Source organism: Anguilla rostrata, chromosome 2 (genome assembly GCF_018555375.3).
Source record: "Anguilla rostrata isolate EN2019 chromosome 2, ASM1855537v3, whole genome shotgun sequence".
Classification (NCBI taxonomy): domain Eukaryota; kingdom Metazoa; phylum Chordata; class Actinopteri; order Anguilliformes; family Anguillidae; genus Anguilla; species Anguilla rostrata.
The window spans coordinates 57,680,440-57,787,997 of NC_057934.1; the positions used below are offsets into that span (position 1 = coordinate 57,680,440).

At 45.6% G+C, this 107,558-nt stretch overlaps 4 protein-coding genes across 6 annotated transcripts in view; 2 read left to right on the forward strand and 2 right to left on the reverse strand.

Annotated features, from left to right (window-relative positions):
- Positions 1 to 2,176, reverse strand: part of LOC135249265 (vasorin-like) — a 28,049-nt gene extending 25,873 nt beyond the window's left edge. Inside the window, exons 1-2 of one of the 2 annotated variants that reach the window (XM_064324732.1) lie at positions 1,841 to 2,176; positions 1,349 to 1,412 (exon numbers count right to left, since the gene is read on the reverse strand). The gene's annotated coding sequence lies outside the window, so the exon portion shown is untranslated. The remainder of the gene's footprint in view (positions 1 to 1,348; positions 1,413 to 1,840) is intronic. The other variant, XM_064324731.1, reaches the window with a different exon arrangement.
- A 25,716-nt stretch (positions 2,177 to 27,892) lies between these two features.
- LOC135249269 (zinc finger protein GLIS2-like) lies at positions 27,893 to 57,164 on the reverse strand. The gene is made up of 7 exons (XM_064324740.1): positions 55,928 to 57,164; positions 37,969 to 38,173; positions 37,201 to 37,340; positions 34,721 to 34,903; positions 33,764 to 33,897; positions 33,356 to 33,474; positions 27,893 to 32,716 (listed from the first exon to the last, which is right to left on the reverse strand). The coding sequence occupies exons 2-7, from the start codon at positions 38,141 to 38,143 to the stop codon at positions 32,025 to 32,027; spliced, it is 1,443 nt and encodes a 480-aa protein (XP_064180810.1). The 5' UTR covers positions 38,144 to 38,173; positions 55,928 to 57,164; the 3' UTR covers positions 27,893 to 32,024.
- Positions 57,165 to 60,238: 3,074 nt separating this feature from the next.
- On the forward strand, positions 60,239 to 74,491 carry LOC135249268 (transcription factor AP-4-like). Of its 2 annotated transcripts, XM_064324739.1 has the most exons (7): positions 60,245 to 61,192; positions 68,166 to 68,331; positions 69,149 to 69,247; positions 69,634 to 69,804; positions 71,080 to 71,235; positions 71,410 to 71,571; positions 71,795 to 74,491. In XM_064324739.1, exons 1-7 carry the CDS (start codon positions 60,993 to 60,995, stop codon positions 72,113 to 72,115), a joined length of 1,275 nt encoding a protein of 424 aa, XP_064180809.1. In that variant the 5' UTR covers positions 60,245 to 60,992; the 3' UTR covers positions 72,116 to 74,491. The 2 variants fall into 2 exon arrangements, with proteins under 2 accessions (XP_064180808.1, XP_064180809.1); XM_064324738.1 differs by having other exon boundaries at positions 60,239 to 61,192; positions 71,080 to 71,571.
- Positions 74,492 to 78,074: 3,583 nt separating this feature from the next.
- LOC135249263 (sarcalumenin-like) lies at positions 78,075 to 99,259 on the forward strand. The gene is made up of 7 exons (XM_064324719.1): positions 78,075 to 78,183; positions 92,259 to 93,242; positions 94,503 to 94,628; positions 95,113 to 95,208; positions 95,924 to 96,040; positions 96,959 to 97,192; positions 97,626 to 99,259. The coding sequence occupies exons 1-7, from the start codon at positions 78,123 to 78,125 to the stop codon at positions 98,432 to 98,434; spliced, it is 2,427 nt and encodes an 808-aa protein (XP_064180789.1). The 5' UTR covers positions 78,075 to 78,122; the 3' UTR covers positions 98,435 to 99,259.
- The last annotated feature ends 8,299 nt before the right edge of the window (positions 99,260 to 107,558 follow it).

Genomic DNA, 107,558 nt, shown 5'->3' on the forward strand with positions numbered 1-107,558 from the left:
TTACACAAATAGCCCATTGATAACACATCCCGTACTTTAGCAAGACAATATTTCGAAATTCAGCGACAGGCTGAAGTCCCGGAAGCTCCAAGGCAGTGGAGGTAAGACAGTCAAGCTCAGAAGAGGCGCAACAAGTTTACTGTGCCACAATCACAATCAATCGGTGTTCAATGGCGAAGTTATCTGAGGAAATAGTGCCGTGCAAGCCGCGGGCAAAAGAGCCTGGAGAATTTACCCACAGATTGTGATGCAATTAATGTTACTTAAAAAGAGGCACCGCACTCGGAAAAGTTCAGGGATCACTTCAAGCGCATTGTTTATTCGGTGAGCTAACCTGTTCTACCACGTTTCGTTTGATTTGTTTCTTCATATAGCCTAGATATTTTTGTTTAATACACGGGAAGCAGCACTGTCGTTTCTCCACTAGATTGTCCGCCTCAAAATCGTAAAATCAGGCTTCTAATCTCAAACATTACAAAATGAACTTCAGTAAAACTTCCTTCTATTAAACCGCAAAAACACTTTACTTAAAAATATTTAAAAAACCGTGTTGTCCGTGTATTTTTAGTCGCACTCACAAATCTTTAAAAAAGCAATAACATATTTTTAAAAATAAAAATAAACTTGAGCATGTTTAGCGTGATTAAACATTTTTGCCTCCCAACTTTACTCATTGATGCCCGAGCGCGCGATGAGACGCGTACCCTACCCAGTAAAATGTGTCAATGTCTTAATTCAACTCTTAACAGATAACATTTGGTCTCACATTCCAGAGCAGGACCAAATATTATCTGTTAAGAGTTGAATTAACAATAGACATTGTAATGTGCATTGAAGACGAAAATAAAAAGTAAAGAAAATTAATTTAATGGGTTGTCTATCCGTTGGGGCGTATCTTCCCGATTTGAACCTGCATGGCCTGCATCTAAAATGAATCAGTGGACACCTCTCTTAAATCGACGTTTGCCCCACCAGAGAAATTGTGATATTTTATCATTGACCACTTTATTGTCATTAATAAAATATCAAATCCTCACACCTGCGTTTTCGGTAGGTGCCACGTAAAAGAACCATGTTGTAAGAACCTCTTGAACGGAAAAGTGTCCCGTGTGTGCCGCAAAATGTGGTGTACATTTTCTTTAGAACAATAACATGTCATATGCGCAACAATACATAGGCTACTGGCGAAATGAGAATTTGATGGAGTTGATCGAGTTGCTGGGTCGTCAAAGCAAGGTAGGCGAAGTGTTGTGCTGGCAGTTCCGTCCAGTTCGACCAACGCTCGTACAGGGGGGAAGCCAGGCGGTCTAGCTGCAGAACATTACACACGCGCTCATGTCACACTCACGGTCTTTAGACACGTTCCACTGCAGGCGGGCGAAAACTCGGATGTATGCCTCAATAGACTACAGCTGAAAAAAGAAACGAACGCAATACAAAGCTTCAGCGAACAGTCCCTTAAAACGTTTTCCTGCGGTGGTAAAATGCGTGAATTGAATAACTACCGAGACCCTTTTTTATATGATCATAGGTTCTAATCACACGAGAGCAATAACTATTTATGCTGCACAATCTGACATGATGCGCAAAATGCAGCAACGATACAACTTGGTCCGGCACCGCTTCCTCTTAACTCGCTGTGGTTTTATGTTTGGTTCCAGCTGCTTCGATTTTGCACATACGTGCATCTCAGCATGTGTTTCGGATAGTTTCAACAACTAGGAACAGTTTAAATATGTGAAATCTGGGATACTCCCACAAGCAATGACAATGTTGTATAGACTGCATATTGTGCATAACATTAAGGGTAGCTTATTAAAATAGTATGTTTTAAACTCACCAGTTGGCGTAACGAAGAGATCGTAATTCTGTGTTACCACAAGTTAGCTCAATTTGATCTCCTATCCACGGGACAAGACCGATGGTCAGAAAGAACAAAACTGTTGAAAATCCTTCTTCAGTCTCAGCACTTCCAAAGCTCTCTGCATGTGTGGCTTCCCTTCACAACAGCGCTTGGTCTCTCGTAGTGGGGGGGGTTACAAGTCTTCATGTATGTGGAATGTGCTTGGTTCCGATGGCAAGCAAGCGCGTCCGGACTGGAGACAATAGCGCTTTATTGCAGTACGGGAGCCCGAGCACTTTTAGTCGAGAATAGGAGGGGCGAGCCTAGCAAAGGAGCGAACGAAAGCCTTCCATACGCCACCTTCCTGTCCGGTGATTGGTCAGAATTCACCTTGCCTTCCAAAATGAAGTCGGCGCACAGTGTCACAGGTTACAGGATTTTTTTTCCCTTTCCTAATTCAGCAATACTTTACTCTCTCTGGGTGTACAGAGTTACCCCACTAGCCCGCTTGTTTGGAATTTGCATGAGAAACTGTGATATCTGAACACAAATTGGACAGTTGACAGAACACAGGCAGGACGAGTATTCTGTTAGGGAAATAAACCTATGTAGGGAACCGTTCGCGTATTCTGCAATGCTGCTGCTTTACAGTTAAAAAAATATAATGTAAATTTTAACATCAGTGCATGCGAGTATTTTGCATTTTTGATATTCTAGCACACTGGCATAGACAGTCACCGGTTACAATGTTTTACATTTAAGTTTTTGTTGCTTAGCTGGCGTTGGTATCCTTGGTAATTTCCAGTGCCTTTTTCAAAATGATAAAGTTACGTGGCTGAATATTTCAATGAAGAAATTCAAAGGAAGTGCATTGTTGTAGGGGCTCAGCACAACGGCAGAATATTTATGTAAAGGTTACATTTCTGTCTCAAATGTGTAAAGTGCTATAATGTGTGTTCTTTCGATTTGTGTCAAAAAAAATTTTTGTGAACGTGAGCTTCTTTTCTGTTCAATTCAATTTTATTTCTATAGCGCTTTTTGTATGCTGTCACAAAGATGCCTTACAGAGTATCAGGCAAGAAACAGAGCAAAATGAACAAACAGAGCAAACACCAGGCCTGAAACCCCAAATAGCAAGCACATGAGGTAAAAATAAAAAATAAAATAAAAACTCCAAGTGGGGAGAAAACCCTCAAACGGTGGCACAAGTTCCTGAAAAAAATATTAAATATGAAATATGCTATTTAGTCTCTCATTGTCATCAGTGCGTCTTTGATACTTCGGAATGCTTCCAATAGCACAGATTGCCAGCTTTCCCTTCAACTTCTGTGTTAGATGCTTCTGCAAACATCTCGTGAGCGGCAGCGGGCGAGGCGAGGTCACGTGACACGTCGCGGTGCAGTCCGCCTCACCCCAGGAGCGTGCTTTAAAGACAGACCCAGGACTGGTTTTACAATGTGTCTGAAAACCTGACTCATCACACCGCACGAAAGCCGCTGCCAAACAGGTACTGTCACTAAACCAATGGATGCACAACAACATTGACGCAACTATGCACCAAGCAAAAACTGCCTGACCCATTTTTAAACTGCTTCAAAATGCTATTTCTTTATGTGTTTTATCTGAAGTGTAGCAGTGTTAAAAATGCTTAATAAATGACTAATAACAAACATAAAAATATAACATCAACTATGATAATAATAATAATTATAATAATAATGAAAGTAAAAGAATGATAAAAAAAAAAATATATATATATATATATATGCATTATCAAGGGTTAGTTAATATTAATGGAAGTTGGCAAGACAGAGCGGTAAAATTAAGAAACACTGCTCAGATGTGGTTAAATATATTGCAAAAACAGCACATATTGTGTACTTGATCCAACTTTCTCAGTGTAGAAACCTTGGTTCCTTTCAAAAAACGCATTGCATTACAATTACTTTACGATGTTGGGCTGACAATCAGCACTGATTTTTTTTTTTAAAGCAACAACACTGCAGTGTATACTATATTAACTGCTTTATTGAGTATTAATCATTGCGCTTAATAACAGTGCACTTATTCCAATGAAAATAGCAGACAGTCTCAATTCCCAAAACTCTCCCCCTCCTCCTAGACCATGGAAAAGTATTAAATTAATCATCGCAGAAAAATAGCTTTGCAATGACTTATGGGTAATCAGAGCCCCCAGAGTTGCTTGTTCCCTCCAGACAGGTCTGGGTAAATCCGGTTGTAATGTACTTCATCTGCTTCACCTCGCTTCCCTTCTTCTGTTGATGCTTCTGTTGCCTGCACTGTTAAGATCCAGGTCCCAGAAGTCACACCCCCAGGGTGAAATTTGCAAGAATGAACCGCAAAGTGGATTGAGACCGAGCATAATTCTGAGAAAACAATTGGCCTCAACTGCATTTGCTGTAAAAAAAAAAAAATTATAATAATAATAATAATTTTTGAATACTCAACATTTCAAGGCAACTTGCATGCTTCACTAAATGTTTTAGTTTTGAGCTTAACTGAGATTTTTAAATTTTGAGGTGAAGTTATGCCAACTAACATTCATTAGTTCTGAAAATGTTTCAATTTTATGTTTTTACATCAATTAAATGTAAGTTTTCTGAACAAAACAACAGTTGAATTTTTGTTGGCATAACAACTTAAAAATTTAAGTTAAGCTCAAAACTAGAACATTTAATGAAGCAAGTTGCCTTGAAATATTGAGTATTCTCAATGTTTTTTTTTATAGTTGGCTTTTTATAAAATCTTTGACTCTTCAGATTTTGACTGCTCTCCCAAAGATAGTCATCATTTATTACTTGTAGAACTGTTTGTCATTGCATAGGTATGTATAGATGTATATACTATATACACAGAAATATGCACATGCAAACACTACACACATGCACATATACATGCGCATCTTTGGACATACACACAGACACATATGCACACACTGGACACACATACACATGTATGCACATGCACACAAATACAGAAATATGCACATACGCATACATACACACACATATGCAAGCACACATACACACATGCACACACAGGGATGCACATACACACACACACATTTATGAACATGCACGCACACATACAAATGCACACACACACACTCACACGCAGACTTGAGAACATGTGTAAGATATTACTGAACACAGAGAGATCAGACAGATGATTACACGCATGATCTGCGGGGGACCAGATGCCCACAGCAGTGACCTGCAGGGAAGCTCATCTGTACACCCTCCTTAGCTGTGTGGAGTACAAAGACATCGGAGAAAATGAAATCAAACAAACTTTTTTCCTGTCTTGTAATGTGTAGGGGTTGATGGTTTTTGTGCCTTTTGTTTTTTTGTTGTAATGTTATAATAAAGGTGTGCTCAAACTCTCTCTCTCTCTCTCTCTCTCTCTCTCTCTGCCTCTTTCTCTCTCTTATTCCCTCCATTCATTCCTGGAGAGCTGAAACTATTTTTCCCTGTTTTATCACAGACAGGATGAAGCTGAGAACACACCCCCTCTAGAGAGAGTGAGACAGAGAGAGAGTAAGCGTGACGCTATCTCTGTGGTTGCGTTTTTATTAACAACCCTGAACTTTTCAACCCCCCCCCCACCCCATCGACTACATTAGCGCCACAGCTAGACTGAATCATGCACCCCCCCCCCCCCTTCCTTGTTACCTTACACTGCCCAAGGTGGAATGGGCTCTTTCCACATGTCTTTGCAGGGTTGTGTTTGGCCTCGGGCTCTAGGCCTGGGTTCGAAGCTCTGCGGGGGTAGTGTTCTGGTCGGATACCGCTCCCTCTGCACGTTAGCTAACTCAAGCTAATATCACCTTATATTAGCTGATGCTTGCTAAAATTTGCTAATGTTTGCTAGTGTTTGCTAACATTTGCTAATGCTTGCTGGTGTTTGCTGACATTCACTAATGCTTGCTGATGTTTGCTAATGTTAGCTAATGTTTGTTGATGTTTGCTAAGGTTCACGAACAAACACAAGCATTAGATTAGCCATGAACATTTGCAAAACCACTGTATGGCTCCCATTGTCATTGTTGCATCCCTCTTAATTAAATCACTATCTTTGGTAAACAAAATGAAACCTTCATTTTGAAATCTTTAACTTCGGGGGCAAAATGGCTTCCTTGCAAACACTCACCTTGTCGTGCACATTTCAGGATGATAATACATATGACCTCTGAACAATGAATCTTCAAATGTCACAGCCTTGTGTCTGATGTTTTCAATTTTCCATCAAAGCGTTGTTTGATACTTTCTTCAAAGAGAGGTCTGGGAAGTCCCTCCACCCCTAATGTGTGTTCACCGTCAGTAAGCAAATATTTGAAAGTGGCGAGAGGAATGGGTCGCAAGGTTGTCGTCCGATAATGACGAAAAGTATGATGTCATAGAAAGATTTCAACCTGGAACTGGCATTTTTGTTATCCATTAACTTTCTGGTGACCACATACCTCAGTCTGACCTAAATTAATGAAACGTTGTTGATAAAGTCTGCGACTAGTGTACTATAATTTGTGATGATAATTATGATTATGTGATATTGAATTAATGGTAGCAATGAACAGCTGCAGAAGGAACCCCGGTAGAATCCTTGTGAACCCCCCCTCCTCCGCCCATACCACCTTTGAACCTGCCCCCCGCCCCTTGGGCCCCGCTGATCTGAAATTTAGAGGAAGTTTAGAAGGTGGGATTTTTTACGCAAAAGACGGCCTCTCTGGAACAGGCAGCGGTACTGTATACACAAATGGGCGTGAGGAGAAGTTACACAGGCGTTAGTTTTTCTAGCTTTCTGGATCGACATGCAAATGTTACTTGGACAGCCGTGGGAGAGGGGGAGGGGGCCTGAAGTCTGTGATGTAAAAGTGCGAGCTCTCTCGGGCCGTCCGGCTGACTGATGAGACGCAGCCCTTCCCCTTAAGAGGGGGGCCGGCCCATCCCGCGGAGGGGAGCCGAAATTGAGGGGCGAGAGACTGACTAAATCCCGTGATTTCACGGCTCGTATTCCAAAGCGCCTCAGAGGTGGAGCACTGATCTCGGATCAGTTACACGTTTTTTGGCTCATAATCGATAAGGTTAGACTGGGATAATGACAGGGAGAAATCTGATCATAGATCAACAGACTGACTCTGAGACGCTTTATGACAGGGCTGGCCATCCCTGTTCCTGGAGATCCGCCATCCTGTGGCTTTTCACTTTAGACCTAACAAAGCACACCTCATTCAACAGTCAGGGAACTCCTTGAGCCGTAGAATCAGTGCCAAATTAAGAATGAAATGAAAACCTACAGGATAGCTGATCTATCCTGTAGATAGGACCACGGAACACGGTTGGGGAGTCGTGATTTATGACTACAGGCCCCAGACCCACAATGCAATGGGCCAAGTGAGTGCAAACACAGCCTCGCTCTCTGCACTTTCTCCCACAGAGCTGGATTTCTCTGGTTACGGTGGAAACGGCATTGGGGGGGGGGGGCAAAGCGTTTTACAGAATCCCACGGGCAAGCAGGGTTGGCTTGACCTTCCGGTGACCTCTCCTGTGCAGCAGGAACAACCTCTCTCTCTCTGCTCCTGGCCTGTATACTCCTCTCTCACATCACTCCAGTTCTCTCCCTCTGCAGGTCAGAGCCACGTAAACACTGCAGGAAACACCGGGGGCGAGGGGGGGGGGGGGGGGTTTCATTGGATGGCAGAGAGGGGGAGGTGGAGGGGGGGGGGGGGGGTGGGCAGATTGAAATGACTGTTCCTGTAAACTCCCTCTCTCTCTCTCTCTCTTTCTGTAACTGGGTGTGTGCATGTGCATGCATGAGTGTGTTCAGTTACTCTAAACTCTAAATATTTATTTATTTTCACAACCAAATGATAAGGGAGTTTACAGTTAGAATATTTATTTATTTATCCCCCTCTCTCTTTCTCTCTCCCTCCCCCTCCTCTTTCTCTCTCCCTCACTCTCCTCTCTCTCTCACTCCCTCCCCCTCCCCCCCACTCTCTCTGCTCTGCTGCAGGCTTGTTTATTTTAGGACATTCTTATCAGCCCCAGCGTAGGGGTGGCTGGCCCAGTGCAGCCCCAGCGTGAGGGCCTTGTGTTCCCCCAGCTCTCTGCCTCAGCTTCCCTCCTGGCTCCAAGCATGCTTCTCTCTGGTATTTGGTTCCTCTCCCCCCCTCCTTGTTCTCTCTATCTTTTCCTCCTTTCTCTCTCTCTCCCCCTCTCTCGCTGTCTCTCTCTTGTTCTTTTCCTTCTTTCCCTCTCTCCCTCTCTGCCTCCTCTCTCTCTCCCTTTCCCCCTCTCACTGTCTCTCTCTTGTTCTTTTTCCTTTTTCTCTCTCCCTCTCCCCACTCTCTCCTTCCTCTCTCTCTCCCTCTCCCCATCTCTCGCTCTCTCTGTCTCACTCTTTTCCTCTTTTCTCTCTTTTTGAAGCTGTGCTGGTGATGAGGTTACCTCCTGAGCTGAGCTGTGCTGCTTGTTTTACAGCCCCTTCAGTACAGCAACAACCAGAAACCAGAGATACAGAGAGCAACTTCACTCAAATTCAAATGAGCTTCATTGGCATGACGTTCATAGATACACACTGCCAAAGCATGAGTACAACAAACATAGAACAAACATTAACAGGATGCAAATTTGTGCATGTGTATGTGTGTGTGAGTGTGTGTATGTGTGCATGTGCGTGTGTTTGAGTGTGTGTGTGTGTGAGTGTGGTATATGTGTATGTTAGCTTGTGTAATTTCATGTCTTGTGTAAATTAGTTGAAACAGTGAATGTAACATTGAACAATACTTAAGAAAACACAAAGATACACAAAAAAGATTCTCAATCTCTCTCTCCCTCTCTTTCATAGTTCCTTTTCTTGCAAACATACCTGCCTTTGTCATGCCTTTGACTTAATTTTTGGGAAATTCTCAGGTCTAATCAGATCTTTTTGTGTGTGTGCAGTATGGGATATGTAGTCAGGGGTTGGGGCTGTAGTCAGGATAGTCATAAATGCAAAGGGACATGTCGTGACAGATTAGTGGGGGTGTTTGGATTGTCCCAAGGTTCCTTGACCCCACTGCAACCCCCCCCCCCCCCCCACTCCCCCAGTGGATAAGTTATATGGAGGGTGCTTATGGGGGGTTTGGAGAGAGGTTGCCAAGCAGTGGCAAGGGTGCAGGACAATGTCTGCGATTATTCTGGGATGTATTAAGGCGCGTCTTCTGCACAGCATCAGGAAGTGATGTCATCTTACAAAAAGTGACAGGGGGGCAAGGAGACAGAGCAGGAAGTCAATCCCCCTGGCTCTCGAGTCTCGGCTCGTGATGGGAGGAGGGGTGAGAGAGGAAGAGAGAAAGAGAAACTTTGGTGGGAAATTTATCATGTCCCACCCACCCCCAACCCCCAAAACCCTCTGTTCCCCTTCACCCCCCTGGGACAGTGTGGGAATTGAGCTGCCATGTGATTTTCAGGCATATTGAGGGGGTCGTTCATACACCCTCTGAACCAAATACCCCCTCTGCATTCTACATTATGTTCCTCAAAGCCTGACCATTAATTTGAATGAATCTAAGCTTTCTCCTGTTGGGGACCCTGGACTTCTAGCTTCCCCTTTACAAGTGCCCTTGGGTGACCAGCTCAGCAAGGAAAACCTCTGGATAAATTCAGTCCAAGTGGCTTCCATACCAAACCATGGCAACTGTCCTAGCGTGAGGGAGATTTGTAGTGTAGAGACTAATGATTTGAAATGAACTTCATTTTGTTTTGTTCTCCATTCTATTTTAAAATCTAGAAATTTTTGAAAACAGCAAGATTTCGTTTATCGTTAGTGTTATCACTCCCCTGTCTCACATGGATATTGTCTGAGCCACAACTTATTGCTCCACACTGTTAATGCAATCCCATCCATGCAAATACTGTAACACCATAAGGAGACATTCTCCATAAACATATTCATCAAAATTTGAAACACGTGTATTCAGTTAAATGTAGTTGACATGCTGTACAAGTAGTTCAATTTGTTAAATGTGTTGAAAGTGTTAAATGTTTTTCTATTTCCTCATTCAAATACATTTCCTTCAACAAAATGAAATGCATTGTTTACTGAAGTTTGTTAGGAGATGATACATAAATTCGATATCAGTATTCTCAGTAGTTCATCAATGTTTTTAAACTTAATACCTTGGGAACGTGATAGCAATTACAGCAGTAAACAGATTTATAGTGACGTAATAAAATAGCCAAACAATGCGTTTGCATAAATATATTGACAAAACATAAACTGTGGTGTCATGAAGATGATTACAATAGGAATCACAATGACAACAATGCCTTCACTCAGCACCTATAACAGACACACAGGAACAGCTGTGTTTATTTTCACAGCTGGGATGTGTGTGTGTGTGTGTGTGTGTGTGTGTGTATGTGTGTGTATGCGTGTGAGTGTTTGTGTGTCTGTCTGTGTGTGTGCTTGTGTTTATTTGTGTGTGTCTCAGAGAGATAGAGAGAAAGAGAATATATGTATGTGCATTTGTGTGTGTGTGTGTGTGTGTGTGTGTGTGTGTGTGTTATGTCTGCGTCTGGGTCAGTGTGAGCTGGTCAGATTGACCCAGCATGTGGCCTTCAAAAAGCCTGGGTCTAAATTAGTTCCCACAGCCCATTGTGGGTTAACACCAGTCAGGGTCTTGGGAACTAGGCTGGCAGATACAGCAGGAAGGTATGGGGCTGGCTGTGAAAAGACAGAGAGAAAGAGACCGTTTGGGGGGGGGGGGGGGGGGGGGGGTCAAGAGATATTTGATGGTATATGTGAAATGTATTGTCATTGACATGTAATAAATAACCACGGTTCTTGCCAGCTCTGTCCAGAAGTGTTAAAACAAGTTTTAGAGGGTAGAATCATAACTTACATACAATATATTGACTTTCTGAAATATATCCTATTGGTTATGTTGTTATTTTACAGTGTTCTTTTGGAGGGAAAAGAAAATGTGCTTTTCCCTCATATAGAATCTGCTGTCCTCTGCAGAGAGGAAACCTAATGAGGAAAACTTAAGGACTGTGATGGGAGCAGACTGTTCGGCTCAGGGTTCGACCGGCTGTGGTTCCTCCCTGGGGTCTCCAGTGCAAATGAGAAGGACCACACACACAGCAGCTGGTCTGGGCCCGCATTCATAAATCATCTCAGAGATCACCTACAGAGATCTGGACCGTATTCATGAAGCATCACAGAGATTATCTACAGAGATCTGCACTGTATTCATGAAGCATCACAGAGATTATCTACTGAGATCTGGCCCATATTCATAAATCTCAGAGATCACCTACAGAGATCTGGCCCATATTCATGAAGCATCTCAGAGATTACCTACAGAGATCTGGACCGTATTCATGAAGCATCTCAAAGATCATCTACTGAGATCTGGCCCATATTCATGAAGCATCTAAAAGATCACCTACAGAGATCTGGACCATATTCATGAAGCATCTCAAAGATCACCTACAGAGATCTGGACCATATTCATGAAGCATCTCAAAGATCACCTACAGAGATCTGGACTGTATTCATGAAGCATCTCAAAGATCACCTACAGAGATCTGGACCGTATTCATGAAGCATCTAAAAGATCACCTACAGAGATCTGGACTGTATTCATGAAGCATCTCAGAGATCACCTACAGAGATCTGGCCCATATTCATGAAGCATCTCAGAGATCATCTACAGAGATCTGGACTGTATTCATGAAGCATCTCAAAGATCACCTACAGAGATCTGCACCATATTCATGAAGCATCTCAAAGATCACCTACAGAGATCTGGACCATATTCATGAAGCATCTCAAAGATCACCTACAGAGATCTGGACCATATTCATGAAGCATCTCAAAGATCACCTACAGAGATCTGGACCGTATTCATGAAGCATCTCAAAGATCACCTACAGAGATCTGGACCATATTCATGAAGCATCTCAGAGATTACCTACAGAGATCTGGACCATATTCATAAAGCCTCTCAGAGATCATCTACAGAGATCTGGAATGTATTCATAAAGCATCTTAGAGATTAACTACAGAGATCTGGACTGTATTCATGATGCGTCTTAGAGTAGGAGTGCTGATCTAGGATCAGTTTACTATGTCCATATTCTAACCATATCCATACATTCATGCATCCATCCATTACCTAACCCATGTATTCCTGGTCAGGGTCATGAGAAAGTGGGGGGGGGGGGATGTGGGGAGGGCTGGGTCCCATCTCTGAATGCATTGAGCAAGAGGCAGGTTGCCAGTCCATCGCAGGGCATAACCTTTTCCATTATGAGCTAAAAGACAATTCTGATCCCAGGTCAGCACCCAGTGTCAGACACATTATAAATACAGGCCCTAGTCCTGTCCTGGTGTGTGCAGGTTTTTTCTTCCACTATTTACTAAATGAGCTAAATAGCTGTACACACCAACACTGGTTCACAAAATTCGGGACTAGACCACAATAAAACATTTCAAATGGGGACACGAGAACAGTCTTATGCTGTCATTAATGTACTTTAAAAAAAAATGTATCTTAAAATGTCAAATGGCATAATTGTTAGGTCTAATTAACAATTAAAGGCAGAGGTCATCATGAAAACCAACCAGAAACAGATTCAGCCCTCATTGCCCACCGCTGCCCTGGCCTCTCCATTCACTACGAACTCCTGCTTAAAAATTCCACGCTTCAGGAGGTCTTTCGGACGGACGACACTACGCTACGCTATTAGCTACGCTAATAAATTAAACGTAAACAGAGCGTATGGCAGCCCCACGCGGGCCACCGGGCGAGCTGAATGTGCGTCGTTGTGGAAGTTTGGCGGCGAGACGGGAGTTTTCCCTCGCGCGGCCGCAGCGAGGGGGACCTTCTGACCCCGGAAAAGAATCCGGCCTTTTTCTGCGCTGAACACAGCTGCTATGAATCCAGGCTCCGCCTCTGCTCCGCCTCCATCCCAATTGCCCTACGCTGGTTTACTTACCGTCACAGCTCTCCCTTCTGGTGCTTTAATGTGCCGCTTTGGTTTATTGTTTCTTTTTGTGCAGTTCTGATTTGAGTGGAGATAGAGGGTGGTTTACTCGTTTGTTTTTTTGTTGTTGTTGTTGTTGGGCCTGATTGTATGTTGATTGTATGCCTTCTGATTAAGTCTGCCGGAATTCATGATATTCATGAGTCCTGAGACCTCTGTGTAGGAAAGTCAAAGGACACGACCTCCGGAATGCGTTTCAGAGCGTTAATGAGAGCAGTGAATTTGTGTGTGTTTGCATGTGTGTGTGTGTGAGAGAGAGAGTGTGTCCTTGTGTACATCCATGTATTTTGTAGATGTATGTGTGTGTGTGTGTGTGTGTGTGAGAGAGAGAGAGAGAGAAAGAATGTGTCTTTGTGTGTATATCCATATATTTTGTAAATGCATGTGTTTGCATGTGTGTGTGTGTGTGTGTGTGTGTGTGTGTGTGAGTGTGTGATATCTGTGATTATTGTGTGCACATGCACGTGTGTTTCAGCCCTTTGGCAGTGTCACGCTGTTACAGAGAGTGTTTCTGAATGAGCTCGCCTGCAGCACTGCCACACACAGAGGACTGGTCCTCATAAACCTCCACAGTCTACACTCTGAAAAACCCATTCACTTTCCTCATAACGGGAATGAATTAGTCAGCTCTCATGCATTTACTCCAACAGCCAGTCTTGCAATAAGATGGCAATAAGCCATTATCAAGGGCTGCAAAATCAGAAACTTACTGCGTCTTGTCCTGATAAACAACATAGGTGTTGCTTACAAAGACTGCCGGTAAACTGTCAACTGTATGCAGCCATTTTCTTTCTGTCTTGAACCAGGCCAGTTTTTTAGTATGAAAGTGTACGTTTCATCCTTGTTGCACTCGTATAATCTGTTGGAGTTCAATTAACAATGAACATCTCACCGAGTGTAAAAATGCAAAAATGTGTTCTGCCAATCAGTGTCCTCATTCAATACCATTAGTTTCCTCACCCTGCGATAGATTGGCGACCTGTCCAGGGTATATTCCTGACCCTCACCCAATGCATGCTGGGATAGGCTCCAGCACCTCCCATGCCCCTATTTGATGGCACCTCCAATCTCTTATTTCTCTCTCACTCTCTGTCTCTCCCTCTCACTCTCACTCTCACTGCTGTGTGTGTGTGCATTCAGTATGTCAGTAATTGCTCTTGTTGCTTGTGGCTAGGAGCAGTAGCTGAAATATATTACATTACAGGCATTTAGCAGACGCTCTTATCCAGAGCGACTTACACAACTTTTTACATAGCACTTTAGAGTCCTTACCCGGGAATCGAACCTGCGACCTTTCAGTTACAAACGCAGTTCCTTACCCACTGTGCCACACTCCGTCCTACATAAATATAGAGTGGGACCCAATGTTATCTGTTAAGAGTTGAATTAACGCTGGACATTGCACTGTGTAGTGCACCAATAAACACACCTGCAGAGGTGAACCCACTGTCGTTAGGTAGGACTGGCCAGTGCCAACTTCATAATTCCATTTATGTATGGTTGGATTTATAATAATACTAACAATAATAATCATCATCATCATCATCATCATCATAATAATAATGTGCTGTATTTGTGTTTACTGTATGTCAATATGTTTATGTGTGTGTGTGGGGGCGGGGGGGGGGGGACCTTATGCTTTCAATTTTCAGAGGCACATGAAGAGGCGGCATGGATGGACAGTCATTCTATCTGCTGTTACGTCACTGTGGATGCGTGACCTGGTGCATGCCAACTTCCGCAACAAGCATACATCCAGCTCCTTACCCAATTCGGTGTTTCCCTCTGAGCTGATCTGGGGGCCTGTGTTTGTCATTAGCCGCGTTTCCACCGCAGGAACTATACCCCGGAACTAGGAACCTTTTGAGGAACTCAGTGCGTTTCCACCGCAGGAACTAGGGTCTAAATTTAGTTCTGGGGGCTTTGTTTTACCCCCCAAAACGTTCCTGCTCGGGGGGTAGTACTTTCCGAAAGTACAGGAACCTTTTGGGTGGAGCTTGCAGCGCTGAACATTTCTGATTGGTCGAGTACTCGTAGCATTTGTGTTGTATTTATTTTCCGCCATTACCCGCCATGTTTGAAAATATGCAGCGGCAAACCAATTTATTTTCATAATAACTTCAAATCAAACTTGTATGTTATGCGGCGCAGTAGCCTACTTTTGGTTATAGCCTATCAACGTCTTGGAATTATAACGTGTGCTCTTCTGTTCTTTTCTTGCATTAGTATTCGTTTTATAAAATGCTAAGCATTCGTGCTGGGACAGCATATTACGTAGGCTACCAAAACATTCAAACGGATTAATTCGGTTGCTGAATATTTTCTTCCGGATTTTCTTTGTTAGCCAGTTGTAATTGACTCGAAACGTTTGATACAGTTATGTGAAGTATGCGGTAGTTCTGCATAATTAACATTGGTGATACAATACAAGCAAACTGGAAATCACCTTCCGCACTTTTTATCCGGGTAAAATAACAGGTTAATTCTAGTAATCTTCCCTTTAGCTTTTTCAGACTGCCGTAATTTTACTGCCATTTTTCAATTCCACGAAAAGACCAGGAAGACTATGGACTCATTTATGGTGCATGGTTCGCATCTGGAGGGCACACTTCGCTGCTCGGCTAGCAGTAACTTCGAAGGAAAGCAAACGGTGGCTGTACCACTACTAATTTACATTTTCACGCAAGTCCGAGTTTTCGTTCTATTCTTGTCATTTTGCGATTAGCCTATATGGAATTGACGACGAGAAAGTAATAAAACAGCTAATTGTTTACAACGTGTGCATGTTTTCTGCTGTTAATAAATGTGTTTGAGACGATATATGAAAATCAATAAATACAAAAGTAACCATATATAGTCATTGTTGGTAACCCGTTGTATATAAGTGGAATAAACCCCTCCGGGCTGTCCCGGTTATTAGAAAATAATGTAGGCTACTTCGGTGGTAGTATGGGGTTACAGAAGAAATCATATGACAGATGGACCGACGACAACGTCAGTGGGCTAATTTGCCTAATCTTCGCGGTACTTTAGACCCCGGTGGAAACGCAGACAACCATTGGCTGAAGGAACCTTTTAGTTCCTGGTAAAGTAGTTCCTGGGACTGAAAGTTCCGGGTAATTTTGGTGGAAACGCGGCTTTTGTGAATCTGATATTCCTGTTGGAAGAATCTGCCAAACATGCTGTTCCTCTCATTATTGTCACATTGACAGAAGGCACTGGGACTCAGGAAAGGAAGTTCATCAGACAGATTTTACTTCTCTGTCACAGGAACTCAATCTCTTTTTTCTCTCCCTTCAACTTGACTGTGTTCAAAATTCTTTCTCCTCTCATCAGCTTGGAAGCAAGAGCAACCTGAAGCCGCATATACCGGCTAACTTGGTGATTATGAAGTTTTAGCCACGCTATATCCTCCAGAGGCCAAGCAAAAAAAGAACATATTTTAATTATCTTTCATTGTATTTGCACTGTCGTGGCATAGTAGTATGGCCCAGGAGATTCATTCAAAAACATATAGAAATTTCTTAATGGTCCCATTTGAGATAAATAAAGTTATATTTAATTGAACTAAATTGAATTAAATTGAATTGAATTGAATTGAATTGAATTGAATTGAATTGAATTGAATTGAATTGAATTTGACTCCCAGGAGAGGCGTTTGGAACTGACTCCTGGTTGTGAGTCGCCAATCCAAGCCACTAATCTGTGGAAACAAACGTAATCCCCGTGCTGATAGTGCGGCCCTGGGGTGAGTCCGAGATTAAAGAGGCGAGGCTCTTCTATCGGACAGCAAATACCACAGATAATCTCTTTAATGAGCCGGTATTTGGGATGGGGCACTCACCTGTGAAAAAGATGTAAAAGATGTTATAAATATTCTTGTTTTTTTGTTTGTTTTGTTTTGTTCTGGTGTTGCTGGACGCTGTGTTGTGACCCACTGTGATCCTCTGGGAGTGCTGTTTCTTTCTCTGTAAGATAGCAGGCGTTATGGTCGTGGCTGTAAAGCTAATTCGAGTTTAATTCAGTGCGAACTGCAAGGAAAGCAGAGGAAAGAAAGAAAGGCCAAAGAACACATCGGCTGAATTTTTGCTGTGATTTAGTGTTTTCAGGCATTTGCAGAGCATCTGAACACACACACACGCATGCACACACATGCACACATACAACACACACATGTGCATGCATGCACACACACATACACACACATGCACACACTTGCTACAAACACACACACACACGCAAACACACTCACATTCCCCTGGCCTAGAAACACACAAACACAGACAGACCCAGTTAGAAGTTGTTTTCTTTAATTCTTTAGGATGTGTTTCTTTCACAAAGGGACTCCCTGTGTGGACTCTCCCTCTGACCTCTCCCAAACTCCCCCACCCCCACCCTCATAACAAACTCACAGAGTGCAGGGTGATGAAACTGCAGAGGAGAGATGTTAAGCAGAACTGACGTTCTTATCTCTCTCTCCTTCCCTGGCTCTGATTGCCTGTCTCCTCCCTCTCTCTTCTCCCTCACCCTCTCTCTCTCTCTCTCTCTCGCTCTCTCGCTCTACCCCATAATTCATAAGGTCTGTCCATATGGTATTTATAAAGGGCTATGTGTAAATGTTTCGCGTTTGGAAGCCTGTTATTTGACGTAGTTTGAAAGAAAAAGATTTTCCCTTAAACAGGCCCCGCCTACTTCTCTTTCTGGCCCATTGGTGATCATTTACTCGTCCAGATAATTTATGAGTCGGCATAGGGCCCAGGACCTGAGACAGGGCTGATCACATTTCCATGGTTTTGGATGCTGGTTTTTGAGTCCTCACAGAGTGAGAAAAGCTATGAGATGCTTTCCATTAAAATGGAGGGGGGGGGGGGGCAGGGCAGACAGGATGGAAGAGGAGTGGTTATGGAGAGAGCAGAGAATAGAGAGTGAGAAAAAATTAAGCAGGAGAGGTGATTAGAGAAAGAGGGGGAGAGATAAGAGACAAAAGAGAGAGCAGGAAGAGGGAGAGGGGAGAGAAGGAGTGAGAAAAAGAGAGAGATAGAGAGAGGGAAAGGGACCCTGGAGTGAGAGGGAGAAAGATTGAGGAATAGAGGGACGGAGAGAAATACAGAAGAAAAAAAAAAGAGAGAGACTGAGGGTGGGAGAGAGGAAAAGGGAGGAAAGAGAGAAGAAGAGAGAGGGGGAGAGATGGAGGGAAGAGAGGGAGGGAGAGAGGGCAAACAGATTCCAGAGACTGAGCTGATATGTGGCGACGGTGTTGAAGACAGGCTGCTGCTCTGCACGTGCCAGCACTTCCGGGACATGAGGAGGAGGAGGAGGAGGGATGAAGATGAAGAAAAATGCACTGAGCTCTGACACTTGACTGCTTCCACCAGGAGCAGCTGAGTTAACACAGAAACAGTGAGTAAAAAATAAAAGCAGTTTCCCCTGATCGACTGGAGCAGTACTGTCACATCTGGGTCCCAGCGTTACACTGAAAACACAATGCTCCTTTTTTATTTTTTACATTATGTTACAACTACAAAACACAGGTCCGATAAGGTCGAATACTCATTATGTAACAGTTATTCTTAGCCATTAACATATTAAGTCCAGTTCACACAGTAAGCATAGGCTAGGTCAGAGAGTAATTTATTTATTTAATATATAATATTCCCATGTCAGTTTTGATAATTGATTGACTCTATCATTATCAAATCAGATTTGTCCATTAAGAATTGTATAAAAATGATATGACATTTATGCAAATGCTTTGCAACGCTTTCAGAACTGAAATCGGCCAATATCGACTTGACCAAGGTCAACTACATATGACTATATGAAGATATAGTTTTGTTCTAAATATTAAGTAGATTTCTTTTTAAATCATCAGTAATAATCTCCAGGGAGTTTCTAAAATGTTACATGTCTTAAAATAATGCTTAATGAATAAGAAAAAAAAAGAGAAACCATTTTGAAAATATCCACATCCCATCATCACAATTTTCACAGCCCGTACAACTACTGTTTCTGAACATCAAAGTGCAAAGGTAATGTAAAAGTCTAAACTCCTGCGCACACAGACTGGACGCACAATGAGTCCAAGAATTTTCCAGAACCATTGTCTAAAGCATAAAAATATGAAAAGAATGAGCATTATAAAGCACCACCACATCTGAAAATGATATTTGCCATAAACACATACAGTTTACATCCCTAATGCTGAAATAAGCCCAACAGATGTTATGTAATGTAATATAAATTTATTGTATTTGTGGCCCCTCATCTGCACCAGCAAAATGACTGGCGGTAACAGCCATTTTGTGTGCAAGCTTCCTGAGAACAACAGTAATAGAAGAGCGGGACACAGATGGAGCATGCTGAGCCTGAAAGCACTGCAGCGTGATGACACTCTCTCAAACATTTATGGCGGGTTCAATGTGGTGGCCTGTACAGGGCTAGGAGTGTGTGGCTCACTCTCTCGTTCAGATCAAGAACTGACAGCTGCGTATTTGTGTCGTCAGATTCAGCCCCGTACCGACACGTTCTTGCACGTTCAGTAATGCCCCGGCGTCGGTCTGCTAACAAAGCAAATGGCTTTTTCGTCAAAACAAAGGTTTTCGTCGCCTTTTGTGAGCACGTCGCTGATTGATCTATTTGTGTTGGACTCCCACCGCCTTCTGAAATCCGGCGAGACCCTCAGTCGTCAGCGACGGGGGAGGTCGGAGGGTCGGCGAATGAATAGCGCCGTCTTTACCGAAATGATTTGGGGGAAGTCTGTTGTTACAGTCGGGAGTACGTCGTACTGTCCCACAGTACAGTCATCGTTAGTTTGGCGGGAGAAGTATAGATGTCATCACTTCAGGCGGTCCCTGTGACAATGTGGAATGCGACTGCACAATGCCAGACGAGGAAGAAGATGATCTTTTCCGTAACTCCTTTTGGATCTATTTTGAAATCTGTTTTTCTCTGATCATGGCGTGTTTTCACCAGTTACTCAGCGTCCATCCTGTTGTGTTAAGCAACCATTCTCCAGCCTCTCGGAGAGCAAAAGCCGTAAAGCTCTTGAAATGTCTGGCGTGAGTTTTGTCGGAAACGGATCGTTTAAAAACTCTGTGTTTGTCCGTGTATTACCCAGAATCCTTTGCCCATGTTTTTGCTGCCTTCGATGCTGTGGGTGATTTCCTATGCAGTCTTCCAAAATGGCAATTACTGGAAATCAGTTCCTTGGAACAAGAGATATATTAATCATCATTATTCAATGAGAGAAATAGTCCCAAAGGGGTGGAGACGTGGAAACAATAGAAGATTGTTTTGTTGTTTTGTAACAAGGATAATATATGAGCATTGCATCCACAGTAAACTCACTTAAGACATGATTGGTTCAAATTGCCGAAGCCAGCACGTTTCTCCCTACAACGACTGTTAAATAATGAACCCAACCGGCTTGCAATGTCTGATCAGTCTGTCACTGATCTAGTCACTCATATCTATGTCCAGACTGCTCAGACTAATTTTTTGTCTGTCCTGGTAACCCTTGGTGACCGTGTGTGACTGGGTCTGGTCTCTGGCTGATGACCCGCTGACAGGCTGTTAAACACCTCTCTCCTGCGGCTCCTTGAAATTAGTTCTGGCCCGTATTTAAACAGGAAGATCTCCATTTCCAGTTTACAAGGGTCAGGACCTGGTCCCTAAACACACACACACATACACACACACACACACACTCACTCACGCTCGCAGGCACACACACACAAACACACACACACACACACAAACACATACTCACACACACGCATCACAATAAAAAATTAAACATTTATATACAGTAAACAAAAAACATTGTACGTTCTATGTATAACTATCCTGAACAATGTACTCAGTTGTGTTTCTGAATCCTCTCCTCCTAATCTTTAGGCCCTGTGGAGCAGATGGGGGTGGGGGGGGGGGTTAACACTGTGGTTTATGAGTTACTCTCAGTGCTTCAGACTTTACAAGCACCATATACAGTCCAGTCTGGCTTAGACCCAGGTGTCATTTATAGGTCTGTTCTCTGTGCTGCTGGGAAGGTGTTGTCTGGGGTTAATGTGGGAGGGGCACTGCCGGAGGGAATGAATGAGACCTGATTTTGGGTGTGGAGGGGAGTGGGTGGGTCATAAGGACAGAAAGGGTGGGGGGGCATGACAGGACCAAGATAGTTCTATAAAGCTGAGAGCAGGTGGGGGTGCATCTTGGGTTTGGATCCATCCGGAAATAGCAACTACCTCTCTGGAACCAAGTGGCAAACTAACAGGAAATTTGTTCTTGAATCTCCTTTATTCCATTATCTTTAACCCTTTAAGGTTAGATGTGCGAGATCACAAATATGTGATTAGAATGTTCTAAACTAAATATTCTAACACTGATGTAACCATCACTACTGGTAATTGAAAAGAACACTTTTCAAAAAAACCTACTCATCGAAGGGTTAATATTCTGAATGCCATCGACATGAATGGACACACAGCCAGAGTTCTGACTCTCGAGTTTATTCCTCAAAAGGAATAATGATTAGCATGAAATTGTGTTGTCATGTATCACATGTGCTCAGCTATTGCCTGTTTTTCTCTGTCTCTCATAATATACTTTACATGAAGATGTACTTGCAACCATACAGTTTACCTTCCTGTCCTTAGTTTTTAATAAATGCGCTTTGAAGAATGAATCAAAAGCGCAAAACCTAATATTAAACATCCTGGGTCTGTTCAGACACAAAAATTTCTGCCATTTCCTGTTTGGTAGAATCAAAATTTTCAGACAGAGAGACTATTTCAATGGCTCTGAAGCAAAGGGTGGAGGTGAAATATTGCAATGGTGCGTGTGCATGTATGTGTGTGTGTGCATGTAGGTGTGTGCCTGCGTGTGTGTGTGTGTGTGTGTGTGCCTGTGCATGCATGTGTGTGCCTGCGTGTGTGTGAGTGATACACTTTACACTATTTTAGTGAAGTTCTTTTTGCTCCCCCCTCTCTCTCTCTCTCTCTATCTATTAATTTCTCACAATCCAAGCAATAATGAAAGTATGAATAAAAATAAAAAGCAACATTTAAAAAAACAACAGTGCTGTTCCTCTCTCAGTCTCTCTCTCTGAATTCAAACAGCAATTTGATATCATTCAATCCATGCACAATAGCAGCAGGAAAAAAATCCTCAGTCCAGATAGGCAGAGCAGAGCAGAGTCTGCTGTAACAGACGCTGACCTTTCTGTCTGCGTCTGAGAGTCACGGTCAGGGCCCAGGTCTCTGAGGAGAGGGGGGGCAGGTACCTGATTATTTCAGAGCTTGCACTCACTTTATTAAGAGTCTGTCCCCATTTCTCCAAGTTGTGGGTGTGGCTGGGGGGCTGTGCTTGGGGCATCGGTCAGAGCTGGATAGACCAGGCACCAGCTGTGCTCCTTGGTAACAACCCTGTTATTCATCCCCCCCTACGGGGACTGCAGTGCATCATGGGTAATTCCTTTTAAATTAAACAGCTACCCACAGCATCATGGCCCAACCTGCGGAGCTGGACTGAGCTGTACAGGTCTATAAGCCCCGCCCTCTGGGTAAGTATGTCTGGGCCTGTCTAGGGTCTGTCCAAAACCTGACCCTGGTCTTCAGGGACTGGAAAAAGCCTATGAGCTTGCAGCCTTGTACTGAGGGCTCTGATGAGTTGCTAATGGCTTTGTTTTGTTTGGAAGGGGCAAGGAGTCCTTTTCCCCCGCTGAGAACGCCTGACCCCACCCCCAACTGCCTCGTCCAATCAGCATGGCGAGGGGAGATGGAACACAGACGGGAAATAACCGAGAAGAAAAGTTCTACAAAATTCCCAACAGCTTTTTTTCTTTGTGCATTATGTGCGTGTACATTTATGCAGCGGAATTCTGTGAACGTTCGTCTGGATCACTGTGATGTCATAATGGGTCATTGCCCATGTGACCACAGAACCCAATCAAAACTCCCCAAGGTTCCCTTCACTGCGTGCTTGAGGATATAGTAATAACAGCACTGCCAGTTGGCTTGTGCATGCTTCAGTCCTCATGGGAAACTATGAGTAATGAGTGTACAACAGAATTATACGAGTGGCCATTTATACCCCACATAAATTATCTAAATGCACACAATGACTGTTGTCCTTGTTCTTTCCCTACAATTCAAAGCCGTAATGAAAGTATGAATTAAAATCAATAAAAACAACATTTAAACAAGATGTGTTTGAAGCTTGTTGTTGGTACTATTTGTTCTCTCACTAAGGAGAACCAGGAGTTCTTTCTTAGTCACTGGATCTTGTGGGAAACACACCCCAACAACGATACTTCTCCCTGTCCAAACTTAACTGACTCAGCCATAATTACAGGCAACCCGGCCTGTCCAGTATTTTTATATGCAACACTGTGCATGCTGGGAAGTTATCTGAGTAGTTTCTGGACGAGACATGCCAGCGTGGTACTTTGGCTGTGCATATATTTGCTGTTTCTAAATTGCCCAGCTGGTTTATTTTTTGTTTTTTGTTTTCCCCGTTGTTCCTCTCATGTTTTATCGTGAAGCCACAGTGAAGAGTAAAAGGTCTGATGACTGAGGAAAGCCATGAGGAAAAAGCACTGTTTCATAAGCACCGATCCAGCGAGCGAGGGGTAATTATTAACCAGGTTGGACGCAGCAGTGACAGCAGAAGAACATGTGTAGCTTGCCAGTAAAGAGGAAGTTGTGGAGGTGGATGGAGGGGAGAGAGGGAGTGACGCGGTGTCCTGAGTCTAACACTCGCTTCCCCATATGTCCCCGCTTAGCAGCCTGCCGACAGGCTGGAGATAAACTGAGCTGTGTGTTTAACTGCATTTCCCAGCCCTCCGCAACCAGCTGATATCCTGCTGTATGTGTGTGTGTGTGTGTGTGTGTGTGTGTGTGCATGTGCGTGTGTGTGCATGTGTGTGTGTGTGCGTGTGCATGCATGAGTGTGAGTGTAAGTGTTTGTGTGTGTGTGTGTGTTTGTACGCATTTTAGTGTGTGTGAGTGAGTGTGTGTGTGTTTGTACACATTTGAGTGCGTGTGAGTGAGTGTGTGTGTGTGTTTGTACGCATTTGAGTGCGTGTGAGTGAGTGTGTGTGTTTGTACACATTTGAGTGTGTGCGTGATGTGTTCAGTCTATGCTTCTCAAGGCCAGAAAGCTGGATCTCAGTTGAAGGAGAGAGAGAGAGAGAGAGAGAGAGAGAGAGAGAGAGAGAGAGAGGAAACAATAAACACGGTTAAGAGAGATTGATAGAGAGACAAAGAAGGAGAAAGTAAGCACAGAGAAGGAGAATGAGAGAGAGAAGGAGTGTGGGAATTGAGGTGCGTCAGAGTTCCCTGGGTCTTTATATGGGAAAACACATCTCTCGCTAACGAAGCATGGCCACTTTGGGGAGGAGGGGGGGGGATCTGAATGAGCCCGTGCTGTTTGGGGGTTGGGGGGTGGGGTTAAACTGAGCCCCACTCGGCTGCAGGGTTCATGTCTCGCTGCACGCCGACCGGTGGGCCGCAGCGGGGGAGCGGGGGAGCAGGAGGAGGCGAGGCGTTCACGTCGTCCAGCAAAAACAACCGTTCTGTTTCAAACGCTGCAGTGAGACAGCGAGAGAGGGGGACCATGTTTTCCCTTCGCCAAAAAAAATGTAAAATGTGCGAGCGCATGAATGATGGAGAGGGCTGGAGTAGCCAAAATTGAGATTTACGCCCCGTAAAATAGACTCTCTCCCTGACGCACTTCTGAGGACTGGGGTAAAAGTGTTCCCATATTGTACTGTTTAGTCATTTGGCAAAGATGCGTTAGTAAATTCCTGTAACGGTCTGTGAAATTGGTAACTACACTGTTATACATGGCAGTATGTGTAACTAAGCGGTTATAACAGCCTGTGAGACATGTAGCGTAATTGCACTTCATTAACAGTCAGTGTGTAACTAAGCGGTTATAACAGTGTGTGAGATATGTGACTACACTCTGATAACATTCAGTGTGTGGTACAGCTATGCTGTGAAAAGTGTGTCACATGGACAATTAAACTGCGTGCAAATACATGGTAATAAGCACGTGCAATGTATAAAAATGTAGAACCGTCAGTGTGTGTTTTTTAAATCTTTTATTTAACCAGGGATGGTCTATTGAGAACGTGTTTCTCTTTTTCAAGAAATGCCAGAGAGAATAGTTTCAAGGGGTACAGGGGTAAAGCCTCTGGAACAGTGTTTGGGTTAAGGGCCTTGCTCAAGGGCCCAAAGGCAGAGTTTTTTCTTTTTGTGTCCAGTTGCCTGTCCAACATCCTATCACTAGGCAACCCTGCTGTCCAATTACAGATGTTTAGTTACGGTGTGCACACGTTATAAGTTATAAGTTATGGTTATAAGTGTGTGAAGAATGTTTTAAAAAGTCCTCAGGCAGTTTATCCAACTACATTGTTATAAATGTGTGAATATATAATGCAACTACTACTATGGTCTGTGATATGTGTAACTACATTATTATAAACATACGCAATGTGTGAATTAAAAAACTTTAACAGTCAGTGTGTGATATATAACTACTATTCTGTGTGTGTGACGTATGTAATTAAACTCCTATCACAGTCTGTGTAACTACATTGTATATTGTGTGAAAATGTAAAATCAAACTATTATTACGGTCTGTGACATGTATAACTATATTGTTATAAGCATATGAAATGTGTAATTAATCTGTAATTACAGTCTGTGTATCTACATGGTTATTAGGGCATCAGATGTGTGGCTACTCTAATAGCATGGTGTGAGATGAGTAGGCGTGGGAGCTCTGAGGGGAGTGTTTTAGGGTTAAAAAAAGGACTGATGCTGTGCAGCCCTGTCATGTGTTCCACAGACCACAGCACAAGGCTTTTTTTTTTTTTAATCTGAAATTATTTATTGAGTTGCGCTCATGTTCTGGAACATTCACACTCCCGATGAGCTCACAGACAGGCTCGCCCAGCGTGTTGCGCGTAAGTAACAGATTAACACCTAATCCATATTCCCAGCCGTGTGTGTAACTGAAGCAGCTTCAGGCTCATTAACCACTTTGCTGAGATTAACAGGCCTTCTCAAGGGCCATTTCCCCCAGACCCAAACTCATAACCAGCTGGCTTCAGTGCCTGTGACTCACTATTTTTTCACTGTCACCATTTCTTCAGTAGTTTCTGGCAGTTAGGCTGTATATAAATACAACTGCACAACAGACAGCATAGGTATATGTGGACACTGGGCAGTCATACAGGCATGTTACATTACATTTATTTAGCAGACGTTTTTATCCAAAGCGATGTACAAAAGTGCATATCATGATCATTGGACAACTACAAAATACAGGTTTAATAAGGTACAATACTGATGTGAACACATTCACAAGCACGTACTTACATCTCTCTGTCTATGTCTGCAGTGTTTTGGATCAGGGACAGGTCAGATGCAGTCACTGACACAGACCACTGATTTAACTGCTTATATCTTCCCATAAACCACCTCACCTCATCCTTCACACCACTGTTTGTGTGAACATGAAGCCTTCTCACCAGGGGTCATCAATATGTCCGTACACGGACAAACGTGTCCGTGGCAAGACTTGTCTATGCCCGTGGCAAAAAAAAAGAAAAAAAGAATTGATTCGGAAAAAATTTTTATTTTTTTCCCATGATAATATACATTGCAATCTGTTTGAGAACAGCGAGGAGTACCATGAAGTGAGCAGACTTGCAATACTCCTGCTCACATTAAGCCCAGACATTTATGATGATAGTATTTCTAACATTAAAAAAACAGTGCCCTACCTTGTTATGATTAAAACCCGGGAGACTGGAAAGTCAGCCGTTGTATATGGGCAGGTGACAATCCTAAAACAGGCATCAATGCGGCATTTCGTGTTTGAGATTGAATAGTGTTCATATGACTGAAACCGCGCTCACAGCTGCAGAGCCGCGCTCTCTCTTTCTCACAAACACGCACATACTCACAGATACACAGGCACACACAGAGACTGTAGATATACACACACACACATACACACACACATGTACATGCATGCACACATGCACATGCAGATGTGCACACACACAAGCACGCACAAAAGGAACAAGGAAACTGCAGAGGTATTTAGACCACAGCAGAACCACAAGATAAATAAATTTTGTTAACAACTGTCGCCATCTAGTGGACAATCTAGTAAAACAACTTAACTCTCAACATCACTAATAATTCCTCAAAGACAGCAGTAGCCAGCTGCTGTAGTTCATGTGATTTGAAACCAGTGAGGGCACTTGATAACTGTAAACACGCATTCACTTAATTTTAAACACATAATTTAAATTACAAGAAACTGGAGACTGTAATTGAGGAATCACTGGACTGCATAGCTTGGAGTCATTTCCCCGGTGAGAGACTGCTAATTAGAGCCAAGATGGAGGCACTGAAGAGAAAATTCCTCAGAACTGCTGAATAAAATGGTAGCTAGTAATTCACAATGGGCCAGGGCTAAGTCAAGGAGAATGCGATTTTGGTGGTTGTACTACCTTAGTCACACAATACTCAGACATGGTCGTATGGTATATTTTGATTTCACAGTATACAAACCACAATTTTGATTAATTAACAATAGTTTTTAAAAATTTGTATTCTTTCTCATTGTTGTCTGCTTTAACCTATGTTTGGCTGATCTTCCTTGGCAACCAGCAGGCTAAGAAATCGGCATGCTTTCACTTTAGCAAAGTTGCACTCTGAATTCTTCACACGTTTGTGTGTGTGTGTGCGTGTACGTGAGTGCGTGCATGTGTGTGGGTGTGTGCGTGCGAGTGCGTGTGCGCGTGTGTCTGCATGTGCGTGTGCGTGAGTGCGTGCGTGCGTGTGTGTAATTTAGTATATAACGGTGTTTATGGGCAGGCTTATGGGGAGGGGGATGAATGGAGTGCACTCTTCTGTACAGTCATCACCTCTGGCTGTCCCCTGCACTAAACAGGACACAGAAGACAAACACCCAGATGTATCAAATGCAACTTTTATTAAATTCTTAACTCTCCTTTCCAATAACATAATCGTCATCCTCGTCATAAACGTCCTTTAAAACAGGAGCACTCGTCTGCATTGTACCAATAAAGACATCTTTTACAACTAAAATTCTGCATGTTCAGTGTGAGAACATGGAGCAGGAAAATATACATACATTTATATATTTTCATATTCATATTTTATATAGCGTATCATCTACATTTACCCTATTATAAAAGGCACTTGGAACTGTTAAAAATGCTGACATTAAAACATCTCAATGTGCAAAGGAAATGTGAAAATAAATGAATACAGTCCTTTCAGATCCTTAGTCTAGCATTAACCCCTTATGTGTCACTGTTGCACAACGCTAACAGTATCGTTCTTTCTGAAGGACTCCAGAGGTCTAATTAACAATGGTCTCCTTCTCTACTGTTTCTGCTGTCTCGCTCCAAAAACATTCCTTCGTTCAAAATGAATTTATATTTGAACTCACAACATTTCAATTAAAATGTCTCTTTAAAACCATACACTCAGGGGGAGGGGAAATTGTACCGTTTTTTTTTTCTTCTTCATTTAGACATAGGAGCTGTGACAGGATACTTAGATTTTATGTTCACTACACAGTAAAACTGTCAGCAAGCAGCTCTGATCATGTACATTTCACTATAAGAGTACATTGGACTCCTCTGGGAATTAAAGTCAGCAGGTTATTGTGAGCACATGCCAGTTGAAAACGGAAAGTCGTTTCGAGTTTGGTCCTCCAAGACAGCGACATCTAACCTGTCAGGGATAAAGACTGTTAGCTTTTACCCACTGTACAGTAAGGAATTCATATCCTGTTATGACAGAGGTTAGCAGCACCTGTTTGGCTGAGAAAATAATTATGTTTTTTCACATACAGAATGCCAAAAAAAGTCAATGCTTCAAATGTTCAATTAAAATAATAAAATACAATATAAAATATATATTTTTTAAAAATGTTAAAGGTGTGGATTCTGTGAGAATCCATGTCATTGGTGGCTTTCTGCTCCAAAGGGGGGCGGCGGAATGGGGAATTCTGCAGGGGCAGAATGTTATCTGAAGACCCAGCGGTCTGGCGCCTGCTAGGAGGGCACACAGATATCTGTGCTGTTTATCTCAGTCTTGAACAGAACCACGCACTGGAACAGAGATATCTGTGCTGTTTAACAGTTTGGTACAGAACCACACACTGGAACAGAGATATCTGTGCTGTCTATCTCAGTCTGGTACAGAACCACACACTGGAACAGAGATATCTGTGCTGTTTATCTCAGTTTGGTACAGAACCACACACTGGAACAGAGATATCTGTGCTGTTTATCTCAGTTTGGTACAGAACCACACACTGGAACAGAGATATCTGTTCTGTTTATCTCAGTTTGGTACACAACCACACACTGTAACGGGCAGCACTGAGGAGGAGCAAAGCGGGACGCCAGGCCTCCTATTGGTCGAAAGAAGGCCGCAGGTCCCATCCCACGACCCCTCCTCTGGGAGAAAGCCAAACTCAGAGCAGCAACAGAGGACACATGGGGAAGGAGTCAACTTCAACATCACAAAATGTCTCGTCAAAAGAAAAAGAAAAGAAAAAACAGCAATAATCATAGTCATTTCTTTAAAAAAAAATAAAAAGACATGTATTAATGATAAGCAAAATGGTGATTATAGAAGTAAAGGCAGTGGAGAGAGAGTTGTTTTGTTTTTTTGTCTCTGTAGGGAATGTCCCTTGCGTGGGAAAAAAAACTCTCTCTCCAGTCCCACCTCCTCTTCCACCCTGTCTTCCTCTCCTCAAACTCCCACAGTGAGGCTCCGCCTTCCTGCCATGTCACCTTTCAGCATCAGTGTTCCATGACATCACGTCAGCGCCACAGGCAGGCACGGTTCCTTCCAGGGCCTAAAGAAGAAGGTGGCCATTGACCTGCCTGAGCTAAAGTGTAATACTGAAGGGAAGGTCCGTTGTCAAACGTTATCCAAGTCCAGCCAAACGGTAGTCTGTTGCTTCATCACTCATGGAGAAAGTGCATGTCAAAGCTGTTTTATTTTTGTTTTTATAAACTCCACACAACAACTGAAACATTAAATAAAATGTGCTGATGTTAACTGGCAAACGGGACTTCCTTTTTAGCGTAGCAGAGCTCAGCTGAGCATCGCTGAAAAGCCCAATGGTGGCATGGTTGAACGGTCCAGTCACTGTAACTCATTGTGCAAATGGTGGAGAGAGACCTTGGGAGGAACAGACCTGTGTGGGATAGCCTCGATATGCAGCTAGCACTGGAAACCCCAAAGAATGTACTCCAGTTACCTGTGGAGTGGTTTACTTTGTGTGTTGCTGAGGATTCCCATTGGAACTCCAAATGCAGTATCACTGGCGTTTGCTACGCATAGCATAGCACTGACCTTAAAATGAGCCGGAACTAAACAGCAACAGTGTTCTCACAACTGCCAGAAGAGTCAGGCAGCAGGTCTGTGATGTGAGGTATATTAAATAAGTTCTGTCCTCTAGAGTGCTTATTTTATACTTTAATTTTTGTTATTTTAAACTGACTTGTTTACTTGAGTTTGGCTCTAGTCAAAAAAGACTGTTTCAGAAGAAAAAATAGTCTTGGAGCTGCAGACTCTTGTTCAAATGCAGAACTGTTGTGTGGTAGTCCATGTACACATGGCAAAACTGAGCAGCAATAAAGTAACCATCACGAACGCAGAGAACACGGGGCATGTCCCCCCCAACGGTACTGTAAGTGTACCCTGGCCCCCCCACCAAAAAAAAATATTTTTTAAATCCTAAAGAATATTTCCTGTTTTTTATCCCCTCTCAAAGTTGAAATGGCATTTATGTTGTCGGTCACCATATGGTCTGCAATATGCGAAACGTTCACCAGGGGGCACTGGGGTTTAACGATCGCTGAAGGAGGCGTCCTGAACTGGAACTAAAAGACGGAAGATACAGAGAGTCCCAGTACTCAAAAAATGTATCCTCCTTTCCTCCACAGCCTTGTCGCCTCCTTTGTGTTCTCCCTCCCTCCAGTGTCCCAGTATTGGAGGAGACGAGCGAAGCACGTTAGCGAAGCGGTTTCAAACTCGTCTCCTTACCTCGTTTCCTCCACATACCTCCAGGGAGGAGACAAGTGGTAGTGGGGTGATGGAGGGAAGGAGGTAAAGAGTCAAAAGTATTGAGACGAACCCTAAGGGGAGACCTGTGATAAGATCATGGGATCAATAGAAGTTAATCAGTAAAGGTTAAACTAAAGGTCGCACAGAATATTAGACGTATTTCCTAACAGAAATGTGACTCGCCTTAATGGTGAGTGGATGAGCTGTTGCAACATTTGTTTTACTTGTAATGAATTTGTAAATTAATTTGGAATACTGTCCAGAATTATGTTAAGGTTTAACCATATGCTGTAAACAAAATTCTCTGTTAAAATAAAATATACATATATATTCTGTATTGATCGTAAGTGACGTGCTTACTTAGCACAGACACTTAGAGTAAAGTTTTGTATAAATTTGAGCACATACTGTTCCCCTCAGAACAGTAAATTTGAGCACAAGCTCGGGTTTGTTGTAACGAGGTGAGAGCGTTGTGTAGCACGTTGTCCGCTGGCAGGAGTTTGTTTGGAGTCAGTGTTCTCTGCGGTCAGCGCATTGGCTGGCCTCAGACACGCTGCCCGAAGCTTCCCTGGGTTTGCACGCCATTCTAAACGGATGAGCTCTCTTTTGAGCGCAGGAGGCGCGGCAGATTTAACGGGAATTACCGGCGTGTCTTCGAAGCGACTGCGGCGTTCTCTGTGACATTTCGAGATGCCTTCCTTCAGCCAGCCTGCCACGGGCACGGATTGTCGATTTGAAAAAGGTCACGTTTCGCGCTGTGCCAACAAAGCAGTAAAAAAAAACCAAGAAATAAATAAAACGGACATGGCAGGGGTTTTCAATCTTGTGAGGCGACATCGGACCGATTCTCTCAGTGGCAACCACAGCCCCACGCTGCTGTCTGAGTAATTCATTGAAAAAAATCAACCGTCAGTTTGTAATGAATTTGAATTTCAACCACACGCCGTCAGTCCCACCCCTGCCCCCTGCCCCCGGACCCCCCCTCCCCCTGCTTCAGTTGACCACAGCGGGCTTCATCGCCACCGGGGCCGGCGGTATGACCACCCAGGACAGGGGGCCGTGGCCCCCCCCTGCCGACAGGTTCAGCACGGCCCCCTGGAGCCCCTCCATCCCCTCCCCGTCCCCGTCCCCGTCCTCGCTCCCCTCCCGCTCCCCGGCCTTGCCCCGCCCGTCCCAGCCGTGGCCCCGCCTCCCCCGGCCCGCGGCGGAAGCGGCGAACGCCGGGGACAGGAGCGGTGACTTGGCCACGCCCAGCGGCACCCCGTTGAAGGAGAGGAAGGGGCCCCCGGCGCTCAGGTCCAGGGGCCGGGGCCCCAGGATGGACAGGGGCAGGCCGCCCAGGCCCTGCAAGGCGTGGCCCCCGAGGAGCGCAGCCGCCGCCCCCGGGATGACAATGCGGGCCCCGCTGACGTAAGGAAGCTCCGCCCCCAGGTTGGCCACACCCCCAGCCTTCAGCCACGCCCCCCCAAGCCCATCGTGAGGGGCGTGGTCGGGGGCCACGGCGTGCCCGTGCGCCTTGATGTGCTTGCGCAGGGAGCTGGGGTCCGTGTAGCGCTTGAGGCAGCCCGCCATCTTGCAGCAGTACGGCTTGTCCACGTAGTGCGTGCGCGTGTGCTTGAAGCGGTCGCTGGAGTTGGAGTAGCGCTTGCTGCAGCCCTCGTACGGACAGATGTACGGCTTCTCTCCTGGGCGTGAGACAGAGGGAGAGAGGCGGTGGAGGAAGAGAGAGGGTGGAGAAAGAGAGAGAGAGGGAGAGAGAGAGAGGAGAAAGAGAGGGGGGAGAGAGGGCGGAGAAATGAGAGAGAGAGAAAGAGAGAGAGAGAGAAGACAGAAAAATCAAGAAAAGTGATCAGAAATGCTAGAAGCAGCCAGCCACATGGCCACACAGAGGACACAGGGCAGCCACAAATGCTCTACAGATGTAGGTAAACAATATGGTGCAAAATATCCTAATTGGTTTTAGTTTCAATGCATTCTATTAATACTTTGATTTGAGTTTACACTAACTTGTGTGTGAGTGGGTGTATCACACTCACCTGTGTGTGAGTGGATGTGTGTGAGCGGGTGTGTCACACTCACCTGTGTGTGAGCGGGTGTGTCACACTCACCTGTGTGTGAGCGGGTGTGTCACACTCACCTGTGTGTGAGCGGGTGTGTGTGAGCGGGTGTGTCACACTCACCTGTGTGTGAGCGGGTGTGTCACACTCACCTGTGTGTGAGCGGGTGTGTCACACTCACCTGTGTGTGAGCGGGTGTGTGTGAGCGGGTGTGTCACACTCACCTGTGTGTGAGCGGGTGTGTGTGAGCGGGTGTGTCACACTCACCTGTGTGTGAGCGGGTGTGTATCTTCAGGTTCTCCAGGCGGGAGAAGCTCTTACTGCAGGTGGGGCAGCGGTGCGGTTTCTCATTGGTGTGAGTGCGGATGTGGATCAGCATCTTATACCTGCAGAACATGGAGAGTGCATCTGTGGTTCTGTCACACACACACACATGCACACACACACACACACACATGCACACACACTCACACACGCATACTGAAAAAGTGCTAACTTGTCTGTCCGCTTTATATGGAATGACAGACAAGGTTACAGTTTTGAAACCGAGTGGGCATCACAAGTGAACACTCCAAATTAGTGTGGGTGAATAAATAAATGGTCCTCATCATCACAATCATACCTCCCTCCAAAATCTCTCCAATCAAGCACCGGGAGAGTCATGGACCCGCCTACCTGGCGTTGAAACCCCTCCCATTGCGAGCACACCCTTCCCACAGGCAGCAGTACCCAGAATTCTTTTCAGGCTTGACATGGAAATCGTTGACATGGTCCACCAGGTCCTGCAGAGAGTGAAAGAGCAGGTGGCACTGGGGAGGAAAAAGAGGGATGAATGAAGGAGTGGTGAGGATGAGTAGGTAAGTAAGACTGCAATACAAAAAATGAGCAAATACATTTAGTCGCATAACTTATCATGCTTGACTGGAAAGGACATTGACAAAATGCTCATTGACCATCAATGGCTATGGGTAGCCAAGTCAACAGGTCGACAGGTCCTAAAAATAACTGGTTCCTTTATGAGGGACCATTCAGTTCACAGTCATATCAACACCTGTGGGCCATGTTTAGATGCAAAGCACATCATGGACCTGGTTTGTAACTCACTCACTCACCAACTCATTCACTCACTCACTCACTCACTCACCCATTCACTCACACACTCACTTACTGACTCACACACTCACTAACTCACTCACTCACATACACTCGTTCACTGATTCAGTCACGTTTAGCAGGCTGAAGATTCTCCACAAGGGAGAGCTATTAGCACTGGTGCTTCACATCAATGGCACTGTGTGTCCTTGTTTTTGAAGGAGTTGGAGATTTTTTTAAAAAGAACAGCCAATTCAATGGTGAAGCTCATGGCAATTTAATATTTTAATATTTTAGTTCACCACACTTTTGCCTGTTCTTCATCTTCCTCAAATGTTGTAAACGTAAAATATATTAGCTGTTCATCACTATGGGCTGCTACTGGGCAGACGTAATTGGCCAATTCTGCTTTTGACTGTTTTATCAGACTTGATACATTTTCATTCCCAAAACTCTGCCCCGTGATTGGCAAATCACATTCAGTGGAGCTTTAAGCCCCGCCCCCCAGTCCCCCACACAGACACACTGCTTGTTTCCTACCTTCATCCAGCGACAGGCTAGTTGCTCGTCCATTGAAATTTCAGTAGCAGCCTGCTTGTCTTTGGGCGGGCCAATGAACATAGAGGACGGCAGGTGGAACCCGCCCCCTCCCCCAATTGGAAGGTAGAACTGGAGGGGCTGTGGCGAGACTCCGCCCTCCATATAACGGATTTGCCCGGAATCCTGAAGAGAAAAAGAGAGAGATGTCAACATGAGTGGATAGGCGTTCTCAAAGGTGAAGAAGAGAGGGTTTTGAGAGTAGCCACAACAAGGGCCCAGCTTCTGGTTCTCAACCTCACCGGATGTAATGTCGCCCCCTGCTGATGTCAATAATTTTTGCTCAAAAAGTTTCCCCATTGGGCTCCATTCATTTTGACAGCAAAAATAAAATACTTCCACACAAATATTGACGTTAACTTTGTGCATTATATTAGGAAGGAAAATCACTTATTATTTATCCGAGGCAAAATATTTTTTTCCTACCACACAGACAAAGATATACATTTTTTATTTATTATTTATTTTAGCCAATGTCTACGCTATCCTCGTTGTATACGTGATTTAAGCATGTGACCAAGGACACAACTGAGCATGTCTGTTGAGCAAAAAAACTGTACTTCCTGGTTCTGATGTGCTCCCCATACGTTTCTATTGGCATTGCTGTCTCTACATATTATATACTCTAAGAGTCACACCCCCAAAACAGGATACATTCTACTGTGCCTGCCGACATTTTTCATTAGTCATATTAAAATATTCTTTCACGTTCTTAGCTACAGCTGAATAATAAACCTCTCATCCACTCAATAGTTGTACGAAACATAAAGGCATCTGTCACATTCCACAGAGTTTAACATCTTCTCTGCCCTTCGAAACAGAAGACTCCCAGTGATCAGAGCACGACACCATGGCAACAGGGGGCTCGCGCACTGACCATTCAGATCAGAGGTCAGAGTTCAGAAGTTAAGTGTGCACACACACACACGATGAAAGAGGGCAAAGGTAATGGGTGTGTGTGGGAAGGGGTGAGCGGGTGGAGACGGGAAACAGGGGCATTATGTCCTCATATTTCAGTGTCACGGTGTGTATCTTGTGCTCAATAAAAGATGCTTTCTTTCAGCTATCGTCCTCGGCTGTACTTTAACCAGCCCCAGACACTCCCTCTGTTCCTGCCATACACGGTTCATCTCAGGACACATAATGACCATGACATGGAGAGAACACAAACATGCATATACGCACACACCCACACTCACACACACAAACATACTGTGCACACACAAAACACATACAGTACTCCACATATACACAAACATACTGTGCACACACACACACGCATACTGTGCACACACACACACACACATACTGTGCACACACACACACACACACACAGACAAACAGCCGCTCACATGCACGCACTCAGCTGACAAAATTGAATTTGAGTGGAAGTGAATTAGGAGACATGAGGTCTGAACAGCAGGGCTGTCCTCAGCCAGTCTGACTCAGAAAGTGGGCCAGTTAAGCTCACACGGGCTGTTTCAGCTCACAGAGCCTGTTTCAGCTCACACAAGCTGTTTCAGCTCACAGGGCTGTTTCAGCACAGAGCCTGTTTCAGCTCACAGGGCTTGTTAAGCTCACAGAGCCTGTTTCAGCTCACAGGGGCTGTTTCAGCTCACAGGGCTTGTTAAGCTCACAGAGCCTGTTTCAGCTCACAGGGGCTGTTTCAGCACAGAGCCTGTTTCAGCTCACAGGGGCTGTTTCAGCTCACAGAGCCTGTTTCAGCTCACAGGGGCTGTTTCAGCTCACAGAGCCTGTTTCAGCTCACAGGGCTTGTTAAGCTCACAGAGCCTGTTTCAGCTCACAGAGCCTGTTTCAGCTCACAGGGGCTGTTTCAGCTCACAGGGCTTGTTAAGCTCACAGAGCCTGTTTCAGCTCACAGGGGCTGTTTCAGCTCACAGAGCCTGTTCAGCTCACAGGGGCTGTTTCAGCTCACAGAGCCTGTTCAGCTCACAGGGCTTGTTAAGCTCACAGAGCCTGTTTCACTCACAGAGCCTGTTTCCAGCTCACAGGCTTGAAGTCACAGAGCCTGTTTCAGCTCACAGAGCCTGTTTCAGCTCACAGGGCTTGTTAAGCTCACAGAGCCTGTTTCAGCTCACAGGGGCTGTTTCAGCATACAGAGCCTGTTTCAGCTCACAGAGCCTGTTTCAGCTCACAGGGGCTGTTTCAGCTCACAGGGGCTGTTTCAGCATACAGAGCCTGTTTCAGCTCACAGGGGCTGTTTCAGCTCACAGGGGCTGTTTCAGCTCACAGGGGCTGTTTCAGCTCACAGGGGCTGTTTCAGCATACAGAGCCTGTTTCAGCTCACAGGGGCTGTTTCAGCTCACAGGGGCTGTTTCAGCATACAGTGTCGTTTTGAGGTGTGATTTTTGTTTGTTTGTTGGTTTTTGGTGTTGGGTGTAAACGGCGCCTGCTGTGCTCACCCGGGACGGGACGGAGGAGGTCCCGCTGCCGTCGGACAGCTCCGAGGGGGAGGGGGCATGACGGGAGGAGGGGGAGAGGCTGAGGTCCACAGCCGGGGGGGTCAGGGACTCCGGCCTGTCCGGGGGGTGTGGAGACACACCTAGGGGAAAGCAAAATTAACAACATTGCCACCCACACTCAACATTAACACTCAGGGTGTATCCAGAACCAAAACACCCTATTCAGAATGCCATTACATTGCATTTAGCATATGCGCTTATCCAGAACGACTTACACAGCTTTTTGCATAGCATTTATGCTGCATCCATTTACTGTATACATCTGGGTATATACGGAAGCAATGCAGGTTAAGTGTCTTGCTCAAGGTTAAAACGGCAGTGTCCTAGCATGGAATTGGACCTGTGACCTTTTGTTTACTAGACCAGTTCCTTACCCATTATACACTACTGCCAATGCGCAAATTATCCCCCCCTCCCCCTCCAAAGTTTACCAATGGTATTCAGAAGATTTTCTCTTTTTTCAGTTGTTGCTATGTCTTTTGCTAAATCTTTTGTTATTTGCACAATAAAATAACTGATTGAGAGGGCATCCATACTGCCGATTTCATAGCCCGTGAGAAAAATATATAATGTGCGCCCACGCTAACAACAACACCACTGCATGCTTTCCTTCAATACCCCTGGCAAACACTAGCACCACCACCCAGTGAATGTGACTGCTGCTCCCATCATGCCGTGCATGCGGGGGGTGGGGGTGACAGCGCTGACCTGTGTGGGAGGAAACCAGACGGGATGGGGTGCCGGTCGGCGCTCCGTCGTGGGTCGTTCGGGGCTGCCGGGTGCGAGCGGCATTCAGAGGGGCGCAGATAGAGGGGGCGGTTCTCCACGCCCGGTCCCGCCCCTGAGGGAGTTTCAGGTCCAGCGGTTCGTCCAGAGACAGCATGGCTGCCTACGCGGCCCAGGCTCTGCCCACCTGCGGACACAGCCAATGAGAAAAACCGTCTGTCATGGGACTGAGCAGGAGATGGGTGGAGTGTTCACGTGATAGACACGCACACACACAGGTTGCACACACTGAAACCCTTGTTCAATTAAGCATTGCCAAGAGTAAAAGAAATGTACTACATACATGTACTACTCTATACGGATCGCTATCTAGTGTGTGCGTGTCATTGAATAGCTATATACATATGATGCATAGGAGACTGTGTTGATGAGTCTCCCCAAACCATTGCACCTTACCCCTTATATGAGATCAAAGCAGAACACCAAGTCATCAAATAAAAACACAATCATACAAAACAGTACTTTAATTATCCTGCTTGTGCTATCTCCGCAAGCATACCACACCAGGTTAACCTTCGTATCTGGGTGGGCGCTGACCCATACGTATCAAGATCTTTAGTTATACAACACCTTGCTCCCCACGACATCAGCTTCCAACAATGCAAAACATGATTACCCTGTGTGGAGAACCTAAAATTCACATAATGCTGATCGAGTAGGATGCTTTGTAACTGAGCTCTGTCTCTTTCTCACACCCTGGTGACTCCCAATCAATACAGTAAACAGTCTGTTTTTCTTTGGGGGTCTGATAAGGGCCACACTATAATAGTAAATGTAAATGTTAAATATAAATGTAAATGTTAAACATAAATGTATTTGAATGCATACACACATCTACAAACACACACAGACGCACATACACATATACATGCACAGACGCACACACAGACACACACACACACACACAGAAACCGACATACGTGATTATCGGCTGATGTCAGGTTTGAAATGTAAACAGAGCTGTTAGCTCCGCTTTTACGAGAGCTTGTTCCTAAAGTATGACATTTTTTCCACTACTTCACAGAATTAATTGTGCTGGAGCACATTTAGAACAGATTTAGGAGAATGTTTACAATCCATACTGCAGAGTCACCCCACCAGCCACCAGCAACAACTGACTGCTGAATCACACATGCTCTCTCACACACACACACACATACACACACCTACACACACATGCACACACCTGCACACATACATACCCTCGCGCACACTCTCTCATCCTCCCCACCCTCTCCCCCTCTCTGTCACGCACACACACACACACCCCCCCCCATCTCCCTCTCTCTCTCTTTCTCTCTCTCTCTCACACACACACAAACACCCACATACTGGCCTACAGTCCACAATACAATCAGACAGAGCAATATATTCACATAATGTCAAACACACAGTGTCCAACACACCAGACAGGTAGGCAGGACATATCCACAGTAAATCTCCTGCAGCAGACAGAGAAGTCCTCTGTATTATGTCATTTGTTGAAAAGCTAATACCGCCACTCTCAGCATTGAGCATTAAAAACAAAAAACAGCACACTTACTCTGTGCATTTAGCCAAGTGATATTGTTTCACATTGACTTCCTGTGTATGCTAAAAACAGCATAGCGCTGAGCGGCTTAAAACGCTGCTTTCCTGCAGGATTTCCAAATCCTTCTGAGCCTAGAGCCTGTTTAGTGAGTGAGTGTAGACATCTTTTGTGTCCCACACCCTTCTAAAATGTATCCTAGTATGTTCAAATATGGGATTACTTTGCCAAAGAATTGCTTGTGCGTGCAGCATGTGTAACGGGCGTGGCATTTGATTTGACAGGTATGAACATCTTTGTCAAGTGAATTACAGGCTGTCAGTTATTTCTGTTGTGTGCTATTTTCACAGTGCATGTCATCCCACAAATGGCCCACCAGTCCTGCCCCATGATTTTGGAAAAACCGCTTTACTGGATAGAAATGTGTACCAAACATGCAGTATGACCCCCTGCTGTGCTTTACACACACACACACACACACATGCACACACACACATGCATACACACACACACACACACACACTCACACACTCAAACACACAGTCTCACACATACACACACACACAGTCCCACACACATGTGCACACACACATGCATACACACACACACACATACATATGCACACACTGTGGTGAGTTCAGCTGAAGGAGGCTCAGACTGACATAACTGCCCCTGGCTGGAGCAGCTGGTGATTTATGGCTGAGATGAAGTGATTCAGAAGTGATTCAGATTGGCTCTGGAGAGTCCACTGGGTTTCTAGTAAACCCATGCACAGTGAGACTCTGTGCAACCAATCACTGCACAGCAAGTCTCTCCACAGCCAATCACTGCACAGCAAGTCTCTCCACAGCCAAGCCCAGTGGAATGAGTCTCTATGTAGCCAGTCCCTGCAAAAAGGAGTCTCTATATAGCAAATCACAGCACACTGAGTCTCTACACAGCCAGTGGCAGCACAGTGAATCTATACAGCCAATAGCAGCTCAGTGAGTCTCTACACAACCAATTCCAGCAGAATGGGCCTCTGCACAGCTGATCACCACACATTGAGCCTTAACAAGGACAATTACAGGTCAGTGAGTCTGCACACAACCAACAGAATTATAGTAAGTCTCTGCATAGCCAATCACAGCACATTACATGACTACACAGCCAATCACAGGACATGCCCGATTCTCTGAATGCTTCTGTTGGGGCGTCATCTCCAGGACTAAACACAAAGGCCCTCCCTCACACATCACTTCCTACCATTTGTAAACAATTATTGGCACAAGTTGGCAACAGCAGCCATAAGTCCTCTCTTCACGTTCGTCAGCTCCATTTCAGCACTATCCCCCATTACTTTGATATCTGCAGAAGTGGTACAGTCCTCCCCAGCGGGACAGGTAAGTTAGCAATGGAACGTTACACAGCAGCAGAGATACAGGGGGGTGGAGAGGGGTAAAGACACAGATAGGACAGACACAAACAGAATCTCAATCCTGGAGTTCAGAAATGCACACAATGGCCAGAGAACACTGCCTCTGTGTGTGTCTTTTAGTGTTTTTCCCATGGTAAACACACACACACACATGCGCACACATGCACACACACACACACACACACACACATACACACACAGGCTCTCCCTCTCAGCTCCCACACCCCAGTTCTGCCTGCCACTCCCTGGTAGGTCCTGTTCATTCTCTCACTCTCTCTCTCTTTCTCTGCCCTTTCCTCCCCTCCCTCAGTCTCACTCCCCCTCTCCTTCTCTGTCACTCTGCCTCCCTTTCGTATTCCCTCCCTTCCTCCTCCCCCTCTCCCCTTCTGGAATCTCCCCTTCAGCTATTTTTTTTTTAATCTGCCCCGCCCTTAAGGAGTCATTGATTAACAGAGTTTGAGAGGGTCTGGCAGTAAAGCCAGGAACCAGCCAGTCAGAGTGAGTCTACAGATCCTGAGGGATCTGTCACATAGCCCTGTGCATCACTGCTAATCAGTGTGTGTGTGTGTCTGTGTGTCTGTGAGAGAATGGACTTTCGGAGTGTGTGTGTGTGTGTGCGTGTGCGTGTGTGTGTGAAAGAGTGTGTGAGAGCGAGTGAATTTGTTAGTGTATGTGAGTCTGTGTGTGTGTGTATTTGTGTGCATGCGTGTGTATGTGTGTGTGTGTGTGTGTGTGTGAGAGAGAGAGAGAGAATGTGCATGTGTGTGTCTGTTTATGTGTGATGGAGTGAGGGAGTGAGTGTGTATGCGTGTGTGTATGAGTGAGAGTGTGAGTGTCTGTGTGTTTATGTGTGTGTGTTTATGTGTGAGTATGTGTGTCTGTGCGTGTGTGTATTTGTGTGCATGCGTGTGTATGTGTGTGTACGTGTGTGTGTGTGTGAGTGTTGGTCTTTGTGTGATGGGGTCAGGTTGTCTTTGTGAAACCAGCTCCCTGCTTTGAAAGGCATCTTTGTCTCCCCATCTTGTGGAGTAAACACAGGCTGGTGCAGTTTGAAAGGGAAGGGGAGGGGTGCAGTGGGTTGAATGAAACGTCCTGTGTCCGCAGTTACCCCTAAACCCTGATCCCCAGCCTGTTCTGCCCCCTCCCTCCCCCACACTCTCCATTACGGAAGTCAAAATTATCCACTTCCTTCAGGCTGGACATGTTTCTCTTGGTGAGTGTGTGTATGTGTGTGTCTGCGTGTGTTCATTCCCACACCCATCACTGTGGTGTGAACAAATGTCTGACCTGACCCAGCACGAGAGGCAAGGGTCAAGAGCTTAGTGTCCTAGAGAACATACACAACACACTCTTCTTTTGTTCCACCAGCAATAGCAAGCCAGCAATAATAAATCTGTGTGACTGTCCCCATAATGCTTATGTATTACTGTCCCCTTAATGCAGCTGTGTGAATGTCCCCATAATGCACCTGTCTGAATGTCCCCACAATACACCTGTGTGACTATCCCTATAATGCATCTGTGTTACTGTTCCCATAATGCACTTGAATGACTGTCTCAATAACATACCTGTGTGACTATCCCCATAATGCATCTGTGTTACAGTCCCCACAATGCACCTGCGTGACTGCCCTCATAATGCATTTGTGTTGCTGTCCCCATAATGCACCTGTGTGACTGTCTCCATTGTGTATCCGTGTCCCCGCAATGCACAATGTTTTCACACAGCCAGTTCCACATACTGAATATCCAATGGCAACACAACGAGCTTCAACATAGTAAATCTCATCACAGTGAGTCTGTATAACCACCAGAGGAGGCTTCTATAGACAACACCAAGAACACCCGCAGCACAATGTGCACGCAACAACAGCGGCAAACTGGCAGCAGCAGCACAGTCTGCATTTTTGACATTATTTCCTTGGCAGACAAACATCATCTGTAGCGACTGCAATAGCTTGTTTATATACAGCTTTCCTCTGTCTTTTTTTCGCCTGCTCATTTTACACAGCTGGAATTTTCTGAAGGCCTTTCAGGTCTGGTATGTGCTCAAGGGCCGGACAACATCAGGGGAACACAACCTTCATCCTCCGGGTACAGAGCGCAGCTCCTCAGCCACATGTACAGCCTGCAGAGCGCGCACATAAGACAGTGAACTCGGGGACCTCTCCTACATGCCTAGAATCCATAGATCAGTGTTCTGCCAGACCCCTCTACCCCTCCCCTCGCTCTCCTCCCCCATCGCTGGCCATCACGCCCCCCCCCCCGTCCCTCTCCTCCTGTGACCTCCCTCTGGGCCGAGTGCCAAGATCCTAACTGATCCGCACGCACCCTCCACCCCTCAGCCCACTCGCTGACACACACACACACACACAACCACACGCCCGCACACACACACACACTCCAACCGCAGTCCCCACCGACGCCACCCCCCTCCCAGCCCATATCACACACAGCCAAAAAGGAGAGATTCTTTCCCGCCCCCCCCACACACCCCAACCCCCGCTTCGCCCCACCCGTCCCACTCAGCCAGACGCCACTCAGACAGGAAACCTCAGTTTCCACTGCTCCCTCAGCCAGCCTCTCTCTCTCTCTCTCTCTCCCTCACTCTCTCTCTCCCCCCTCATCTCTCCCTCTCACTCTCTTACCTCTTCATCCATCTTCATTCTCCATTCCTCTACTCCTTTCTCCTCTTTCTCATTCCCTCTCTCTTTCCTTCTCTCCCTCCACATCTGTCTTTCCTAATTTTCTTCCACTTTATCGCTCTCTCTCTCTTTCTCTTTATTGTTATAACATTGCAATATATGTACTGCCAAAGCTTTACCTAAATGCATTACATTAATTTTAAATATAAACTACAATAGTATTATTATTATTATTATTATTATTATTATTATTATTATTATTATTAATAATAATAATAATAATAATAATAATCATAATAATCTCTCTTTCATATATAAAATCAAGTTGGCTTTGGAGTCAGTAGTATCGCTCGCTCTCTGACATTCAATTTCCTTTTCTATGTAAAATGCCCCCACTCTCTCTCTCTATCTCTCTCTCCCCTCTCTCTGTTCTTCTTCTCTACCTGTCAGCACTCACCTCCTTTGTTCTGTAATTCAGTAATTGAACAGCGCTGCTCTCAGGTCAGCTTGCATCCAATTTGCTGTGACCTGAGGCATCTCTCTTTTCTCTTCTCTCTCTCTCTCTCTCTCTCTCCCTGTAAAACACACTGTAACCTTAAATGGCATTATGTAACTATGTAACTAAAGAGTAAACACAGGACAGTCAAAGGCCGGAAGAAAGAAAAGATTTATATTCACATTTAGGCATTTAGCAGAGAGAGAGACAGAGAAAGAAGAGAGGAAAATGAGAGGTGAGAGGAAATACAGAAGGAGAGAAGGGCGGGAGGGAGAGACGGGGGCGGGGGGGGGGATAAGTATCAGCCCAGACATGTCCAGAACAGGTCAGAACAGGCCCAGGAAGCACCGTATATAGAGACAGAGAGAGAGAGGAGTGGGAGAGAGGTAAAGATGGGGGAAAGAGAGAGAGATACCCAGGGAGGAGAGATACAGGGGAAGTGGGAGAGAGAGGGATATGCCTGTGTGTGTGTGTGTGTGTGTGCGTGTGCGTGTGCGTGTGTGCATGTACATATAATTTACAAATCAAGACTACATTAAATTTCATTTGGCAGATGTACAGTAAGTGCATACTGAAGGTCACTGGAACACCCACAGAACACAGGGCAGATAAGGTACAATTCTCACAAAGTACCAGTTCTCCATAGCCATGATCATCAAGCCTAGTTCACTTAGTAAGCATAGGCTAAGTCAGTACCGTCATGGCAAGTCAAACTAGAAGTGAGGCATAATTATAAGAGATATGATGAGGAGCTACAACATCAAGATGATAGCACAAGTGCAGCACAAGTGCTCGATGAAGATACGAGTGTAACATGAAAGTGCTTGAAGAGCAAGATACGAGGATACAAGTGATCAGACATCAACGCGATCTAGAGAACAGTCGCTGTATTTTCTCTCTCTCTCCCTCTTTGCCCCTCCCTCTCTGGTTAGCGAGTCTGGCGGGAACCCTCGTGTTCTGGGACACTGGTGACACATTAACAGCAGCTGGAGCAGAGATAAGGAAACCAGCACCGACCTCTTTCATACATTACACAGTTGGCGCTCTCTCACACACCTCTCATTTTCTATTCCTCTCCCTCCTTCTCTCTCTCTCTTCTAGCTCCCCCCTCTCTCTCTCTCTCTTCAGCCTCTCCCTTTCTCTCTCTTTCTTCCCTTTTCCTCTGTTCCATCTCCCTCTCATACTCTTTCCCTCCCTCTCTCTCTCTCTTCCGCCTCCCCCACTCTCTCTCTCTGTCCTCGCCCTCCCTCTCTCTTACACCTCCGTGTATGTTTTGGCTTGTCATCTGGAGGTTGGAATGTTGAATGAGATTCAGATGTGAGTGGTGATTGTTTATGTTTTTAATGTATGTACGTTGTAATGTGAAGCATTACAAAAACAAATATCTAAAAACAATAGTCTAAAGTCTAAAAGTCTCATTTTACTCACATTCCACATTCTGTCCATCTATACCCGCTTATCCTGGGCAGCCTCTCCCAGCATGCATTTGGCGAGAGGCAGGAATACACCCTGGACAGGTCGCCAATCTATTGCAGAGCACACACACCATTCACTCACACCTATTGGCAATTGAAAGTCTCCAGTTAGCCTACCTGCATGTCTTTGGACCGTGGGAGGAAACCGGAGTGCCAGGAGGCTACCGACACGGACACGAGGAGAATATTCAGACTCCACACAGAAAGGCCCAAGCCGGAAAATTCAACATTATTTGTTTGAAATTGTTGATTATAGTTACTTAAGGGTGGATGGAGTAGAGATATAAAGTGAGAAAGAGAGAAATGGAGGTTGGGAGAAAGATAGAGGGAGGGAGGGAGGGAGATGTAGGAAGAAAGTCTGTAAAGGGAGGGTGGAGGGTTTTTCTGGCTTGATGAACTGGAAACTTCTACCACACACCAACCACTCCACTTTCATTGGACTGTTTCTAGCTGATGTGCTGACTGTGTGTGTGCGTGTGTTTGTTTGTGGGTGTGTATGTGTGCGTGTGTGTGTGTGTGGTACCACGCCCCGTACACACGCATCCTTTGTCATATAATAAAAACACAGAGCAAGAGGCAGTCATGACACTTCTTCCCTACCCCCCCCCCCACGCCCCCCCCGTCTGTCACACACAGACTCTCAGATTCTCACGCCCAGCTGGCTTGTTGATTTGAACATGGATGACGGCCTCATAACAGGGTTGACACCACTGAGGGGCATAAAATAACTCTAACTCACAGACTGGGAAGAAAATAAAGCCTGTGATCTGAGCCTGAAACTGAGAAACATATCAAAGTAGACCTACAGAACTAATGTTTTCCTTCACCCAAACCTCTCTCTCTCTCTCTCTCTCTCTCTCCCTCTCTCACATACACACACGCACACGACAGACAGTGATGCAATCCACAGTCTCCTGCCTGCAATCAGCCGGCCTGGAGAATGTCAACAGTACAGGGGCGTCTCCGGACCATGCAGAGAGAGAGAGGGGATGGGGGAGAGAGAGAGGAAGGGAGGGGCATGGAAAGAGGGAGTAAGAAAGTAAGAGAAATTGAAAGCAGGACAGAGAGCGGGAAAGACAGAAGGGGAGAAAGGGAGAGAAAAAAAGAGCACGACAGGAAAGAGGGACAATGGTGAGATCATGATTTTTGACATTACAATAACAACACAAGTTACCTCAAGAACCCTGTGTAGCACCTCCATATGGAGAACAGGGGACGATGGGAAGGTTAAGATAAGCTACACTATATGACCATAAGTATCTGGACACCCCTTGGTCTGAGGCTGTTTTTCATGGTTTGGGCTAGGCCCCTTAGTTCCAGTGAAGGAAAATCTAAACGGCTGAATGGAAGCAAATCCCTGCAGCAATGTTGTTACAGCAGCAAAGAATGGACCAAATCCATATCAATGCCCATCATTTTGGATGAGATGTTGGATGTGAGGTGTCCACATGCTTTTGCCCATATAGTGTACATGCACCCACACATTCGGAGGGCCAGTCCATTTGGTGCAGGGCATGCGGTTGACACCATAGCCCATATTCACAAATCATCTCTGAATATGCGTGCTGATCCTGGATCAATTTTACCCACAATCCCCACCTCTTCCATTATGACCTCCAAGACGAAACTGATCCTAGAACGGCGCTCCTATGCTTTAAGGAGCCCAGAACGTCGGTCACGGCAGACGGAACACGCCAGAATGTTCAGCTGACTTGTGGGGACATGAGAAGACCAATCTGCTCAAAGTGATTGGCGGATGGAGGAGAGCCAGATTTGGGAGACCAGCCAGGGACGCCTCCAAGACTCAGCCCCCTAACCAGCTGGGAAGGAACTGACAGACGAATGAACGGACATCTCGGACGTCTCCAAACGCATGCTCACGTCAGAGTTCCTCGCCAACAAATAAATCGCTAAATGTTCATGAAGCATCACACACGCACACACACATTACATTACAGGCATTTGGCAGACGCCCTTATCCAGAGCGACGTACAACAAAGTGTATAACCATAACCAGGAACAAGTGCGTCGAAAACCCTAGAGAGAACTACCGTTCCAAGTGCAGGGAACAACACACACACACACACACACACACACACACGCACACACACATGCAGACACACACGCACACACACACACACACACACACACCACACACACACACACGCACAGAGACGCACACACACACACACACGCACAGAGACACAGACACGCACACACACACACACACACACCGCACACACACACACAACAGCGCACAACACACACACACTCACACACACACACACACACACACACACACACACACACCACACACACCATGCACACCACACACACACACACGCACCACACACACCACACGCACAACCGCACACACACATGCAGACACGCAACGCACACACACACTCACACGCACACACACACTCACACACACACATACACACACACACACACACACACACTCACACACACGCAGACACACACACACTCACACACACACACACACACACTCACACACACACACACACACACGCACACACACACGCAGACACACACACACACGCACACACACACACGCACACACACACACACACACACACACACGCACACACACACACACACACACACACACGTGCTCCTGCACAGGGTGAGGGCATCCGACGCCGATGATTTTCAGCGCCGCTGAATCACCACGGCAACTCACCAAGCAGAAGCCACGCGGCTGAGCAACAACTTTCCAGCCAGATTTCGGCTCCTGCTGGTGAACAACGCCTCTCCGCACCATGCAAATCCTCCAATAACCCCCACACCAACCCAAGACCCCTGAGCCCACCCTGCTCACCAAACACAACTGAAACATGTATCACATACGACCAGCCCGTATGGACACAGCTAAAAGAAACGCATTGACCCCCTCTAACAATGGTCGGACCGAGCGCTATAAAGGTTAGGGATCTCTGGCCTCGTAACGAGTACTCATTTCCAGGTGGGCCACTGTAGTCCTACTCTTGAGCAAAGTCTATAACCTGAATTGTTTCAGGAAATCAGGCAGCCATATTAGTCGACCCATAGTCCCTTGCTCAAAGGAGCCAATCAGAATACAGGAGGAGCAGAGAAGCACAGAGAAGCACAGCTCCACCACCAGCATTCATGACGTGGCCAGTACAGTCGTTCGTTAAAACAATAAGCTGTGAAAAATTTTCTAAATAAATTCCTAGTTAGTCAGTGAGTTAGTTTCCATTGTGGTCCTTAATGGGAAGCAATAACAATGGAGGCCAGATGACATCACAATAGTATAGATACAGTCAAAAGTTGGAATGTGAATGAAATCAAAACTGTACTCAGAAAACCAATGAAATGACAGCATCGCCCATTGGTTCCGCAGCTGATCTCAGATCAGCACAGTGGCCCACATATCCGCCTTTCAGGTGCTCCACCAGCCAAAAACACTGATATGAGCCCCAACCCTGGGGCTCTTTCTCCACCTGCCTCCGAAGCGACGATCATGAGCCACCTGAAGCTCTGGGCTCTTTGTGAGCTGTCTCGTGGACAGAGAAGACTGCTAGGTGTTATGTGAACTGCTGTGTGTGAGTGTGAGTGTGTGTGTGTGTGTGTGTGTGTGTGTGTGTGTGTGTGTGTGTGTGTGTGTGTGTGTGCAGGGCTTTACTGCAACTGAGGGTCTGCACGAAGTTCTCTCTCCCCTCAAATCATTCCAAATCATTCCTTTATCCTCTCTTTTTCTCTCCCCACACTCTCCCTCGTATGTCTCTCGCTCTCTCTCTCTCTCTCTCTCTCTCCTCTCTCCTCTCTCCCTGTGGAGTCTAGAGCCTTTCAAATTCGTAGAAAAGAGAATGAACAGTGTTTCCAAATTTAGCAACTTCCTAAAAATCCCAGCATCCCCTGGGGAAAGGAGGGGGGGGGTGCATGTGACACCTGTATCAGACAGGCTTCTTTAAGGAAGCATTAGCATTAGCCCCAGATGTGGGCACAGGCCAGCTAAATCAGTGCGTGGGCGGAGGGGCTGGGGGGGCAGACAGAGTGGAGTGGGGAGGGGGGGCATGGGGGCCAGAAGGAGGGGGTTGGAGGGAGTGGGAAGAACAACAGGAAGTGAGAAAGACACGAAACAGCAGAGAGTAATTAGCTGACGATGTGGTGTGGGTGGAGGGGGGGGGTCTCTGATGGCGTGTCACGCAGCAGAAGCTGCCGGGAAGCGGGAACGCTGTCTCCCTCTCCCTATTCTTTCTCTCTCTTTCCTACCCTCACTCTCAGTTTTCTCTTGATCCCCGACACTCAGGGAGCCTGAACTCACTAACCCCCCCCCCACCCACCCACCTCAACACCCCAGCACTGGCAGCGGGACAAGGTCAACACGGCAGTTTTCACTCCCTCTCTCTCTTTCCCTCTCTCCCTCTGTGTCTCCCTCTCAACCTCCCACTCTCTCTTTCCCCTCTCCCTGTGTCTCCCTCTCTTCTTCTGTCTCTCTCTCAACCTCCCTCTCTCTCACTCTATCTCTCTCTTTCTCTCCCTCTGTCTCTCAGTGTCTGTGTTCAGCTGAGAGAGGGACTACTCCCTGAGAGAGAGGGAAAGGGAATGAGGGAGAGGAGAGAGAGAGAGAGAGAGAGGGGAGGGGGTGTAAGGGATATTATTTTGCCCAGACAGGGAGCCAGTCCCATATTTCCACAGAAGACAGAAGTTACTGAAAGGCCCCACCCTTCTCCTTCCCTCCCTCTTTCTCTCTCATTCTCTCACTTTCCCTGCTTCCCCAACTCTGCAGAGCCTCCTCACTAGTGTGCACGCAAGCTTGCAGGTTTGTGCAAATGCACAGATCCGTGTTTTTAATGTACCAGCCTGTGCACAGAAAATATTCTGGGTCTCTGTGACTCCCATGCAGCAACCTCACAGACTACTGCACAATGTAAGATCACAGACTGTGTTACACAATGTAAGCTCACAGACAGGCTGTGCTGCACAGTGTAAGCTCACAGACAGACTGTGTTGTCCAGTTGAAGCTCACAGAAAGTGTACTGCACAGGGTAAGCTCACAGACAGACTGTGCTGCACAGTGTAAGCTCACAAACAGACTGTGCTGCACAGTGTAAGATCACAGACTATCATGCAAAGTGTAAGCTCACAGACAGGCTGTGTTGCACAGCACAGTATAACCTCACAGACAGACCGTGCTACACAGTGTACGCTCACAGACAGGCTGTGTGGCACAGTGTAAGCTCACAAACAGGCTGTGTTGCACAGTGTAAGCTCACAGACAGGCTGTGCTGCACAGTGTAAGCTCACAGACAGGCTGTGCACTGCAGGTATCAGAAAAACATCTCTGAGAGGATAATCATTAAGCAGGGAAGCTCAGATCTATGATAAACATGTTCTACATCACTGTCAGCTCTCTCTGCTTCTATCTGTCTGCTTGATCCTCTTCTCTCTCCCTCTCTGCCTTTCCCTGCAATCATCCCTTTTCTCCTCTTCTTTCTATCTATTCATTCAATCTCTCTTCTTCTCCATCTCACTCTCTAGCTCTCTGCCTCCATCACTGTCTCTCTCATTCTTTTGCTACTTCCCTGTAAACTTCTCTTTCCCTCACCCTCCACATCTTGCACACAGTCAGAAGGTCTCTGTGAGTCTAAGGCCCTCAGTGGAAGAGGGAGGGAGAGCAAGGTTCGCGGGTGGGTGATGTGGAGCGGGGGGGAGGTTACAAAATTCTGTCTATGTTTGCTTTGGACGTGCCTGCACACACACACACACACACACACACACACACACACGTGTGTGTGTGACAGCACTAATGTCCCGGGCATGGATGGAACGGGGGAGACGTGTGCGGGAGGTCGCGTGGGGACGGCGTTGGGCTGTCCCAGGCCGGTAGCAGGGGGCGAGAGGGCGGGGGGTTAAGGGCTTTAGGGCGCGGGTTTTGGCAGTCTGCACGGCGAGGAGGAGGAGGAGGACGTGCATGAGACGCTGCGCAGAGGGAGGAAGTGCTGAAGCCGTCATTAGTGGTCGCAGTTTAACTGCAGAAAAATGCACGGGTCCGAGCCACGCCAAAGGAGGCCCGGCCAGCCCCAGGCCTCTGTGCAGAGCACTCGCTTCCCTAATAAAGAAATGGAAAATAAACTCTACGCATGTGAAAAAAAACAGTATGCTAAAGTATACCTCAAGCATACTATTTTATGTTTCAGAATACTTTGAGTATAACTGAGGTACATATGAATTGTGCTGAGTATGTACCTGTATGCTACTGAGTATGTATATTTTTTTCACATGGGTATGTAAACCTTAAAGAAAAACCTGACATGAATGCTAAGAGAAACATCTGCACTAACACTGGTGGTTTCCCTGCTTCCATATGTTCCATACATGACTGCGCAGAAACACAGTCAGTGCCAAACGTATGTTTTAAAAAAAACACAGCTGGGGATTTTGCAAGAAGAACTAAAAAGTAAAGTTTACCTCTTTGACAAACGTGAAGTCAGCCGCAAATAGCTTTCTTCCACAGCTCCTAAACCGAAGGTTTGCCAGTGATTTTACAGTGTTGTTCTGAACTACAGTGGGACAGGCCTCTCTGAGTGAAGTTTGAACTTCCTCTCCTCTTTGCAAAATGCATGAAAGAATTTGCATAAAGTTAAGCCCATTTACAGCCAGTCAATGGATTGGTCCAAAGGCCCCTGATTATAATGTGATGTGTCCCAATTAAATGCATCTGTTGGTGTAAAGGCACAATGATGTCATCTTTTCTAATCATGGCAGTCTTATCAGACGGCAACATGAATGGCTGGTCAAACCTACAGTGAGGTTTCATGTTAACTCCTGCGTGATGCAATACACTGCTTTCAAACTGAAAGTCAACTTCATAAACTACTGTTTATCAGTCCCTCTTGAATACCTAAGGCCTGAACTCTCTCTCTCTCTCTCTCTTTACCAATCAGGACCATGAAGCCAGACCAGCATCATTTGACCTGGGTTTTCCCATATATATAACAGCTGTGGCCTCCTGGGAAATGAAGTCTCGTCTCAGCTTCCTCCCCCAGGAACTACACTGGACACCAGCACAGGGCAGGAAGACCAGGGATGGTTTTGAAGTTTTACGTAAGTCTCGCTGTACCTTTTCTCAAACTTATTTCATTGCGCAGAAATTAATTTTTAAATGACTACATGTTATAGTTTTGTACAATCCTCGCTGAGTGATTTCCCATGGCAGTAGTAGACCCAATACATGGATCAGGGCAGGTGCTAAAGCTGTGATCATTTTGCTCCGAGTTTGTTCTTAATATGAGCAAAGCTGTGCGTGTTTTTGTTGGGGTGACCTCTCTATGCACACACCAAACCAAGAATCAGATGTTCAAGGCTCTGTCATGATCAAGATAAAAAGTGTAATAGATTTTTTTTTTTTATTAATAATACTTGCTCAGTTAAAGTATGACACTGTTGCATGTTTTGGGCAGGACAGCATTACAGAGCTTTGTCTGGGAGGCAGGACTTAAACCCGCAGCTCCGGGTGGAAGGGAAAAGGGGATTGCAGGGCAGAGCAGTCTAAGCCCGCAGAGGGAGGCAAAACACAGGCCACTCTCCTCACACCATTTCCTCTCCAGTCACATGACCTGCAGGAAGCCCTTCATCAGATCGGCCCCAGTGATAACTCAACGCACGTCTTTCCGCACACCCGTCATTTAAACATTCCCCCGTCCCACACCACCCTCTGCCCCCACCCCACCCCACCCACTGCCAGCACGGAAACCAATCCTTCCAGGAAAACCACAGACAGTCCGCTACACACCATTACTTTATTAGCAACGCAGATGAAATCAAAGGCCGGTGCGACTTTTTTCTTCCAGTTTTTTCTTTTTTCTTTTTTTCTGCTTGTACAATCTCCAACCCATTTTTTAACGGTTAAATTTCAACCGGAGCAAATGGACCAGGCTCTAAGGGAGCACCAGCAGCATCGCACATGGGATTCGCACCAGCAACCCTGTGGTCAAGTATTCACTGCTTGGAATTTTTTTCTTGATCTGACCCAGGCTCAGAAGAAATCAAAAGATATATTTTGGTTCCAGTCACTCTTTGTCAGGGCCTTTACGACAATGAAATGAACCGTCTTCGTCGAAACTCGTTGAGAAACAGAGGGCCAGGTGCACAGGACTGCGGACGCAGCAGCTCTGCAGCTACCGCACTGTGGATTGCAGCGGCGTTGCGTCATGACGCCATGAGACAGGACCGGAGAGAGATGGCTGAGGGAAAACGCCGCCAGCACCGCCGATCTGGCTCGCTCGCCGCCGCCGCATTCACGCGCGAATCGTACTGCCGATTCGGGAGAGTGTAGACATCCACTGTTCCCCTCCAAAACACATGGTGTCGCCAGCCTGCGTCCTTTTTTACACCGCAGCCCACTGCTGAGCTCACACGGAGTGGAGTCAGAGGAAGACCTTTCATACGTGGCTTTCACATGCAGACCATGGGCACCCGATCGACCAGCACGGGTCATTAGACAACAATGAAACGCGGATCCCTAACCTTGTACACCATGGGCAACGCAATCACTGGTTGTGTGTTTCCCTATAGAGCTAACAGCCACAGCTGGCACTGGATTTTATCTGAGACCATGGGGCCCACACACACACCACAGCGTGATGCCTTAACCGGATGAGCCACCCAGTACCCCTGAGTATCAGACACTTAATGACCAGTGAAGCTGATTTTGTGCAACATTCATCCCAGTATTCTGAATATACCTGAACCCCAGTATTCTGAATATACCTGTACCCCAGTATTCTGAATAAACTTGCACTCCAGTATTGTGAATATACCAGAACCCCAGTATTCTGAAAATACCTGTACCCCAGTATTCTGAATAAACTTGTACCCCAGTAATCAATGCGAACAGCACTGACAAAGGAGCAGAGTTTCAGGGCAGTGCAGCAGCGTCTGTGAAATAAAATGAGCGGGAGGAGGACCGCGGGCGGGTTTGCGGTCCGTGCTCAGACCGCTCGGCCCTGGCTGGTCCGAGGAGCCGTGTCCCGGTCTGACCCTCGTTTGACCCCGCCCCGCCCCGCCCCGCCCCCCTACACACACACACCACGCACGCACACACACCAATAATCGACCAATAATCTTCCCTGAAAAGCACTCGTTTCGTTCCTGCGGCTCATAAGGCCTCAGGTGAGCGTCTGCAAACCTCTCTTTTTTTATCTTTCACTCGTTCCCAGCCAGGGCAGACGGGAGCCCCATGGGAACCTGCCAATGAGGGTGACCCCCTGTCACCCACCCATACAGCTCTCCCTCACGCAGTTAAGCACGGGGGGGGTGGTGATCGCTTAATTAGAGAGGGGGAGGAGGGAAACATCCTTTATTTTGCATAAGTCGAAACCGCAGCCCTGACAACAAGTGTATAATCAAAAGCTATAGGAATTCCAATACAGTTTGTGCCTTTACCCATTTACTTTTTCACCCAAGAGCCATTCTAAGATGGGCAGGAACACACCTTTGGGCTCCTTATTGAAATGGAATATGCTGCAATATATTGTAATATTATTTGGACTTGTGTAAAATATACACCGAAAATATATTTCACAGCAATGTATGTTAAACATCCATTTAAATATTCGAGGGCAGCAATAAAATTTTGCCTGTATGCTGTAGTATTTTATTGGTATATTATTTCATTATGTGGTAGTATACTACATCTGCATATGGGTGGGAAGCACCATGAAAACTTTCCCTTTCCGAAATAGCAATATTGATTTACTGGACGAAATGGTGACCATAGCACAGGTCCACTAAAACACTTTGCCAGATCTTTATCACACCTTCACCTGACCTAGCTGTCAACTGATTTCGCCCGCACTGGCGCCACCTGCAAGACACTGTTCCTTTCTTTATACTGTGGTTGCTCACGAATGCCGTTTTGCAACGCGTAGCCCTTTTTAGTAATATGGGCGCAATCTTCAACGTGACTGTCAGGAAAACAAGTCAATTCGGGATAAATGTGACTCGTGACTCCGTGCCGGCTACAAAGCAGACGGCGGCGGGGCAAGAACGCTTGTCTCTGAGCGAGACCGAACGGGTTAGGTGAAACCGTCTGGGGGCAGTCGCCAGAGTCCACTGCGCATCGTTTACATACAAAATACCAAAAACTAGGTCAGCCCATTCCACCCAGCACTCAATGTTCCGTCCCGCCGGGAAGAACAAGCGTAAAACAGACGCAGACACGTATGTCAGCGAACACACAAGGACGGCATCTGCACACGCCAAATAATATGATGTATGTCTGGATAACAGCTCGCGCGAGACGGGTCGAAGGTATGAACGTGACGGGGTTTACCTTTGGGGAAATCCCGTCTTTTAGACGTGGCCGAAATTAGAAGTCTTTCGTCTCGGGTTCAACTTTCCCTTTATCCGCTTCAGTTGGGGTCGGAGGGGAAATCGTTTGCTGTCTTTAGAAGCAGTCGTAATATTTCTTATGCAGGGAAAACACGTAGACACGGGTACTTCAAGTGCAGAGTTCAGCATTTGACTGCCACACCATCGTCGATATACCCAGACAGAAGACGGAAAATCGAGAAGCAGAAGACGCACGCAAAAGACATCCGTTTCACGATTTATTCTGTATAAAAATAAAGCCCAAATAATTGGTGTCAGTTTCCAGCGAATAAGGATTATCCTTTGTACGCCTTGTGAAACCCGTTAGGAATGTAAACTTGATATTCTACACACATGAAAAACTCGAAATTCGACGGCGATAAAAACGTCAAAAGACAAAAAAAAATGCATATCATGACTGCTAAATTTTCTACGTCTGAGATTTCTTCTAGTCTTCAAGGTGCATCGCTTACTGGCGACGCCGGTCAAGTGGCTTTTCAATGGGTGGTCGTCCTTCGGGAGGTTGGAGGGGGCGCGCTGAGAGACAGAGAGGGAGGTGGCGAGGGAGGGGGTCCACGTCTTTGCTTCGTTTCCAGCTAGTCTCGGTTCAGTCTCCGCTATCGGTCCAGAGTCACAGCTCTCTCTCTCGCTCACTCACGCTCTCTCTCTCGCCTTAAGCCGACAGGAGGGGACGTGAGTGGTGCGGTGGTCTCCCCACGGCCGTCTAAACGCAGGCAGGACCCGGACCCGAGCCAGCCCGTGTTTCCCTTGCCTCGCGCCCAGCCCGGGGTTTGCCAGCTCAGCGCATGCTTGCAGCTCCGCCCATCCACACCATGGGCAGTTCTGGGAGCCCTGCCAAAGGTCTGTCTCCACAGTACTTTCCGACTTGAGGCACACACTGCACGCAAAATAACGCACTTGCACGCTCCCTCTCTCTCTCTCTCTCTCTCTCGCATGCACGCACATACACAAACAAACTTCCCTGGTCTTTGCGATCCTCCATCGCTATTTTTGTCTTTTTCTCTTTTAGTGTACATATTACTGTTTTTAACAGTCTGTTTTCCCCCCCTCGTTCCAAACCACAACCTTAAACAGGAAATTGTTGCGCTTCTTTTGTTTTTTTCTTTCGCCTTTCTGGGGCGAAAATCCATTCCTACATTTCATACTTTATGCTCTGGCTGCAGTGGCCGACGGAAGTGTCGCCCAGACATACGCCGGAGTGAGGGGCTGCCACAGTAATCGCTCGTCATTACGAGGGGGCGCGGCCATTTAACGGTGCCTGCTCAGTGCAGATTTAATTAGTTCTGCGCATCAATTTGTCCTTTTGTCTCAGTACATTTCTGAGTTTGCTTTGGATGTCTCTCAGTTGTGTCTTTTGGCAGCATTGCCCTTTCAAGATGCGCAATTTCAGATAATCATTTTGACCAAGTCCTTATCAGTAATTTCAAATAAAGTATACAAGCCAAACATTTAAAAAAAAGTTTTCTTTGCATGAACATTATCATTTTATGCATAAAATAGTAGACAAAAAATACATGTTCAAGCTGATTATAAAATGTCCAACAGGAAGATACATTAGACTGCTCAATTATGTAGGTACGGGCTAATATATAGGAAAGTATCATGATTATTACTTGTTCAATTAAAATGCTAATTATCGCTATTAATGCTATTATTCTTCATTTTTTATACTGACATTTATTGCATATTGCATTTACTATCCAAAAAAGAGAAATTGTTGCAAAATATTGCATTAATCATCAAACTGCACTTTCCATAATTTGTGCCAGGTACTGTACATTTGGGAGATAGGCATGTAATCCAGCAAGCTATGGACACTCCACACACATTTCAGACAGTTTTGCACGTGAGGGTTTCTCTTTAGAAGAAATTAGTACAATTACCAATAACTCTCCACCTCTGTGTTATGGCACATTTAGTTCAGTGGCATACAAAATAAATGCATGACTTAAATGCCTATGTATGGTTTGCATCTAGCCGTCAGACAGCGTTACTCAATATCAAAGCACATTCACATGGCCAGACGACGGTGAGGTTAGTTTAATGTACAGGACCCAACAGAATGCAGAGTACATAAAAACCAAAACAAAAGAGGGCGTTAGCAAGAAAAAGATGCAGAAACAAAAGAAAGGATGTCAAACTGTAAGGAGCTCACATTCGTCCTTACATGCCTGACCTCAGGTGCACACAACTCTTTGCCAAATGTCAAAGACTCTAAAATACTATCAGCTGAGAGGCATAGGTTGTAGTACTAAAAGTAACCACTAGATGGCCACCAAACCCACAACAGTTCCATTTGCCTGTGATGACAGAGGCCGTTGCACCTCCCAAGGCCTTGAGGGACATGGAGTCCTTGAACAAATCCAGTACGTTAAATGTCTAATTACATTAAGGGCTTTTTGTGGGAGTTAGCAATTTGAGTTTTTTTTTATTTCTTGAATGTGCACAATTTGAAAAACAATTGAATACAATGGCTGAAACAAATCTATCTGGATGTAGACATTGTGACAGATTTTGTAAAATAAATAAATAAAGATGCTTGGATATGCAACTAAATGAATCATATAAAAACCACTTGGTAGTGTTAATTTTACTAATGTTATGACATGCGCCTATTTTAGACCACATTTAGAGTACAAGGTAAGATGTCTGGTGTTAATTCAACTTTAACTGAGTAAATGTGGCCCTGCTCTGGACCAAATGTACTCCATAAGAGTTGATTTAACACTGGACATTTTACTGTGTAGTGTTTGGAGTTCTAACCATTACACTCTAAGTATCCCAAAATTAAAAGTATGAGACTAGCTCCAGGTGTCAAACAGTATCAAGAAGGATTTAACAGGCTTAATCTCTTCAGACTCAAAAGACCTTTTTTCATCTTTAAAAAGAGGTTATTTTTTATTTTATATACTTACTTACTTACTTAGGCTATGTACTCATTTTATTTCACAGAAAAAAAAACAGCCAGAGTGGTTAAGCGGTCTGTCTGTACATAGAATTTTATTTATTCATTTATTTATTTTGTTTCACAGACAGAATTCTGTCATAAGCATCATGCATTCATTTTCTGTATTGCATCATTTCGATTACATTTGCTTCATGCTTGGAATTACAAAATGTGTGTTCTCTAAGCACTCAAACTTATCTAGGTTTATTGAGAATGCTAATGTGACAATATCCACTCCGGCCAACTCAATTCAGTATGGTCAGATTATGCTAAATCAAATTCTGCATTCCTGTGTATAATCTATTTGAATTTACTCTACTCAAAATAAGGATTTGAAATGTATTAGCCTATATAATAAGTCAAGTCTGGTCAGGTCAGGCTACCTGAATCCAACAAAGTTCTTTCTCCCTATAACCTATCAAGCCTATCCGGTCCCAGTCTTCCTGATTCCACAAAAACAGCTGTCTCCAGGATTTCATATTGTGTCTAGCTGCCCACAGTTTTTGGCGGTAGAGTGTACCCACTGTATATTGGAGTACCATGTTAGGAAGATTATTCCATGTTTGTCTCGAGCCCACTTGTTTGTTTTGTATATTTGAGCGTAGTAGGATGGCTGGGAGTTTCACTAGCTAATTTAAGCTTCATTAATGATTTGTCTTAAAAAATGTCTAATATTAAAGAAAACGGGCGCAACTATATATTTTTGTGCACCGCAAGCCGGATAAAATCTTTATGTTGCATAAGGAAACTCCACTCTTTCGCAACAAAATAATAAGTAAATAAATAAATATTACGTAACGTAAGTCACCTTTACCTGACAAGTGCAATGGCTCGACCCCCCTCAACATACCTTTGAGCCAGTAACCTTCCACGGGCGTAGCCAATACTAACACCTCCGAGTAGCAACATCCTACTTTGCGAAAAAGCAGCAACAGTACAGCATTTTTAAATGTCCATGAACGCCTACGGCGACAAAACTGTAGTCTAACGCTACTAGATTCAATCCTAGATTCAATTTATTGTGAACAAAATTGGGCGTATCTGATTTTGTTTTTCCCTGACTACTAGAAATTCAACAGCTAGCTAGTTAGCTATACAATACTTTTGACTTGGGGTGCTTGATTAGCTATTTTAAATACATTAGTCAACCAATCATATAAAATTTCAGCGAATTGGCTTTAAAAACAATAATATAGCCTATAGGTAACCTTTTAGGTGAACTCCTTTACTGGATAGGATACACATTCCATTCGTAGGGAGTAAAGTCCCTTGATGTGGAACGTTTCCGGTTTTGCTTGCCGCCGCTCCCATTTTGTGGCAGTTTATTTCGCAATTCGTTGCAGTCCAGTCAGACAACGCTGGAGGGACGATAAGCAAACTCGGTCTACCTCCTACTGCTCCAGCACACCCAAAATGGTGTACGACGCCTGCCTGCCTCCCCCGGTTCCGCTCCGTTCAGACCCCAGCGATAGCACAAACTGGCGCTGTTTACTCCTTCCAGATCGTCTGACAGCTGCATCAGTTCCGTTCTCTCCGTAGTGGAGAGCAGCGCGCACGCATTTACACTGAAACTACGCGATCCACACAATCCCCCACTGTTTAGAAAAAATATTAATCTATTCCTAAATTATAACTACATTTCCACCTTAACCTAGTCGCACTGACGTAGCTAATATCACATCTGGATCTTCATTACACCGACTGTATAAATTACAATAGTGAGCAGTAGGATCTGTCAGAATCGTTTGTTTAAATCAGCCTCCCCTAGTCTTACGCCTAATTCATTCCCATGTTTGTAGGCTTAAATAGCCCTTTGTTTACATGCAATTCCTCACTCTGCGGAAGGAGTCTTTACTGTTGCTCCACGATTCCAACCAGCTGTTTCCCGCCCTGAAAAGACATCCGATCAGCTGCAAGTACACACATACACGTACATGCAGAGGGTGGAGAAAGCGCTGCACACACACACACACCGAGGGAACCCCATCAGCTGGAAGAGGAGTATTATTACAACTCGGAACTGTTCCATTGCGTTGGATATGTGTGACCTGCCGATTTAATGCGAATATCCACTTTGGGAAAAAATAGGAATATTGCGAGGAGGAAAGGGGGGCTGCAGGGTAACAATAAAGTGGTTAAAAAGGACTGGATTGCCCAAACTGGAGAGAAAAGCATGGAGTATTTCATGATGCCAGCTCAAAAGGTTCCCTTACAGCATTTCAGGAAGACGGAGAAAGATGTGATCGGGGGTCTGTGTAGGTGGGTATTTGCTGATTTAATCGTAGTGTGTTACAGAACATATTTCTGCTAATTAGCTAACTAGCTTCCTACCCGTTCCGTTTTTTGACGGCTAGCCCCTACCTGCAAAGCTACGGCTGTGTGGCAGCATGCTTGATTTGACTTTGTGTTTTTGTGTGCTGGAGTGATGCCCCGGGAGCGGGACGGATCATGAGCATCAGCGATCTGTTTAATTCTACTCATTTGGTTCAGTAAATTGCCAACGTAAATTTTAGGCACGTCGCAGTTTTGTTTTTAATGTTAATTTCTGCGAGAATTAGGTACATTTCGTTTCCAACAAACATAGCTTAACCACGTGGTTTGATAAGCACCACGCTGCCGCCGCGGGGCGACTCTGCAAGACTCCAGCTTAAAGATATGGTTTATATCATATGTTTTTGCATATTTTTTGCGTCGAGCTTTAAAGATATTTGAGGTACTGGATTAATTGAGCTATTAAGTGCGCACAGTACGGCGTTTCCATCGGAGCCCTGTGCAGAAACTGTTTTTTCGAAGGGTTACCGTAAAGCGGTGCTAGCTTGCTAGCAGGCTGGAGCAATTGTGAGTAGTGCGGCCATGCTTGTGGCGTGTGCTGAAATGCTCGGGGAACTGGGGTCTTGCCCCTTGCAGAGTCAATGTGATATTACTGCTTTCTTACTCTAATTAAATGTGCGATAAATACTGTCCCCCCTTACGTCCCTAAATCCTGTCAAGCGATGGTCAGCTATGTTCACGAGTAGTCTGCACCGCGTTTAGTACTACGTCTGTTACCCGTGCTGCTCTGCCATGCTGCCTCGCAGTCAGGCAAGGAAGCAGATTCGCATTGTTCTCGATAGCAGAGGAGGTGGCGGGGCGCTAGCATTGCTTTTTATTTTACATTCCGCAGGTGTCGTGTGCACCGCCACACGATGAGTGATTTTTTAAAAGTAGTACCCGAGAATCAGCTTTCGGCACGGAGTTGGAAATGGAGGATTATTAAATGGGAGTCTTTTTAATAAAAGGGGGTGTGTGTTTGTTCGTGACCAGGCCCGTCTGCCCTGTGTCCTCGAGGAGGAGGCGGAGGGATAAGCGAGTAAGTGTGCGCCATCTGGGGAATGTAGTCTTGGCGTTTGAAGAATATGCGAAATGAATCATGGGACTTGAAGGACTATGAGCCGGGGAAAATCTGCGAATAAGTAGTCGGCTGTTGAAGTGAGGTTTGTTTTTGTTTTTTTGCTATGAAACGTGAGGTCGCTGAAGTTAGTGTAGTGGGGTTGATGCAGAAATAATAATAATAATTTGGTTTAGACAAAGTAAACAAATATTTTGTCTGAGAAATAAATGATCACAAAACATCTGTGTGATGTGTCTAATCTTAAGATTACACTCTGTTAATACCGTGCATCTTTGGGGTGCTGGATGCCTTTTTGAGAGGTTACAGGCTTGAGAGGCTAATCCTGGACGATAGATGGCGAATAGCCGTGTGCTCATACTGAGCTTATTCTTTGGTCTCCTTTGTTCTTACTTTACTCCCTCGATTGCCATCATTAGAGGTAATTTCCTGTGCGGCTGGTGAGGGACCAGCCGAAAAACGAGCTGGCTGGGGGTGATCCTGGCGTGGTCTGGCCGGTATGGTGGCGGGGGCGGGGAGGGGTGTGTCGGGGGGGTGTTGTGCGGGAAGCATTAAGCCCCCGCGCATCTGGGTCTGGACAGCTGTGCTGTGCGTTTGTCTGGGCACAGGCTGAAATGGAGCGGATGGGGGCTGAGCAAGTGGCCAAAACCGGGCTGCTGTTGTTTGGGCCACTGTGTAGTACAGTGGTCAGGGAACCGGGCTTGTGACCTAAAGTTTGTAGGATCGTCTTTAGCAGGGGCTGTCCCTTGTGAAAGATACTTAACCTGACTTTACCTGTCAAGTTACTTATCTGTTTTTATGCCTCCGCGACGGCACAGCCGTGGCCGGAGGCATTATGTTTTCGGGTTGTCAGTCCGTCCGTCCGTCCTGATTCTCGTGAACGCGATATCTCAGGAACGCCTTGAGGGAATTTCTTCAAATTTGGCACAAACATCCACTTGGACTCAAGGATGAACTGATTAGATTTTGGTGGTCAAAGGTCAAGGTCACTGTGACCTCACAAAACACGTTTTCGGCCATAACTCAAGAATTAATACGCTAATTATGACGAAGTTTCACACACATGTCTAATAGGATAAAATGATGAAGTGATGACATTTTATATCCAAACGGTCGAACAGAGCACTGGCTACTGGTTGGCGGAGGCATACAACCACGAGGCGGTATTTCTAGTTTTAACATAACCTGAATTGCTTCAATGCAGGCTTCCTCCAACTGTACTAAGGGATACTACTGAAAAAAATGCAAAAAAAAAAAAAAACAGTTGTGTAAGTTGGAGCATCTGCTAAATGCCAGTAATGTAATGTAATTTGTTGACAGTTTGGAAGAGGAAAAGTTCTCTCCCCTGCGTGCATTCACACAGTACATTTGCTTACTCTGTATTAAACGCCCCCAAGCAGGTTTAATGATGCAAAGTAGGTTTTTACCTGCTAAAGTTTTTGTTAGGTGTTGCTATCACATGAGGCTATTTTGTGTTTCTAATGATGGCACAACCTGTGAGGAACTTTGTATTAAGCCTATTTGGGAGCACTTTCACAGATTTTGGGGCATCTCTTTTTCTGTTAAGGGTCTGCTTCACACCTCTGGCTCATACATAGTGAAATCTCTCTTTTTTGCTACAGTAATCACAATTAAATCTTCCTCAGCAATCTGCTACAGATCTTTCAGAAGGTCAGGAGGTGAACGGGGAAGTATCCCGGACCGGTGTAATAACGTGTGCATGACTACTTTCTCCTGACCACCAAATTGACAACAAAGAGTCTCATTGTTGTTGCATTAATGCAATTTCAAAATTGGGGGGGAAATGGGGGAAAGTATGAAACAAAATAGGAAATAAAGAAAAGAAGCACAGGTGTGCTCGTTGAATTTGAGATTGAGGAGGAAAAGTATTAAAAAGACGGGTATTTGAGGATTGAGGAGGGGATATTAAAAAGAAATAAAAGAGCAGATGACTCACCCTCTGCTGGAGGTATATAAACGTTAGCTGGGCTCTCACTCTCCATTGACCATGGACAGTATCTCTGATCATATATGCGGCTTGGACACTGTCAGATCAGATCATGAGAAGGCCTTTTTTACACAAATGAGCTGTGACTGGGGGAGGAGGGTGGCAGATACAGGCATGTAATTCCATTCTCCTTCTTGCTTGGTGGCGGTAATGGCGTTCTGTCAGTGGTACCAAGCGTTTCGGCTCAATCCTGGGAAAGCAAGACCCCCCGTGGGAACCTTTGATACATTACCCTTGGGAATGCTTCAGATTTCACCATTACAGACGTACGACAAAATATTTACAGGCCGTTACTTTTTATATTATTAGGCTTACCGTGAAGCCACACTAGTTAGAGGTCGCTTAATGTCTGTCCAAGGAGCCGCTTATTTGTGAACTTGTTTTCTGTGGTGTGGATTGCACCAAGTTTCCAGCAAAGTCGACAGTACACCCGTCTCTTTATGGTGGGAGCTGTGGGGAGAGACCAGGAAGGCTTGTTTTAGAGGGAAGCCACAGTCCCTGTCATGCTTTCGTTCTTTGTTTACCGGAATTTTCCACTTGTTATTAAAGCAAGGATCGCTGTCCTGAGTTTTCAGCTGATCTCATTTTTTGGAATTCATTTTGAGGGCAGTGGCGTGCAGTGACGTCATCGGTTGGTTTTGGCGGTTTTAAATATTTCCGATTCGGCTTGGCCAGTGCTTCACTCTCTCTTCTCCCGGCCACGGTCAGTGGGTTCGGACCCGATGCCAGACTGAGACGCATCCCACCACTGAAACCCAGAGTGCTAGCGGGATGAGCTATCCAGTTCAGTGCTCAATTGGTGTGAAAGAAACTGCCTTGGTAAAACAGCAATAAAGGAATAAATGCCATCAGTGGGTCTCAATCATGTATTTTATGAGGAAACAAATTTTATAAATTACACAACATACCACTGGGGCCTGTTACATTATGTGCCCTGCAATAACACAGAAATATACCAAAACTGTTCGCTATAAATAGTAATTAAGATCTCCCTCGATAGGGATTAAGTGATAATGGGCCCCATTCACAAAACTTTTCTTAAATTATTCTTCCTTTTGTTCTTAAAAATGTTCCTAAAAAAAAACCAATATGGGATTTATGACGTACGTGCAGGCCATCGTTTTCGTGCTTATTCCAGGTGTATGAGATGATGAATGCTGCCTGATGTAAAATTTTATGTGCAGTCCTGTTCATGTGATTTGCATAAGGAAACAGCCATGAACAAATACAAATAAGAAAAAAATGCCGAAAGGTTCTGATGCACAGTTTACAAACAAATGTGTTCGTACACGTTTCGTGAATGAGGCCCAATGTGTTCACGACACAGAAGTAACAGTACACTTGCCCCCACCCCCAATAAAGGTCTATCCTAGTCGTCTTTGGTGCTTTATTTGAAAGTTCAGATATATTCCAGAAGTCTTGGCAAGCCATGAAGAACATCTAAAAAAAAAAATCATGCAACTGATTTGTGGCTGAACTGAGTCATACAGAACATTGAATGGAAATTAAGACTGCAAAGGGGTGCCTATAATTTCTTCAAGGAAACAAATGTTCTCGACAACAATGTTTGAATATGCTCCCCATGAGCTTGTAATAATTTTTTCGAAGGCCTATCCAATATGACGGTAAATAGCAAGCCTGTCTCTTCTGTCTCTCAGTCAATTGATTTGGTCATTTTAAAACAATAAAACCATTAATCCTACTGAAATAATACTATGCAGTATAATCCAGCCTCTGTTTTTTCACTGTTGTATTATGACTGAAATTTATTAACACAATGTGGTTTTCAGAACGAGTGAGGGGAAGATGCCGCTTTGTATATTTCTCGTTTGCTAAAAGTGTGCTCTGATTCCGAGGTTTTCGGCGAAGCTTCTCCAGCGGCGCACGCCTCCTGATGAAAGCAACAAGCGATTCAAGTTCACATCCTGTCAGTCGCTCTAATAAAGACGCTGAAGAAAAGACAGGATAAAGAACAGAGAATTCATCGATCTCCCTGGCAACAAGGCTGAACATACTCACTGGCGACTTTGTGGGGGGGCGTAGTGTAGAGTTCTGACAGAAGGACAGGGGGAACATGGCTAGAGATGAGTTAACCCTTTGAAGAGTTGGTTTTGTGGAAAAGTCAGAGTTCCTTGTCGGTGTTCTGGAACTCCATTGCTTTCCATTACGAGCACTGACTGTCACATCAGCATTAGAGTGTTCTGAATAGAACATTCCAATCCCCTGTTTGTGACATCACGCCTTGAAGGGTTAAAGGTGAATTCCGCACGGATGTCAGGAAAGTGTTTTCTGTGCGGAGTTGTTGGTCTGTCGATCAGCTTGCCGGGTCATGCAGTTGAGGCAGGGGCCCTCGGGGTGTTCTTGCTCAGGCTTGATTTAGTGCAAGGTAGTCTCCAGATTACAGGTAAATTACCAGCCTGGATGGGCTGAATGGTCTCTTCCTGACTCCTTCCTGTGTATTCGTATGTATTCCGTTGTCCTGATGTAATTTGACTGTGCTGCAGGGGCTAGCTGTTAGGATTTTAAAACTAAAGTTTGTGGCCGTGCCAAACTTTTCAAAAGTTCAGTCGCAGCAGGAAGACTCCGAAAAATAAGGGGGGGGGGGGGTGGCTGCTCTGTCAAAGGATGTTTAGAACCAGGGTATATTTGGCATACAAGGGCCAATCCCTTTCAGCATTTTGTGCCAACTTCTGCTTGTGCAAGTTAAGTTAGCTCAATCATATCTTGAGCTGACATTTGTATGAGCACCAGCTACAGCCGCAGACTGCAAGTGTATCCTAAAGATTTTACTCTGCTCAAGTACAGGGGTAAACCAGCGTAGGTTATAGATCTGTCAGAAAATTTTTTAAAAAAAGGCAATTGGCTGGAGCAAAAAGCAGCACGCAGACCGGCCCAGCAGGACTGGCGTTGTGCACTTGGGCCATAGAGGTCTCATTCAGAGGGACGTCCATATCTTGTCGCCCACTGGCGCCCCCTTCTGGCTCACAGAGCACCCGCAGTCTGTTTGCAGAAGCTGCACATGAGCTGCCCTCCTGTATTTGTGTGCGTTCAATTGGTGGCCTGCCGACAAATAAATAAATAAAAATCAGCAACTTAAAGAGTTGCAGTGCCTACTGCCTACACTCTCTTGAATTAAGAGAAGGATGTTTAAGAGAAGGTAATTTTTTTTCTTCAAAAATTAGATTGTAAATGGACTGCATTTATATAGCGCTTTTATCCAAAGTGCTTTACAAGTGATGCCTCTCATTCGCCAGAGCAGTTGAGGGTTAGGTGTCTTGCTCAAGGACACTTCGACACGCCCAGCGCGGGGTTTGTACCGGCAACCCTCCGACTGCCAGACAATCGGTCTTACCTCCTGAGCTATGTCGCCCCAGATTGTATGATCTCACCTCTTCAGTGGGGTAAAAAAAAGGGCATTTTTTTCCCCATTCGGCTGCTGTCGGTGTTGCTGTTCGTTTAGGCTATGCAAGCCTTTCACTTTGTTGCTCCCATTAATAACAGCAGCATGCGTGTAATTAAGCTTCACTTCAGAGGACGAGAGTAATTTCACACCAGAGGCTGTGCTCATTAGGCTCGATATGGGCCTAAACCTGATAATAAAAGTGTTCGATATGCTGGACATATCAAACCTGACCTGGAGATTTGTGCAGCTCGTGAACATGTCGTGGGGGAAGGTGGGGGTTTGATTACTTGGATATTTCATGACGGTAGTCATGTGATTCTATGCATCATATCAACATGTGACACTAAGCCATTGAAAAAGGACATGCCTGATTTGATAGGATGCATTTCCATGAGTGTGACCATGTTTACCCCCTCCGACCCCCCCCCCCCAGCCTGGCCAACATCCCCCTGACGCCAGAGACGGCACGCGACCAGGAGCGGCGAATCCGCCGCGAGATCGCCAACAGCAACGAGCGGCGGCGCATGCAGAGCATCAACGCCGGCTTCCAGTCCCTCAAAACACTCATCCCCCACAGCGACGGGGAGAAGCTCAGCAAGGTCAGGCACTCATCCCAGACTCATCCCTCCAACTCATACTCTACTCATCCCTCTCACCTCACCCAAAGTCATACTCTAATCATCCCTCTCACCCCCCCCAAAGTCATACTCTACTCATCCCTCTCACTCACCCAAAGTCATACTCTACTCATCCCTCTCACCCCCCCCAAAGTCATACTCTACTCATCCCTCTCACTCACCCAAAGTCGTACTCTACTCATCCCTCTCACTCACCCAAAGTCATACTCTAATCATCCCTCTCACCCCCCCCAAAGTCATACTCTACTCATCCCTCTCACTCACCCAAAGTCATACTCTACTCATCCCTCTCACCCCCCCCAAAGTCATACTCTACTCATCCCTCTCACTCACCCAAAGTCATACTCTACCCATCCCTCTCACTCACCCAAAGTCATACTCTAATCATCCCTCTCACCCCCCCCAAAGTCATACTCTACTCATCCCTCTCACTCACCCAAAGTCATACTCTACCCATCCCTCTCACTCACCCAAAGTCATACTCTACTCATCCCTCTCACTCACCCAAAGTCGTACTGTAATCATCCTTCTCACTCACTCCCTTCTCAAAGTCATACTCTACTCATCCCTCTCACTCACCCCCCCCCCCCAAAGTCATACTCTCATTCTGTCTCATCCTGGACTCACCCCCTCCCAGTTCATTCTGTACTCATCCCTCTCACTCACCCCCCCAATACATACTCTACTCATCCCTTTCACTCACACCCCCAATTCTTTCTGTACTCATCCCTCTTACTGCGCTCCGTCCCACGCCCAAAAACACTGCCCCCCTCCACAGGCCGCCATCCTGCAGCAGACGTCGGATTACATCTTCTCCCTGGAGCAGGAGAAGACCCGGCTAATGCAGCAGAACTCCCAGCTCAAACGCTTCATCCAGGTGAGAGCCGAGCGCATGCGGGGATCCCCTTGCTCTTTCTGATTCGCGGGTCTGAGGGTTTCACCTCCTGCTGTTACTGACTGCAGAAAGGCTTCTCCCTGTGGAGAGTATACATCCTTTAAAGCAATAGCTATCCGCATTACTTTACATTTGAGGGAAGCAAGCAGGCTTTTTGTGCATTCAGCAAAGGAATAATTTCTCTTCTCTCTGTCTCTTTTTCTCTCTCTCTCTCCCTCCATCTCCCTGTCTTCCTCGCTGTCTCTCTCTTGCTCCCTCTCTCCCTCCCCCTCCCTCCCTCTCTCTCTCCCTCTCTCTCTCACTCCCTCTCTCTCTTTCACTCTCCTTCTCCTTCTCTCCCCCTCCCTCCCTCCCTCTCCGTGCCTCAGGAGTTCAGCGGCTCCTCCCCTAAGCGGAGGCGGGTGGAGGAGAAGGACGAGGGGATCGGGTCTCCGGACATCCTGGAGGAGGAGAAGGCGGAGGACTTGCGGCGGGAGATGATTGAGCTCCGGCAGCAGCTGGAGAAGGAGCGCTCCGTGCGCATGCTGCTGGAGGAGCAGGTGAGGGCTGCAGGGTTGCCGTGGTTACGCCGGCTGCGTGCCCGGCATCGGGGAGGGAGGGTCAGGGTTGCCGTGGTTACACCAGCTTCCCGATGGTGATGCAGGAGGACCAGAGCGAGGGCACGCAGTTTAGGGAGGGTCACTGCGGTTGCATGTGTTACCCAGAGCAGCCAATGAGGGACGGAGTACCAGGTGGCAGATTTGCCCATGGTTACACTGCCCATGGTTGCCCATGGTTACAGTGGTTCCACTGCAGAGTTTTCATCACCTCGCAGATGTAACTTACTCTACATGCAAAATAAAGAGAAGTTATGAAAACACCATCACCAGGGCAGTTATACCTGAGACACTGGCTGTGTCCCAAATGACTCACTTGTTCACTCATTCACTATTCCCTATATAGTGGAAAATATGTAGCACACTGCATAGGGAGTGAGCAGCAGAACGAGCGTTTACTTTGGGACACTGTTGTCATCACCCTGCGCCGCTACTATCATTTGAATATCTGTCGCACAATAACGGAAATTGCGTTCGTTATTGATGTGGCGAGAAAGCGACGTTGTTTTTGGTCCCTGATAAAATATTTTTTTAATGTAATCTGTACATATATATATGAAATTCTCGATTAAATATTCATTAATATTGGCATCGACCAAATGTATAGCAATACTGTTCAAAAATCTTTTATCAGGGACCGAAAATGACATTTTGCTTGAGTTGCACTGCTACCGAGATTAGCTAGCTTCTTAGCTAGCAAGCAGCTCTCCGGAGAAAAACCGTTAACGTTACACTTGGCCCTCTAACGAAAATTGGTGACTTTTTTGTATCGAATATGCAAATATAATTCATGATTTGACATAACTATGGACAACTTGCATTTATACAAGCAGCTACCGCTTTGTTGAAATAAACCATAAAGCCCTACCGCAGTGTATTGTGGGATGTTGGGCTTCCGGATAGTGTACATAGCTTGTACCCTACATTTTGCAGGGCATTGTGGGGCGGAAGTAGTTCACTATATAGTGTGCTACAATTTTGTTTCTCAGATGGGACACACTACAAAATAGCTGATGCCAAAAGTAGTGCACTATATATGGAATTGGGAGTGATTTGGGACGCAGCCACTGAGTACAGATATCAGCACGGAACAGTTATACCTGAGACACTGAGTACAGATATCAGCACAGAGCAGCTGTACCTGTATTGGCTAGCAGAGGGCATGGGGACTGATAGGTAAAAGAGCAGTTTGGGACCGTTGCTCTCTCCCTCCTATAGGTGCGCTCTCTGGATGCTAACCTGTACCCTGAGAAGCTGAAGGAGATCGCCCAGCAGGTTCAGGACCAGCAAGCGCAGATGCAGACACAGACGCTGCTCCGGCTGCAACAGCTTCGTGAACAGAAGGAGAAAGAGCAGAAACCACGCAGCCCACAGGTGAGTTACACACAAACTGTTCTCATATATAGTATGACAGGCATAGACACAGTCACCATGCAGTGTTGGTATTTGCTCGGATTCAGATTTAGACTGAATTGCCTGACTGATTTGAATCTCTCTCTTTCTCTCTCTGTCTGTGTCTCTCTCTCTCTGTCTTTCTCGTGGCTTCAGGCCCCAGCCACGCCCCCAGCCCCCACCCACCATGCCACAGTCATTGTCCCCGCCCCCACGTTGCCCCTCCCACCCCACCACATCACCGTGGTTACCATGAGCCCAGCCTCTGTCATCAACACAGTGTCCACATCACGGCAGAATCTGGACACCATTGTGCAGGTGAGAAATGCCCAGTATAAAACATACCTGCCAGTGCGCTGTACTGTGTGTGTGCATGTGCATGTGTATGAGTGTGTATGAGAGAGAGGGGGAAACTGAGAGTGTGTGTGTGTGTGTGCAAGTGTGAGAGAGAGAGGGGGAAAGTGAGGGTGTGAGTGTGCGTAAACAGCAGGTGGAGGTGTATTAATTGTGACCACGCTGTGCTCTCTGGCACCTCTTGTAGGCCATCCAGCACATTGAGGGCACGCAGGAGAAGAGCAGCAGTGCAGAAGAGGACCAGAGACGGGCCGTCATCGTCACCTCCACCTCCACCTCCACCCGCGCTCCACCCAACACCTCCACCTCTACTCGTGCTCCACCCAACACCTCCAGCTCTACCCGCGCTCCACCCAACACCTCCACCTCTACTCGTGCTCCACCCAACACCTCCAGCTCTACCCGTGCTCCACCCAACACCTCCACCTCTACCCGTGCTCCACCCAACACCGCCAGTTCTGACACTGCCTCAGACAGCGAGGGGCCTGACGACCACCTGCTGACCTGATCCTGCACACACACACACACACACATGCACGCACATGCACATGCACACACACTCACGCACACACATACATACACACACTCACACTTACTATCACTCATACAAATGTACACACACACATTCACACATACACATCATGCTCACGCACGTATACACACACACACACACACTCTTTCTTGGACAAACAGGGATTCAGGGGGAAGGGATTTCCCACACATGCAAACTACAACCTGATGCTCGTACAGATACCTTACTGTGATTGGCTAGCACAGACACCACAACCTGATAGGCTAGCACAGACACCACAGCATGGAAGGCTGACTCAAGCACCACACTCCACACTCAAAGACCCAAACAAATGCACCTACAGAGGTGCCCTGCAAGTTAGCAGACAAACAGAAACTGGAAGAAACACGCGCAGGCACACACAAACATACACACACAAACGCTGATGTCAATCATCTCGTGACAGCGCTCCTAATGATCTGACCACACCCCCTTTGCCAGCTCCCCTCCATCCCCCTGCCCCCCTAACCCCCCCCACCCTCACCTTCCATACCGTACAGGCCAGACGCCTGTCACCACACAGCCACTCTGACAGAACCAGAACCAGGGCTTTTACTCCTAAAACCCAGAAGCTCCCCCCACCCCCCCATGGCTCTTCCCTCCCTCCCTCTGTCTTTCTCTCCCCCACTCTTTGCTTTTTGTCCTGGGTTGGCCTCATTCTTGTCCTTGGCACTGTGAACTTGGTTTCGGTTTTTAACGGTTGGCTCCAGTTTGTACCGGTTGGCTCCGGTTGGTCACGGTTGGTTTCGGTTAGCTTCCTCTTGCCTCTCGGCGTCTGTGTGGGAGGGGCTTGTTCTTCGTACGTACAGAGCGGGTCAGAGAGGCGCTGGAGATTCGCGAGCCCCCCCCCCGACGGGGGGTTGGGGACAGACACGCCCGGGCAGCGTCCGGGTGTGAGGCGGTGTCGCGCGCTCAGAGCAGGCCGCCCGAGCGGCTGGCCTCGTTTGGCCCCGCCCCGCGGTCATGACCCTCCGCTGCCACCAGGGCGGTGTGTGGAGAATTCAGACGCACACAGACGCACAGTCAACACACAGGCGAGCTCAGGATGTTTACTGAGCATTTTTACACTGATCCTGAGCTCTGTCCTGAGCCCTCTGTTTCGTGCTGCAGCTAGAGTGACACACACGTGCTCAGTCTCACACGCACACATGCGCACGCACACACACAGTCTCACTCACATGTATGCGCGTGCACACACGCAGACGTGCAGAGATTGTCTGTAGTCATAGCACACTGAGCCGCGGGGGGTGCACACATTGGACAGTATTTCTCAACATTCCAGTATTTTTCTCCTCCTCAGTTTCATCAGGTATCCATTAAATTTCAGGCCCCATATTACACGCCACTTCTTTTTTTTTAAGGCGTCGCTCAGTAACACAGTGAAGTTAAAGCTGTAAAAACGTACTTCTGTGCATTTAAAACTTTGGTAAATGTTTGGTTTGATTGCGATGGGTAAGGAGTAATGCCCAGCCATGCCGCAGTGTTTTTTCCACACGGTCTCCCCTGGCGGCGTGTCGTCCCTGTGGGCAGGTCAGAGGTCGCCGGGGGGCGGGTCTCGGACTCGTTTGGGTAAGAGCGCAGCCGCGCTGACCCGGGGCCGGCGGGACTCGTTGGGTGTTGAGCGACGGCGGTTAATGGTTTCTTTTTTTGTTTGTTTGTTTGTTTCTGCGTGCCGCTAAGCAGTGAAAAGCCGCGCTTTTCTGCGCACGGTGTGAGACTCGCACATTACCTCAGCCAACGTGGCACTCCGCTGTCTTTTTATCTCCCCCCGCCATTTTCTTAAATCGAGACGTTTCTCTGTCAGCTACAGTTTGGAGTAACGTGGGGAGGGGGGCGGCTGAACCCAGTTGGGGGGGGGGGGGCATACAGGGAGCCCGTAAAGCACTTACTCTTCTGTTAGGAGGATTCTTTCAGGAATTACCCGTCACTATGACGACAATGATGATGAAGCTCTTAATTTGCTGTGAGTTCATACCGAACAGCTGTGTACCCCAAGCACCCGCCCCTTTTTACACTTACAGCCATCCAATCCCTGCCGGTCTCACTGGACACCTCGTGCTCTCCACTGTCACCTCCCCCACCCCCATCTCCCCCCCTTCACTACCCATCTCTTCCATCTCCTTCTTCCTTCATATCAATTTACTATATACACTCCCCCTCCCCCTCCCCCAGTATTTTTTTTTTGTCTGTCTGTCGGACTCCTTGTGGTCGTTGAGAAGCTATTATATTTTGTTAAAAAAAAAAAACTTTGGGAAAAAAGAGGCTTGTGCCTTTGTAAAGAAAGAGTAATAAAGTTTGTACTTTGTTTTTTAAGATCTTGCTTGTTTTCTTTTTTTGGTTTGTATTTGGTTCCTGTCTGAGGCGGGGAAGATAATTGCAGTTACCCCCATGTTGCAAACCATGTCACCAGTATGACAGAAAATGTCACTCCAGTGTAGTGCACACTAGTGTCCACAAGATGGCTCTAAGAACACTTTTTTACCAAAAGCCTGGGATATGTTGGCTATTCATTTTGAATTGGTGAAACTCAAGCTTTGTCTTATGGGTGATGAACAGCAAAAAAATCTCAGCAGATTAAATCAAGCATAATTGCTCAGTGAATGGGTGTAAATAAATGACAAAATGATCCACCCGCCCACAAGAAACATCTTCACTCTAGTGTTTCTTTTGCGCCTCTACATCATGAAACCTATGCACTTGTTGTACGTCGCTCTGGATAAGAGCGTCTGCTAAATGCCTATAATGTAATGTAATGTAATGTAACTGAGGAGAAAAAAATGTTTGTGTTAAATATTTGTTTGAAAACCCTCGTCGGGTCAGTAGCCTTGTTTCAGGCTATGGGGTTGAAAGAGGACAAAGGAAAGAAGTGGTGTAGAGAGTAGTTAATGGGAGGAACTAGGTAAATGAGTGGAAGAATGAAGTGATGGAAATAAAGGAAGAGGAAAAAGAGAAGGGTTGCTCATCCATGATCCATGTGCACTTATGGACCTGACCTCCCCCCCCCCCCCCTCTTTCCGCTTCAGACTCTGGTCCTGCAGGGCTGTGGCACTGGTTTTCTGTCAGCTTTGGCACTGAAGTTATTCACTTGACTTCTCCCTTTAAAATGTGAGTTCACAAATGTATGATTAGAATCTTCATCACTGAACATTCTAATGCTGATGTCACAGTCGCTTCTGGTGACCGAAAGCAATGGAGTTCTAGAACATTTACTTCTGGAATTTTGGAAAAGAAAAAACGTTCCAAAAATGTGCTCTTCCAAGTCAACTAATTCATTAGCTGGAGTCCAAACACTTTTGTTTCCAGGTCCCTAAATACTGATTGATAAGAACCCACAAATGCCTGCAGATACTGTGGACTCCTCAGGCATGAGTTTGACACCCCTGGTGTGTAGGAAATTAAACACTGTAGAGCATGTATAATTATTTCCGTTATTTACGTAAGTGTTTCCCTATGTAGTGTCTTTGATGGTGCTATTTAGAGACTGGACCTTACAGCATGAATGTAAAGTACATGTATCACACAGCTTGAAGTATTTCACTAGAGCATATACATAATGCTTGCAGTATTTATAGTCAAGGATGTGGGGGGAAAAAAAGCATGCGTTAGGAATGATAGCGTTTGTATGAAAATCACTGTTCTCTTCTTGAGAATCTGCAACACATTGTGGAAAAGACTTATGAGAATGGCAAATCATCATCGTTTCCCAGACCCAAAACAGCGCACTACTAAACACACATGAAAGTATGAAATTCATTGTCGACGTATGAAGTACCACTCCATGACCCTAATATGCGCCCTGAAAACAAAGAAAAACCTCGTGTGTGCTCTGGTGAAGTAGGAATCAGCTCTGCTTGTTGCCTAAACCTGTATGTAAGTACTGTACTTCCGTAAGTCGTTCTAAGAGGTGGCAAAGTCCTGCCCTGTGTTTATTCCACCCATGAACTCAGCCAGCTGATTTCACTAATTAGTTTGAGTTGGCCGCTCTGTATAAGTACCGTTCTTGTGGTTTTTTATGAGCTAACTTGTTTGACAAGACTTCCGTTTTTCAGTTTGTTGCAACTATCTAGATAGATGTTTCCAATCTTGACAGGGATTAAATTGTTAAATCACACAGACTGTTCCCCTGCTGTCTCCATAGTGAACAGCAGATGGTGCAGTTGTTCAGTGCTATGAACCTGCAGTGTCCAGAGTGAACAGTGGATCTCTTCGTGCTATAGCCCTGTTTTCTCCACTGCAATGGAGATGTCAAAGCCCTTTCTCAATGCTGTGACCATGCTGGTCCTGCAGTTCTACGTCTGATGGTTCGAACTCTGGCCCAAGCCACTCCCAGCTCCAGGCCTAGCTCTGCCTGCAGCCCAAAGCTCAGCTGTTCTGCCTACAGGGGGGTGCCAGGCACCCCTGGATACAGCGAAATCCCTGGGCGAGGGGCGGCAGGTGGAGCACCTGGACTCAAAGGGGAGAGAGGAGAGTCAGGTGAGACAGGATACAGGTGAGCAGAGAGGCAGGGGAGGGAAAAGTCCAGTAAGAGAATAGACAGGTGTGGTAAGAATACAGGCAGGTAAGACTAGACAGGTGTGGTAAGAATAGAGACAGGTAAGAATAGAGACAGGTGTGGTAAGAATAATCAGGTAAGAATGAAGACAGGTGAGAGGAAATACAGGTAACAGAAGGGACAGGGAGGAACTGAGGCAGGCGAGAGGATAGACAGGTAAGGGTTGAGACGACACACCTGTGTGTCACCAAAAATGAGGCAGGCAGCAGTGGGGGTTCAGGGTCGTCCAGGGAAAATACGTCCAACTGGGCCCAGCTGAACGGGAAGAGACAAGCAGGGAAGCTGGGAAACGTAGTCACCTGGTTCTGCTGTTTTCAAACCCAGATATATACTGAGATAATTTATCCATTTTTTCAGCTGTTTTTAAAACCCCAAATGTACTGACCCAGTTCAGTTTGTTTTAAAACAAAAGTTTACAAACACAGTTCAGCTGTTTTTTTTTAAACCAAAATGTACTGACCCAGTTCAGCTGTTTCAAAATCTTAAATATAACCCAGTTCAGCTGTTTTTAAACCTGAAATATATTAACCCAGACAACTCAAATCATAAAATGTACCACCCTAGTTCAGCTGTTTTTAAGCCAAAAGTTCACTAACACAGTTTGGCTGTTTTTGAGACCATAATTTACTGAACCAGTTCAAGTGTTTTAAAGCCCTGAATGTACTGACCCATGTTTGGCATTTTTAAACAGTTTTCTAACAGAATAAACTCATGTTTAGCTCTAATAGGAAGTCTTCCACTTATACTGTGTGCTAAAGAAACCAAGCACTAAGACAAGAAATAGCTTTGAAGTAAAAGCGTTATTAATTTTATCCTCTGCTTATAGTAATAATGACAGAAGTTGACAGCTAAACGTAATACTGTGAATCCTCACTGTTCCAGTGGCCATAACTGGCCATACCATCATCAGGGAAGATTTCACATGGAAAAGGCCTTAGAAAACCACTTGTCACTCACTGTTTTTGGGCTTTCGGATTTTTGCTGAGCAGGCAGATTTAGTTCTTCTTTTTTTAAACTGTGGTAGGTTGTGCAATGTGATTTAGCACACATTTAGTTAGGCAGAGATTGCTCGATGTGATAATTGTTTCGCGGTTTAATTCATTTTTGCAGTTTCATCAATTAGGAAGCGTCTCTAGCGCTGCGGGGGCGGGGTTTGCGTGAGCGACAGCTCGGAGTCCCTGAAGGGAACGAGGTGTACAGGCATTTCCCGAGCCCTTTCCTCTGATCTGACAGGAGCGGGCAGCTGCTCCGACACGGAATGGCTGCCCTGCGTGTGGTTGCCGTGGCACTTGGCACGGCCCTTTGACCTTTCCTCCCGCCACGCCCACTCCTCCACCCCCCTGGTATAAATAGCCGGTGCGAGTGTCAGAGTTCTCCTGGCAGGCAGGAAAAATGAAGGGCATAGCCACAATCTGCTTCTGTCTCCTCTCTCTGCTGGCTCTGACCGCGGCAGGTAAGGGCACCGCTCACCGTGTGTGTCTGTGTGTGTGTGTATGTAGGTGTGTGTGTGCACGCGTGTGTGTGTCTGTGTGTGTGTGTGTATGTAGGTGTGTGTGTGCGTGTGTGTGTGTGTGTGTAGGTGTGTAGGTGTGTGTGTGTGCATGTGCGTGTGTGTGTGTGTGTGTGCGTATGTGTGTACATGTGTGTGTACATGTGTATGCATGCTGCGGTACAGAACAGGGCCTTTGAGACGTGTGGAGGGGGCTATCAGGGTTTGGAGGAGTCCAGTTGGTAGAGGAGGACAGGATGAAAATTAAAAGAGGTGTTGGAGAGGAGAGGAGAGGAGAGGAGAGGAGAGGAGAATAGAGGAGATGAGGGAGGAATTGGAGATGAAATGTTGGAGAGGAGAGGAGGTGAAGTCAGGGGATGGAGGTATTGAATCACTCAGTCTGGTTACTTGATGGAGAAAAGTCCAACTTCCAACCTGGTGGGTCAGTACAGAGGAGAGTCGGCCCGTGGAAGGCTCCAGGTTCGAGTCACAAAGAAAAACCCTGCCCACACTGGCTGGCTCGACTGGGGGGGTGTAAACTGTGCTGAGCCTGACTGGTGGCAAAATACATAAAACCGCCGTGGTGGTCCTCGTGAGGTTGCAGGTTCAATTCTGGTCGTAACACACGGAGAACCAGCAGCGTTCAGGACGCAGTGTGGAGTAATGATGAGGGAGCAGGGTCTCGCACCTCAGCGGTTGCAGGTCTGATGTCCATGTATAACACTGCAGTTGTGCCCTTGAGCATGATGCCATACTGAAGCTGAATTGTCTCAGTACAGAATCCAGTTGTGTGAATGGGGTGCATGTTGGAAATAAGCTGTTCTGGAAACAAGTGTCTGCTAAATGACTTAAACTGCATGTATGGTATGTGTTAATTGTTTGTACCTAATGCTTGTGCACATGCTTCACTAAGAGAGCATCAAATAGCTGCTGTGTGCTCTGATGCGTCACAGGCTTGGAAAGTGTCTCCTGGTTTGAAGCCAAGGGTCAGCTGATGGAAATTCAGTGCACAAAATAGAGAGAGAGAGAGAAAGAGAGAGAGAGAGAGAGAGAGAGAGAAGGAGACAAAGAGTGAGAGAGGAGCAGATGTAGAAGCACTAGATTGGCTGAAAGAACTGCTCAATGTCTGTAACAATATCCAATGTCCTGTCAACCCTGAGTGATCCGATTAACAGGAAGTAGTTTTCTGTAAATGAATGCGCTTGGCAGATGCTCTTATCCAGGGGGAATTACACAGCTTGTGTTTTACATGCTATTCATTTATACAGTTTGATACTTTACTGAAGCAATATAGATTAAAGTGCCATTGCTTACGGGTACAACAGCAGTGCCTCAACTGGAAATTAAACCTGCAACCTCTGAATTGCAAGCACTGTTCCCTAGCTACTAGTCACCAGCAACCGCTTTAGTCACGGTTCACATTTAAATCAGAGGCTCTGATTGGTCGCACTGACTTGGCCTCTTCCTCGTCACGTCGCCCTCCTCCCCCGGAAAAGCGGAAGTTGGGCGTTTGGCGGGTGCTGCCCTTGTCCGTCCTTGGGACAGATGCGTTTCCCAGCCTGCCGCGGGGCGGAGAGGAGCGCAGAGCTCTCCGTAACGGGATACCGAGCATGATGGGTGAAAGCGGTGTGCCTCCGCTCCCCCTTCTCCCAAACTGTAAAAACCCCTCCTTTCCCACACGGGCCGCGCTTCGTACCCCTCAACACCAATCACTGCACCACCACCCTCACACCCCCACCCCCACCATTCAAATTCACGGTGCAGCTGCTGCTCTGTCACAAACACAATTTGTTTCTGACTGCAGACCTCACAGGGGGGTCCCATTACCAAAAACAGGCAGGGTCTTGCGCCCGCCCCCCTGGTTCTCTCAGCTTGTGCGGTCCATACATGCGTACACACATGTGTCTCCACGCGTTTAGATGCCCCCCACACCCCCCAAACTAGTCCAGTGCTGTTATTAAACTTTCTGTGCCATGGGGCAAATATTTCTGCCCTTTTCATGGGGGTGAAATGTGCCCCCCTCCCCCAGTGCTGTCGGCTTGGCTTCGTCACCCACAGAGCAAAGCTGCATTACTGCAGCATAATGCACTGCAGCCAGTGCATTTCTACTGCAAAAACCGCATGTTTGTTCCAGCGTATGTGCAGACCTGTACACCTTTATGCTGTACTACATCTATCCATACTTCAGCTCTTACACGGCAGATTTACTTCTGATTGGTCGCTCACTAAACAGAAGCGCAACTGATCGGTCAAAATGTACATTGTTGTGCTACTTATATAAGTAAAGCACCAATACCAAACCCACCGGTATTGGGCATAAAACGGGTCTTTTTTGCTCCAAATGTATAATTCACCTGTCAAGAATGCCTTTTTAATAGGATGACAATGACACGTTATGCCATTTGACTGATGAAGGCAGTACATCACTGAGTGCTGATCTTTATGCATGTGGTAATCACCGTGGAAAGCCATGTTCTGTCCAGGGCGGTTGGTCTATCTGTACTCTAATGTGTCTAGCACTATGTGTGGCTGCATGTTACTGATAGCCCCCTCATCACCGATACCTCCTGTACATTACAGCGGTCAAATTCTATTCCTTTCCCAAAAATTCTACCCCTCTCCACACTTCTCCTCTTCTGCCTAAGAAAGGCAACTGTGTGGCCCATCATGTACCTCCTTAGGAAATAGAATTTAAGTCTGGTGTTGGGAATCTTTTTGTTGTTGTTGTTGTTGTTGCTGCTGTGCTAAATGTGGATTTATGCTTGTACAAATTCCAAGAATTAATCTTTGACATAATGTGTGAAAATAGATTTGCAGCAATGTTCTTTTAATGTAGTCAGCTAAGATTTTTTGAATCATTGTTTGGGTCACACAATTGCATTTCAACAAAGTGTCCAAAATATTACTGAATATCACTGAGTTAAAGTTGGTCGAGCAAAAATTATAAGTTGTTTTTTCCTTATGCTCAAATTCTGTTTTGAATTTGTATGTGTGGGAAATCTACAATGCTCACACTTTTGGACCAAGCTTCGAGAAGATATTTTTTTATGTAGCAGCATTTAAGGCCAAGTTAAATTGTGTGTTTTTATTAGCATTTATTGATTTGTCTTCTAATTATTTTTATTGTTGCTTGTTTTGGGGAAAACGTAGACTGACACATTTAGGGAGTGTTCAGTTAACCCATTGAAAGAGTAGGTTTAAAAAAAAATGTTTTTTCAAAATTCAGAATCAGTGTCCTAGACCCCGACAGCACTGCTTTCAGTTATCCGCAGTGATTGTTACATCAGCATCAGAACGCTCAGTTGATTGAGATGTTAACACGTTTGTGATCTTACACCTTGAAGGCGTTTAATTAGCATCCGTGGCCCTTTGGCCCACAAAGCTCAGCGGATTTCACACGGTAGCAACAGCCGGAGCGCGGTGGCGGTCGAGCGGATCCAGGACTTAATGCAGGCTGAGCAGAAGCAGAGGGGTGGAGCCACTCTCCTGAGTCAGGCCCTCTGTGATGGATAATTATGAGTCATCAGTTGGCGCATGGCGCCCTGGAGGCCGGCCAGCTGGCAGTGCTGAAGCTCAGCTGAGACCACATGTTTCTGGGGGCAGAGGTCTTAACCCGAGGCCCAGGCTTCGACCTGCTAGGCCTCAGAGCACGAGGGGGGGATGCTGGCTTGTCAATGGCTAAACGTATCAGGACAACTGGAAGATCTTCCCCTTCTCTCTCTCTTTCTCTCTCTCTCTTTCCCTCCTGCCCTCCCTCTGTCTTTACTCTGTGTTTGAGACGGCAGTTGATGATATTTATTTAATTGTCACGTGAAAGGCAATGTATCACTTGGGTATTACTTGGGTAATGAGGCCACAGTACTCTAAAGGTAACAGTACTCTATTACCTCTTACTAGTTAAGGCTTATAGGCGCTGTAACAGGCATGAGATACCCAAGGCAATCAATGTTTGAGCGATACACGTCTCATTTTCATACACAATCTGTTAATTACTTTTATATTTCAGTTACTTTTAACATCTTGTTCACAGATTAGTGTTGCAAGTGTTGCAATACATTTGTCATATGTTTTATATTTTATAATACATGTTATATATTGCAATGTATTCCATGTCTGTGATGCTGTGATGGTGTTTGAATAGGGGCATAGGGAATACATGACCAGGCACATCACAACCCCTCTCCCAAAACTGGACAGACCCCCTCCCCCCTCTCCGCAGACGTCATTCCTATAGCCACTCTGGATCACACCCCCAAAGTGTTATGGACAACAAAGAGAGATGACTCGTATAGTAGAGATGCATTAGCAGCATGCTAAAGGGCGGTTCCATTTTGATGTGATAAGGGCACAGGTTCTGTTCCACATACAAGCATCTGTATCCTCAGTTGTTGCATTTAAAGAGCTGTGAAGATGACAGGTGTCCGGGAACATTTACTTCACACTTTATTTCAGTAGCTTTGTGACAGAGTGTTCCAGAACAGCCCGCATGTATCAGAGGCATTGTAACTGAGAGTTCCAGAACGCTCCGCCTTTTTCAGAAACAATGAGACAGAGCATTCAGCACACTTGTTCCAGAATGTTTCAGCAGAAATCTGAAGGGGACAGAGTGTTCCACAGCCTCAATGGACATACTGTAAAGATTCTCTTCCGTGCTTATGCCCATAGTTTATTTTACTGCCCAATGCAGTGGCATAGCCTGGAGTTCAGTTTTGGGGGTGGGGGGGGTTCAGAATTCCGAACTGAGAGGGGGTGGTTCGTGATCCTCAGATTAACTTCTGCATGCTTGGGCACATATGTCCACAATTCAAGTATGATGTATACATACACACATTTACATACAGACTTGATTTCTGCACTTACGTACATTGATTCATTCTCAAGATGGTTCTCCAAGCTCTGGATGGGGGTTGGAGAGTGAGGTTGGAAGGGGTTAGAGGGGAGTGTAAAGCATAATTGTGTGCTCCTTCCATCTTACACATTCGTATTATTTATTTTCATAATAAAAAACATTCGATTGTGAAAATTAATATTGCGCCAAAAGATCAGTACGTGAATTGTCACAAATATTGAAGGTGACCTGTTCGGGTTTCGGAGGTGGAATTTCTGTTTTGCCTGAGATAACATTCACTGTGTGAATGCATAACGAATAAGCCACGTAACATCATTGGCTGAAAGCAAAAGGCATCATGCTGAGATTGTGAGTGAGTGAACCGGTGTTTATCCCATCGTCACGGTTTCTGTGCAGGGTAGATCATTTTTCCGTGCCTGCACCGGATCAGTTTTTAGCATTCAGATTAGCCACTCGGCTAATCGTTATTTTTGTTTCCTGTGGGACGATTATTCTCGCCATAACATTCCTTGCATTCCTGCAGAATTACCACGGTGATCTGTCTCACCTGTTGGTTGCTCACGTCTTCCGCTGATTGCCAGCCACACCTGTGGCTGGGTATTTAAAGCGTCAGTAGGCAGTGGAACAGTGCTTAAGTGTAACGTGTTTCGCTCTAGACAGTTCTCTGCCTCTTATCTGCGCAAGGTAAAGGAAGTATTTTAGGAACCAACAAATTATAAAGAGTTTAGATTTTAGTTTTTTTTATTTTTAGAGAAAAAGGTATTAGGACACTATTTGTCCAGATTCTGAGTCTGGCGGTTTTTAGGGGTTATTGTGTCACCTTCTGGGCACAATCATTCCGCCTCTTACTAACCAGTTTTCCTCTGATTTTAGTTGGCCTCAGAATGTCTTCTGTTCGGTTTTGAAAGACATTTCCTTTTTCTCAGCTTTGGTTCCAAGTCAGTTATTGTTCTTTATTTCTCGTTTCCCTGTTCCTTTATTTTTTATACTCCTTCTTCCTCAGTTCCCTGTTTAGGGGTTTATTATTCATTATTTGGGATACGTCCCTTAGGAGTATAGCACCCCCTTCTTAGTTCGTCTCTCACAAGACTTAGTGGTTACCAGAGTGCCCTTCGGTAATTTGTAGAGCCCGTTTGGTCGCGTCTGGTCTTCACACTTCCCCTCCCTCACAATCTGCCGTGTTCCTCCACGTTTTCTCAGGTTCCTGTTGAATAACTTTCACTGTATTGCGCAGGAATCCGGGGTTAATCCTAAATGCGCACTAACCTAAACGCTAATCTGCTACATCCTGTGCGTGGCTTTGCCTGTGACATTGCCTGTGTCCTGGTGCCTGGGATTCCCTGGTGCTGTGTCGTCACTTTTCGATCTACTCAGTGACTTCACAGGTTCCTCACAGACACCTTTTCACTTACAAAATATAGCGTATACAAAAATAACATAAATGCCTAAAAAGGGCAGAGATTACTGAGGAGCAGTAAGGGGACAAGCTTCGCAAGGACCTTTACATTAGAAAGAGTCAGTCTATGCATTCACATTCATATTAGTATTTTGCGTATTAGCGTTGGCATTAGTATTAGCATAATATGTGTGTGTGCATGTATGAGTGTCAAATCAAATAAAAGCCAAATTTATTTATATATCGCATTTCACAAACAGTTGTCACAATACGTATCAGAGACAACTCTGGCCTAAACCCCCCCCCCCCCCCCCTGCGAACAGGTGCAAGGCTATGGCAAACAGTAGCCAGGAAACTCTCCCTGGTAACAGACAGAAAGGAACCTTGGAAGGAACCAGACTCAAGGGGGAAACCCATCCTGGTCGGCTTAGGGTGTAGATTTAAATGATCTATACGGTCAGTCTGTCAATGTTCATGTAAATCAAATTAGTGGCAGCTAGGTGACACTCCAGTGTGTATGTGTGTGTGTGTGCATGTGAAGTGTGAGCGTATGTGGGCATGTGGCTGAGAGACTGAAAGAAAGAAAGAGGGAGAGACTGAAACAGAGAGAAAGAGAGAGGGAGAGGAGGAATACAGTAGACGGCCACATCAGGGACCTGACAGATGCACTTTGCCGTGAAATAGGAGAGGAATTCTCCCCTCTACTCTTCGCTCTCCACCCCTGACCCATTGTGGGTCTATTTCTGTCCCAGAGAAGAACCGCCACCTGTCGCTTTTCGTAACCCCACGACAACCCCCCACCCCAACCCCGCCAGCAGGGAATATAAAATCCACAGCCCCTGTGCCGACAGCACAATAAGACTCCAGCACAATTAACTGTGTTTAAATTCTGCAGATGCTATGAAATTGTTATGCCAGAATACACAGGGTGCCAGTGTACTGTCGTCAGCAGGGAGCTTGTAACCAAACAGTTGCTGGTGCCAGTTGCCTAGGTTTGACCAAGGAAATGAAGCAGGGTTTCTTTTTATTTAATACAAAATGACCTGGTCGATAGACCATTAAACAGTGTGTATAATAGGTAAAGAGCTGGTCTTGTAACCTGAAGGTCGCAGGTTTGATTCCCCTGTAGGATACTGCTGTTGTACCCCTGAGCAAAGTACTTATCCTGCATTGCTTCAGTTTGTATCCAGCTGTATAAACGGATGCAATGCAAGTGCTATGCGAAGAGTTGTGTAAGTTGCTCTGGATAAGAGCGTCTGCTAAATGCCGTTGCCTGGTGTCTCAAAAGGCCCACCTTGTCAAATCGCCAAGTACAGGTTAGAACGTTCACAACCAGACGTCTTGGAATTTTGCAAGTTGCAGTCTCGTTGTGAATCATTGATCTGAACTGGGCTTTAAAGGTCTGAACATTTTGCTGAGCATTCTAATGCTGATGTAACAATCACAACTGGTAATTCAAAAGCAATGGAGTTCTAGAACACTGACTTCGAATTTTGAAAGATTTTGACATTTCTACAGCACAGCAAGAAAATATTACCATGTCAAGTCAATATGGAGTGAATGCTGGATTTCAGTTATGGGAGAGTGAGAGTTCATAAACCCCAGGATGGGTGGTTCTACCATGCACTGTCAATCACTGGCCCAGTCTCAGCGAATCAAAAAACTTGGCTTGCCGCAGCAAGGCACCTTACCTGGATCAAATAATTTTTAGTGAACTTTTTCTTTTTGCAATGCAATGTTCACTTAGCGCTCCACTACGCTGCGGTGAAATCTTTATTTGGCGAGTCACTGGAAACACGCGGCGCCTCGCTCTCTTGTCGTGACTGTGCTACGGCGCTCAGTCATGCCCCAGAAATAAACATGGAGGGCAAACGAATGACACGGCCATTTTTATGCTGCTGGCACAGCAGGCGGAATTACGGCCAACAGAGGGTGTCGAAACGAGACGTTTGCGTACTGCTGTTGTGTTTGGAGATCAGCGGGGACGGTTTTACCCGTTTTTTGTTCTCGTCGCCTCAGGTGTTCCACAGTTGCCTTGGCCTGTGCCAGTGGGGTGCGTCATGCCCTCTTATTTTTAGGACTGTCGGGGAGGCGCCATTGTATGCGTTCCGCCAATGTTGTCACGGCTGCACGGTGACTCGTCCAGAGTCACGCTGACGAACGTGTCGGAATCCACTGAATCCCTGTTTGCTTTCAGTGCAATACACACTTGACACTTACCTCCTGTGCCCTCACTGTATCCTTAATGGCACCTGCCGTTAAATCACGGAATAATGTCACAAAGTCATACCACCATCGTACTGCCAGCCAATTTGCCATAATTAGGTAAGAAACGAATTTTCCATAATTAGTTTAACAATAAATCAGAATTACATAAAAATGAGGTGTTAAAAAACAGGCGTACCCGTTCAGCATGAGCTACGTTTCCCAGAGTAATAGTCATGTAAACTAGCTAGCTACTAACTTCTATTTGAAATACTGGACAGCTACCTAGCCAGCTAATAGAGCTGGATTGTGCTAACTGTTCTGCTAATTGACCTAATTGTGCAACCATCTTTTTCATTCAGATTCCTCAGTTACTATAAACATTTTTTTAAATTCTACTTCCTTTTTCTGCATGGCTATGATGGAAGGAAATGAAATCAGCATATGTATGGTATAAAAGTAATACTTTTCTGCACTTTTTTTGAAAATCATCATATTTATGTAAAGGGGGTAACAGCTGTTCAATATTTGCTACCAAACCTTTGCTACAAGCAAACACACACTTGTGTGTTGCCATTACGTAATAGATGTAATGTAAGTAAATTGTCATACTGTCTGTAAGGTCTTGGCAGAAACACCTCTACTGGCTGCCCTTAGTCATACTGTGTCTGCAGAGAGAAGCTTAAGGTTTTTTTTTTTCAATCAATTAACAGCAGCCAAGGAAGACTTAAATCTGGCTGTGGTATTTACAATCAGGGTCAGTGAGCTGGTGGGGTTGGGGTTGTTTGTGGGGGAGGGTGTTGATGGATGGGGGGGGGGGAGGTTGGGGTTGAATGCCAGGGGTGAAAGGGATGCTTTTCCAGTGTTTCGGCTCATTCTCGCCCCCTGCTGGGAGTGCTGAAGATAGCGCCCTGTTGATAACTGTGCAGAACAGTATACGGGTCGTGGTTTTGGTTTTGCAGGTGTCTTTGAGCAGTAGTAGATCACCGTGCCCAAATCACAGTGAGTTCACTGTTTGCCTGTACAAATAAGCGCAAATAAGGCTTCTTAAGACTGAAAATGCCCATGAACAATAACCAGAACCAGACTGGATACCATCACACACTGGAGTAAACATGCTGACCATATGACCACCTGACCATATTACCACCTGACATATCACCATCTAACCATATGACCACCTGACCATATTACCACCTGACATATCACCATCTAACCATACGACCACCTGACCATATTACTACCTGGCCATATGACCATCTGGCCATATGATGACCACCTGACCAATTGCCCATTTCTGATCATCAGATCACCCACACCATTCATTCAGTTCTCAGTCCGTTATGTATTAGATACAGCACTGCTTCCTTTAGCTACTCTGTAAAAAAATAAAATAATAATAATTTTATGAAATCAAGTATCATGTTGTTTAGTACTGCTTATTGGTTTGACATCTGATCTTTGAGCAAGAAGGTTGCAGGTTTAAATTCCATATGGGCCATTGCAGCTGTGCCACTGAGCAAACTGCAGCACCTGATTCACATCAGTGGATTATGCAGCTGTGTAAAATGGCATTCTATGTGATCAACACAAGATATGTAAGGCTCCCTGAGCATGACTACTGGGGATAAATGAGTGCCAGCAACAACCACATATTTTCAGTGGAATGAAGAATATGGGCCACATCTGGCTCCAGTTCAGAACTTCTTCACAGTAGCGACTATCATCTGCATATATACGTATAATCTATGTGTGAAGGCTATAGATATGCAGAAACAGAGGTGAATGCATTCATTAGCGCGTTGTTAGCACGTAGGCTGATTGCGTCTTGGGGCCCGTCTGTTTCCCTTCGTGGCTCGCTGGAACGCCTCAGATTTTTTTTGTGGTCTGGCAGCTGCGGGGTAATGCGATACCGCAGCTGATCCCTCAGAGACGCAACCGTGAACGGCGTGCTCTGGAGCCTGCTCAAGGCCTCGGAGGCCCAAACCGAAGGACGTCACGCACTGGACCTGATCCGTGAACGATGATGTATTCCACATCCTGAAGGACATTAGAGCAGTTTCCCAAATTTGCCAGAGAGCCCTATAGACGGAATTCAGTATGACTGGTTCAATAAACAGAGCACATTATATTAATCTCAGATAGGTTCATGAGTCCATCCATTCATGATACAAAAAAGATTTAGGAAGCCTTAGCCAGCCTACTCCATTACGTCATTTCTCACTCCTGTTTTAAATAACCAGATAGCGTCAGTGGAGAGTTTATAATTCACACAATGCAACCAGTCTGCTCCAGTCTGATCTGGATCCATTGTCACATGACTGATGGTAGTGGTATTGCCTGGGCTTTGAAGAGTATTTTCAAGTCCACATTTGACAGTGACATAGGGCTGTGGTTTAGCCAGGGGATTATCTACCTCCGCTGGCAGAGTGTGAAGTGATGGAGCTCTGCTGGCTTCATTAGTGGCTTCATTTACGACCGAAGGGGACAGGTCCTGTGAAGCTACCCACTTATCACTGCAGAACAACCTCCTGCTAAGCTCTGCGGAAGAGCCACCTGCTAAGCACTGCGGAAGAGCCACCCGCTAAGCACTGAGAAAGAGCCACCCGCTAAGCACTGCGGAAGAGCCACCCGCTAAGCTCTGCGGAAGAGCCACCCGCTAAGCACTGCAGAAGAGCCACCCGCTAAGCACTGCGGAAGAGCCACCCGCTAAGCACTGAGAAAGGGCCACCCGCTAAGTGCTGTGGAAGTCTTGCCTTCCTGTTGCTGTGGGGTTCATATGTTCTCTGAATTTCCATCTCATTCTTTTTCAGTGGTAATATGAATATTGCACATTGTAACACTTTACTTGATCAATATTCCATAAGGTCTCCATTACAGTTTCATATGTGTGTCATAACCTGCTGTGAAAGTTAGTTACCATTCAGTGACCATTTAGAATCAAGCAGAAGTCAGAAGTCAGAAGACAGAAGTCATAAACTGTAATAAGCTGACATGCCTGGTTATGAGAGGTGTGTCATGTTTACAACTGCATTATTTTAATTATTGTTGCATAACTGTCTTTTTGTCAGATGAATATCGGCCAAAAACTCTCTAGCTCTGGATCTATTTTGGATCAGCCATGGTGTTCAGTTATTTTCAGTGTATAGTAATATCATATTCTACAGACCTGAATATATAATAAAATTGCAATTGCATTGCCACAGTACTGGATTAAAATCTGAAGCCATGTGGTTGCTAGTCTCTGTGGTCAGTACATTGCAGATGTTGCCACCTCTATTGCATCACACGTCCCTTCATAAGTCAGGTGACACAAGGGAACAGTAGGATTCCACCATCTGTTAAGGCTTAAGTACAGTCCCCCCACCCCCAGCCCCACCTGTCCAGGCCCCACAATAATAAATAGAAAGATAAAGACATTCTGCCATGACATCAGCTCAGGTGACTCATCTCTGTAAGCAGAGATTTACATAAACTGGGTTATATGTTAGGGCTATATTGAATAAAAGGCTTGGCATTCCTACTCACGGTTTCCTCTGTATATTGTTTGTTTGTTTGTGTGTGTGTGTGTGTGTGTGTAGCATTAGCCTCTCAGTCCAGGATTCCTGTCTGGATCCAAGTGGTGGACAGGAAAGCAGTGTTTAGGCTCCTGGGTCCTCGGCTTTGGAGGTGCAAATCAGACGGCTCTGTCAGCTGTCCTCACAATGTATATATAACCTGAAACACGAACTGTATACACTTACAGTATCACTGCCTCACGTTAAACTATGTGACATGTTCCTCAGACTCTCTTAACAGGCTGCTAAGTCCCACAGGGGCTCTATATTTAGGTGTAGAGGTGAGCTGGAAGAGGTGTGCTTGTAGGGGAGTGGCTGGTATTTAGTGGCCCTGGTATAACTAGTCACTATGGGATCATCCTGTTCTGTCCCGGTACACTGGCTATTCTGTGATGGGGAGTCCCCAGCATACCAACTATGTTGTGAAACCATGGCAGCTGTGTAAATAAGCATTTTCCGTGTGCGTGTGTGTGTGTGTGTGTGTGCAGCGTATACAGCATTTCAGAGCACAAATGCACCCACAGAACTGTTCTCCCATGTGGTTATTGACCATTAGGAGCCAACCTTTTGATCTCTAATATCTCAAACAGCTGAAGCTAAGCAGAGCTGGCATTGTAAATACTTGCACTGCTCCTGGTGAGCCATTTGGTGGCAGCCTTCCCTCAGAACCAATCCAATGAGCTTTTCAGCCCTGGGTAAAAATCTTTTATTTTGAATACTTTTTTATGGAAAATTCTCAAGGCTCTACAAGGAGGATTTTCAAATTGAACTGCCATCTGAAGAGTTGAAGTATTTACATTATGTATTTGAACTTGGTCAGATGAGAGGTACCATCCTGTGACTGAAATGTTAACCCAAGCTCCCAACTCACCAAGGTTTTTACATGCCCCCATGGCACTGCTCCCGTGAGTAGAGGTGTGAACAACGCAGGCACCTAGGTCCAAAAAAGGCCCTTTTCATTTTGGCACCAAATCATCTCTCATAAGTCTGTTTTGCTATGCAATCACTTGCATTCTGCGATTGCATAGCAATGATATTCAGCTTGATATTCACTGAAGCAATTCAAGTTAAGCACCTTGTTCATAGGTGAAATAGCAGTGTCCTACCTGGGAATTAAACCTGCAACCATTAGGTTACAAGCTCAGTTCCTTACTCATTATGCTACACTAGCTCCCTATGACTCTGGTGTGGGAGAGCCACCGGATCTGCTGGCTATTTCAGTCCTTAACTGGTCAATTAGAACAACCTGATCACTCAGTCGAATCACCTCGTCTGGTTTCTTGGTTTTAAATTGGTAGTTGAGTTAAAAGGGATATTTCACTTTGGTATAATAATTTTGTGGAGCTTACCCCATCATATTTTCATAGCATGAATATTTGCAACATCAGGTGTCCCTGCTGACCCTTAACAACATTGTTCCGGTTGTCAGGCCCCCTATTCGTTTCCGTTGCCATTCGTATTCTCTGCCAAAATTAATCGTTTTAAAGCACAAACTAACTACAGAGAAGAATACTAACGTCGACACGTTCGATCTGCTCAGAACTGACCCGCCATGTGCATTGCTGTCAGGGGCCAAGGGGCAAAAAAGGAATACTGAATGTCTGGAACCCCGTTACACAACACCGTCCACTGTAGAGGGAAGTAGGAGCTCTTCTTATTTTTGGAAACAGCAGAGGTACCAGTGACAAGTGGCGGATATATCTGTTAATGAAAGCTTAGGAAACTGAGCTCCTTTCCCCAACCCCCTCTAATAGTACCCCCATACGTGTGATATTTGTGAGTGTCCTCTGATTTATGGATGGTTAAGGTTTGAGTTTAATAAACAAAGAGCCTGGCAAATTCATTCTTGAAAAGATCGTCATGGAGCATTATGAGAAATTTTTTACAATTCATAAAGCGAATTGTAATTCATTGAAGGAGAGCCTGTCATCTCTAATGTTATATCCGATGCTTCCTCTGTTTTGTGTTTGTTTGGCTCACACTTCCTGTCTGCACTGCGCTCCTCTGACTCTCTCTTCCTGTTTTCCCTCAGAGCCGGCGGCCGATAGGCTGAGCCGGTCGGCCGCGGAGGACGAGCCGCTGGTGCACCTGCACCTGCAGCAGCCCGAGGAGGAGCACCTGTTCACCTGCAGCTGCGACCGTGGGGAGGACCGCAGCCAGAGTTCCAATGACACACCCGCCCCCGCCTCGGAGAGAGGCGTCTGCCAACCCTGTCCTGCGGCCACAGGGGGCGCCACCGAGCAGGCCGCCCCGAGCGCCGAGGAGTCAGCCGAAGAGTCAGCCGAAGAGTCTGCCGAAGAGACTGCCGAAGAGCTCCCCCTAGAGGAGGAAGAGGAGGAGGAAGAGGAGAAGGTGGTTGAAGACCATGAGGAAGAGGAAGAGGAGGAGGAGGAGGAGGAGGGCAAGAGTTCCTCTGTAGAGGAGGCCGTGGCTGAGTCCGAGGAAGAGGAGGACAGTGCTGAGACGGAGACCGACGCAGTGGAGGAGGCGATTGAGTCGGAGGAAGAGGAGGAGGAGGAGGAGGAGGAAGCAGAGGAGGAGGAGGAGGAGGAGGAAGAGGAGGAGGCAGACGCTGAAGATGCTTCTCTGTTAGAGTCCACCGAGAGTGAAGAGGAGGAGGAGGAGGAGGAGGAAGAGGAGCAGGAGGAAGAGGCAGTGGAGCTGGTGGTGAGTGAGGAGACCTCTGCTGAAGAGGAGCAGGAACATTCAGTGGAAGAAACAGCAGAAGAGGAGGAGGTGGAGGAGGTGGAGGAAGAGGAGGTGGTGGTGGAAGAATCTGTAGACGCTCCAGAAACTGAAGAGGAGGCTGTTGAAGTTCCGGGGGAGGACGAGGCTTCAGAAGAAGCCACGGAGGCCATAGAGGAGGCAGAGCCTGAAGTTGAGGCGGCTCCTGAGCCAACGGCCGAGGTCCCGGAGGAAGCAGAGGAAATCGTCGTTCCCACGGAGATGGCAGATGAGCAGGAAGCTGTCGTCGAAGACGTCCCGGAGGAAGAAGAGCTTGTGGAACTCGTCAAAGGTACCAGCAAAAAAAAAAATTGGCAAGAAACAAAAATGCCACGATATCTGTTTAAATACAAAACCGAAGACCGTGAACTTTCAGCCATTAGTCACCGGCAGACAGTTGTTTATGTTGATGCTCACTTTATATTTTAAAACATTCAACCCTTTAAGGTGTGAGATCACAATTATGTGATTAGAATGTTCTTAACTGAACATTCTAATGCTAATGAAACCTTCACGACAGGTAATTGAAAGAAACAGAGTTCTAGAACACTGATTTTTAAAAAAACAATTTTTAACATTTGAACTAACCTATCACTCAAAATGTTAATGCAGCTTTCCCAGTGTGTCCAATCAGAAACCTTGACATCAACACGGGAACACGATGCTTTCACTGCGACAAGAGGATGTTTAATACAATTTACCCCTTGGCATTTAGGCCCTCCTGACACTGATTAAGAGGGCATATGGGCCTGGTATATCTGTGATATATGCGCATGTTAGCTCTTTGAGAATGGCCCTGCTCCATAAATAAGCAGAGCAATTACAGGGAGAGGGGGGGTTGAATGTATTAAATGACAGATCCCTTCAACATCTGACACTGCGCATCACTTCAGCATCGAATTGTCCAATTAACTTGCGTTCCGTCATCTCTGAATTGCATTATGTCATGACGTTCTGTGAACAACAAGGCTGTGAACAACTTTCAGTTCAGAAATAAAAAGGACAGATTTATTGTGAACTGAGGTTCTCAGTTGTTGGCTGTTCTGCGCCAACACTGATGTTAATAGAATTCAAATAAATTAAGTTAAATTAATAATTGAGGAAATGAAGACATGGCAGAAATAATAAAACATAATAATTACTAATAGTCATCATAACAACAATGGCAACAATAGCACTGGTGGTGTAAGTAGAGATGAAATAAACCAAAGGCGATTTGTATTTCTCCTGAAACACTGAGGGGTACTGAACAATGATATGGTCCTATATTCCATTTTTTTTATTAACTGGTCTATTTTGGGGGGGGAATTGTATCTCATTCTGTCATCTACTTGCTGTAAAAATGATTTAGTGTCGTTGTAAAAAAAACAAAACTCTGCGTTGCAGTAAGAATGGGTTAATGATGTGGAAAAAGATGGCTTTGTTTTGTCGTAAAAATGAATTAGTGTTGCGGACTTGATGTTGTTCTGTAAGTGACGGCTGCCGCTCGTACGGCTGGCATTGTATTTACAGCTGGTTGTTGAACTGACCAGCTGATTTTCTGTCTCCACAGTGGAGGAAGAGGGAGAGGAGGAAGAGGAGGGAAAGGAAGAGGAGGTGGTGTCATTCATGAGAGACAGGTCCCACATTGAGGAGAAGCTGCAGCTGGACATGGCCGAGCCTTCTGCAACCTATACCTGTAAGAGCCACAAGGGGGCGCTCTGTAGGCCAGGCTCACAGAGCCCTGGGTTCAGTCAACTCTGTGTCCTTCACTTCAATTTACAGTTAAACGCAAGTGTTACATTTAATTTTTTTCTTCAGAAACACAACTAACACAAAACCATTTCTCCCTGCTTCTCTCTCTCTTTCTGCTTTTTATCTCTCCCCTCTCTCTCTTGCCTTCCCTTCCTTTCTCTCTCTTTCCCTCTCTCTCTCCTACTGTCTCTCTCATTCACTGTCTCCATCACTCTCTACTTCTCTCTTTCTCTCTCCCTCCCTGTCTCCCCCTCCCTTTCTCTCTCTCCCTTCCTCTCTACTTCTCTACCTCTCTCTCTCCCTCCCTCTCTTCCCCCTCCCTTTCTCTCTTCCACTCTCACTCTCTGCTTTTCTCTTTCTCTGTGAAACTCTACCTCCCCCTCTCTCTCTCTCTCTCCGCCTCTGTCTCTCTCCCCCTGGCCCCCCAGCCGCTATGCTGAAGCTGCGTAAGATCTACCAGACCGCCATCAAGCCTATGGAGCAGGCGTACAAGTACAATGAGCTCCGACAGCACGAGGTGTCAGGTAACCATGACCCTGCCCTCCGTCATCCCCTACACCCGTTTGTTACATCCATCTCTGCATCCATCTCTTACGTCCTCATCCATCCCTCCATCCTCCCCCCCTCCCACTGCCCTCCATCACCCCCATACCCGTATTTCACATCCATCTCTCCATCTTACATCCTCATCCATCTTTCCATCTTTTCACTCCTTCACACACATTTTCAAAGCCTTTCAGAAAAACCTGTGAGCTTCCCTTCATTCTCAGACTAAGCTCAGGCCATCCGTAACACCGTTTTCTTACTCTGTCCTTGAAGAAAGCTCACCCTCTGGTGGCCATGGATGGTATCCAATGACACTTGGTGAAAAAAGTAGAAAATTGTAAACAAGGCACACTGAAGCTGGGGTTGTTATGCTAACAGTAAGCACTTAGTTTTTGGGTTATTACAACAACTGGGAGAAAATGATGTCATTGTAATATCAGTGCGCCTTGCTTACTTTCTGCCATTCCACCTCCCTTGTTCCACCCCTCTGCCACACGACCACACATCGGTCAGACCCTCCAAACGGCTGGTCTGCCCTTCCAGTCCATCTGCTTGTTTCCAGGGAACCTGCTCTCTGCTCAGTGGCCTTTTCTAGACTGTTCTGTGGATCAGACTGCCGGCCTCAGGCCTTTGTGACTATGCTGACAGGCTGTTCTTCTGTCCTGTCCCTCTGTCCTGACTGTGCCCCCCCAGAGGCTGAGATCGCCTCCAAACCCCTTGTCCTGTTCCTGGGCCCATGGAGCGTTGGCAAGTCCACCATGATCAACTACCTGCTGGGCATGCATAACACACCTCACGAGCTCTACACAGGTAAATACACCTGCCCTCTGAGCTCTACACAGGTATATGCACCTGCCCTCTGAGCTCTACACAGGTATATGCACCTGCCCTCTGAGCTCTACACAGGTATATGCACCTGCCCTCTGAGCTCTACACAGGTATATGCACCTGCCCTCTGAGCTCTTCATAGGTATATGCACCTGCCCTCACAAGCTCTACACAGGTATATGCACCTTCCCTCACAAGCTCTACACAGGTATATGCACCTGCCCTCTGAGCTCTACACAGGTAAATACACCTGCCCTCACAAGCTCTACACAGGTATATGCACCTGCCCTCTGAGCTCTAAACAGGTACATGCACCTGCCCTCACAAACTCTACACAGATAAATGCACCTGCCTGGCTAGCACTACACAGGTAAATACAACTAAAATCTACCGGTCTTACATAGGTACACACATTTAATATACCAACCAAACAGAGGTGAATGTACACAATATGACCAAAGGTATGTGGACACGTGACATCCAACATCTTACCCAAAAAAATCTACCAGCTCTATGCAAGTGAGCACCTAAACTACCAGCTCTGCACAGGGAAATACCCATAAACTACCAGCCCTACAGAGGTCATTACGCAGTTAAAAACACTTAATCTACTAGCTCTACACAGGTATGCACACACCTATTTTATCAAGGTGCAGTTTATCAGTGCCTTTGCAAATAGACTGTCAGTATGTCATTAGCCCTCCATCGTTTTCCATTTCCAGTAGTGATTGTTACATCAAGATTCAGATCATTCAGGTCAGAACATTCTCATCACGTTTGTGACCTCACACCTTAAAGGTTTAATGACTTAATGATGGTAGGGTGTGTGCACATTGACCTATGACCAGCTCAAAGCTAAAATTTAGAATGTTGCTAAATCCCCCACCCCCCACCTACCAGGTGCTGAGCCCACCACTGGTGAGTTTACTGTGATCATGCACGGTCAGAAGTACCGGACCCTAGAGGGCATCGTTATGGCAGCCGACAGCTCCCGCAACTTCTCTCCTCTGGAGAAGTTCGGCCAGGGATTCCTTGAGAAGCTGGTGGGCATCGAGATTCCCAACAAGCTCCTGGAGAGGGTCAACATCGTAGACACGCCCGGCATCATTGAGAACCGCAAGCAGCAGGAGAGAGGTCAGGGAGCACACACACACATACATAGACACACACACGCATACACACGCATACACACACACACACATACACCCACACACAAATACACACACACACACACACACACACACACACACACATACACCCACACACAAATACACACACGTAAACACACACACACATGCGCACACACACACACACACACACAATACACAACACACATGCACACACCTGACACACACACACACATAACCACACACATACACCATACACACACACACACACACAACATCCCCAAACAAAAACACACATACACACAGCTATACACACACACACACACATACACCTACATACACACACACACATACACCTACATACACACACACACACACACACATACACACACACGCATAATCATTTGAACACCACCAGTAAAAGCTCTCTGTCCCTCCAGGTTACCCGTTCGGTGACGTGTGCCAGTGGTTTATTGACCGCGCAGACATGATCTTCCTGGTGTTCGACCCCACCAAGCTGGACGTGGGCCTGGAGTTGGAGACGCTGTTCAGGCAGCTGAAGGGCCGTGAGTCCCAGATCCGCATCATCCTCAACAAGGCCGACAACCTGGCCACCCAGGAGCTCATGCGCGTCTACGGCGCCCTCTTCTGGAACATGGCGCCACTCATCAATGTGACGGAGCCGCCGCGCATCTACGTCAGCTCCTTCTGGCCCTACGAGTACGCCCCCGACACCATCCGCGACCTCTTCATCAAAGAGGAGGTCTCCCTGCTGGAGGACCTCAACCAGGTGATCGAGAACCGGCTGGAGAACAAGATCGCCTTCATCCGCCAGCACGGGATCCGCGTGCGCATCCACGCCCTGCTGGTCGACCGCTACATCCAGACCTTCCGCGACAAGATGGGCTTCTTCAGCGACCCCGAGCTGGTCTTCAAGGAGATCGTGGATGACCCTGACCGCTTCTACATCTTCAAGTCCATCCTGGCCAAGACCAACATCAGCAAGTTCGACCTGCCCAGCCAGGACGCCTACCGCGACTTCTTCGGCATCAACCCGGTGAGCGGCTTCAAGCAGCTGTCCTCCCAGTGCGGCTGGCTGGGCGGCTGCCTGCTGGACAAGATCGAGGCGGCCATCACCGTGGAGCTGCCTGCCCTGCTCAGCAGCGTCTCTCCCGCCAATGCCGCCGGACTCGCCTGCGAGCCCACCACCTGTGGGGAGAAGCCCGTCAACCGGTACCGCCGGCAATGAGAGCGAGGGAGCCGGGGGAAGGAGGGAGGGAGGGAAGAAAGAGAGAGGAGAGATTCAGGAAAGGAGAGGCTATTGAAAAAAGGACCCCCCATCCCCCACGCCCCCCAGTCCTACGCTGTTGCCCAGATGGGATGCAAGGAGGAGGGGGAGGGAGAAGTTTTTTTGGGTGGAGTTGGGGGTTCAGGGGTGATTGAGGTGGGGCTTGGGGGTGCAGGAGAGAAGTTTCTTAATTTGGAATGAAGAGTGCAATAATTCTGTAGGTCCCAATCGAACAGAGGAGGAGAAATTCATGGAGAAGCTACAGGGATCTGCCTGGTCTCTCCTCTCCATGTCAAAGACGCAGAACTGTCTGCAGATCGGCAATAGGAGCAAAATGTATACAACGAGGGGAAAATTGTAAAAAAAAGAAAAGCGTAAAATGGTCAAAAATCATGACTTTCATCGGTCACACCTGCTCCCTCATGTGTGAATAAAGTGGGTCAAACCTTTTGCTAGTTTCTTTTTTTGTGATTTGTTCATATTTATTTTGGTTTTTTCGCTAGTTTCCAATTCTCAGAGTTCAAGAATTGTATTTTTTGTTATGTTAGCTGTCATCGGTGTTTATGTTTTGTTGTAAGCATCGGAATCTGTCAGCCATGTTCCATTCACAGGGACGAGAGCCTGTCTTTCTTAATTCTCCTTGTCGTAAATACTGTATACGAGTGCATTTGTTGTGCCGATCACACAGTTGACTAAACCCCTGTGTTTGGCCTATTCGAGAACGCCTTTAACTCCGCATGTCAGGTGAAAGGAGATATTAAAAGGTGCCAGTGATACCCAACCTTAGACATGTTATCTTGTTTTTGTATTCTTTGGTGTTGGAGTGGTCCTACCTTTTGCTTAGCTCACTTGTGGTCATCATCTTTCAGGTAAGCGACTACGACTTCAGAATTTTACTCTGGTAAGAGGTGTGGCAAGAGGTCTGGGAGGTGTGGCCAGAGCACTGAGAGGTAGGGTCAGAGGTCAGGGAGGTGTGGTCAGAGCGCTGAGGGAGGGTGGTCAGAGGTCTGGGAGGCATGGCCAAAATCCCAGGATAATAAAGTTGGGGGAGTGGTCCTCACCTGGGTAGCTGGTCTCTTATTTAGCCCTTTATAATTAATTTACTTTAGTTCATTTACACAACTCCCTCGAAAACTTTGGTTTTGCTTTTTCACTTTGATTGACACAGAAAAAAATCATTTGACAATCACTTGACATTACATTACATTACATTACAGGCATTTAGCAGACGCTCTTATCCAGAGCGACGTACAAGTGCATCAGTTAAATGAGTGATATCATGCAAATTCAAAATTATAGTCTTTGTTTGATTTATATAACATATAACCATCGACAGACATCTGGAAATAAACTGCAGCCATCATAGTTCCTTTTTTACCGCTGGAAGCAACTGCATTAAACCATTAAGACGGCTATTAAAACAATCAAATGAAACATTCCATTGTGGGCGTCACCCTGGATAAGAGTGTCTGCCAAGTGATTCAATCCAATGCAATGTAATAGAAAATATTTAAACAATGTCTTCATCTCGCAATTTATAAATGTATAAGTTTAAATGCATGCGAGCCTTGCCTCGATTTGTGGTGTCGATCCTCTGTTCATAAAACACGCAACCCGCATGTGTAATGAAGCATGTAATGAAGCACGAATACCGCAGGATCACTGATGTTCCCAGCTACTCTTACACATAAATTGGCGTCAGAATTAGGCTCTAAATTTTTTTAGACTGATGCCAAGGCCCATTTAGACATCTGGGGCCTTTGGGAAGGGTATGCACGGGAGGCGGTGTTTGGTTTGACTGTCACCATCGGAAAGGCTGACGTTGCGATTTCTCTGGGTACGCTGTGGTATTAAAGCGGGCTAAAAATACACAGCTTTGCTTTTACACTGTCAAGTGATATATTATTTATCCCCGTGCTGCACACTCCCTAATGCACTGGGGTTGTGAGAAAACGCGAATGTGTGCCGAACTTAGCTTAAAAAACGGGCGAGCCTTAAACACGCACAAACAGAGAGCACGGGATCGCTAAAAAAACAGTAGCTGAGATTCACATACGCCCACGAGACTACGGAAAGCGTTGAAAGGGTCGAGTGAATGTATCGATTGATTCAACATTTTGTCCAAATAAAGAGATGCGTTCGTAAAAGGACGCGGTGCCGCATGTTTTATTCTAATTCTGACTCCCAGGAGGGGAGGCAGGATGAATTTTGGCTGTTGTTAGGAGTTGAATCAGGTGGATAAAAAACTGCAGTCAGACACTGCAATTCTCCAGGGTCTCCAAGCTTATTAGCCTGGTGAGCAAAAGCCGGAATCTAGAGGTCTAGAGGGATGGAAGTCCAGGTTGAGAGACGTTTCGAAATTAAATAGGCTATAGCTCAGGTTTTACCTGGATATTGACTGGCTACATCCTAGTCAGCAAGAAAACTTTCACTTTTCAACCAAATGTAGCTGGGGTTTTCACCTGGGCACCCAAACGGCATTTCATCGACTTTTCAACACAAAAATGTTCCCTGGAGTCATTAAAGGCAAAGGTTACAGTATATAGCATGTGTGTGGTTTATGACCCTGCAGTTACAACTGTTTACCACCAGAGGTAACCCTGGTCATCTATGTGTAGTGGTTCCCATAATCTATTTATACTCCGGACCCACATTAAGTGAGTACATACATTCGCTTCCATAAAAATGGAGTGTGATATGCGATCTCCGGCCCTGATCTGCCCCCTTACCTGGCTATGAAATGTTTATCTAAAAATGAGGTAACTTGTGCACATTGCTATTGACTCCTGCTTTACTGAATTTAAAATTGCTTTCAAATCTAATGTAAACTTTGTTGTACAGTGATTACCAGTATTGCTGGCTGAAGTTACTGTGTAGGTTTTGGAAACATGTGACTACGTACACACAACTACATTAACCTTATTGGATAACCAAAAATGTAGCTCCACGGTGAATGGTACAAAATTCAGTTGTTACTAGTTGTGTTTCCAGGAATCCATTTATATCTTATTAAATTAATTATGTCATCAGTTCAGATCACTGCATTGTTCTAAATTTCCATTGCATTGAACATTTCTGACAACAGCACTATGGTTAGAGTATAGTTGAAATGCCAGAATATGAAATGAGACAAAATTACATAAACAACCTTCAGCACACTAATTCAAATATGCATCCTAATTCCCTATGATTCCACTAACACAACTAATACTGTAATGAGTACCCTTACTGCTGTTAATGTTGCCACAGCTGCTGCTGGTACAACTACTGACAAGGGCCAAGGATAATGTATAATACAGGTTCTGTGTTTAGTGTGATCCCGTCTATAATCAGAGCAGGAGCTTGACTACAGATGATGAATGTTTGAGTTGCTGGTTCACCTACACGTGTGTGTGTGTGTGTGTGTGTGTATTCCTGGCATTTGCTGGATTACAGTTGATTGGTGTTTGGGTGTACATTCCTCTGAAGCACCTCTTTGGCACGCATTGTGTCACCTCCAGAGGGTAGGCAAAGACTTCTCAGGGCCCGCTGTCCATCAAAGTCCTGCACTTAAATTCCAAAGGATGTCAAACGCAAAACACAACAGACAATCGCCTGATCTGATCCTGAACCTGCTTTGAGCTCTGGGTGTCAGACGCATATGTACACACACACGCACACACACACACTCAATCACACATGTATTCACACATGCACACACACACACACGCGCACACACACACACTCAATCACACATGTATTCACACATGCACACACACACACCCTCAATCACAAACGCATTGACACACAGAGACACACACACTCAATCACACACACAGACACACAGGTACACACACACAAAACTCAAGTTTCTCATGCACTGACTGGTCTCTGGGCCACGGCCACACCATACAGGAGACCACAGCATCGCCCCACCTGTGCTTTGCACTCTCATAGGAAAAACACAGTGTCACGGATGACCTGCGGTATACGCGTCACAACTCAGCAAACCACCGGAGCTCAGGCGGTGGGGTGTTTCGTTTATCTGGACGTTATCCTTCATCCAGATCCACCAGGTTAACAGGCTTTCCACTGCAGAACATTCCTATGGCTATGGCAGCTGCTGTCCTATCGGGGGAACGGCTCCTGTGCCACTGCTTACTGCTCTTTGGCCCTTTAAGGCGTGCAAGCGCAACCGAGCGATTAGAATGTTCTTGACTGAACACTCTGATGCTGACGTAACTATCGCTACTGGTAATTGAATGCAATTGAATTGAGTGGAGTTCTAGAACACTGGCTCGGGATTATTCAAAACATTCCAAGAAATCGTACTCTTCAGAGGTTCAACAGTCTCGAGAGCGTCACACAAGCTACGTTGACTCCAAATGGCTTCAGAGACATCACAAAAAGACCATTTCTGAGTTGTCATGAGGGAGTTTGCCTGAATGCACAAAACAGAAGCCTGTAAATTCATTCTTCTGAAGAGGCTGATATTGAGGTGGCCTGCTTTCTCATCTACATTACACAGTGTTCTGTCACTGGCGAAGTATGCCATTGCCCTGTTGTTAGCTGTTTGCCTCGTATTTGAAAATGGCAGTCCAGAAGGAAATAAATGAGTTCTGGAAGGTGATCTTTCTCACCAAGTGCATGTATTTTGAACAGGTAACTGCAATTAGGTCTGACTGCAGGCTACCCACTTTGAAAATACCAAACCATGACTGACCTTCACAGTGACACCCTCACAGCAGAAATGAGGGGGACGTAATCTCTTAAAAATCTTAAAGGTCCAGGAAACTGAAATCTGTGAATTGTTAAGTAACAAAAACCTTAAATCCAGTTAAATCTCTTCTAAATGTAATATGTAAATGATACTCTTGCCACTGTTCTGTGTGGTCAAAGCAAACTAAGTTGAAAATGCCTATGCATTGCCCCTTCTCTGGAGAAAGCAATACGCTTTTGTGTTTTCCCAAAAATAAAGAGACCTAGGAGAAAGTGGTTTTATTTATGGAGCCCACAGACGCTGCAATATTACAATAGCCAGTATATACAGTCAGTGTTTGCAGTGTTCATTTTCACCCAGAACTTATCGCAGAATGTGGTGGATTGGTAAGTAGGACGACCATTAGCTTTCAACAATTAAATAGCTTTCAAGCTTAAACATGTGGAATCAAAGACTTGCTTTATTTGGGTGTAATGTCTGGAGTTTGAGACTGCTATGTGTTAATGTACAGTAGCTCAATGTTACAACGTTAGTTCACGTTGAATGATCTTCAGGTGTATGTTGCTTTCTTTTGTTTTGCCAGGTAGTGTAAGGTTACTGCATGGGAAAATCTTCTCTAACCAGCTCTAACCTGGCTAGCGACGAAGAATGGTTTTGATCTATGTGGCCACTTCTGGCACTAAGATCTTTACTTCACTCGAGTGTGTTTTTCTGCATCTCTGCACTTTGAACTGATGCACTTGTTGTACGTCGCTCTGGATAAGAGCGTCTGCTAAATGCCTGTAATGTAATGTAATGTAATAACATGATGTGTCTTACAGATATGAATGTTAATGAGCACAGGATACACGCCCACCCTGTCCTTGTCTGCTGAACAGGTCACAATAATATAATAGTGTTTATTACAACATTATATTTGTGTTCAAAAAATGAAAGAAATACTAAAAAGACAATCAATTGTCACTTCTGGGAAATATGACCACAATTTGAATCCAGTTTCCTGGACCTTTAACCCTTTAACGTGCAAGGTCACGAATATTCAGTTAGAACATTCTAATGCTGATGTAACAATCACCCCTGTTAACTGTAAGCAATTGAGTTCCGGAATGCTGACTTCTGAAAAAAAAAACATTCCAGAAAATCTGTTCTTCAGAGGGTTAAAGGTCTTCAAACAGTAGCAGCCTATCCTGTCTGACAGTTGACACATGACTTGGACTTCAGACGTGTCATGCTGAGGAAGTGAAAGGCTTCAAAAAAAACTAACCAACATGAAATAACCAAAACTAACCAATGGTTTTATGGGCATTAACAGTAACTATACAGCATGCATGGGCATGTGTGAGTATACATACACACACACATACACATATACACACACAGCAAAAGTGCACACACATACACATACACACATATACACAAACACACACATAAATACACGTAAACATAAACGCAGACACAAACATAGACTCAAACACATACACAAACACACGCATATATGCACACACACATATGCAAGCACAACCACACACACATACGCACATACACACATTCATACACGTATACACACACATCCTATACTCATACACATATATGCACATACACAAACACACAATACACATATACATGAAATACACATTCATATATTGCAGCAAAACTGCAAAAAACGGATGTGGGTTGAGCCCACGTGGTAGAGAGATATAAACAGTCCTTCATAATGTTTATTAGGGGAATTAACAAAGGAAGGGGGCTGTTACATTCACACCAAGGTCCAGTCCAAAAGTCCAAACCTCTCCCCCATTCTGTTATCTGTTCACCTATAAATCCCATTAATTCCACACAGGCACGAACACCAGCCCCATAAATTAACCTTTTTATTTTATTTTATTTCTTCATCCCACCAGCAAGTAGGACTTTTTTTCTGGCAAGAAACTAGTCTCGGAAGTCTATATATGGTTATTTATGGCCAGTGGGTGGAGCCAGCAGACTGATGTCATGCCTTTAGCCATCACTCCCTGGGCCATTCCTAGCCAACTGCCACTATATACCTGCAGTGAGTACAGGGAGAAAATATATTTTTACAGACATGAATTATATTTGTGTTTCATATATATTTATTATATTTCATTATATTGAGTTCAAAATGACTACGCAAAAACTTTTCAATTGTCGGCTTGGAAATCTAAAATCTCACGTCTAAAAGTTTTTAAAACACAGATTTATTTAAAATCTTTAATGAATTTTTGTTGTAGTCATGGTATAAGAGATATACACCACTCCATGCCTGTGCATAGACCAGAATATATGGCACTTTAGGGTGGTTAATTCTCGTACATGCACAATATTTTGCAAGTGATTGTATATATATATATATATATATATATATATATATATATATATATAAGCCTTTTTGCAGAGGAATGCAATATATTTCAGCTTCTGCTGATATTGAAACTCATAAAAACGCACAGTTAAAAATGTATGCGTTTACCCAGGAGCACAACTTATGTAAGGGGAAGAAAGACAAAGAAATGTGCTCGTAAACGTCTGCGATATTATAACCCCTCTCATAAACGGCTAACCTTGGAACGCCAGGGTCTGATAAAAGCAACTTGCTGAGAATTCAAACTCCTCTTTTTACCCCTGCTATAAAACATGCCATTGAGAACTGCGAACAAAGTGTGCCTAAATGCAAGAGAATCACAAACGCACACACACACACACACACACACAGGCTCACATGCACACAGAGCACGTGCATGCAGACACATATACACACGAACAAACAAACATGCATGCACAGGCATACACAGACAAACACATGCATACACACACGTGTGCTTAGGTTCTCAGAAGATCACTTACGACGGTCATTCTGAGTGACTGACTCTGTTTTGGATACATATGTACAAATATTTATTTTCTGTAGTAGGTCCTACAAGGCTCATTAAAAGACCAAAAATAATTCCCAGCATGCCTGCATATCAGCTGACTGGTTCCACAGCGCAAAGTTACATCAGTCAAGCCACGCCCCCTTGGTCATGAGGGAACAGCCTTTTGTCTGCCATTACTATGCATCTTTCCTGAGAATTTATGTAATGTGATGATGCATTTAACAAGGCTGAGCAACACACACGCACACACACACATACTCACACACTCACACACACACAGTCACATACACTCACACACACGCATAAACATACATGCACAAACATGCACGCACGCACACATACACACACACACACATACATAAACATACATGCACAAACATGCACGCACGCACACATACACACACTCACACATGCACACACGCACATACACACAAAGATGCACACATACACACACTCACACATGCACACACACAAACATGCAAGTATGCACACATACACAGACGTGCACACTCACACATGCACACACGCACACACACACATACATGCACGCACACATACACATACGTGCACACACACACACACACACACACACACACAATCATGTACGCATGCATGCATGCATACACATAACTACACAGGCACACACCATTGCACTCTCACAACTACATACTGTATATGGACTTCACAAAAATTAAAAATATGTAACACGCAGAAACTTTACTTCTGCAGATATTTATGTATATAAATAAATTTCAATCTATTCTTCCCTGCCTGATTCCACTTGATTCTGATTCAATTCATTCCCAAGCTAGACTGATACCTGAAGCACACCAAACTCATTATCTGTGTTATGTTTGTCTTTTCCACCGTTACTTGTGGCTGTTTATCCAGTGACTCCAGTCATGCGATTCACACTTCAGTTTTCCACTCTGGAAGATTTGAGCTTTGACGGATATGATTCTACTCTGTGTCCTTCTGTGCCAGGAGCATCTCTTATGTGTCATTAGTGAGCTGCATGTCCTTTTCTAACACAATGCCAGCTGCCCTGAAGAAGGTTGAACAGAATACATCAGATCCAGCAAATAAATTCACAGTGAAAAAAATATCACAACGAATTTGAATAGTTCACGTTTTCTGTGTGATTTCAGCCAGCTCATTCGATATAGAGAACATTTAATGCCGGAGGGGGGGCAAACTGAACAGCAAGGGCGCCGCAGTGTCCGTGGGTTTTTGCAGTTTCCTTTCAACTGGCTGCCAATTACGACCTTTGGAACAAGGTGTGTAGATTCCTTAGCCATTCAATGATTTAAATGAACCACTGGTGCTGAGAACACCCCGAAAACCAGCAGATGCTGCGGCCCTCCAGGACTGGAGTTTTATACAGGGGAGCCCGATCCTGTTCCTGGAGATCTACTGTCCTGTAGGTTTTCACTCCAACCTGAACAAAGCACACCTCATTCAACAGCTAGCTATCTCATTGAGCTGGTAATTAGTG

Bases quoted from the DNA above. Each gene is read 5' to 3' on its own strand.
- LOC135249263 (XM_064324719.1), top strand. From the start codon at position 78,123: ATGAAGGGCATAGCCACAATCTGCTTCTGTCTCCTCTCTCTGCTGGCT. The intron at 78,184-92,258 runs GTAAGGGCACCG...GTTTTCCCTCAG, and splicing joins GCTGGCTCTGACCGCGGCAG to AGCCGGCGGCCGATAGGCTG. The intron at 94,629-95,112 runs GTAAGAGCCACA...CTGGCCCCCCAG, and splicing joins GCCTTCTGCAACCTATACCT to CCGCTATGCTGAAGCTGCGT.
- LOC135249268 (XM_064324738.1), top strand. From the start codon at position 60,993: ATGCGAATATCCACTTTGGGAAAAAATAGGAATATTGCGAGGAGGAAA. The intron at 69,248-69,633 runs GTGAGAGCCGAG...TCCGTGCCTCAG, and splicing joins AGCTCAAACGCTTCATCCAG to GAGTTCAGCGGCTCCTCCCC. The intron at 69,805-71,079 runs GTGAGGGCTGCA...TCCCTCCTATAG, and splicing joins GCATGCTGCTGGAGGAGCAG to GTGCGCTCTCTGGATGCTAA.
- LOC135249269 (XM_064324740.1), bottom strand. From the start codon at position 38,143: ATGCTGTCTCTGGACGAACCGCTGGACCTGAAACTCCCTCAGGGGCGG. The intron at 37,341-37,968 runs GTCAGCGCTGTC...GCTTTCCCCTAG, and splicing joins TCTGGTTTCCTCCCACACAG to GTGTGTCTCCACACCCCCCG. The intron at 32,717-33,355 runs GTGAGTGTGACA...TCTCACGCCCAG, and splicing joins ACACACCCGCTCACACACAG to GAGAGAAGCCGTACATCTGT.